The 121,896-nt window shown below is 40.2% G+C and overlaps 1 protein-coding gene across 1 annotated transcript; it reads left to right on the top strand.

The window, feature by feature from the left end:
• Positions 1 to 1,518: 1,518 nt before the first annotated feature.
• ANOS1 (anosmin 1) lies at positions 1,519 to 88,058 on the top strand. The gene is made up of 14 exons (XM_083734374.1): positions 1,519 to 2,132; positions 16,415 to 16,462; positions 49,089 to 49,151; positions 53,234 to 53,456; positions 59,335 to 59,519; positions 61,264 to 61,393; positions 71,629 to 71,834; positions 73,031 to 73,175; positions 76,185 to 76,328; positions 81,145 to 81,242; positions 82,484 to 82,655; positions 83,115 to 83,335; positions 83,472 to 83,610; positions 84,057 to 88,058. Exons 1-14 carry the CDS (start codon positions 1,884 to 1,886, stop codon positions 84,113 to 84,115), a joined length of 2,082 nt encoding a protein of 693 aa, XP_083590500.1. The 5' UTR covers positions 1,519 to 1,883; the 3' UTR covers positions 84,116 to 88,058.
• The last annotated feature ends 33,838 nt before the right edge of the window (positions 88,059 to 121,896 follow it).

Raw genomic sequence — 121,896 nt, 5'->3', positions numbered from 1 at the left:
GTTCCAAATAAATATGTTAAAGATTAGGTTGCCAAGCTATTATCTCTTGACACTTTTTTTTTTTACAGCCTTAGGAAAAGTAAGGTTTGTAGTTCAGTTGTGCCAAGCTGTGGTAGCTGGGGGTGCAAGAAGGGCTGAAGTTTCTGCTGTTGCCACAACATGAAATCACTGCCAAATTCCAGGCAAAGCCACTGGCAAGACTCAGTGCAGAACCATGCAAAAATTCCAGGAACCTTCGGAGGTGGAAAGACCTTTTAGGATGGTGCTGCATAAACAGAACGTTCTTGCCAAGGTTTCTGCCAATCTTCTAGTGATATTGCCAAGATGCAAATTTATGTTCATCTTTGATCTGGGATGTCAGAGCTGCCCTCTTGTTGCAGCATTGCCCCAATTGATACATATGTCCTCTTTTCTGTTTTGATGGCACTTCAAAGAGAAAAAAAACAATTGCCCCTTTGCTGAATTTCTAAGGCAAAATGATATGTTTAGTTAAAAAACAACAACCCATGAAATATTCCGGCAACCAAAGAAATATGAAATTTGAACAAAGAAAATGCAACAGGACCTACAAGAATTGAAAAATGTCTGTTCTTATGTCACTAGGCTTAGTGTGCTTGTTACTATAAGCAGTGTTTATATGCACACCAGCTAATACCAGCCAACAATACCAGCCCTACCATTAGGTAGGAGGCAGTGGATGCCTCGGGCTGCTTGTTTAGAGCAGGGGTCAGCAAACTTTTTCAGCAGGGGGCCGGTCCACTGTCCCTCAGACCTTGTGGGGGGCCGGACTATATTTTGAAAAAATAATGAACGAATTCCTATGCCCCACAAATAACCCAGAGATGCATTTTAAATAAAAGGGCACATTCTACTCATGTAAAAACACCCTGATTCTCAGACCATCCACGGGCTGGATTTAGAAGGTTATTGGGCTGGATCCAGCCCCAGCGCCTTAATTCGCCTGCCCATGGTTCAGAATGTCAGTAAAGGGATGCTGATAAATAATAATTATAATAATTCTTAATTTTTACTGTTGGGGAGGGGAGGTGCTTGTGGGATTTCGTGCCTCAGGCGTCAAAATAACTCAATAGTTGTGGGTTTGTGTCATAGCTGTCAACGTTTTTCCCTTTTTTAAGGGAAATTCCCTTATTCCGAATAGGATTCCTCGGAAGAAAAGGAAAAAGTTGACAGCTATGGTTTGTGTGTGTGTGTGGGGATCATTTGGCGCTCCACCTCAGGCAAGCCCAACTTCCCCTCAGGCCCTCATCCCTTCGAGCCTTTGCCCCTTTGCCCGCGCGCTGCACTTGGCAAAGGTGCTCCGTCAGGTGTTTTGCGCGCGACAGATGCACGATTCCCGCCCGCCTGGCTGGAGAGGGGCGCCCGTCTTCGCGGGAGCTTCGCAACGCTTCAGCCCATGCCGTGTGCAGCACGGCAGAAAGTTCTTCACCCGAAGCCTCCCGCCTTTTCGACAACGCCAAGCCCCCTCCCCGCCCGCCCCACAACCCATTCCCTCGCTTCAGCAGCACCGCCGCTCGCGCGACCTGCCCGCGGTCAGACACCCCGCCCCCTCCCCCCGCGCTGCCACTCAGGCCTCCCGCAGCCAATCGCGCCGCCTTCTGTCACCCCTCTCCCCACCCCCTCCTGGGAGTGAGTGGAGGGCGGTGAGCTCGGCGGAGTCTGGCGGGGGGTTGAAGAGAGTTGGATGGTTGAACTTTTTCTCTCGCGCCCCCCCGTCCCCTCCTCGCCGAGTTTGCTCCGCGCGCCGAGGCTGCCTCGTCTCGCCTCCTTTCGCCTCAGTGGCGCACCGAGAGCGTCCTGAAGGCGGCTGCTCCTCCTCCTCCTCCCGCGCTTCCTTCTCGCCGGCGCGCGTTATACACAAAGCCATGGGGTTTCAGGAGCCCGGCGTGCCTTTGACCCTTCTCCTCTGGATTACGGCTTCTTCTTGGGGCTGCCTGACCGGAGTGGCGGCCGGCGGCGCTGCTGCTGCTGCTGCCTCCGCAGCCGCCGCAGGAGAGGCGGCTCGCAGGCAGGACGACTCCTTCTCGGCGGCCAGCGTCTACGGAGCGAGGTGCACCTCCAGGTGCCTCAGTCTGCAGATCACGCGCATCTCCGCCTTCTTCAAGCATTTCCAGGTACGTGCGGCGGCAGAGGGAAAGCGCGAAGCGTCTCTCCCTCCGCAGAGACTTGGTTCGCACCTGGCTTGCTCCAACTCGCGCGCTCCTCTCCGTGGGAAGGAAGCGCGAGGCTGGGCGGCTTCAGCCGGGAGAGAGGGAGCGGGAGGAAGGGGACGTGAGGGGTCGCGGGCGGCACCTGCGCGCAAGGCTGAGGAGCCTCCTTCGCGCTTTACGCGAGTCCCGTGGAACGCGGCGGGATTTGCTCCCCGGGAGACACGCGTAAAGCTGGAGGAGGGGGGGGGGAGGCTCGGGAGGCGTTAAGCGCAGTGAGCGGAGAGCGGCAGTTGCCCCCCCCCCCCGATTACTTATTTACACAAACCCAAGGGTCTCTCTCTCTCTCACACACACGTCTCTGTGATTCTAAGGGAGAAGTGGATTCGTGTTTGCATTGACCATAGAACCAGAAGGTGGTCAGTTACTCCGGATCAAGCCACGCCGATCTTGAAGTGGGGCGATAGGGGTGCCTGGTCTGACAGGGCGATCGCCGAACCTCTGAAAGCAGATTATTTACTCCTTAACAGTCACTCGCAACCCCACTAGCAACACACACAATAAAAAAACACACCAAATAAATAAGGGCTGACGTCCCCTTTACTTTCCGCGATGCCTGTTCACGTGTGGGACATATTTCCCATCTAAGTTAGTACAGTAATTATTATTTTATCCGAATGCTCAAAGAGGTCTCTATTCTTTCTAGTGAGTGCGAGTAACTAGAGAGAGGTGGTTATTCTGGATTCACCAACCCATGATAAAAGTTTGTGATTTCCGGTAAGCTTCTTTCTTACTGGAAAGCGTTATGGCATGTCTATATTGCTTGACTCCTGAAATTGCTGAAAAGGTAGAAGAAGGTACACAGGGGAACCCCTCTCTTGCCCAGTAAAACATTCAGTTCATTTTTACTGGTCCCTTTCAGTACAAGCCTGTAAGTGTCTGCATGTGTGAATGAGAGAGAGATGCTAGTAGATGCTGAAGTTGTTCTTACACTTCGCTGTGATTAAATGCAGCCCTGCATTCTACAGTTGTGTCTTTGCAATACGGCTCGCAACCGGTTTGCTAGTTTGATTGGCCAAGAACAGTTTAGCACACAAGCTGCTTGATTCTTTTCAGAGTTCAGGCTGCCTGACTCTACTGAAATCACGGGCTTTAGATGTTCCAGCCTGCCAAACGCTGCATAGGGTTGGGCTGTAAGTTCAGAAAACAGGGCACTTTGAAAAAAGGTGACCCCTGAAGGCAGGGAGGGAAGAAGTTAATTTCTTATGTGGATCTCTGCAGGTGTCCCATTTACTTTGCATTTCTTTCTCTGGCAGTTATTTTGATAGCACAGTGTGTGTAATGTAGCTTCTGTGCTTCCTGCCAAAGGCAATGTGCTGGAGCAATTCTCCCTGATCACTCACGTGCAGATCGTGTTTTGATTTTGCCTGGAAAAAGAAGCAGGAGACGATAATGGCTCAATTTCCCACCAGTGCTTTTGACTCCAAAAGCAACTGAATAGGGGTGGTGATGTGATAATCAATAACTGTATTTTCTGTTACCTACCCTAAGCATTTTTGCAGCATATAGTATCTTGTTTCTTATGTATGCACGCCTTTAAAAAGTAGGCACATTTGATGGTACTGTGTTTTAGGTTGACATTCTGATAGTATGAAGTGGTAAGATGATGGGACCATAAGCTACTTTATATTCAGAATTCATGTGTGTTGGGGAATAGTTTTTCCTTCAGTAAAGGTTTTCTTGATTTTCATTGTTTCAGAAATTCATTTATATAAATGTCCATTGTCAGATCAGAAGAAAAAAGATACAGCAAAACATCCCTCTATGCTGCCTCTTAGAATATGGATGTTACATGCAACCATGGTTTTATTGTGTAGAATTACAGAAACCTAGTACAGAATAGGTACTGGTTTCCTGAGTGAGGGGGTTCTGATCTGTTTTTTTTTAAAAATAAAATAAAAGAAAAAATAAATTCAGGCTTTTCCTGCCATCACTTTCTATGCTTAAACCACAGTTACTCTAAAAATCCAGATGAGCACAACCTCTGATCATGTGGGGCTAACAGTACAAGCCTTTATCTTGGCACCTACTCAGAAGTAAGTCTCATTATGCCCTATGAGGCTTCCTCTTATGTAATAGAATATAGGACTGTGGCCTAACTGTATTTTTCTCCCAGTCCAAAGCTTGCTATCTAAATGCGCATCTGCGTCTCATAATTATATTCCTTGGACCTTTGAACCTTGCTTCTTGTATGGGTATGCATGAATCTATTAGTGTTGTTTAGTTCTTCACTTCCTGGCAATTCACACCATGGAACAGAATCATCCAGGTATCTGTTCTGCCAGTGCAGCTTGCATGAGTAGTTCTGGGATAACCAAGGCAGGGATAAAGGGCACCTTGTTTAACAAGGAGGCTATTTGTGTGCATCTCTTGCTTATTGCAAAGCGTTCAATCAACAGCGTGGGAAGCTGCCGGGTGGGAGGGATGCCGTGTGTCCCCTAAGGCTACAATCCTATGTCCAGTTAAGTGTGCTTAAGCCTTATTGAAATAAATAGGATGTAGGTGTGTTACAGGGTACAGAGTTGTAGTCTAGTTGTAGAGGGCAGCACCTGCTGTTACATTTATACAGATGTGGCCTCTCCAGATTCTACAACAGAACATAGCATATCTTGTGCCACATAGTTCTACTTTCATCAATTTGAGTAGATTTTATTTCAAAAATAAGAGCAAGCTGGCTACTGGTAAATCCAATATGGACATATTTATCATATCCATAAGTTCTTCATTTTAAAATTCAGCACATATTGCTGACACAGTGACTCAGGAACTCTCATAAATTAAAAGACTCTTGATATATCACAGTTGCTTGGTTTTTAAATAAACCCACTTTAAATACTTTCTCTGTTCACATGTGCTGGTATCCACTTTGTGGGGAGGAGAGTGTAATAATTGGAGTGAGCAGAGATAAGTTCCTGTGCTCATTTTGAAGGGTTTGGAGGAAAGCTATTGTATATAAAAAGATGATTGAGCCTTGCTAACTGGTGGCAGGGAACATCAACATTTGTAGAGTATTTCTCGATGAACTAAGCTCTCACATTAAATACATGCATAATGCACAGCACAATGTATATATGATTACTTATATTCCACGAAGTAGGCAAGAATTACAATACAGACTAGTCAGCAAAGATATGGCATGAGAGTACTCTCACTTACTACCTGTGACAAAATCCTGCTGACTCAATGGGAGATCGTACTAAGCAAATGTATACTGTATAGGATTGACTGCACCTGTTTGTATGGTGCACTCTGTAGCACACTTCAAAAGGTTGAAGTAGACTTTGGTCCATTAAAGTTTATGCCATAGTGAGTTTTTTTAGGCTATAAAATGCTACAAGACCTTATGGTTCTTACTAAAGAATGGTTATGAAAGGTGCTATTCATCTACTTTTGCTTTTTTCCCCCCTTTTTGCATTCATGGGAGAGATATCCAATGTTAGTCCTACTCAGAGGAGATGTAATGAAATCAATGGGTCTGCTTCTATTACTCTTAGTTTTCATTCACTTTCATATTTTCACTTATTCTTTACTTGGTTGTTGAGACCTAGAAAAAGAAGATGATCTGAAGCATGAACTGAATGAATTATAATAATTTCCCAGCATCCCATTTGCAAGTGAAAACTAACACATTCACTTTTGGGACAAGCTCTTCATTTGAATGCACAATGTATGTATGATGATTCCAAAGCACAGCAAAGCAAGACAAATAAAATCAAATCCAGACTAGATGATGAAAAAGTAAAGAGATAGAGCTTGATTGTCATCCTCACTATTATCCTATGGAGCTCTTGGACTTCACATTCAAGGAACAATCTGTGGTAGGGCAAGAACATTTCATCTGTCTGTGAAAATGCCTACTTTTGTAGGCAATGTATTATTCTTCACCCAGGTGAACCAGAAAGAAGAAGAATCAGAAGTGCACTCTGTTGTTTCAAGAATGCAGGGTGTATAGAGCTTGTGCACCCCCCCCCACTGTAACCCATCTGCATTCATGATTAGTATAGTTAAGTATTGATTAGATAAAGATACACTGGATAAAAATCCAAACCAAAAACTGCCATCTATGAACATGTCTTTTCTTCAGGAGATATATCAAAAGCTGGAAATTGTTAAACCCAGTTAATTATCCTGAAAGGGGATTAGTTACCCCCCTTTTTTTCACTGTTGTCAGTTGGTTGTAACTCTTTTTGTTTTAGTTTCACTGGCTAAAGGAAGCAATTTACACCAGCCAGTTCTTAGTGAAAGGCCTTTTTATGTGCGTTCTTTCTTGGCATGATTTCTTTCTGAAGTAAAAACTGCTGACAGAATGCACATTGCTAAACAATAGTGATTACATTTTAATTAGCTGGGGTGAAATAAGCTGCAAATTACTCAGTTAGGACTTAATAACTGGCTGGTTCCCCCCCCCCCCCATGCAAATCAATTGCAAATCAGTGGCTTTAATCCTAACCTGTGAAAGAAAAATTCAATCCATCTAAATTATAGGGGATTAAATACTTCTAAAACTTGAAGCAGTGGTAACATACAAAAGGCAAAGTGATCTTGTTAATAAAGGTTAACCTTTCTGTTCTCTTTTAATTGAGAAAAGAGAGGAAGTGAAGAGGGATATGGCAAACATAACATTGTCCTTACTACTTGGGATATACAGGTGATGTCCAGGTCAAGCAGGTGTGGTCAGCATTGTTCTGTCATGAAAACAAAGGTAACTTTGCACTGTTAAAGGTATCTGAAGAAGTGTGCATGCACACGAAAGCTCATACCAAGAACTAACTTAGTTGGTCTTTAAGGTGCTACTGGAAGGAATTTTTTTTGTTTTGACTATGGCAGACCAACACGGCTACCTATCTGTAATTTGCACTGTTATTTTACCATAGCCAATTCAGAAGGACATTTAAAGTGTAAATGATCCTGCAGTACAATAATCCATTACCTGTCTTCAGACTTTAAAAGAAGTGAATACTGCTATAGCTTGAACAGGAGGACCAATTGTCTTATAGCAAGAAATACAAGACTTGCATGTTCCGTCCTAAGAGATCTCTGATTCATCTGCACCAGTCTTTGATTTACTGTATGGAGACATTGCTTTGATGGCAGTTACTAAGCTGGTCTCAAAGGAAGTAAAGTAGGTTAAATGGTGCTTTTTACTGGGCCACAATCTGTAGGGAATAGTATACAAGCTTTGGAGTTTTGTCAGAGCTGGTTTTTTTAAAATAGTTCCATACATACACACTTTTTCTCTACATAAAATGCTCTGGAGGAATGGGATTGAACTGCTTGTGTGTTCTGTAATTGGTAAAAAAAGGATAGTGCAACTCAAGTAGTAAAATACCCCTGTGCACTTGTGAATAGCAATAGACGTGTGGCGCTGCAGGGCAGATTATGGCAGATTACACTTGGGAGTAAACATAGCTAAATCTTTGTTGTGTGAAGACGGAAATAGGTCGTGTTCTATTGTATTAGACATCCACATTGTGCACACGGTTTCAGAAACTTGTTCGCACCTTGCATGGTCCAGTTGTTGTTCACATTCTTTTAGGTAGTTGGCACTGGGCCAAGGAGAATTGGGCAATTTCCCCTCTCAGTCCTGAAGCTCACTAGGAAATCTGAGGCCCAACCTCAGATTTCAACCTGTGGAAGAAAGTTGTTGTGAGGCTAAAGTGGGATAATAATCTCCATGTGTGCCACTTTGAGCTGCTTGGAGAAAGATCAGGAGTTGAGATATATCTACATGACAAATACAAGGCTATTAAGAACACAGCCATAGCCATAGTTTTCAGCCATAGTTGTTGAAATTGAGTCTCTTCTAAGATGTGAATGGCTCGTACTCTTATTTAGGGGGTGAGATAAAACCAGGGGTCAGCAAGGCTTACTGGGCATGGGCTGGATCACTTCTGTGGAGATCCTCCATGGGCCGGACTAGCACAGAGCAATGCTGGAAATCACATCTGCACATGTCCACTGCATCACATGTCCATTGCTTCTGCGCATGCCCAGACGCCAAAAATCACAGCTGTGCAGAAGCAATTTCCGGAGCCATGGAAGAGAGTCCCTGCGCCGCGCTGTGCCAGTTTAGCGCAGCGTGCGGGGACTCACCAAGCAGGCTGCTCAATTTGGGGGTGGCTCATGGGCCAGTTAAGTGAACCTCATGGCTGCCAACCTCTGGATAAAACCTCTTAATCCCTGCTTGGCTGTGAACCATATTGTAGTGTTTCTTGCGTCTAATGACTCCATATATCATTTTTGTGTCATACACTTCATAATTTGCTATAATTTTGGGAGCATGGCAATGGAATTCTAATTTGGATTGAGCTGCCTGGTTCTCTGTCATGCATGAAAACTGCACCAACTGTAGAGAAGCTTAAAGACACAAGGTACTTTAGCACAACAGAACTTTCTGATTTTGTGGTTGGATGTTGTGTCTTTGTGGTGGTGTTGTTGCTGCTGCTGCTGTTCTACAGCACTTTTAGCTTTTGGGGAAAATATTATAGAAATATCTTAATAAATGAAATAAAAGAGAGGTGTGTGGGTGTGTTTCTTAACTTTTACCAACTCGTTAATGCTTTCCTGTGCAATCTCTCCAAGTAGGCCCAAGACAGTAAAAAAAGCCTTGAAGGGAATCAATGAAAAGGAAAATGGACAAGCAACATCCCTGCATTTCATGCTTAAGTGTTTTCGTTGCTTCTGTAAATGTAGTCACTCTGGCAAGAATGAAACTATTTCACTTCCTGCCATGTATAGATCTCTGTAACTATGTAACTATGATATTCTTTGTGGTATCCATATGTAACTTAACCAGTGTCATGGATAGTTCTGTTGGTAGAGAATCAGACTCTTAATCTCAGGGCCATAGCTTTGAGCCACACGTTGGGCAAAAGATCTTGGGCAAAAGATCCCTGCATTGCAGGGTTGGACTAGATGACCCTTGTGGTCCCTTCCAACCCTACAATTCTAGGAAAATTCACTACACTTTACACACATGTTCTAGATCAGGGATGGGCGGCCTGTGGCCTTCTGGATGTTGCTAAACTATAAATCACACCAACCCTGACCATTGGCTATGCTGGCCAAGGCTGATAGTAATTGGAGTCCAACAACAGCCCAGCAACAGCTGGAGGGCCATAGGTTCTCCATCCCTGTTTTAGATAAATGGAAAGGTCTATCTTTCTGTCTAGAAGAGATGCCTCTGGAGAACCTTCAGATTTCAGTGTATTAGGCTTTTATATGAATCTCTAGAGCCATGTAGTCTGCAGAGCATTGCTTATAATGTGATAAAATAGGAAAGACAGTATTCTTAGCCCATATGCACAGGTGTGATCCAGTTCCTATTCCTGTGTTCTTTATTCCATTAGAGGAAAACCAGACTTTTTGAGAGTGGTAAAGTGCAGATGGATAGACATAGGCAGAAGAATGCTACCTAATAAATTACATTGTGTGTTATGTTGATTAAGTGCTAGACATGCAGATGTTTCCATATAGAGTTTAGTTGTGTAGGTGGATTTCAAGGTTCTGGAGATAATCCAAAATAGATTTCTAACATGAAACCTTGGATATTTAAACTTGTTTGTTTAGGACAGACATCAGGGAATCCCTGACTGACTAATGTGAATTTGCTTCTTAGTATTTTTTGGAAATTCCATACCTCCCTTGAATCTCATTTGTGTGGTTTTTTTCATTTTGTTTTGATGCTCATTGGGAGTCTGTGTTAGCTTTTATAAGAATGATCTTGGAAAAAGCCAACTTACAGAAGATAATAATTTCACTTGCAAGTGAACCTTGATGCCCCATTCCAAAATGTATGCATGTATTTATGTTTATTTCAACAACTTATATACCCCTTAATATCGTAGTTTCTAAGTGGTGTACAATATATTCTACAAAAGAGACACCCTAGATAAAATCAGTCAAAATGAATCATAAATCAGAATAAAATGTAAAGTGCCTGCTAATACTTATTACAACAATGCATTGTGACTAAGGCTTCACTTCTTCAAACAAATTTTAATCTGGAATCTGGACCTGCACAGTACTACATCAGAATATGTACTTAAATTCTCCCATGTTTATATGAATTTGGGTGAAGAATTGGGAGCGGTCAAGCTGTAGAGGGAGACTATTTCAGGGGGAAATTTTATGAATGTATGAAGCTATCTTATAGCAAATTAGACCTTCCAACCTAATAGTGCCTGCTCTGACTAGCAGTGGGCTCCCAGGGTATTTTTCAGTCCTGCTACCTGAATCCTTTTCAATGGAGAAGCCAAGGACTTAACTGGGAACTTCTACATGCATGTTCTCTACCACTGAGGGTGTGTGCATGTTTGCAGATGTGTATAGTATGTATGTATGTATGTATGTGTACATAACTAAAGGATTTCTCTGAGCTGGAAGTCCTTTTAGCACTTCTATAGCATGTACCACACTGCTCATGTACTATATGTAAGATGCAGTTGCAACTCTGAAAATTGTAGCCTTGGTTTGAGATAGTCTTGGCCAGAGTTTCAAGGTAGTTTGAGGTAGTAATGATAAATGCAATAGTTAGCTTTGTGCTTCCTTGTGCAAGGGAATGGGTTGCATTCTGTTGAGATCCTTGGTGCTCTAAATGATGCAGAAGGATTAAACACTTTATATTCTTCTACTGTAAATCAGGCATCCCCAACCTGTGTCCTTCCAGATGTTTTGGACAACAGTTCCCATCATCCCTGACCACTGGTCCTGTTAGCTAGGGATCATGGGAGTTGTAGGCCAAAACATCTGGAGGGCTGCAGGTTGGGGATGCCTGCTGTAAATAGTTAACAAACAAGTATGCACTTTCTTAGACTTTAAGTGCTTCTGAACAGGATTTTCCCTATTGTATAAGTTTTTAAAAGTTCTCATAAAATGAGAGAGAGTGCCATTTCCATGACATCATTTATCTGAATTCTATTTTTCTTCTTCTTTCACCACATTTCTGGTATTGAATGAAAGGCAGTTTTCCTAAAAAAAGGATATCAACTTTGGTCGGCCCTCATGGCCCTTCACTTCATCAAATCTGGCCCTCTTTGAAAAAAGTTTGGACACCACTGACTTAAGAGTTGGAAGGGCATTAAAAAGGTGCTAAATGAACTGTGAATGATATTGAATGTCACAATTGCATTGTGGTATAATTCTACATCTAATATATATATGCTAATTGAAAAATAGTAATTTATTTATTTATCTGGAACATTTGTACCCTACCCTTCCACCAAAAGGGTTTCCCAGAGTGGCTTAAAGGTAAAGGTAAAGGGACCCCTGAGCTTAGGTCCAGTCGTGGACAACTCTGAGGTTGCGGCGCTTATCTTGCTTTACTGGCCGAGGGAGCCGGCGTACAGTTTCCGGGTCATGTGTCCAGCATGACTAAGCCGCTTCAGGTGAACCAGAGCAGTGCATGGAAGCACCGTGAGTGGTACCTATTTATCTACTTGCACTTTGATGTGCTTTTGAACTGCTAGGTGGGCAGGAGCTGGGACCGAACAATGCGAGCTCACCCCTTCGCGGGGATTTGAACTGCCGACCTTCCGATCGGCAAGCCCTAGGCTCTGTGGTTCAGACCACAGCATCATCCGCGTCCCTCCCAAAGTGGCTTACATACAATCAAATAGAATAAGACAGGTCTTTGCCCACAACCTTACAATTTAAAAATCCACGGCACACAAGGCAAAGGGAAGGGGAGGGGAAATGTCACAATTTTCCTTGCCCTGATTTCCTCTTGTTGAGCATGGATGTCTGGAGTAGGGAAGTACATGTATGTGCTGTGTGATGAATCTGTCAAGGAAGCTAGGGAGAAGGACCATTCAAGAATTATTCAGCCATTTAAGTTTTAAGCTTGCATTCTGAAGTGGTACCAACCAAGCACATATAACTTTATTGCCAGGAAATGTAAGAATGGAGGGACACTGTTAGATTGGCATTTTATTGGGCATGAATAGTTCTTATATAAATCAATTCCTCCAAGACACTTTCTGATGATTATACCATGTGTTTTTAATTTGATTCATCCACCAAAAAATAGCCTGAAATGCATCAGTATTGTTCATCATTTGTATGTGCAATAAATATCTCTACCTACCTTTGTGCTTTAGCTCAAGATTAAGATGCTCTACGTTTTCCATTTGCAGCGATCAATTTTGTCAAATAGCATCAAATCATCACATGCCTGCAAAAAGCATACTTCATGATCTTGCAATTTAAATCTTTGTCCTTGGGCACTGTGATGAAACAAAATAGATGAGAAGAAGGTTGCTTCTTGTTCAAAAGGATTTTCTTCCATATTCCCGAAGATAGATTTTCTGTCATTCTTGGTTATGAAAAGAAAGGTATTGGAAAAGAACTTGAATGAATTTTTAAACTACTTGCACATTGCCCGGAGGCCTGTAGATATACCACGTATGCATCTGTGGGCAGTAACACTGTTGTGGATTGGGCTGGCTTCATCATGGTGAATGAGTGGCCTTTGTTTTCTCAGGGTTATGTTTTTAATGACTGTGGATGGTCCCCTGAATGGGCAATTCATTTTACAGGATCAGGGTCTCAGACCAGTGCTTTCCAGAGTTTGTGCATGAGTGAGCTGAGTGGCTGGAGGTGGTTGAAAGTGAGAGAGACCTGCACAAGTTGCTTTCTGATGTTTCTGATAAAAGTATACAATTTGGGATTTGCAACAATATTCCTCTTGCATAAACAGAAGTGTTCTTGAAACAGAATCCGATAGCACTGCAGGGCAGGGATGAGAAAGATTTTAGGAGGGGGAAAATGTACACATTTGTCTCTTCCCACACTTCTGAAGTCTTTCCTGTTGTGCTATGTCAGGGATGAGGATGGTGGATTTCACTTGCATCAGCCCACAGACAGCAGCAGAGCTTCATGCTCTGGCACCGTGGGTGGGGGTGGCGAGCAGGTGGGGCCATGGCTGGCGAGTGTCCCAGGGGCATGGTGCGCCGCCTGCAAGGGTGTGACTCATGTCCTGGGGGCGTGACGTGCCATCTGCGGGGGTGTGGTGCCCAGCACGGGGAGGGGGGCAGCTGTGATGGCATCCCACTGGGATCGTGCTGCGGGGGCAGTGCGCTCCCTCCGCACTCCTCTTCCTCTGCCAGTGCCCATAGATAGCATGACCAATGGTCATGAATGATTGTAGTCCAGTAACATCTGAAGGATGACAGATTTCACATCCTTGTGCTAACTACTGCTAAAGTGCTCAGATTCAGGGGCAGAAAACTTAATAGCTATATAAAGAGATAGGAGTTCCCTGAATTTGCAGAAGCCAGTACTTTTTCTGACAGTGGCCCATTTCACAGCCAAAGTGATACGCATACCAACTTTGATATTAGAAGGAATGTGGGGCACAACACTTGCCTGCATGTCCCATAGCTGTATCTCAGATATATATTTGGTGTTCATTTGAAAGTCTCATTCCTCGTTTTGAAAGAAGTGGAAAAAGACTTACATGGGTGGTTAAAGTTTGATTAAACCACAGAGACCTCAGAAAGAAAAATAATGGCATGAGTGATAATTGGCTTGTAAATCTTACTGCCATTTTGGCTATACATACTAAATAATTTTGCAGGCAAGCAACTTTTGTAGGCTGTTTTAATTTAGGGGTGCCAATATTGGGGGAGCAGGTAAGCCCCAGCCCACAAGATGCAGCACATGCACACCATTTGAATGGCAATGCCCATCAACTTGTGTGGGACAGCCCCCTCAATATTGTATTGGGGGAAGCTGAAGGAACCTTGGCCCCTAGAAGTTGGCTCCTATGACCTCCTGCCAGTTTTCATTTTTTGCACTTTACATTAAAAATTAAAATGCATCCATATTGTGATCAGAAATATTTTCAGAAGGAAAGGGGATAGAAAATGGGAAATTTACTCTAAATGTAACAAAAAGCTAGTTTTCTATTATATTGCTTATAATACTAAGAATTAGAAGACAGCAATGGCAGATTCTGAAAGGAAAGAGTTCTACTTTGCCATAGCAAAAGTCTTGCCACCTCACAACTTGATGCATTAGACCTCAATCCTAACCCCACTTTCCTGGGAGTATGTCCATTGAATTCAGCAGGATTCCTTTTAAGTAGACATTTTTAGAACTGAAGCCTGTCTGTGGTATTTATGAAGAACCCATTCCCTGATTCTTCCTAGTACTCCAAAGAAGCCTGAATAATTTCAGTCACACCTATCCCAAACATTGGGATTTGAAAGAAATGGCTGCAAATATTGGACTGTGTGCAGAGGTTGCGCTCTGACTGAGGCTACAATCCTATGAACCTTTACCCGGGATTTTGAACACTGTGGGACTTGTGTTGGAGGAAATATGTATAGACATGTACTGCAAATGTACCTGGCATATGAGCGCACACAGTTAGCAGATCTACAGCTGGCCCGCCACTTACACTTACAAGAGTTTGACTCCGAATGTCTGTGTACAAAGGCAAAATCATGCAAAGTCAGGAACGCCTGGAACCACTTGCCTGTGAGGTTCAGACCTGCTTACTGGGTTCTGGGAAGTTTGCAGGAGGGCCCTGGGACCCTCCGAGAGCATGGCAAGCAAGGAAAACCTGGGTGTGCAAGTGGAAGAAAAACAAGTAAACGGAGAACAGGGAATGGCAGATTTCCCCTGCTCTCCATTTGTTTATTTATTTTCTCCCTGCACAAGTTTGCATTCATATATGTAAAGGGAATGCCAGTTGTGGGCCCACTGTAGCATTTGAGTTTAGCAATTTATAAGCAGATGACTTTGCTACATATTTTGTTTGTGTTTTGAAATTGTGTTTGAAGCCTCTAGTGTGGCAGTTTTCAAGGCAAGAAGAAGCAGCCTCTGCATTTGGATATTTATCATGATAGAATGTTCCAGGTGACCAACATATTCCAAAAGCAGGAGTGCTTCATCTGATTTAGTGAAAAGAGGCCACCGAGCTGTAAAACTATGCAGCTAGTTGCTACTAATCTGCAGCTGCAATCATTGTTCTCTTCTGTCATTCCTTTATAGGGAGAATAAAGGATTGAAAGCAGTCCATGAGATATTAGTTTAACATTACTACTGGCTAGGTTTTGGAAAAGGAAATAATAAATTCTTGGCTGGCACGGGGACTGCTAAAGTACTTCTGTTAACTGTATGTTATTTATGACATCCTCCTAAACTTTTATGTCTTCTGTTCCTGTCCATTCACAAGCGTTTGCATGAGTCTTATGTTTCACATTTATTTATATGTGTGCTTTAGTATATTTAAGATAACTTTATGGGTAGTTGCTGCCAACCAAAGAGCATTAGATTTTAAGATGACATGTTTTTAAGAGCTGAAGATGTAATGTACTAATGAGGATAAGATCAGGGGAGGCGGAAATGTTTATGTTTCTAAATATTTTGGAGGAAGAATCTCCACCTTTAATGTATTTGGAAAGGTATTTATTTGACCATCCTGACTAGTGTGAGGCATGGTAATGACTCAAGAAGCACCTTTCAAAAGCACCACATGTGCTAGGGATAGTGCACACAATGTCAAGAGCTACAGCATCAGTTACGCTTCTAAAAAAGATCAAAGGAACTGGGTGGATGAACATATGGATTTTGCCTGCTAGTGCTTCATCCCATGTTATTTTACATGTATATGTCCAGAATTGTATGTATCATTTTTAAAAATAAATAAAATAAAAGCTATATACTAATTATTAGGACTGCACAGAACCCTGCCAGTCTACTCTCTGGTTCCAATCTGCAGACCCCAGTCAAGATGAACTGCCCTGGGCCAACTAGGGACCACCCTCTGCACCTTGGATATAGTCCCAAATTACTTTGTGGGCAGGGACTAATGTTTAATAAGGGGGGGGGGAACCTAATTAAACACGCAACCATGATGGAGTGGGAAAGGAGACATCGTTCCTCTCCCTTGACTGAGCAGGGAGTTCTATTCTCCAGGATGTTCTTCACAAGTGGCTTATCTGTGGGGAATAAGCTTGCGAGTGAGTACACTTGTTATCACCTTGTTGGTCAAGTCAGCAAGGGAACTTGGCATCACAAAAAATTCTTAGAAAGTCACCAACCTAACCAGAAATGGAAACAAATTCTTGTTTTGTTTTCAGAGTGGGAAAGAGGTACTACTGTATGGGAATGCACAGGAAATATTGGCCTAGCCTGAGAAGGAGATATGTCACTAATACTTCTACTTTTTTTCTCTCCTCCAGAATAATGGTTCCTTAGTCTGGTGCCAGAATCACAAACAGTGTTCAAAGGTATGAACCTTCCCCCCCCCCTCTCTCTCTCTCTCAAAGATACAGTGCAAAAATGTTATCCATCATTGTACTTTATTGTTTATGGATTGCTATGCATTTCATTTTGTTTTAAGTACTACAATGCATTTATTTCCATATTCTTCGCATACAACAAAACTCTTAAAATCTTGTTAACAATGAATATATGTATGTAATCACTTGCTGTATATTAAAACTTTGTGGTAGCTGCTGCTTCTTCTTCTTCTTCTTCTTCTTCTTCTTCTTCTTCTTCTTCTTCTTCTTCTTCTTCTTCTATCCTGCCCTGTAAGAACTTCCCTTCAGAGGCATAGCAAGCCCAGGTGGTACCCGGTGTTAAATTTTTTTTGGTCACCCCCTCTCCCCCATCGACTGCTCGGGGTAGGCTTGGAAGTCGTGGGTGGGTGCAGAATGTCTGTCCCCTTTCCTACGCCTCTGCGCCCCACCCCCACAACACTAAAGCCATCGGGGGAAGTGGGGAGCTATGCCTCTTTGCCGGGGCGCTGGCAAAGCTTTGAAGCTTGTCCTCTTGGGAGCCATGACTCCCGCCCATCTGTCCTCCTCCCTCCCTCCCTGGCTCGCTGTAAAGCAGCAAAACAGGAGCCACTTACGGCGAGCCAGGGAAGAGGGATCCCACCATGGTCTGTATGGTGCTCCAGTGGTGCCAGTGGCAAACCCCTATGTACAGTGCATGTGTGGCGTCACTACGTACAGCACATGCTTGCGCCACTGCACATGTGTTGTACGTAGCTGTTTGCCGCCAGCGCCGCTCGAAAGCCGCATGGACAGTGGTGGGATCTTCTGCTCGTGGCTACAGCCGCAAACGGAGGATCTTTCATATGCAGCTGGGGCTGCAGGGCAAGCACCACATGGGGTGCTTTCTTGTCACCCTCCCAGATGTGGAACTCGGGGTGAATCACCCCCTTACCCCCACTTTGTGACGCAACTGCTTCCCTGTTCCATTTACTTCAATTAAACATCTTGGCTCTCTTCTGATTGTAATTAATGGGCAATAGCCAGTGTTAGTCATACTCAGAGTAGACCCATTAATATAACAGAGCTCAATAGCTTGATTTCACATTTCATACTAATCCCAAACTATAAAGGTACCCCTGCCCGTACGGGCCAGTCTTGCCAGACTCTAGGGTTGTGCGCTCATCTCACTCTATAGGCTGGGAGCCAGCGCTGTCCGCAGACACTTCCAGGTCATGTGGCCAGCGTGGCAAGCTGCATCTGGAGAGCCAGTGCAGCACACGGAACACCGTTTACCTTCCCGCTGGTAAGCGGTCCCTATTTATCTACTTGCACCCGGGGGTGCTTTCGAACTGCTAGGTTGGCAGGTGCTGGGACCGAACGACGGGAGCGCACCCCGCCGCAGGGATTTGAACCGCCGACCATGCGATCGGCAAGTCCTAGGCACTGAGGTTTTACCCACAGCGCCACCCGCGTCCCAAGCCCAAACTATGGCTTAGTGCAAAACGGCTGGTTTGTGAGGCAGAGATAGCAGCCCCTTTGGCCAATGATTTGCTTGGCATGACATCAGAACCCAATTACAAATGATGGTTAAGGAGGAGATAGCCTAGGTTTGGACAACACACTAAGCTAAACCATGACTTAGCTGCTGCATGGAGCAGCAAAGTTCCAGGAGCTATCTTATTTGTGCTGAACGGTAAGACAACATGCAAACCAAGCCATTGAGTATATTCTGAGTATGACTTAGTAGTTGGATACCACCCTGTGGGATTTTACAGTTGCTTTATTAGAGCTGGATTGTGCCAGTTAATTTTACACGACCTAAAATGTACTTAATATTTATTCTACAAGCAATTCTTGTTCAAGAAAGGAGAAGTGCTTTCCCCTGAGATTATATATTTTATGCTATTCAGTAATTTAATTTCTTTGGGGCTTTCAGCTAGTCTTACTGTTGTCTTTGTGTGTGTGTGTTGACTCTTTGACCCTTGAAAGATTAGAGTGCAAGTGAGCTAATAACTATTTGATTCTACGGGAAAAGCATCTTGCTAAGTTGCCTGGAGAGAAGCAACAATTATTATTCAGCTTTAGAGGGTCAGAGTGGAACCACAGGGCTTAGCCACTGACTGCTCTTTTCATTCCCATACAATGCTGAGTGCATCTATTCCCTGCTTTAGAATTTTACCTTCTAAACTATTAAACCAGTGTTGTAGAAAAATGGTAGGTAAAACAGTATTTAGCCAAGATTTCCATGATTTCATAATGGTACAAGGACATGCTTCAGTATGCTGAGATCTATATTTAATACGTAGTTGACTTTCTGTAGAATTTATATTAAGTGGGGACCAAAATCCCAGAAGCTCTGAGGTGCTGTAAGGAGTGATATTCAGTGAAGAACTGCCCTGTTTTATGAATTGAGACATTCCATTTGAAACAAAAAGGTACATGGATTTCTCAACAACAGTGAATCTCAACAAGCTGGCGTGTGTGTCTGTGCGTGCAACTGAAATACTTTTTCTGTGATGTTTTCTTTGTGAGTTCCTGACCAGCAGGAAGACTTCAGTTTAGACTTCTATGAGTGCTAACTGGAGGAGAAGTTGGGAGAAGGGCTATTTGTTTTAATTAGAAGAGGAACTGGTTTAATGGAATAGCTACTTTACAAGCAAGAATGCAAGCACAGCATTTGTATCTATCCCGCTAAATCATCCTGTAAATACAATTCAGCAGTGGACAGCTGGGTGGCATGATTGTGTTCACCTGTCGTCTGGAAGATTTTGCTGCTGCTTATAGGGAGGTAGAGGAGGGGCGAGGTTGGTGTGGTGCAAATGCACTTGTGGGATCAGTGGATTGGCTACACAGTCCATTTGCACTGTGCTGTTCTGTTGCTCCTGCTGTTGCACTTGTATTTCACTGACCTGGTTCCTTCCACCACCTAGTGAGCAGCACTGACATGACTGACTGGAGGTCAGGTGAACACCGCTTCCTCACCAAGCTGTCTGCTACTAGTATTGATTGAATAAATAATATATTTGCTTAACCTTTAAAGTAAGCCTCCTTGTTTATCTGTCTTACGCCTGCTACTGTTTATGTGTCATTTGGGGAATAAGATATTACCAGAAATGGCTGGTAGCAGCAGAAATTAGGGGATTAAGGAAGCAGTTATAGTCCTCATGTAAGATGGATGTCGATGGGAGTCCACCACATAAAGGGTCAGTTAGGGAGGTAATCCTCCAAATTTGACAATTACTTAGTTTAGTTTGGGATTAGTTGTCATGTTCTTTATAGAATTTCTGTACAGATACAGGATTTCTTTTAAGAAATAATGTTTAATCCTGGTGTCTCCTCCATTGATTGAGTGATGCAGTTGTGCTGCGAAATAAGGAACATCCATCAAGCTATTTCCCATGTGATGTTCACAAGCGACTCTTTAAATTAGGACTACTAAACTTCATAAAAACCAACGAAGGGCAACAAAGCCTGTCACTGTCTCATGATTACTGCTGGTAATTAATGTTGACATGAATAGGTTGTTATGACCCAAAGTAAGCTACCTGAAAACAAAACCATAATGAAACAATGAAAACGATTTCATACATTCATCTGTTGTTCAGTATTGTTCTGTTCTGCATATTCTCTCACTCCACCCCCTCTATCTTTCTCTCCCTCTTTCTGACACACTCACTCACTCACTCACTCACTCACTTACACACACACACACACACACACACACACACACACACACACACTTTCTCTCTTTAGGTTAAATTGCCACAAAATTGATTAAAATGTGAGGGGCGGACTACATTAAATGTTAAGCATATTCATTGCCCCTGAATTCATTATTTTTCATTCAGAAATAACCAGCATTGAATGTCCAATCAGGATTGGTACTTGTTTGTGTATGGGGTGTGTGTAGGAGAGCTTTAGCCCTTTACCCTCTTCTGTGTTATATATCTATGTATATGAGTTGGTATCTAGTTAGGAAACAACAAGAATGCTGGTGTCTGGCAATTGCTAGCTCTTGTGGCACACATGTTTCATGGTTAATCATGGAATAGGACTTCTAGTGGCTCTCTAATTTTTTTTGGCCATTTTATCAAGGTGCCTATATACGCCTCTCTGTGCAGTGAGTGTATTGTTAGGCATTGGTGGGATGATTTTTCTTTTTCTTTTTAATAATGAGAGATTTGATCACTTAAGATGACCGTGTGAACATACTTAGTGAACATCCTTACAAGTCAAAAAAGATTACTGACAAATATCTGTGTAGTGCCAACTCTGTCCTGGAAAGGAACCATTGCTAGGGGTGGGGTGAACAGTACACCTTAAACAACATAGCCATAGAGCTGTTGCCAAAAGAAGTTGTTATGTGGTGAGTGATTTGTGGCTGAAACAAATGGAACAATGTATGGTGGGGTTGTCCTCCATAATGTTGTGCATCTCGGACCTGGAATGTGTTTCTGGTGCCTAATTTAAGAATCTGAAGATTTGCAGTATCACAGTTCTTAATGCAGCAAGTAGGTTCACGTGGTATGGCTGGGTTTGCTTGCCACGGGGAAGTCCAGTTTAGTATAATTTATTGGCCAAGAAAGGATAAGGAGGCAATAGCTGTAGAGAGGGGCAGCATAGTAGAAGACACAGAAGAGAGTAGGAAGCAAATGGTCATGTAAATCTATCCATTAAACTCAACTTCAACATGAATTTTGGTTCTAAGATATTCATTTATTCAGATTCTGCATTGGAGGAGAAAAGTGGTGACTGACTCATGCTATGGTCCATGTGAGGCTATGCTATTCTGCTATTTTTTGTAAACTGCTTTGAGGTTTTTCACAACCAAGCATTGTATAAATTTTAGGAAATAAATATATAATGTGCATTGAAGCTCCATTTTTCCTTCTGTTATATTGGTTCCAGACTCTTGGCAAGTCTTAGTTAAGGCAGTTGTGACAATGCCTAGGGGGGGAAAGGGTCAGAATTTAACTTCTGTACCAGCATTGTCTACTATTTCAGGTTTCCCAAATTTCTCCATTAACAGCAAATATCAGAACCCTGAAGTTGTTGCTGTTGGATTGTTTGTGGCATATGATAGGCTGCTGAATGTTCTCAAGGATATCTGTATCTTGTCTAATGAAACATCAACTGAAAAAGAGTTAATTAAATCTAAACTTTGTTCCATTGAGTCTTGTCTTCGATTTTTCTTCTTCCTTGAATCCGGCCATTCATTCACAATTATGTACCGCAGTTGATTTAATCTTCTTGTCATCACCTTCAAAGATCTGCATAACCATCATCCCTCCTTAATTATCCATTGGCTGACAAGTGTCAAGTTGTGCTGATTCTGTCCACTCCACTAATACGTCTAAGTGTGCATCCCTGTTTGTCAGTTTCTAATAAGATACCTTTGTGCTGCATGGTTGTCTACAGGCTTCTGTACACAAGCACATTTGGATCCCCCAAAGCCCCCTATTTGTCAACAGAAGAAATCACTTCTTCCTCAGTACAATAAGCTGGTTATATATAAACTTCATATAATTTCATGCTGTTGTAATTTGCAATCAGTGTAACAACATGGGTGGGAAGGACCCCAACTGCTTTTAAATACTGCTAATTAATTGTTATTAAATAGTATTCATTACTACTAAGGGCTGGTTCATAGTGGGCTAGCTTACTTATTTTTTCACTAGCAAGGGTTGCTCATTCCTTTCAGCAACATAATTTATGAGCCTATAGTTTAGAACTGCAGCTGCAAGAACTTTCTCTGGCACTTTGAAATGTGCATAGGAGGCAGAAGTAGCTGAGAACTGTAAACTTCCAGCTCATATATTAAGTTGATCATATGAATGAATGACTTCTGTGAAGGCAACAGGCTACTGCAAGAAGGCCACCCTACTGTGTGAAACAGGCCATTATAGTGAATAAACACTGATGATATGTTTCGGATGGGATGAATTACTTCAAACATAATTAAGTGTGCAAGCATTTTATGAGAAAAGAAATTCTATTTTGAGGTAATTTTTGAATACTGATAATTCTACACCTTTGAATTCTAGTACTGCAGTTTGAGCACAGTTGAAAACTAAGTGACCAGAGAGCATAATTTAGGAATGCCTATGCAGTGGCATTTGCAAGGGCTGGAAATAAGTGGTGATACATCATGACGCACCATGTATCTCAATCTGGTATTCTTTTCCTTTTTCTTCTCTGTGCCGACAATACATTGACAATAGTCGTTGATTGATTGACCCAATGGCAAGGCCAAAAGGCCATCTGTAGTCTTCAAAACAGAGAGGATTTTGTGAAAGAAAAGCTAACTAAGGATACAAATGCAGCAGCCAGAAAAACATCATGTGTCAGAAAACCCCCCAATTTATTTGTAGAATAGCTCACACTCCAAAATGCTGCTGTGAGCTGTTCTTCAGGCTTCCTAATGGGTTCTTCCCAGAGAGAATGCAGGTGGAAAGATGAGTTAATGATCTAAACAATTAGAGATTTGCTGCACCCTTCCATCTGTCAAAGTCCACTGAAATAAAAGTGCACAGTTTTCATTTGTGCCTCCAGCATCAAACTCAGCCTGAAATCATGTTGTGATTTGCCCTGCCCCATGGTACTGTCATTCTTATGGTAAGTGTTCTATGTTTTCATGCTGGGAGACTTCTATCAAACATATTAAGTGTGCATTTGAGGACTAATGGGAACATTTCATTACAAAAAATACAAATATAATTCTAGGAGCAGCCCTTTCTTTTGGAAAGTATGCTGACTTACTGTTGTATGGTTTATAAAATTGCATCACAGCTCTATTTTTAAAAAAACAACAACGTGCAAGGTTGTAACTTTATAGTAGAGCAATGGTTTTAAGTATTACCTGTGAGAAAGTGGGAGAAGTTACTTTTGAAATCAGGCTTTATACCAACAGAGAAGAAAGAGAATGGCTTCCTCTACTGGTGTATCTTAATAAAAATAAAAATGCTGATTTATTTTAAAATGTGGCATATTCACAAAATATATATGAAAATTATGGTAATATGGATGATATTTGAAGTTAGGGCACATTTTACTTCAAATATCTTGGGGTATATTTGCTTAGAATGTGTTTTAGCTTTAAAAATATACCTAAGAAAGCATGTTGCTTACCTTTCCCATACATGCGATGACCTTAAATCAGGCACGTCCAAAGTCTATTTCGGGGGCCTAATCTGGCCCATTGGTCAATTTAATCTAGCCCACGTGGCAGTATATGTCCTGGTATAAAATCCTAAAAAGCTCAACAACTTTGGTCTGCCCTGACGCATGTTCACTTCATCAAATCTGGCCCTCTTTGAAAAAAGTTTGGGCACCCCTGCATAAAGGAAAACTGCATTCTACAAGTCTATCTTCACTTGTCACTGCTCATGCAATTTGCTATATATAGGGATTTCTTATCTGTAAGAGTTAAAATGTTTTGGGGTGCTTATAAATTACAAAGTAGCAGAGCTGGATTTATAATGCAGCAAATGATATAGATCCTGTGCATATTTCTACTAGCAAAATGGCCAAATGCACACAGTAGTTGACTCATTCAACTGTTGCTACCAAGTGTCATGGATTGGCTGGATGCAGAGGAATGGAGGGAAGCACCAGTTGAGGAACCTCCAAGAAGGCTCAGAGCCAGGAGATTGGTGACAATGAATGATCAGAGGAAGAAGAGGGAGCAGATGGTGAGGAGAAGGTGCTGGAAGCTGAAGAGACAACATGGTTTAGTGAGCAGGAAGAGTCTGTGGCAGAGAGCAGACCAGAAGCAGAGGCAGAAGAGGAGGCTGGAGAGGAGGGAGGCCAAGAGGCAGTGATGAATCAGGTTAGTGTCCCTCTGGCAGTGGCGAGGGCTGGGTGGGTGTGGTGGAGTCTGTTCATCCTATGTGCCTTGCCCTGCCCCAGGCACCATGGAAACACTCTCCATCATTGCCCTAGTCTAGAATGATGGGAGCAATGATCCAACAGCACCTGGAGCTGTAGAAGTTTCCCATTCCTGCCTTACCTTTGACAAAATACATTACAGAATTCCTTTTGTACAAGTAGCCAGAGTTTAGAATCCTGTCCATATCAATAAATATGAAGATTTCTGCATTTTTCTTCAAGAATCTCTCAACTTTGGAAACAATTGCTAACAAAGAAGTTACCATCAAGCCCCTTCAATGGATGGCTGACTTCAAAAGTGGAAGCATGCATCCTGTTGATGTGATTAGAACACTTGTTTGCTTAACAGTTTCAAACCCTTCTGCCTTGTGCCTATCTATCAAAAGACAATAGCTGGCCATGCTGAAAAACAGCTGCTTTAAACTACGCTTTAAAAGCTGTTCTTTCCCAGTTCTAAATGCTCTTTATGTTTCAGACGTTATTTTCTTTTGCATTAAAAATGCCTTGTTAAATGCAGATGCAATCTATGCTTTCAAGTGTACTTTCTTGCAGTAAATACACAGGAACTTGCTTCAGATGTATTGAAGGATAGGGTGTTTTTACATTACGATGTGTCTGTCAGAATTGAGCTAGTTGTATGTAATTCCCTTTATACTTGCAGTTTCTGTAACCATTGAGGGGAGAAGGAGCCATTTATCAGTAAGAAGGATTTGCGTTTCATGTTTAGTGACACCCTGCATTTACTCACTGATACAAATTTCCACTAAGATTATATTTTGCAGAGGAAACCACTGGGTGTCTTGCTTCTCTCTTCTACTGAATTATTTGTCCCTGTTTTGATCACTGTATTCTTGGTCTGTAACTGATTTGTTGAACTTAACTTGCCAAAGATAAAGTATCCATTGCTGAGTACTGCTTTCCCCTCGCTCCAAAGGACACAGAATCATGGCTAACTTCTGAATTGTGCCACTGTTGAGGACTAGTAATGTAAACCTCGTAGCTTTTTCCTAATGAAACATCTGAGGCTTAGTTTTACATCTCCAGCTATAGTATATGCGTGTCTGCTCAATAAAGGGATGTGGGGAAAAGTGGTGTACCAAGGCTTTTAAAAAAGCACACACAAAAAGATACTTATTAAGGCTGGCATTTTGAAGCAGTAAATGCTCCTTTAATGTGGCTTTATCTGCTTCAGTGAGCACTGTGTTGAGAATCTGGGATATTCACACTGCAGATTCTAACCAAGCCCCTTTTCCATTCTTTTGAGCAATTTGGGCACAAAAACAATCATTTCCTAGAACTTTTAGCAAAAGCAACTGAACTATGCTGGCTAATCAGCTGTAAATCTTTGCCATCTATAAAGCAGTTGATTAAGTGCCATGTAACAGTAGTTCAATCAGTGCCGAAGCAGAGTTGATCAAACAGATTTAAAGACAGACAGTGCTTTGAGACAGTAGACAAATTAACAGTCAAGTCTATTTCAAAGTAAGTAACAGATTTACTGCGTAAAACTTTTAAACAGCATTCCCATGTCTCTAGTCGCACAGTTTTCCCTAACCTTTGTATGTCTTGCTCTCCGTAATTGGGATTGGAGAAAAGGTATGAAATCAATGGCTCTAGGACTTACAGATGTAAAACTTGCAGAAATTTTGAAGCCATGTAAAAGCAGTGTGTGTGTGTGTGTTTCATCCCTAGGAAAAAAGTGGAAATTTGGGAAAACACTGAAATATTTTGTTTTGTTTGTCAAACATTTTCATATCACAGGAGAAGTATGATGTATAACTTTGAAGACTGTCTTCAGAGGGGTAGCCATATTAGACTAGTTTTTGTTGCAAGGGACTAACAACTTCATTATGGCACAAGCATTCTTGAACTACAGCCCACTTCCTCAGATTCATGAAACAAGCCACACTGAACACTGAGTCTCACTTTTGAGGAAACATGGATAATATTGTTATTTGATTTCATCTAGTGGACCAAAATTCTAGTATTATGAGAGAGAAATTTCTCTTTGTTGTTGTTTAGTCGTTTAGTCGTGTCCGACTCTTCATGACCCCCTGGACCAGAGCATGCCAGGCACTCCTGTCTTCCACTGCCTCCCGCAGTTTGGTCAAACTCATGCTGGTGGCTTCGAGAACACTATCCAACCACCTCGTCCTCTGTCGTCCTCTTCTCCTTGTGTCCGCCATCTTTCCCAACATCAGGGTCTTTTCCAGGGAGTCTTCTCTTCTCATGAGGTGGCCAAAGTATTGGAGCCTCAGCTTCATGATCTGTCCTTCCAGTGAGCACTCAGGGCTGATTTCCTTAAGAATGGATAGGTTTGATCTTCTTGCAGTCCATGGGACTCTCAAGAGACTCCTCCAGCACCATAATTCAAAAGCATCAATTCTTCGGCGATCAGCCTTCTTGATGGTCCAGCTTTCACTTCCATACATCACTACTGGGAAAACCATAGCTTTTACTATACGGACCTTTGTTGGCAAGGTGATGTCTCTACTTTTTATGATGCTGTCTATGTTTGTCATTGCTTTTCTCCCAAGAAGCAGGCGTCTTTTAATTTTGTGGCTGCTGTCACCATCTGCAGTAATCATGGAGCCCAAGAAAGTAAAATCTCTCACTGCCTCCATTTCTTCCCCTTCTATTTGCCAGGCGGTGATGGGACCAGTGCCCATGATTTTTGTTTTTTTGATGTTGAGCTTCAGACCATATTTTGTGCTCTCCTCTTTCACCCTCAATAAAAGGTTCTTTAATTCCTCCTCACTTTCTGCCACTTTCTGTGTCATCTGCATATCTGAGGTTGTTGATATTTCTTCTGGCAATCTTAATTCATCCAGCCCAGCCTTTCGCATGATGAATTCTGCATATAAGTTAAATAAGCAGGGAGACAATATACAGCCTTGTTGTACTCCTTTCCCAATTTTGAACCAATCAGTTGTTCCATATCCAGTTTTAACTGTAGCTTCTTGTCCCACATAGAGATTTCTTAGGAGACAGATGAGGTGGCCAGGCACTCGCATTTCTTTAAGAACTTGCCATAGTTGCTGTGGTCGACACAGTCAAAGGCTTTTGCATAGTCAATGAAGCAGAAGCAGATGTTTTTCTGGAACTCTCTAGCTTTCTCCATCATCCAGCGCATGTTTGCAATTTGGTCTCTGGTTCCTCTGCCTCTTCTAAATCCAGCTTGCACTTCTGGGAGTTCTCGGTCCACATACTGCTTGAGCCTTCCTTGTAGAATTTTCAGCATAACCTTGCTAGCGTGTGAAATGAGTGCAATTGTGCGGTAATTGGAGCATTATTTGGCACTGCCCTTCTTTGGGATTGGGATGTAGACTGATCTTCTCCAATCCTCTGGCCACTGCTGAGTTTTCCAAACTTGCTGGCATATTGAGTGTAGCACCTTAACAGCATCATCTTTTAAAATTTTAAATAGTTCAGCTGGAATACCATCACTTCCACTGGCCTTGTCATTTGCAGTGCTTTCTAAGGCCCATTTGACTTCACTCTCCAGGATGTCTCGCTCAAGGTCAGCAACCACACTACCTGGGGTGTACGAGCCATCCATATCTTTCTGGTATAATTCCTCTGTGTATTCTTGCCACCTCTTCTTGATGTCTTCTGCTTCTGTTAGGTCCTTACCACTTTTGTCCTTTATTATAGTAATCTTTGTACGAAATGTTCCTTTCATATCTCCAATTTTCTTGAACAGATCTCTGGTTCTTCCCATTCTGTTGTTTTCCTCTATTTCTTTGCATTGCTCATTTAAGAAGGCCTTCTTGTCTCTACTTGCTATTTTTTGGAAATCTGCATTCAGTTTCCTGTATCTTTCACTATCTCCCTCGCATTTTTCTTGCCTTCTCTCCCCCGCTATTTGTAAGCCCCTTCATGGCTCACTGCCTTGCTGTGGCGAAGGGGCTTGAATAACTCAGAGAAGCTATGAACGATGCCGAGCAGGGCACCCAAGATGAACAGGTCATAGTGGAGAGTTTTGACCAAACGTGATCCACCTGGAGGAGGAACCGGCAAGCCACTCCAGTATCCCTGCCAAGAAAACTCCATGGACAAATTTCTCTTAATGATGAATAATTTCATAAACTCATGTTATGTCCCAGTTGCCTTTCACCTCAATAAAGAAGTCCTAATACCTTAGCTTTTCCTTATAATCTGGTACTTCGTGAAAGTTTTAGATACTTTTCTACACCTTTTCCAGCTCTACAAATAACCTTTTTTGAGGTTGAGTTGAGCAAGAACTGTATGCAGTATTTTACATGTAGTTGCCCCATACATTTGTATAAAGGCTTTATAATACCAAAAAACTTAATTTAAATACTTTTTAACATGTCCTTTTCACCATTACTATACTTGGCTGATATTTTTATTGAAAATTTCACCTTGATATCTTTTCTGATTATTATTATAATTTCAGACCTCATTAGTTTATAGGTGAAATTAGAACCCCATCTCCTGCCATGGCTATCACTTTATATTTACTTAACAATGAACTTTTTTTCAGCATATTGTTGCCTGTTGAGCCCAGATTGGAGAAATCCTTTGGAGTTATTTGATTTTTCCATTTTTTAAAACCATATTGAATATTTTGGTGCTGTCCACCAACTTTGTAACCTTTGATTTTACAGGACTTGATGGATGAATAAGACCATACCATGTGCTTTTCCATAGACCTGCATTTCATATGTGGCAAAGTACTATATTTTTCCCTCTTGGGAAGATGATATAGATGACCAACTACTCTGGAATGAGACAGTGCTCTCTGCCGGGTTGTTGCCATCTGTATGGGCTCAGTGTCTTAAGAGACACATACCCATCACTTCTCCCCTTAAAAGATGGGTCTTGATCCAGTGCTTCTCTGTGAGTTAGATAATTTTGTTCTTGGGTGGCAAAAGTGCTGATTTGGAGTTCGGCTGTGCTCAGCAGGAAAGGAGCTGTCTGCTTAACGGTTGTTAATATTGTTTGGTTCTGGACTATACTGCTGTCTGATATCTGTAACTCTCATTATTCACTCACTGGGTGGCAGTTACGGATGTAATGTTCATTAAAAGCATTTGCTGAGAAAAAATTTAGGCAGGGTCAGAAGTTGATGCTTGAAAACTTGCACAAGATGGACAGCTGACACCTACTATTTAAGCCTCTGAAAACAAATATCCATCCATTTTTAGCTATCTGCGAGGAAATTACAGATTTGCTAAGTATTTCTTAAATTACAGCTGGCAACTAAATGGGAGGTGGACATTTCCTCCCCATTGGTGGTGTTCTGTTGTGGAGTAAACTTCAAGTTTGTTTACATTTTATGGTATCCTTATTTTGGTTAAGTATATCTGCATGACAATGGCATTGGGTAATTGAATAATATCACTGTGGTTGCTAGACATTCTCTAACTGAAGTTATTAATATCTTTTTTAAGATCTGAAAATCAGTATTTTTAAAATACCCCCACTTGTAAAATTTGCTATAGAGATGTGAATTTAACACTGAAAAGATGAAGAAATGTTATGAACTAGTACCACATCCCCACATGGCACAACACCGTGTAACCTGAACATAAAGTTTTATTCCTTGTAATGTTTCATCCTTAGCAACAGTAAAGACCTAAGCTTTATGTGGGATCATATAATTTATCTACACTGAGCATCCTCCTGTGTAAGCATTGGTTGTAAACTTTTGGTAGTTTCGGTCATTGCTTCTGCACAGATGGGATTCTCAGGACAAATTGGCTATTGTGGTTGCTTATTTTGTTTATGAATTGCTTAGCATGAGGTTTCTTGAAGTTATTTGCAATAAAAATGACATATAAAACTGTTACATATATAAAAACAGTTAAATACAATTGCATATAAAAACAATTGCAAGAACGGTAAATATAAAAACAGTTTAAAACAGCAATACATACATAAAATCAATCCAGATCCAGGACGGATACCAACTGCAATAAATATTTTAGATGTGTTGGTAGAAGGCAATTCTAGCTAGTGAGGTTACCTGGGCCTAGAGTGACAGAGATGGATCTAAGAGCACCTCCGGTTTATAAACTTGCTCCTTCAGGGGGAATACAACCTTATCCAAAGCAGACAGTTGACCAATTGCCTGGACTCAGGAGTAGTCCACCCATAGCACCTCCAGCTTGCCAGGTTTGAGTGTCGATTTGTTGGCCCTCATCCAGCCCACACCCAAGTCCAGGCTCCAGTCCAGGGCTTGCACAGTCTCTGCTTATTCAAAGAAATAGAGCCAGATATCAGTGGCGTACTAATCACACCTCACCCTAAATCTAATGAGTGCTCTCAATGGCCTCATGTAGATGTTAAATAGAGGCATCTTGTGGTGCAGTTGCCAGGGGGCAACACTTAATCAGCCAGTGCTATTATCTGAAACCAACCCTGGATATTGGACTTTTCTAAAGGCAGGCTGAACTTCAGGTGGACCACCACGAATGCCCCATCAGAAGATCTTGATGATCTGGTGGAGCACGGCCCTTAAGTACTTTAGGCTCAAGTTGTTTAGGGTTTTCAAACTAGCACAAGAACCTTAAACTTGGCCTGGTACCAAAGTGGCAAATGTTGTAAAGAATACAAGAAGACCTTTATATAAAATGATAAATAGTAGCGTAACATTTGTATCCTACTTTCCCCATTAAGGAATTTAGGGGAGTGTATCCCCATTTTATCCTCCCACAAGCCTGTAGGGTAGGAGAAGGTGAGCATGAAGTACTTAGCCAAGGTTATCCTTGTATCTTTTCTGTGACAACAAGATCTGTAATGATAATAATAATAATAATAATAATAATAATAATAATAATAATAAATAATTTATTTATACCCTGCCCATCTGGCTGGGTTTCCCCAGCCACTCTGGGTGGCTCCCAGCTGAATATTAAAAACACAATACAGCATTAAACATTAAAAACTTCCCTAAACAGGGCTGCCTTCACATGTCTTCTAAAAGTAAGGTAGGTCTAGTTGCTTATTTCCTTGACATCTGATGGGAAGGCATTCCACAGGGCAGGCGCCACTGCCAAGAAGATTCCATGTAACCTCACTTCTCGCAGTGAGGGAACCACCAGAAGGCCCTCGGTGCTGGACCTCAGTGTCCGGGCTGAACAGTGGGGGTGGAGACGCTCCTTCAGGTATACAGGACTGAGGCCGTAACTTATACATACGAGATCAGTATTTTAGACAAACTATACAGTTTGCATATACTGAAGAATCAGATTGTTTCCAGCATTATCTCAGATAAAACTGAAAGATACACACAGCTTTGTGAAGTGTTAAATTCTGAGTTTCACAATTTCTTTTAAAAGAAAAAAGCAACATTTGTATTTAGTTTCGATGGGTGAACAATTTCAGCTTGTTGGACATAGAGCTGTTTAACACCTTAAAAAGAAACCAGGATGAAACTTGTGTCACTTGGAACAAGACGCTTAGTGTGTTTGGACATCTGTCATGGCAAAGTCAAGACTATAAAGTTGTCAGACCTTCTTTGACCTTTTTGCTCCTTTATTTATTCTGATGATTTCGGTTTAGCACCTATTTTCACACTTGATATTTAAATTGCTACATGATACACTGCTTTGTTTGATAAGAAGGTATCCTAATTGTTGTTTACTATCTGGAACAATTAATCCATTTTTATTTACTTAAAAGTCACAGACCTTTTAAAAGTATATGTGTTTAATGCCTGCTTTCTTACTTCTTCAAATACAAATGATTCTTATGGTTGGGAAATTTTAGGGTCATGGTCAGTCCTTTTTCATGACCTCATTGAAGCAGAACATTATGTGCACCAGAAATTACATGAGCTTCACTGTTGTACCCAATTTGCACATTGAGTTATATTCTATCAAGCTTGTGGATAACATGATACTGTGTCCTTGTTTGATTATGGATCACAGTTACTGTGAATGCTGCAAGAACAGTAAATAGAGCCTCGAAGAGCTGTCAAGTCCCCACTCCCCCTTGCCATGACTTTTCAAGGCAATGTCATGTAATTTTATCTTTGCCTTGTAGTAAGAAAAGATTTAACTGTGTTACATTGAGCTTTTATTGCTCACAACCTAAAAATGCCACTTGCTGTATACAATACAAGTGAAAAGACACTTGCTACATTCTTAAGAACTTTAAAGAAAATAAAATCAATGGATGCCCCTTCTTTGTTCTTGGTAATGGACAGAATTAACCCAGTTACTTGTTTCTTAATGCTGCTTGAAGCATTAACATTCAGAGTCTTTGGGGATCCCTATTTGGCTGAACATTAAATAATTTTAGTTTAGATTTTTGCCGTTTGAAATATTCTAAAGTTCAGATATCCACAATTTATGTAGCAGGGATCTGTTGTTAGCAATTTTCTATACACATATGGCTGTTCTCCAGAAGTCTTTCGATCTTGTAGCGCAAGGCAAAACTCATGCCATCTGAATTGTCTGATTAATTTTCTGTTAGCTCATGTCAACATTTTTCATGCCATCATTAAAAGTACTTACAGTATTTCATATTTTGTTGATTAAAGGTATATCAACACTATTAGTAATACTCTCATCCACAGCTAATGGTTGATCATGCTCAGAAGCTACTTGGAGAGGTGTATGTGCAGTATTCACAACATTTCTTTTCACATATTTGCCTCCCTATGTGATTAAAAATGTGCATTTGAGGAATATCTCTTGGAGAGAGATGTACTGAATGCTATTGAACTTGTCAGATTTGAAGTCCAAGGCCTGATTTGTTCTCCAGTTAACTTATTCATACATAGCACCTTTTTCTGAGCCTTCTGGGCCAAGGTCCATATGCATGGTAACCTTTTAAGAGGAAGTGATGTGTGTAAGTTGAATTATAACAGATCAGAAGTGATGATGTGACGTGTGTGCTCTATGTGGAGGTGATCTTGCCTAACACAAGAGCCGCCACTACCAGTCAATGTGGACAATGTTGAGCTGGATGGGACCCACTGTCTCAGTAGAAGGTGCCGTCCTTTGTTCCTGGCCCCATTTTTACATGTTTGGCTAGAATACTGAATTTTCATAAAATAGCATAATTAATAGCATATGCTTACGTTAGCATGATAATATCTGCCCACAGTAATATCTGATGGTAAGAATATGACTCTGCTTCTAAAAAGGATCTGCAGAGATGTAAAATTTTCCAGTTGTTCAGTATGTTCCAGTAATTGAACCTGGGGAATGCAATTTCCATGGGTTTTGTTCTCACTTGTGCTTCTGGATTAGTACCAGGTAAAATCCGTTAGGAAAGTGTTAGGTCCATGCCATACTCTCTTAGGGGCAAGAAAGGGTAACCATTTTATTATGTCCTGCTTGGTCCCCTGTTCCCATCTTTGCTTTTTCCATATGAGATCAACTGTTTGAATCTAGCTTCACTTTTGTCTTCCTATTTTAACATTTTCTGGCTTGCAAATGTTCTTTTTTCAACATTTACTCAATAGAACAAAAGGATCTGCCATTGAGAAGATACTCTCATTTCTATATTTAAACCTTCAGTCATGGGGGGGGGGGAAGGTGAAATAGATGTGTAACTTTGAAAAGTACTACTTTGGTTTGTGTTCTGTGACTCAACTGTTTTTAAAATGCCCTCCCCCATCCACCCGAATAACTATTCCTTTGCTGAAAACATGTGTGCTCCTGATGAATGTCCCAACTGTAATACCCACATATTTTCTCTCTGCTTCAGAGAAACCCATACGTCTTCCATTTGCAAGTTTGTAAATTTAAAATTAGGCTGAAACAAACAGAAATGTAAAGAAAGTATAATTTATTTGCCCCTGACCACCTGGAACAGCAATTGTGCTGATAAAGAGACTCAAAGGATTCATGAAATAAAATCCCTAAATGCCAAATGCTTTAAAGCTTTGCTTTTTTTTTTCGTGTTGCAAATCTTTCATTGTAGTCAGTGTGAGTTCTTAGTGTGAAAAGGAAGTTAAGACCTGGCAAACATTTACTGCTCTGTAGATATTCTCATGGAAGCTTTCCACAAATCCAAGCGAGGTGAAATTATTTAAGTAAGAAATTGAACTGGATTAGAAGGCTGTAAAAATCAGGGCATATTACTCCTGAGATGATATTGTGTTTCATGTGTTTCATGTTTTATTTTCCAATTTGGCTAAGGGATACTGACTTTCAAGAATCTGAACATTATATTTGGTAACGTCGTGTGTGGGAAGCAGTGGTGTTTTTCTAGAAAAAGAGGTGTTGGAACTCACCATGAACATCTCCCTTGTTCTCTTAGAATGACAATGGTGCCCACCTGAGAGGTGCCAGAACTGAGTTCATGTGAGTTCTCCCTGAATAAAAGCCCTGGTGGGAAATATTTCAGAACAGAAGTTAAACATATGGTGCACCTATATTATAAGGAGTCTGTGCTCTGGCTTTACATGCTTGTGTAAGGTGCAAGATCTGCCTAATAAACAGGTAAGGCAAAGTAGAGTTCTAAGGTGGAGAGGAGGTTCATCTAGTGGAAGGAAGAACTGGGAAAACTGAAACTGGCTCTCACCTCAACCCAGGGCAGGAGGGCTCAGAGAAGCTCTTGAAAGACTTCTCTATGAGGGGACATCATAGCTTGGATTCAGCATCAGGAAGGTTGAAACAAGTCTTGTGGAAGTTTCCTAGTGAGAATAAGAGGAGTTTGATTTTTGATTCTAGTGTTGCACTAGAAGCAAGGCTTGGCTGCTGCTAAGGAAAATCAAGGAGTGGCAGTTTCCATCAGCAGAAGTTTGTGAGGCAGGTGGTACTGTTGCTAGTTACCCAGCCAGGGCTGGGGTGAGGCAGCAGCAAGGCCAAGGGAGCTATGGTTGGCATCAGTGGTTGGCTTGCAGGTATGTGCACACTTGTGGGGAAGCCATCAAAATAGAACTCTCCCAACCTCCATGTGCTGTATCCTGGTGGGTGGCAGTGCTACTGCCCATAGGAGGACACCATTGCCACTCCCTCATACCCCACTGATTCCCCACATGTCCCTCTTTCTTCATTTGTATTTCTAAACATTCAATTTCCCACCTTCATCTACCCTTTATGACTTGGTGGGCATTCCCCCCCCTAAAATTATGACAGTGATAGTTAAAAAATGTTATGGCAGTACATGCTATTAGGCTTATTAGTAATGGTTCTCTCAGCTTGCTCTGGTGTTACAATGCTTTGGGGTGTGTGTATGTTGGTGTTGTTTTTTAATGAAAACACAAATTATCCCATCTACCTTTTTCTTAATTCTTTCCCTCCCCTGTGCTCAAAGCACATAGCAAGATGGCAGCCAAGTGATAGATAAAATGCTTATGTTTTCTTTGCTAAAATCCCTGTGGTGCAAATCTGGATTTTGCTTTTTTTATTTGGAATGGGACTTGGAAGCTTTCAGACAACTGATAAATTTTGGACACAAATTTTCTAAGAATGGAAATTGGATATACTATTCCATGAATAACAGGAAATGTGCAGCCAGCAGAAGAGCATTAGAATAGATCTTTCTTTGTGGTGGGTGGCTTTTTATTTATTTTTCCAAATATTAGTGCCAAGCAGAAGTTTGTATGACTCTTACAATTCCAAAAGATGCTTAATGCTTAGTTTCTCTAAGCTGTGTTGGCTTTGCTGTGCATAAAAACCTTCTGATTATTAGCTTCAAGCTAACTTGGATGAGGTGAATCTGTCAATTTTGGTTTCTCATTTTACAATTTTAAATTTAGTTCTTCATATTTCCACAGCAGTTTGTGATTTTTTTTAAAAAATAAAACCCCTCATAAAAATTTGGGATTTTAGTGCAGATTTCCCCCAATAGAATATACAGTGTACATTTTTGTATGCACTTTTTGCCTTTATATAATTTCTGCAAAGCAATTTCCATAATAAAATGCATTTTGGTATGTTAACTGTGGATTAAATGTGCATAAAATGCATGTATTAGCAAAGCATTACATTTTTGAGCACATTACTTGCCGGGAAAACTGCGCTGCAAAATCCAGGAAAATTCCAATTTTAAAAGTTCAATGTGTTTTAGTTTGTGTATTGCAGTAATGACTAAACTTGGCCCTCCAGCTGTTTTGGGACTACAACTCCCATCATCCCTAGCTAACAGGACCAGTGGTCAGGGATGATGGGAATTGTAGTCCCAAAACAGCTGGAGGGCCAAGTTTGGTCATCACTGGTGTATTGGTTTGAAAGGTGCAAATTAGGTAGTTTCTCATTGAAATGCAAATAAAGTCAAATTTGTCCCCCATTCCTAGTGAAAACACCCCGATTTGCAATATTAAAGCTTTGACTTGGTCTCCCACTTTCATTCCTGCTTTGTTGTAATAAGCAGAACAGCTCTATGGACTTGGAACAGTGGAGAGGGAAGATATTTGCTGTGTCTTCTTGATCCTCCAAAAGGGCTTTGGCAGCAGAAAATGAATTTAGTTTTTTGTGCAACTTGTTCATCAGTTGTCAGCATCAGTGACTGGAGAAGCCCCCTGTACAGTTGGCCAGTAGGGAAACAGATGTGAAAATACAGCCTCCTACCTAATATACTGAATTTTCCGCTCCATAAGACACACCTGACCATAAGACGCACCTAGTTTTTAGAAGAGAAAAACAGGAAAAAAATATTCTGAACAAAACAGTGGATGTATGATTTTTGTGGTTCATGCTGTGGCCACAGACATATGATTTGACAGTGAGTTTGGGGTAGCCCAATGCAAAAATCCTGAGAATCCATGTGGATCCGTGCTTTGTAAACATGTTTTTGTGCCATTGCGGCCCTACAAAACAGTGGGTACATGATTTTTTTGGTGCAGGCTGTAGCCATGAACATGCTATGTGATTTGATGGTGAATTTGGGGTGATCCAATGCAAAAATCCTAAGGATCCATGGGCTTTTACCTCCCCCTCCCAGGCAGCCTCGTCCCTTATCTCCCTCCCAATTGCTTGCCGATCAGCTGCTTCCTTTTAACACCCACTTCCCTCTTGTTTGCATTAGTGTCTTTTCCTTAGCTGGAGCAGTTTTTTGCTCCTTCTTTTTTTCTAATTTCTCTCCTTGTTGCTTGTTTTAGTATTCCTGTCTCCTCTCCTTGCAAGTTCGCTGTCTTTACCTCTCCCCCTCCCCAGGCAGCGTCCTTTACCAGTAGCCCTATCTCCCTCCTGATCACTTGCCGATCAGTGGCTTTGTTTCAACATCCATTTCCCTCTTTCAAAAAAAGAAGAAAAGGGGGGAAAAAGCATAATCTGCTTTTCGCTCCTGGGCAATTCGGCTCCAGGGACCACACATTCACTCCATGAGACACACAGGCATTTTAGGAAGAAAAAAGTGCGTCTTATGGAGTGAAAAATACGGTACTTTGAAAAAAAATGTGTTTTGCTACATATGCTTGTTGAAAAGTCACACATACAGCAGATAATATGTCTGTAGTGTTGTTCACTGCTTTTTTCCTGATATACTGAAGTTAATAACTAGGACATTGCATGGGGCAATAGGGGATTAGTGTGTCTGTGATTGTAAATATACAGTAGAGGTAAACCAAAGATGTTGAAAGGGGAGTTTTAAAGAGGCTGAACTGGAGCACACTCTGAAAAACTGGAACACAATGTCATGAATCTTGGTTCTTACCTCTTCCCTTCCTCTTTTGACATTACTTTAATGAGCTTTTTAAAAGGCCATTTCTTAGGTCTTGTAGCCACTGTTATAATACTCCTTGTTATACAAGCTAAATTGTCCTGAAGCCATGGCTGACCATTTGCTACCTGCCCTATAGGTCTGTGAGTATTGTGATCTCTGGGGTGTGAGTGTATGTGTGTAAAATGCATACATGTGAAGACAGTATTGCTTCCCCTAATGCTTTCTGGGGAGGACTGTTTGGGCACACTTGTTTCAGTATGTGTGTCATGCAAAAATGGACCTCAGGCTTTTTTTAGGAACGTAGGTAGCTGCCTTATGAGTCAGACATCTGCTTTGTCCACCTAAATAATGTTTGTAGTGAAGACTTCATACTTTGTCAGTGTCTTTCCAGCTTTTCAGGAAGTAGTCTTTTTTCCTAGAAGAACACCTTTCCATTTGTTTTAGAATTGGGCTGCAGCCTGAAAAGATACCTCATAGTGTTGCAATATGAACCATCTATCTTTAGTGGAAATACATTGGCATTGCATTCACACGTAGAGCTAACCTAATACAGTGGTACCTTTTGGTTAAGAACTTAATTCATTCTGGAGGTCCGTTCTTAACCTGAAACTGTTCTTAACCTGAAGCACCACTTTAGCTAATGGGGCCTCCTGCTGCGCTGCTGCTGCACAATTTCTGTTCTCATCCTTAAGCAAAGTTCTTAACCCGAGGTACTATTTCTGGGTTAGCGGAGTCTGTAACCTGAAGAGTCTGTAACCCAAGGTACCATTGTTTAATTGGATTTAATCTTCATACTTAAAAGAGAACTTTCCAAAGGGCTGAGCATACAGTTGGCAACATCCCTTGTGCTTCCCTTCCCAAGCACTTGACAGTCAAGTCGAGTGATAATGACTTCATGTGACTGACAGGTGGGTTGACCCACCCTTGGGGTCCCTTTCAACTCTACGGTTCTATGATTCCATCGTTCATTGATGACCTATACACCTGTGAAAGTGGAGCGGTGGGGGGAAAACATTAATGGTGGAAGATTTCTTAAGCAGGAATGAGGCATATAGCTCTAAGCATGACAACTTTTTGATAAATCTCTGTTTTATGTACTGTGACCATTTTTAATTCTAGAGCAGTCAGTAGTAGTTTTAGTACATTCTTTTGGGAGCCACAGTTATGCTCTATGAAAGATCCACTTGTTAACAAATGCCGGAGGTTAAATTTACAATCCCACAGTGGAGTGCATAGGCCAAGTGCCATTTAAATTCTGCATGCATAATACTTTATGGTTTTAAATTGAATTTATTCTAACATTTCTGCAGAGTAGAATTTTGTTCCACTAATATTGATTCTATTGCATTTGTTAACAAAAGGCTGTGAAATTCAGGATCCAATACCTGTTGTTTGATTTAAGGTTGTAAGCACACCTACCTGGACAAATATGTCATGGAAGGATTAGAGACCACATCAGTCAATATGCTAAAGAGGAGTTTAATTGTCTCTCTGAAATAAGAACAGAGCAGACACAGTAAATTTCTGACTCCTTTCAGTTTCAGCTAAGTCCAGTTGCATTGTAAGCCTCACTGAAGTAAGCTTACTTCTGAGCAAACTTTTGTATGTACTAAAATCATGCAAACTTACATGTAATCAGGTCAACTTATGAGTTCCATGTAAATATGCATAAAAAGGTAAAGGATCCCTGACAGTTAAGTCCAGTCGCAAACAACTCTGGGGTTGCGGCGCTTATCTCACTTTACTGGCTGAGGGAGCCAACGTTTGTCCGCAGTTTTTCCGGGTCATATGGCTAGCATGACTAAGCTGCTTTGAATCCTGCCATGTAAAATTTAGTGCATCATGTCAGTATATTTATCAAAAAGCCACAGTTCCATAATACAACAAGGTGCTGCAGTGTAAAAGTCCAGACAGAAATGTTAATACATATTATACTTAGTGAAACTAACCCTGTTAGTTATATCTTAAATTGTGATTGTTTAAAACAACAAATTTACGGTTTGATGTACATATAACATCCCTGCCAGTGTATTTTTTTTTATGTCAAGAACACACAAGATATTGAGTAGATATTTGGAGATAACTTAAGCAAAAGTGATACCATCTAATTGACACACATGGATTTTCTACTTGAGATTAATCCCTAACTTCTTGCTGATTGTACAACTATTTTAATAGTTTTTCAGTAGCTGAAAGAACATGAAAACTAATACTTTGTGTGTTCAACAGGTCTTGGATTTCTTAAGTGCAAAACATGTTTCACATGCTCAGTCTATTGACCATAGACCTTTTTTGAATTACAAATTATTTGCAGCTTGAAAGGCTGTTGTTTGTGAAACACAGGCAGGGAATGCTAATTTAAATCTGTGTAAGCAGCTCACTACTGCAGATTGTGTAGCCTGTTTTTACTTCACCAGTTTGTTATAAAATGTATATATGCACATGAAAAGTATGCGCTGTAGATTGAGACAGCTTTATATCTTGTTAAAGAACTAAAGCAGAAATTAGATTCTGTTTTCACTGTAGCTCAAACAGTGCTTAGCTAATCAACTGGCTTGTATGCAAATGTGCCTAGAAATAATTTCCTTGTGCAAAGAAAAGTAAAGGAGCTTACTTTCTTTATTCTTATGCAAATAAGTGGGCTGCTGTTACACAGGCCATCCTGTAACTACTTTGAGGAGACTGATAAATCTATTACAGTAGCTGTCAACAACAGTATCTGCAACTGGCACAGTTCAGCCAGGCAAGTAACAACTCTGTTGCTGTACAGTTGCTATTGTGTCTTCAGAGCATGCACCATGCTCTTCCAGTTAGAGATGGTACCCCATCTTGTTTCTATGAGCTTGCATGTCACTTGTGAATTTTGTCTCTCTGTAGAATCTTGTGTCTAGGGAAAAAGTCATCTTCAGATGTTCTGTTACAAAATGTTTGCTTCCGCTGTAGTCATGTTTTTGGTACAATCGTTATCCTTACCTGGTGGTTCAAAATGTGGTTTGCTTTTCCTGCACATGCATGCTTATATATGGTCTATCATATTCCTGCATTATCATGCTAATAAGAAGTAAAATAAATAATATGGGGTGGGATTTAGATTTAGATGATCTAAATCTAGATGATTAGAACCATGTCAGAACATTTTGAAAGAGGAACAGCAAGAGAGAAATGGGGTGGAAAATTTTGGATCCCCCGCCCCACTCCAGTGTATTGATAGATTTAGGTTGTGTAGATCCAAGTGAAAATTATCTTCCATTTGCATTGAAGCTATGGTAGAACCATATGGATCCACATGGTTTCCAAAATCTGGTCGAGTGATTTGGAGTCCTAACAGAGTGGCTTCTGAGGAGAAGACAGCTGGAGAGAAGCTGGTTAGTTAGTGTTCAGTGAAAATGTTCATGCAGAAGGGTCTTTGGATTCAAGCCCTACTCCTCTCCAGTTCTTTGTGACTTGTTATTCTCTGAAACTGTTAGCATGCTACACCAAACTATGTGATCCCATGATCCCATGTACTCCTGGATAAGATATTGCAGCTGCTTTCCTCCTGTCCTTCTGTGTGCTGTGCTGTGAGCTAAATTATAGTTTAGCTTAGCATGTCATCCAGACCTGGCCTCATGGTTTGTACCACTCCGACAAAGCTTGAGCTGTGAACCAAGAGCCTTGGTTTTTCGCTTAGCAGTACATGTGAACTCTGTGCATGTTTCTATTTTAATGAAATTGCTGCAACTGACCCCGAGCTCATGATATAGTGACGGTTGTCATCATAAATGAATAAGTCACATGGTCATTGAGGATGTGGTTTGTTTTGGCTCCGTATGCATGATGTGCACCATCTGTTTACAGTTTTAGGCTTTTTGCACATTATTGGAAAAATGTTTTAAATATAGGGTTTTAATCTGGCCTGGTTAAAAGCATGGCTTTGCAAGTAACGTTTTATTTACCACTTGTGGGCAGCCAATGCTTACAGTAAGTGGAAACACCTCTTGTTATTATGTCAGTTGGAGAACTGTTTTAAACAGCTAGGCAGAAATGTTTAAACCAGGGGGTTCTCAAACTATGGCCGCAAGCTTCATTCATATGGTCTGTGCCATACCTATAGATCTGTTAATGAAAATGGGAGATGGCACACCAATCACATTAAATATATTGAATTCCCCCCCAATAAAATAAGAAATAAAAGAAGCAATAAAATTACAATTAAAAAGTCATAGAATGCCCACTACAATTGCTATGATAGGCCATGGACAGCCAAGACACTTATAATTTTTAAAGTGGTGCATGGGGGGGGGGGAAGGTTTGGGGACCACTCATCTAAATCATTAAAATAAAAAAGCCTGAAAGTTACTCTGCAGAGCTTATATTTCTAGCAATATTTAGGAAAGATTGTGCTTTTGAATGGAACATGAGAGATGATAGAACTTCTGAAATATTACATTGGAAACCCCCCCAATACACACACTACATGGAATCCCACCTTAAATTCTATTCACTATGCTGAAAATAACAAGATGTTTGTTACAGTTTGGTTTCATGTGAAATGACATTTATAGACGACATGGCATGGATAGTTTGGAAAATTAGCTTAATTCTGCAAAGAGATTTATTAAATTATAAGGCAAAAATATGAGCAATGGAAGCGTTCCATAATCTGATAGATATATTACATTTTAAGGAGAGATTGCTTGTTACTTTTATAAAAGATAGGTTTATAACCTGAAAGAAGGGAGGACAGTCTTATTTCTATAAATATAAACTTAATATTTATGAAAATAAGATTTACCCTCCCTTTTAATGCTTAGCATATTTTCATCCGTGCCTTGGCCAGCAAAGTAATTGTGGAAGCATACAACACAGTTAAGGGTTTTGTTTGTATTCCTGCGTGGAAAAATATTGGCCTCTTAGATTTTTCTCTGTGATAAATTTGTCCTAATGTCTTTGAAACTTGGCAGTTTGTATAAGTAAGTACAAACATTGTAGCCTGTAAAGTTAAGTATCATTCTTTTGGGTTAGCGGTAACAGAATTAGTTATGGATATTATATCTCATGACTCTTCCATGGTATCCTTTTGAGTGGTTTTTGAAATGTTTTTAGCAATTATTCTTATGGATTGTATCTCCTATTTAGATAATTCTAGCTTTCTAATGTGAGTATTTTTTATGACAAATCTTATTTCCAACTATAATGGGTAAGAGCTGTTGTTAATTTTTTAAAATAAAAATAATACACTGGGTTGTAGTATATTTAAGGAGATGCACAGGTTTTTAAAAGAGCCTAGAGAGAATAAGCATTAACTGTTGAATAATTATTAGTGTATTCAGTTTCTTCTCCCTGAATATTTGTTAATGAAACTTGGTGCCCAAGTTTGAACAAGGCTTAAACTTGGCTGTTTATAGAGCAGATTCAAAGTTGGCTATTGCTGCTGTTGCCATTGTTACTGTAACTTTCCAAGCTTGGTCTTACTGCAGCAAGCATCAGTGCTCTGTCCCTCTCTCCCTTTAATCTTTCATGGTCTACAAAATGCTTTTGGTTAGTGAATCTTAATTGGCCACTAGAGTTAAGATTCTGTGATTTTTGTGTGTGTGGTTAATTGTAGGACTTATTCCCAATGCTAAGCCCAAAGTCAAATGCATGGCTTTTCTCACAGGCTAATATTAAACGAACAGCTCTGGATCTGATGGGCTGGCTAGTCAATGCCTACAGATGCCTTTGACATATTCATTGACTGTTGCTGAATACAGAAATTGTCCATAGTCATTTGTTTTGGGAGTAAATTTAGGAGAAACCAAGAAGTTCTGGATTTTTTCACCCTGCTTTTTTACAATACTTGATACATCTGACAGTGGGCAGGTCTGCACATAACGCTAAGCCTAAGGAATGATAGAAATTTGTCAGCTTGGCTGGAATTAAGATTTCGCCCCGCATCCCTAAGAACTGGTATAATTTGGTGAGGCAGGCTGGGAACTAGAAGAGGTTCCAGAAGGCAGAGAAGGGAAAGGAAGGGAAGGAAGATCAGTCAAATGCTGGGGCAGAGTAGCAATAGCAGGGACACCAACTATAGGGGGCTCTGGGTACCTGAACACCCACAAATTTTGTTATTGCGGGTGCTCAGCACCCACACTTCAGGGCCCCAAGGTCTCACAAGGCTTTGGAACCTGATTTCCAGTGCACTGGAAGTCAGGTTCTGAGGCGGGGTGGTGGTGGTGCATGACGTCATTACATCACATGCACTGGGCACCCATAACCGGGGACTCAAGTTGGCTCCCCTGAGCAGTAGTCTTAAAGCAAACACCAGAGGAAGCAATTAGTGGCGAATACCTATTTGGCCATAGAATCATAGAACTGCAGAGTTTGAAGGGATCCCGAGGGTCATCTAGTCCAGCTCTGCCACGAATCTCAACTAAATCATCCATGACAGATGGCTTATATTAATTTATATGTTTAATTTAAGAAATACTGCTTATTATTGAATCCTTAATGTGAGGTGATGGTTTATTGTTGTTGTTATTATTTTATTTCTTTTTTAAAAAATAATATTTTTATTTAATTCTTTATTAAAGTTGGGAATAAAAAAATAAGAAACATTGAGAACCAGCTTGTGAGGGCTTTCCTTAAAAGGCAGCTTAAACGTTTTCCCAGTAAGTGAACTCCTGATAATATTCTGTGGAATCTCAGGGGTTGTTGCTGTGTGAAATGGATGGAAAGCAGTTTTAATATGAACTGCAATCGTCTTCACCTACAGCCCTTTTCTGCCATTTCCTCTATAATGTAGTAGCCACAATGCAGTACTCTGCTTTCCTACACTGCAAATGTCAGAAAATGTCATTTTGAAAACCCAAAGAGTTCACAGCATGGTTCTTGTCCATACCAGCATTGCTCCAGTTTTTGGGAGGGCCAGTATTGGTGTGACAAGAAGCTACATTGTGGCCTCCTCCCACATGATCTATGGCTTTTGATCTTGCCTTCATAGCAGTGGGAAAACCTGCTATGCAGTGCCTGCCAAACCATGGAAGTAACATGAGTCAGGGACCTTAGTAAAGGGCTGTGTGATTTTAACCGTGATCCTTCTAAGCAAGAACCATATCAACCCTTAAAGTAAGGAACGTTTGCAGTGCTAACTGTGTTTAAAATGCAACTAGCTGAAATAGTTTCACAGTAGACTCTAATAATTAGGGCCTAATTGATTTGTGCACCCCAAGGGAGAACCTAAATTGATCTGTACTTCACTTATATTGGTATAATGGGAACAGAATAGGCCTAATTTCTTTAGTGAGGAAGATCATTATTAAGAACCTTGCATCGCTTTCCTTGTTTACGCTTTCTCTTTCCCACCGCCATCCCAGCTTGGGGAAGTACAGATGCCTGATGCCGGAATGTGGTAACCTGGCCATCAAATGGGCCTCACAAAGAAAGCCCTTTCAGGTCTTTCAGTGAAACAACTACTGCATCTTATTATAGCGTGAAATTAGAAGTGAAAAGCCCTACAGTTTTTTTGCTATTTAGTAATGCGGAATATGTCGCCCTGGATGGCAATGGGAGTGCTAGAAAGAGAAGCCAGAAGCCAAAAAGGGAAACCTAGTAGCAGTTCAGACAAAGACGGTCCCTTCTCTCCCTGTTTCTGACTGTTCGGTGGTCTGTAAAACTCAAGTTCTGTAGTAGAAACTGAGCAAAAATATTTTGTTGCATCTCCTTCAATAAGGTGCGCAAATGTGAGTTTGCAGTAGAGGGTAAGAAGAGGAATAATCTGATGGCAGTTCAATTCTAATAACTAAAATATAAGTTGGTTGCAGTTTTACAAGCTAAGCAACCACTTTTACAAAAAACAGAGATTTGATGTTCTGACCATCTAATGCTATAACTAGATGGGGTTTTCAAGAAGGCAGAATGAAGTTATCTGAAGCCACCTTGTAACAGCTAGAAATGGAAAACTTGCCAAGTCACTATCCTTCCATAGTTTTAAAGGACCATTTTCATTTCCAAAAAAAAAGCTAAATAAATTTGTTTTCTGTGCGCTTTTTGTACAATGCCAATAATGTTCCCTGAGGACTTAATTAAATGTAGTAAAGTAATTGTAACTTTAAATAACTGAATTATGTGGTAACTGAAGCCTTTTGGAAGTTGGTGGAGGGGGGGAGAGATTATTGTGGTATCTTCTTATGTTTGTTTTGCAGATCACGAAAAATAACCTCAAATGTTTTAAATATATACTTAATAAAAATACTGACTAAAACAGATCTAGGACATAAGCTCTCTCTTGCACAGATCATGTGGAAAGGCATTCTAAGGTTTGTGGTATCACACTGCTGGCTATGTCTTTTGGTTTTGCCTGTTAGCAGAGTAAAGAAAGAGATTTCGGAGAAATCTGAATAAAGAAAATAGATTTCAGAGAGGAATGAAACTGAGATAACTGAACAAGAACCTGGTATAGCTTAGCTATAGCTTAGCTAACCTGTGTGGTGATTGGATTAAGTGTGAAGAGACTTGGGTTCAAATTCCCACTCAGCCATTATTTTATTTTATTTTATTTTATTTTATTTTATTTTATTTTATTTTATTTTATTTTATTTTATTTTATTTTATTTTATTTATTTCTAACTAAATTTATATAGCTGCCCCCCCCTAAGACATTATATGATTGGCCCAAGAAACAATCTCCCTGGATGATCTTGGTGCAGTCACACTATCTCCTCCTAAGCTGCATCACAAGATTGCTGTGAGAATAAACTGGGAGATGAGCACTATGAATTCTTCCTTGAAGACCTTAGAGACAGGGCCAGCCTGCCCATGAGGCAAGATGAGGTGATTGTTTCAGGCAGCAGGTTCCACAGGGGCAGGAGACCCTGATGTAGATTATTTATTTCCTCCTCTTCCTGATGTAGAACTTCCCTCTCAGTTTCTTCCCTGGTTGGGAGCAGGCTCCATTTTGCAATTCACCTGAGGTGCCAACATATCTTCAGCCGGCCTTACTTTGAGGAAATATGACATGCAAATAAATTATGTGCAAGCAAAAAGAGCCATGGAATTTGTATAAAGTGTATTATTTATAGGAAGTTGTAGCCCCTCCGCCTGTGAAAAATGGCATTTTAAATTATTGTTCCTTAATCAATGCTTGCTTTTTGCTTTGATATGCACCGGGGCATGCCTTCTATGGATATCAACAACTTGACAGGCAATAAAAACAGTAGATAGTGGATTATAGCAAATGCAATAAAAGGTTTCTTTCCAACTAGCTTACCATCAAGACTCTCACTCTGCGTCCTTTTTGTGTTTATGTTAATACTTGCGTTTATATATATATATATATATATATATATATATATATATATATATAAAATCTAACCCATGAATAAAAACAATGTAAATCTAATCATATGTCTCACCCTTCAAATTTAATGACCATTGCAAATCCAAGGCCTGGATTTCTTTCAAAAGTGGCATTTCAGTCATCAAATGGTTTCAAGCAGCATTGCCTGTTTTCCCAGTATACATGACAGTGTTGCCAAGTAAACCTTTGCTGGAACTAATTGACTTAAGACTCTAGGCTTTGATTATAAAATTTCCCCTTCCCACCAAAGGGTGGTGCTCACTAACCAAAAGTCGCTTAAACACAGTCACATAAGATTTGCACCCACTAACTGTTATTTCACTTAATTGACTCCCCCCCTTCCCCAATTACAGCTGTTAGAGTTTGCTATTTCCTTAAAAACATATTCAAAATGGATGCTTGAAAAATCTGGAAAACAGTCTCACAGATCTCCTACTTTGAGCTTTATCAGAGGCTTCATAATCACCACATGGTTTTTACAGAGAAAAGTGTTAAGGTGATGTGGTTATAATCAGGAAGGATTTTCTTTTCCTTCCAGAAAGGGTTCACAATCATTTGTTAATGTTATTAAGGAACAATTGGAGTTGCAGAGGAACTCATAATGGGAAAGTATCTCCAAAAGTTTGTATCATGTACTCGTGACTACTACAAGTGTTTTGTATTAGAAGGTGCAAAATATCTAGATGGGAAAACTAATGGCCCTCTATATGTTTTTGGATACAAATCTACAACCATTGGCAATGCTGGCCAGTGCTAATGGAGTTGGAGTCCAACAAGATCTGGAGGGCCACAATTTCTTCACTGCTGATCAAGAAAACTCTGTTCTGATCCTGGAAACAATGATAAATTTAAGTTGAACCACAGGTAACTTGGGCTTTTGTTGCAAGAGTAGGTGAAAGAAAAAGCTGTCTCTGACCTAAGGGTCAAAAGCTGCTGGGGGCTTGCACTTCCTTTTTCATCCTCAGCTGCTAGGTAGCCTGAAAAATTAGAGAAGGAACCTTTGACAGATCAGAAAGGTGAGCAGGAACAGTTCAGAGTAGGAATATCAGAAAAGCCCTGCTGGATCAGACCAAAGACCTATCTAGTTCTGTATCCTTTTCTTGCAGCAACCAACCCAATGCCTATGTCATGCCTTTTAGTATTGTGTGACTGGAAAAATTGCTTCCATCTCTTCTCCCATTTCAGTTCAGGACAAATGGGCTCTATTGCAAACTGGTAGCCTTGGGTGAAATAAATGGGTTTTTACACATGGAACACTTGTTTCCTGTATAAATGGAATATGTGACTGAGGCGGAACTTTTATAGAAGAAAGTACAATTTGATATCATGGGTAGGCAAAGTACTATCATACTATTTCATCTGTTAATACTCTGTATAAATGATTTTCTCTATCTTCCTCTGATGTCTCTAAGCTCTGTAGAATAATCAAGTGCAATGGAGCTATAATTGGAACCCTTGTTAAGCAAGCATGTTAATGGAACGTGGGCATAAGAAACAGATGCTACTATAGAGGAAGAGTATTGGAAATGTTAATCTAATAATGGTTCAGAATAACTTCGGTTATGTGACAGATGTAACGTGAAGTATTCTGAATGTGCTGCTAGTTCCCTTTAATATGAAAAGAATGTTGACAGCACATTCACAGTGCTGAGCTCCTTTTAGATTACATCTATCTTTAGTCTTTGCTCGGTAGCTATGGAACATGCCTTGTCTTCCTGATAAACTCTGTTCAAAATTTCTTTTATTAATGCTTCCAATAAACAGGCTTGTCCTGTAGGCTGAACAAGTTGAGACATATATATATTCCTGACAGTTTATTTATTAATTTTCCCTTCTTTTTAGTGTCTGGAGCCCTGCAAAGAATCCTGGGACTTGAAGAAAAACCATTGCCAAAGTTTCTGTGAGGTATGCCATTTCTAAAGACCTCTTTTAAAAATTCTGTCCTGTATATTTCATTCACACTATTAAATGAGTTTGTTTGATGACAGCGAACTAACAAATGGGATATGTTCTCTATTTCCAGTAGCTGAACAGGACTACAACTGATCGATGGCCATTTTGAAATGGTCTTCAGAGTCTTTGAAATAATTACTGTCGTATCATTCTATGTTTCCTATCAAGTTGTTATGTGTCAATTAACTTTTCTTTCTTGGGCTGCTGTCTTATATGTACAATTGCTGTATACATGAGTTATCAGTGTCCTTTTTCCTTTCGTTGCTGCAACAGCAAGATGTCTTCCACATTTGTTTGTTTATTTAAATGCTTAAAGTAACCTACTAACTTTTGATTGACCAATTCAAATGTGCACACAGTCATGTGATACAGTCATCCATACAGCACATGGGAAATTGTTTGAAAGCAACTGTACCTCAAATTCACTTGCAGGTGTTGAAGTCCTACGTTATGGTTATGTTGGAAGTTGGCTTACTGATATGGAAGCTGTCCACATGCAAGAGGACTTCAGCATGAGTGTACTTTCAAACAAATGGCTTTTCATGTGCTTTTTGAGGTTGCCTAGGCCTGTGAGGAGGGTTGTGCAGTGTCAGAAGCAGCTAGACTCCAGGAATTGGCTACAATGCACATCTTTCTGCTACTCCTTAGCACAGTTTCATTCAGTGGTAAATGCAAAATACATGTCAGTTATTGATGATACACATATGTAAGTTGTCATCCTTCTTAGCAAAAGTGGTGATTATGTGGGCACAGATCTTTTCCTAAGAGAAATCTCTGAGACATGAACAACTGTGTTTGGCCTGTATTAGAGCTATAGTACTATGTGAAAAAACCACCCCAAAATAGGTATTATGGATATGGCCTTCTTATCACGTGAGCACAGTACTTGTTCATGGGAAACAAGCTGTAATGTCATAAGCTCACCAGCTCTATATTCCTCTTAAACTGGTTGCACAAGTCCACTCCCATAACATTGTTTACCTTGAGGCATTATGCCAGGTTCCACTGTGGAACCTAATTATAGTCAACATTGTTCAACAGTACTGTAGTTAAATATGATTTCAGCATGTCTCTGTTGAACTATATTACATTATTGGGCTGAACACAGCATGAATTTGTAATGGCTTAGTTGCTGTTGTTTTTGCTTTTGTCCCTTGGGTTTAAGGAAATGGCACTGAGCTTTATTTTATACATTTGTGCTCCACTTTTTCCATAGTTCAAGGTGGTTAACAAAGCACTACAAAAATGCATATAAAAATAGGGGAATGATAATATTAAAACTCTTAAAGTAATATATAAAACCAGATCCATAAGACCAACTAAAATTCCAACAAAGTTTGCAAGCTTGATGTTTACAACTTCATCAAGTTTTAGGTTTATTTGGCATACACTGTAAATTGTTTTTAAATTATGGCAACTCATTTTTAACAGGGCCTAATGCACAGCTTTTAGTAGCAACAACCAAGCTACATTGACTCAGTTTCATTTAAACTAAGTGGGATCTTGTGTTCTTTAACTCCCTTTTTATCAGTGTAAACAATAACAGATAGGTTTTTAAAAAAGAATTCTTCCTAGCTGCTTCTTGTGTCTTAGCTTCTGCATGAAAATTATGTAGCCGAAGTGCATAGCAATAGAGGCATCTGCCACATGTGTCTTGATTATCATAATTCAGTAGAAGGGAATTAAAAAGCACTTTGCTTGTGTCTTAGCTTGGGTAAAAAGTGAATGAGGTGCATAACTGTACATTGGCAGGGATAGTGCAGAAGATTCTTTGAGACTGGTGGTTTATATTGTAAACTACATTGGTTAGATTCAATCCCAGACATCCAGTTGGCTATCACATATCGTATGTAGATCACCCTGCTGGACATATCTAATGTTTATGTAAAATGTGGATCCTATTTCTGTCCACTGCATGATAAGGAACATCATGCTATATTTCTGGTAAAATCTGAAGCAGGAATGTAGTAGACTTTGGAACTATAAGACAGAAATAAGTTACACTAGGTTTTTAATTTAAGGGCAGATGTTTGCATTTATTTTTAAGTACACTTGCACTTACAGGATAAGAGGAATCTTAAATTTTTTCTTTATTGATTCAGATGTCTGGATGTGTACCAGTAAGGGAGGTTTGTTGTGTGGAAAGTGGGCTTCAGATTTTGTAACTTGGAAATTACTTATATGTCTTTAAAAAACAAAATAAAGTATCAACACACCCCTTCTGGAATCCTATCAGAAGAATAATGATGAGCTTGACAAGGATGAGCTATAATATGAAGTTGTTATGTTTGTGAGATGTTTATTGAGTAAAAGGAGTTGGCTGACTGGGAGAATAAACACTTCCCATTTGTAGTTAGGATCTGCTAATATCCCTGTTTAATTAGTGATTTTGAGTTTGAAACTAAGCTTGAAACTTAAAAGGCTGGAAGTAAAAAGTTGAATATTTAACAGTTCACTGAAAAAATAAGTTGTGAACTAGGGTGAAGAACAGAAGCTTCAAAGGCATATTATGCCTCAAGGGACTAGAAAAGATTTTTAATTAAGTAGCTGAAAATTTGTGATGTTTTATATAGGCACATACCCAGACATGTACACCTGCCCATTTCTGATCACAGACATAAATCACAAAAGCAGGTGCATTTTGTTTCTATTAACCTCTGCCCTTGTCAGCTACAATCACAAATCACAATCTCCTTACCCAGCATTATATTTGAAAGCAACCATTTAGCTATGATCATGGTTCCAAAAGAGAGAATAAGTTAAGCAAGCTTAGAGTTCTTCCCCAGGCTCTGTTTTCCATGGATGATCATTCTAGACTTTCTAGCTCTGCCAGGCACTGTAGCCCATGGCTGCCATAGAAAGGCAACCAGACTGCAATCTCTGATGATATATGGTGAAATAGTGATTCAATAAATGTAGCTCTTTATCTCTCCATACAATCAGAATGGAGGCATTCTGAGCTCTACTGTAAGAACAAATGCTGTACATTTATTGTTGATGAGTGATATTTCACTAAAGCACAAAATGTGTTGTATAAAGTGGGTATGAGTGTGAATGTAAGAAATGATGGGATAGAATGTGCAAAACAGCAAACACTGAACTAAGACCACATTATGGACAAAGCATCTGTATCACAAACTTGATTGCTGCTTTTTCACAGGGAAGAGCTGCAGTGGATGAGGGTTGGAACATAGAAAGGATTTTTCATCCTTTTCTTACTCATTTCTGGTCCTCCCCCTCTTTGGAGTTTCAAAGACATGTTTGTGACAGGAGCCACAGTGAGTGGGTAGCAGGAAGTGGTTTAGGGGGCAGAGCAGATCAAGGATTAAGCACTTTCTGTTCCTTCTGCTATTTTTCTGCTCCTGAAGCTCCCTTTTCATAGGAAAAACAGTTGGATTTTTGCTTCTTGTATATGAATGCGACACAAAGCTTTGGCCTAAGAAGAATGAAATAAATTTGCATATACTCATTTGCAAATACACTAGTTTGCAATGTAGCCATCAGTTCTGCAGTGATTTGTGGCTATGGAAAGCTTTATATGGAAGACCTGGCAGAGGCAAATGATTTAATTTAGTAAGGGATGATGATACAGCTTCAGAGACATCACTATTCTGTATTTTGCCGCTGTTGTTCAGAAGCTATAAATCTATATGAATTCTCAAGGCTAGACCTGTAATTGGTAGCAGTTGGTTGCGGGTGGGGTGGGCCAGTGGTGCTCACCTGACCTCCCATGCCACTGCTTAGCAGAAGATGTAGGGAGAGGCAGCAAGGATGTTGATGTGGTATATTTGCGCTGGTGGTGGTGCCATATTAGCTCCACTGTTGTATTTGCCCCATGCCAACCTTGTTGCTGCCACTCCCCCTATGCCTTCTGTCAAGCAGCAGAAATGCAAGCAAAAGCAGGTCAGGAGACCTCTGCTGGACAGCTACTGCCTGTAATCTGAATGATCATTTCAGCAACACCTTGGAAATATTTCAGCAATATTTGATATTCCTGCTGAAGGCTTTGTACAATTTTCTTGTTTTCCCTTTAGCCTCTTTTCCCAAAGAAGAACTACGAATGCTTAACTAGCTGTGAATTCCTCAAATACATCTTGTCGGTGAAGCAAGGAGACTGCCCAGCACCTGAGAAGGCCAGCGGCTTTGCGGCTGCCTGTGTGGAAAGCTGTGAGGCTGACAGCGAATGCTCTGGTGTGAAAAAATGCTGTTCCAATGGATGTGGACATACATGCCAAGTACCAAAAAACTTATACAAAGGTAGAGATTGTTTGTAGGCATTTATTTTGGAGCCCATGGCAAATAAAAGTAGTCTATTGCATATTGTAGCAGGAGTGCAAAGTGTGTTGGAGAATGGGAAAAGGGTTGGGGGAAATGAAATAGAGGTTTATAATTCTTCCAGCCCCATAGGTCTGCCTACAGAATACAATTTAGTACGTGGGTTTTCATACTCCCTGTCCCATCTAAGCACTTCCAGGGCATCAATCCCCCCCCTTTCTCTGTTGCTAGATGCATGATTAGTCATTGTGTGCAAACTCGGAGGGTTAAATCAGGGACTGACACAAAAGTCCAAAGGAGGTTTTAAAAAAGAAGTTGAAGAGTGAACATTAGTTTGTGTTAACAAGGGTTAGTTAACATTGGTGGGGTCGTTATGACAATCTATTAAAGCTAGCAAGGCTAGTTCATGCATGTGGTGGTAGGAGCTGGAGAAAGAGAGTGTGAAAGCAGCTATTCTAGATCATTTGACAGTAGTTAAGGGGTGGATGTGGTTACTTCTGCACCTCCCCAAAAAACAACTGAAGAGTTTTAAAAGTGCTTAGTGGAATAGAAGTGTGATGGCTTCCAATGTTCAGTTGAGCCTTGTTCATGTTTTGTCAAAAGGTTTCTTCAGGCTAATGCTGGAATTACTTTATACCAGGGGTTTTCAACGTTTTGAGTCCACGACTTCCCTGACCAACTACATTCTTTCTGTGGCACCCCTGTGGGGATCAGGAGCCCAATTATGTCACCTCTCCCCTGCAGACCTGGCAGCCTCTCACCCTTTTTCGAACACCTGCCCTTGTGGAGTGTTCCCTCAGAATCCTCTCTGCTCCCCTTGTGAGTCCTCCAGGCAGCTGCTGCCCCTGGTCTCTGAGCTTCCCCCACCCCAAAAGAGGTGCCTCCCAGAGGCACCATTTGCCTGTGGAGCTTATAGCCAGGGCTTCTGCAATAAACAGCTGTGCAAGCCTTTGGGAGGCCGAGATGCAAAAGGGCATCACAGAAGGGAGGGAAAGAAAGAGGGACACAAGCTAGTTTTGCCCACAGCATCCCTGACCATCATTCAAGGCACCCTAGGGTGCCATGGCACACTGGTTGAAAACCACTGCTTTATACCTTCTAACATTTTTGGTGAAAACAGCTGTGTTTTCTTCCTCATAAATACCTTCAAAGTCAGATTTTACATGACTGCACTTCTTGCTTTTAAGTTTATTGCATCAGAAGATTATAGTTCCCATGATTTCTTACAGGAAGTTGTAGCAGACAAACTTTCTTAAGAACAATGTCATGCTCTGAAAAATTGTACTGTAGAAGAAATTTGTATTGTTATAAAAAAAATACAATACAGGAATGATATATCGCTATTACTTTAATTAGGTTAAGATAAAAAATAGAAACCCCCCCCAAGGAAAATACGTTTTAAAATTTCAGTTGATTAAAGCTGAATGAATTAATTTGGATTTAAAAGCAGAAAGATATTTTAAATGAATAATTCACTTATTTCACTAGATTTAATGGACATGGGATTAGACCCTCTGTAATAATGAAAAATGATTAACCCTGGTTGACTTTCTTCTCCATTCCCACTTTAGTGACTCTTAGATATATCCTCACAGGAAAGGGATGGCAGGACAGACAGTATTGGTAACACCCACTTATTGGGTGTTGCATGTTTGAATGCACTCCTACATTTATTTTAAAAATCCTGACTCTAATCGGAGTTGTTGCTTGTAGGTGATTACATGATTAGCTCTTCTGCAAGAAACTGGAACAGGTTGGAAGTGTGCTGGAATTTTTTTAGGGTGGGGAGAGGGGGAGAGGTAAGCCGTGCTTGAGAAAAACAATTCATACACTACAACAAATGCCCTTAATTTAGTGAGTATTGACATACATGGGGAAATGCTGATGTTATCTGTCTTGTGCTCCAAGCTCCAAGAGCTATCCCCCATGGTAATAAAGACACAGTGGAGACAGAATTTACTTTTAATGGTAATGGGCAAATATTGGCCACAACTTTATTAAATACACAAGTGTGACTGCTATTGGCTTAGGCATTGGTATCAAAACTATAACTGGCTCCTGCCCCACCTTGCAGGAAGCCTGGAAGGGTAAACTACTAGCAAGGGGAGCTCCATCAATGTATATTGACTGGTGCTCACCTCTGGGGTTCCCAGGGGTCCTGGCATGGCCCTAGCCCCTCTCTGGGCTTCAGACGAGATCCAGACCCCCGGATTCCGTTAATGGAATACCTTATTAATTGGAGGGGCAGGTGAAGGCTGCACCTCCCCTCCTCATATTCCCCTAAACCAATGCCTAACCTCCAAACTTTAAAAAGTTGTGACGATTGCTAAGAGGTAGGCAAAAACCAAGTGGCCACAGCCAATCTGCCACATTGGAAAAAATTCTTACCCGGCTCCTGTTCCAAAACAGGTGACCAACCAAAGTCCAAAGCAAGGCCAAACATGACCTAATTAATGGGTGGGCAGGTGGGTGTTCGGCACTGCAAAGCAAGAGGGAGTCCCCACGTCACACTGCCAAATAAATACCCTCAAACTTGCCAACGCTGCCGATTGGCTAAAGGTCAGTGGCATAAGTGTGGCATCACTGGCTGGAGCAGGGCAAGCCCCGCCCACAAGCCAATTGGGGAAGAGTTTCAGGGCCGAGCACAACATGGACCCTCTGTTAGGAGGATCCAACTTGCCAGCCATAGCTGGTAAAGATATTCCTAGCCGCTGAGGCCACCCGGGCCTCTAGTGACAGAGATTGAGGAGCACCCCACCAAAATATGAACCTGTCCTTCAGGGGATTATGACCTCTTCCAAAGCAGGCACCCGGGCCTCTAGTGACAGAGATTGAGGAGCACCCCACCAAAATATGAACCTGTCCTTCAGGGGATTATGACCTCTTCCAAAGCAGGCATTTGACCATTTATCCAGGCTTGAGAGCCGCCCATTCACAGGACCATCTTTGGGGAGTTATAGTAATGAATGTTGGCAATCACATTTTGATGATCAATTTGGTTATCTCAATGTTGCCACACACTGGGTGTGAAGGCTAACTTTCACCATACTTCAGATATTCACTGTAATTTACAAAGGCATTACAATTCTTGATAATATGTGCTGTGGCTAAAAGGAGATTTATTTATTTGTCATTGGAGAACCTGACTTAACTGCTCTTAGTGCATCAAATCTACATTTGTTCTTATAATTTACTGAGGAGCACTGGTGTGTTGAACTTGATTTGTGTTCCATGTGCTGCTACTCAAGATGCCACACAGGTTTGTAGAATCTAAATTTAGAATCTAAGCTAGTAAGCCTTTGATGTTCTTTTGAATACTGCCTACTGTGGAAGTTCAGCCCAACCTGTCACCATTTAATGCTAAGTCTACATGGTGGACAACAGCATTTCCACAACGGCAGCTCTGCATGTAAAAAAATAAAATAAATAATGGCAGGGGAGAGAGAAGAAATAAAACTTGTCTGGTATTAACCCAGTAAAAGGCCAAGAGGTACACATTTTTTCCAAAAGCCAAGAAATCTGGAGTTCAGAGGACTAATTTGTGCTTCAATGATGGATACAAATCTTTTTATCTAATAAAAAGCACATTTCTAAATGACTGCAAATGTACAGCTGGACTTGAAATTGATTATTCTGGTTGTATTGGAATATTCCAAAATGCACTTGTGCTATGTTCTGCTTGCACTCACGAGAACCATCTGAACACAATTACAGCCACCAGGGGGGCTAAGTTAGTTCCAATCAAATGAATCCAACGAACCCTAATGTAAAACAGATGGAAGGTTTCTCAGCATGCAGATTGGAGGGTTATTATACATAATAATTAAGCATGGATTTTCAAATGCATAAAGCTGAAATATCATTCTTAGCAATATTAGTTACAGTGTACGAAGACTGGTGGCTATCTAGTGATATCCAGAAATAAATGTATGAGCTTTTGATGATATGCTTTATTCCTGGCAATTTTAGGTCTCTCTCTCTCTCTCTCTCTCTCTCTCTCTCTCTCTCTCTCTCTCTCTCATTTGTGTAATACATTGGAACACTTGGAGAAAGGGTCTGTTTTTCGATCTCTAGGAAAGGTGGTTTGTTTATTCATAGAAGTGTAGAAGTTGAAACAATAAACCTCAGATTTTGCCAAAGTCATAAACTAAGCTGGGAATTTATGTAAATCTCAAACAGTCCTCTAAATCTGCAGTCACTTCAAAAAATGGAATTGGAGGGGAGAGAGAAATTCCAGCTTGACCTCTCTGGAAGCAGAACTGCCTATTATGATAAATGTGGAGCAGCTGCTAAAACCAGTACAGTGCTACCTCAGGTTAAGAACTTAATTCATTCTGGAGGTCCGTTCTTAACCTGAAACGTATTAATCTGAAGCACCACTTTAGCTAATGGGGCCTCCTGCTGGAGCACGATTTCTGTTCTCATCCTGAAGCAAAGTTCTTAACCGAGGTACTATTTCTGGGGTAGTGGAGTCTGTAACCTGAAGCGTCTGTAACATGAAGCGTCCATAACCCGAGGTACCACTGTAACTGTTAAGGTATTCTCAATTTTTTTGCAAGATGTAAGTACACTTACCTGTGAACTTGCAGCACAGTGTTGTGCCCTTCCTCACAAGTGGCAGCCAATCATGTGGAAAGTGGGCAGGGAACCATATTATGTGTGGGATAAGGGTGTGCAAAGGATGATGATGAGAATTTTACGACATAGAGCAGTCAGTGAAAACAGTAATATTGTTTCAATTACAGTTTTCACTGATTGGGCTTCTATGTTTGCTGTACTGAAAGCACAGCCCATTATAGAACTCCATACTCTGAAGTCAAGGCTGAGCCTTTAGTTTTCTCTAAAGATGATGTGTCATTTAACAATATTACATAGAAATTTGTTAAGACTTGTGGGGCTCTTAATATGTGAGTTCTGCCACCGCCACGCCCCCCCCATTTAACCTGTATATACAGATGTTGGCTTTATTCCTCTCCAATGCCTTGAAAACCCTTCTATAGGTACCACATTCTGAAGATAATTCCCAATGTGAAACAGTATGTAATAGCTAGCAGCTGCTTTCCTAGTATGGTGATGTTTTTTGCAACCACCGTAGTCACAGAAATGGCTGCTTGCTGCTATAAATGGCAGCATCTGCAAAGCGCTTGGTTCAGTCTTGACTTTCTTTACAGAAAGGATCACCTGGAGGAATTAAATAGCTGGTTTCATTTTGTAAATTCACCAGTACTACTAATCAAACAAATGTAATGGGATAGGGGTCATCAATGGGAACATTTTGATTTTTCAACAAGTTCTGGGGGTGCCACCCCTGTTTGGTCACTACTTTCCCCTCCCCTGGCTCAGCCCCACCACCCCAAGACACAGGAAGAGAAACTGTGTGTGCACAGTTTACTGCTTCCCAAGCCATCTGGGTAAAAGTCGGATTCAGTAGAATTAATCTGAGCCTTGAAATCACAGAGTGCTACAAGAGGAAGTGGGAAAGAGCATTTCTCTTAAAGCTTCCTCCTTAAGCTCTACATACTTCGGGGGGGGGGGGAGCAAGCGGGGACAGGTAACCACCTTGGCCACCTCATGACCGTGTGAAGTAGCTCAGAGGCTTTGTGGGCACTAATGGAAGCTCTTGAAGATGTCATTGCAACCACAGGCACTGTTTGCAACTCTTGGGATGGCTTGTGGTTGAATAGTGTGACTCATCAATATGCTTCTGTTCTGATTCAGTCACTGGAGAAGAACAGTAAGATAAAGTGCATGATAATGAAGATAGATCTCTTTGGGCTATAAATTTAATGGTAGTAAATATATAGTTGATCCACAAATTTACTTACACAAAGCTTCTTTACATGCATCACTTATGTTTCAGGTGTCCCTTTGAAACCCAGAAAAGAATTAAAATTCAGTGAACTTCAATCTGGACAGCTGGAAGTGAAGTGGTCTTCAAAATTCAATATCTCTATTGAGCCTGTGCTTTATGTGGTGCAAAGGAGATGGAACTATGGGATTCATCCTAGCGAGGATGATGCTACCAGTTGGCAAACTGTAGCTCAGGTTAGTCCTTTCTACATAAATCTGCATTATTTTCAGGCCATTCATCCTGTGTATCAGACATTGAAATATTTTTGGCTGGTCTTGGTGGCCAGCTATGAATTTGTTGTCCTAGAGACTCACTTCCTCCAAAGTGCAGCCTTTAATCTAGACTTTTGCTGCACCAAGAAGTGAAGCGAGGTCCATAAAAATTGCTGCTCCTCTTTCCAGGGTTAAGTGTAGATGACTGATTCTGCCAATTTAAAAAGAAACCCCTGGTCCCCTTAAGCTCAGAACAAGACAGGAGTCAGTGGGTTGCCTTGACTTTGTACTTTCTGGGGACTCAAAAGACTCACCAGGTGCAGGGGCAAGCCATGGAACTCCTGACTTCAGCTCCAAGGTGGGGAAACATTGGCTTGCTCTGTGCCTGTTTGGTGTCAAATATCAGACACAGAGGGAAGCCTGCAGCTGGAGACAGGAGCTGGAGGCTTGATATGTCTGACAACCACAGAGCCAATAAAAATTCCAGACTTCTGCTGAGCTTTTGGGCTTTGAGGGGTGGAGGTCATCTCCAGTTCTGTTTCACGGCTCCAGGGTTGGGAGAGAGCTTCTCTTACTTGCCAAAAACAAGTATAGCAAAAACCTTGATCCCTGGTATTCATTCACAGATGCATTGTTCAATGTTGTGTTGCTTGGGCTTACATACAGAGGCATGTCTTTGTTAATCTGTTGCATCAAATACTGGGATAGGTTCCATTTTACAGTTGATGGACTGAAGGTAGCATAGAGAAAAAACTTTTTTCATCTACTATACAGGGAAACTCTAAAAGAAGCTAAGTTAAATTCCCATCTATGGCAAATAAATGTTCTTGGTGTTGCATCGGGTTGCCATCTGTCCAGAATTTCCCGGACACAGCTGGTATTTAGCCCTTATAAACAGCGTCCGGGCAGAAATCGCTTACATGTCGGGGAAAATCTGGCCATATGGCAGCCCATGTTGGTAGCATAGATTTTGGCGACTTTCATTACAAATAGCTCAAAAACTCAATTTTTTTAAAAAAAGATTTCACAAAAAAAGCTCAACTGATTTTTTGTCTGGATTTTCACTTTTTGAAATATGGCAACTAGTGTTGCATTACCTAAGGAACACATTCCATGAAGGAGTGAAATACAGCTAGACATACAAACTGGTGTGGCGTGAAATTACTAATGAAGATCCAACCTACATCTGTGGTTCACAAGTTCATATGGTTGAGATAGCTCAGTGGTAGTTCACTTGCTCTACATGCAGACTGTCCCAGATTCAGTCTGTAGAAACTTTAGTTAAATTAAGGCCCTGATTCAACTAAATCATTGCACTAATGGGAGCCAGAGCAGCAAGTCCTTCTAGCACAATAGGGCTCCCTCCCTCTTTCCTGCTATGCCTCCCCAAATTGGCACTGCAAGGTCAGGAGAACCTTCACAACAGCACATGTGTGGGGGGTGGGGTGGAGGAGAATGGAAATTGGTCCATGTGGCAAGCATGTGCCGACGGTGATCTCCTTAGTGCTACTTTGAATTCCACCCTTTATCAGGTAGCACAGGAAAGACTCAATAAACAAAGAGTTGCTTGACATAAGGCCATTTTCTGTGCACCTAAGGATATGAAGAAGGGGAAAACCATGACCCAAGGCTTCCGCCTTCCTGAATAAACGAAGTATAAGTGAATACAGGATTCACTCACTCAGAGTAAACGAAGTCTCTGTGTTAACCTGGTTTCCTACTGCAGACTACAGAGGAGAGAATACAACTGTCCGACATCAGGCCAAGCAGGTGGTACCAATTCCGAGTGGCTGCCATTAACGTGCATGGAACTAGAGGCTTCACAGCTCCTAGCAAACACTTCCGCTCTTCAAAAGGTTGGTGCCAACATTGTGCATATCACATCTGTCTTTACCTGAAATTCAACCCAACCCTCTACATTTCTGTGGTTGCAACTTCCCAACAGGTGATTCTTCATTCATTGAATCATTGCCTTTATGAATGGCTTCAAGGTAGTTATCATTTTCTTTTTAAAGGTGCCATTGATCCTTCAAGCAATGCTGTAACAAATAGGCCTCCCATTTCAGTTTCTTTGAACATTATCATTAGTAATAACAACTGAGATTTCTTTATGTATTTGTGCAACATGGAACATCAAATGTGAAAATAATCTGAGACTGTTTATCTGCTGGCCCGGTCAGCGTCTAATACAGTTTGGGTTATATTTGAGCTTTACTAGTGATTCTGACTTCTTGCCATTGTAAGAAAACAGTTTTTGAACATTTAGAATTTCATTTCCGTCTCTTATTTGCTTCTGTTTATGCTGTTACTAGGATGCAGCATTTCTATCTCATTGTATGTTGCTTTTATTTTCCAAACACGTTTCATGACATAATCATGTTTTCACACATAAACAATTGCTCTGGAAAAAAATGAAGACATACTTTCTTTAGTGTGTGTAAATTCTGGTTTTCTTTTCTTTTAAATTAGGAACATTTAATAATCCACTAAACTTTAAAAACACTAGAGTTACTGGATTAGTCTAGTCCTTAACAAGAGCCATTCAGCTTCCTCTGGTTCATAAGTAAGTTCCAAAAGGAAAAGTCCCAATGTCTCTCTGCAAATAATACCTTAATGCTTATAAAATATATATTTATAATCCAAAAATACACTAAAAAGACCTGTTTCATTTATGGTGTACTGCTACAAACGTTCTGATAGGGTAATAGTGCTATTATGTGAAACCCTTATTATATTCAATTCAGTGCTACATTAAACTCAAACTGTTGTGTGACTGTCCTGGTGGTCCAACAATATATTTTCTGAGTCCATGGCCAATTCACTCAACATATTTAAAGTGTTTTTAACACAAACATTATTAAAATCCTTCAAACAACAAGCAATAATTATTGGACAAAGTTGTGATTACTTCCTCAGTTATAGTATCTTAGAGTGGCTCCATTCTTACAATTGATAGTGATTAGTTGCTATTAATTTTTAACTCTCAAAGGAGGCAAATTTTTATATGCTTTGAAATAATGATGACCTTTAGGGTGTGTTTGTATGTGCCTGTGTGTGTGTGTGTGTGTGTGTGTGTGTGTATTTTATATATATATATAAAATGCCAGCCAGCCAAGGTACCACAAAAAGTTTATAATTTGGTTAATATGTGTATTAAAAAAAATTGGTGTCAATACTAATTGAAGGCTGACATTTTATAATCTATTTCCTCTTTCACAACTGCAAAATGATATATTTTTTGAAAACCTGAAATCATAATCCTGCTGTCCCATAGTAGATTTCTTTTCATGTAGCGAATATCATATTCTGAAAAGCATGTGAGAACCTATCAATAGACACTAGGAAGTGTTAATAGGTTTCTCATTCCTCTGGTGTTAGCAGGCTCTGTTGTCACAGAATGGGATGCAATACAAATGAACAGATTCCTTTCCTGCTGCCTCAATCAGGATAAAATTTAGGTGAAGTTTAGAGGGAGTAATAAAGGCTTGCACTGTCAGCAAAATTTGTTGTTACCGTGTTCCTTTAATGATTCCCACACCGTCTTGTTTGCTTTTTAAAATGGCCTCAGACAGATTAAATTGTCTCTTTTAAAAAAAAAACTTGTTAAAACAAATGAATTTATTCGGCCATATACCTTAACGAGAACATATATGCTGAAGTATCAGCATGGAATAGAATCCCAAATCAACAATGCTTGCATAATTACTGGGGATGTGCAATCTGAAAAAAAGCTGAAAGATCCCATTCATATTTCATTTAATAATTATGAATGCTTTGTTTGAAGAGAACACCTTCACACATATAGTGGTATTTGAAAAGGTTTCCTTGGAAAATGGATCAGTAAACAATTGGGGGGCCCTCCCCAAGAGGTTCACAAAATACATGTTGGTGTCAAGTGAGTGGCAGGGGACCCCTATTCCTTCCTCCATGGTCGTCAAACACAGGAGTTATTAATTCCCAAATAGGGCTTAAATACCTCTTAGTCAACTGGAGTACTAAGCATTGCTAAATAACATATTTGATGAAAAGCAATTTGAATTCTACAACTGCAACAAACAATTGCTTTTTACTTGTTCATCTCATTCACAGGTACATTAACTTAGCCAGTTTTGTAATACAGCTTTTAGATCTACAAGAGTTATATTTAGTAGGATTGACAGAGATAAACTTGTGTATTCTATCATAAGTTGCTTTCAACATAGGCTTTATATAGTGATACCAACTTGAGTCAGGCCAGAACTTGTTTTTCTAGTTTAATAACAGCTTGGAACTCATCAAATAAGAGAAAGAAACAGGGTTGTGTTTTAATTTACATTTTGTTTAATCTTTACTAAATGATACAGCTGCTCTTATTGACAGTTGACAGGCACAGACTATCAGTATTGTGTGTGAGCAACATAGCGCTTCATTCTCATGCATACAGGTGTATGTAGGCTACCAGTGTGTGTTGGTATTTATTGCATATATATTGTACTTTGAGAAGTAGTAGTAGTAGCAGCTGTGTTTTTGCAAACCCATCTCCTTTGCACATGTGATAGCTTATAGAGCTGGTTATACATATTTTTGCATTATGCTTTTTAAAAATCACCTTAATAGAAAAGTACATAATTGAAAAATTATAGCAGAACTATATATTGCTCTAATATGAGCTTAATTTTCAGAAATTGCAGGTTCAAGGGCTCTAGCAGTTGAAAGTCACAAGCCCTATCAAAGTTTCAGGATTTATATATTGTTATTTTTTTCTAAATTATGACATGAAGAGGTATAACATGTAGGAAGGGCTGTTCATTGGTTTGCTTCATTAAGGTTAACCTGATCTTTCATAAAGATGTTATTGACAGCTTTTTCATTGTCACTGAAATACTTGACGTTTTTCCTCATAGGTGAAGGTGAACTTGGCAAATTTAAACAAAATGAATCTTAGCAGTTCGTTTCTTATACAATATGGTTAAGAGGTTCAGAAATTCATTACAATACTTTTTATGCAATGCTAGTATGCTTTTTGTTGTTGTTGCTAAATTTGTATTTTATGGTCTTGGGTGCAATCTAGATAGAGTTAAGCATGCTTGACTCCCATTGCAGTCATTGGGGTTCAAGCTCTTAACTGTGTACTTAAGCACCATTGACTGAAACCTAATGGAATCTAAGCATTCTTAAATTTCTGGATAACACTGCATTGCTCTTATCTCAAGAACCATAGGTGCAGCAGAAGGCAGTGAACACTCTACTGTTCTTGAGGTTAACAGTATCCAGTTGACATTGATATATTGCATGTATTTCTTCTTGAATGAAATATGTTGTCCCTCACATTTTGGATGCAATCTGTTTTGGGTTATATCTGAATCTGTACAGGAGTTCTGGATCAGGATATTTATGTCTATATACTCAAGTAGCAACCACCTCTTCATTCTGTTTCAATTGATGCAAGAGGAAAGACATCTTCTTACAGCTGACACAATAAGCTCCTAGAAGAGTTACTTTATATCTACCTGTCTCAGATTTTTATTTATCCCACATTACTTTCAAAGCAGCATACATGGTGTGTCTTCCCCTCACCCCATTCGCATCTAGTGAATTGCCTTTAGTCACTGCTTTTGAGAACAGCTTTCAGCTACCTGGAAATAAATCTGGGAATACAGCACTTGTTGAAGAATGATGAGAAACATAATGGATAGAATGAAGAGGAAGATGTGTGTGCTTTAATGCTTGTTGAGACAGCACAATTTTTGTACATAGTTTTTGGGACTTGAGTACTGACTTAAGTAAAAAGCAGGTGGGGATGTCGAAAAAGCAACCCCATCCCAGAAATCAGGCATGAGTTTTGCCATTTGGCAAGATGACTTTTATAATAAGAAAAGGACACGTGCCACTGAGAGTTAAGTACATACCTGCAGATTAGTTGTAAGATTGAATGTGACCTTAAATCTGTTTAGTGTTCTCTGCACTATGTTGAACGCCTGTACAATGCCATGGTAGCAGAACCAAAATTATGTCCTATCAACGAACAGATACGTATTCTTGTCCAAAAGTTGGAAACAGATTTTCTTTACTAAGGTGAATGGTGTTAGCATTTCCTACAAAATCAGGAGTAAGTGAAGCGGGCAGTATTGTTTTCACAGGACATAAGTGCCCATGCTGTATTGTGATTTCATGCATACACATACACAGAGTGTTTGTAAAAGCAGAACAGACTCCCACTGGTAGCAATAAAATTCTCTCTGCTGTTCCTTTGGGGCCAATGAATTTTTTTTATATTGTTGCACAGCTGGTTTGTATGTGCCAATTCCAGTGGGCAAAGCATATCCCTTTGTACATGCCATGAAGCTGTTTAATAATTGGAAACTTGTCTGTGGTTCAGGTTCAATGGTCCTTTAAAGAGTTACATTTTTTTTAAAGAGAGAGCCGTGGGTGATCCCACCTTAAATTAGAAGAGAAAAGCACTCTCATCTAAAGTGTAAAAGGATTTTGAATTTATAGCTAAACCTGCAGTTACACACACAGTTGAAAATGAGTTTTCCAGATTCTTATGTACTTTCCCCCTATGGCACACATTGTGGAATGAATTCATTTATTCTCTTTCTTTTCTCTCACCATTTAAGTATGCTCACCAGTTAAATATGCAACACTAATGTTCATCCAGATGTGATACATTTTCAATGGTAATTTTAGTGGCCTTGGGCAGGTCATGGATTCTCAGGGCAGCCTGGGCCAGGAACCAGGGGTGACTCTGCTTTATATCATCATCTTCCTCAACCTGCTTGGCAATACATGTCAAGACCTCACATCTGGATGTCAAATCTACCTAATCCTCTATGACTTCTCACCTATTGCCTGTGTTGAGAGTTCAGTTTAAGCTATCAGGCAACTTGCCACAGCTCTGTCCACCCACTGTGGAGACCTACTCAGGAATTATTGCAAGCAAACTGAACTATAACCTATACTTACCTGACCAAATGGGGGTAATGTTGGCTCATTATCTCTATAGCCAGGGCAACTCCACCATAGTTGTGGCCCGTTGAGACATTATCAGATGGTTTTATTTGGTTACTTACTAGACACTCTTAGCAAATGAGAAGGTAAAACATCCCTGGATGGGGTTTCCCTAACACTGACTACATCTGGCTGTGTAGGCTACTTAGTCTGCACTATTGTCTCTGTCAGTTGTTTGCAACTAGAGGATTAGCATAGACTAAAACACCTTGCATGCCTGCACCTATTCATGCAGAGATCACTCCTTCCTCACCCTAACTGAACCCACTGGGTTGTGTACTACTGTACCAGCACCAGTCTTCAAATTTACACCAAGAGGAATCCCAACAGTAAAATTTGGGGTCAGGGCTATCCCTTGGATAGTATTTTTTTTTGCTAAATAATCAGTATCCAACTGTTGATCTTTAATAAAACTAAAACTAAACCATGGCTCAAGAAAAAACCCTGTAGGCAGAGTTTGGCTTTGCTTTTGGAAAGGCTCTTCTTTGTCTAGACTGATCAGCTTTAATTCGCAAACCACACTGCCTTCGGCTTCTGTTTGAAGGAGAAGTTTCCATAGACTTGGTGGAGCTGTGTTCAAACTTGAAATCTAGGTTGGAAAAGGAACTGGAATCATGATTTAAAGTTGTAACGAAGCTTTCTGATTAAGGACAGAAATAAATACCTCATGGGCATAGTTTGTTCGGTGCTTGTTAGCCAATTGCTGTATTTGCAGTGTTTTGCAAGTGTGATGTTAATCTTGACTCAGAGGCTATTGCTTTCTGGGAGTGAAAGGTGTTATATCTGTCACATTGTTTAGTCCAAGGCTTGTTCACAATAAGGATAGCTCAGTGAGCTAAACCAAAACCCATCTGTTTATTGTTTGCCTTGACTACATAACTGACCTCCAAGGACTGAATTAAAAAAAGACAAATAACCATCTGTGAACACCCAAACATATTCAGTATAGTTCCTTCACATACAATAGGTATGCTGAATAGCCTCATAACTTGATGGTAACGTAACGTGCAACAGTAGCATTCAAACTAATATTGTGCATGCTTTTCATCTTCTAATGACAGGGCTTTACCTCACACAAATATGCCCATCCGTATTGGGTTTAGAGATGGTGAATGAAGGGACAGATTTGTGGACTGTAAGATTAGGTATTCAAGTTTTATAGAAGGTACGGTCTACCAACAACTACACATGACAGACTCTAGTACTGTCTCTAGTACTGTCTTGGCACAGGTGAAACAGGTGTTGGCAACTTGAATAAAATAATAGTGGGGGCAGGCAAGCCCCACTCCAAATAATCAATTACAAGATACGGCACACGCACACCATTTGAATGGCAATATCCATCAATTGGGGGGGCTGTCCCCCTCAAATATTTTTTTTGGGGCAAAGGGACCTCAGGCCCTAAGGAGTTGGCTTCTATGGAAATGTCTAACCACACTGCTGTTGCCAGATCAGTAAACCTCTTATCAGTGCAGCCCTTTCCTAATGGTGGGCATGGTCTTGGCTATTTCAGAAGTCATTCTGTGCCTTGCCTTGCCTTGCTTGCCTTCCCTCTATGCTTTCTGCAGGCTATGAGGAGAGAAAAACAAAGCAGGATGTGCTGGGAAAATCAAAAGGCATATACCCATTTTACCCTTCAACAGAAGCACAGGCAAATGAAAGGAAACTAGAGGTAAGACAACAATTGCCTGTCTCCTCTTTCCAAAACATAGCAGTTTGCCTGAGGAAAAAAAAGAGAATACTATTGTAAGACAGCTAAACTGTTCTGAGAAGTAAACATCCCCCCCCCCCCATCATGCAAGTAATGTTTACATTACTCAGAAGTGTTGAGCAAAACACAGCAATAAATTTGCTGTGTTTACAACCCAGGACTTTGACTGGTATGTGTCAAGATGGAAGCACATACAATTCAATTTTCTCCCATGAGAATGAATTATTTCATATCTACTAATCTCTAAACAGGAAGTCCTATCTTCCTTAATTGTAGTTGTGTCAGTTTGTATACCACAAATGAGAGGATTTTCAGTGAACTCGTTAATCTTGGAGTTTATTTGATGAACTTAATGTGTCTGGCCATGGACAGTGCATTTGGCATCTTATTTACCATTACAAAAACAACTAAGTGAACTGTGCATTAAATTGAGCAAATGTCAATGTCTATTTTTAAATGTTCAGTTAAATGCAATAACTTTTCTTCTAGCTTGAATTGGGTTCATTTGGCTTACACTTTTGAGAAAATGTTCACTTACAATTCTATTTTTAACAACTCTGCAGAAAACAGTTAATATCTGCTACAGTGATGGTTCACTCACTGCCAAGTAGTAGCTCAAAAAGAAGGATGTACACACACACACACACACACACACACACACACACACACACACTGTGTGAATTATATGCAGCATGTTTTATCATTCTTCTGTTCATTTGTTTCCTATTATTTAACATTGTTTCTAATTTTCTGGGACACATTTTTATTTGTAAATCAATCCGAGTAAGATTGATCATATAAAGGTTGGGGTATAAATGAATAATAATAATAAAACATCAGGAGTATCAAAAGATTTCTTCTAGCAAATGCATTTTTAAACAATGTGGCACTCTCTAGTTACCATAATATTAGTATACACACTGCTTTGGAGCCACTATCTTCCTTTGATTTTGACAAAAGGTGCAAAGGGGGGCTTCGTCTTCTATTAAAGGCAGATAAATATTCAGCACCTTCAAAAGAAAACCATTCCCATGATTCCTTGCCATTAAACTGGTTTTTTAAAAAGTTCACCTCTCACAAATATTTTCTTCTGTTGTGTACACTATTCTTTTCTCTTTTTTATCTCTAGCATAATACATCACTGAAATTTTAAAATACTGGAGAGTGTGCAAATGTTACTTCATTTAGGCTAAATGCTAAAGAAACTAGTCCTAGAGAATTTGAGTTCTCTTTGTATTTTCAAAGCAAATGCATTTTTTGTATAGTGAATATGCAGTGGGGGAGCTTCATGCTCTGGAACCGGGGGGCGTGGCATGGCACACCACCTGCAGGGGCGTGACGCGCATCCTGGGGGCATGGCACGCCACCTGTGGGGGAACAGCCGCGATTGCACCCCACCGGGATCGCAGTGCCACGGGCGGTGCACTCCCCCGTATCCCGAATATGACATTCAAAATGAAGTGTGGTTTTCAAAATACTATAGCAGCATTTCAGTATGGCATAGTAGACATGTGGTTTCTCTCGCAGCTCAATTGGCTGGGGCAACCAAACCGGATAGGAAGGGTACAAATAAAACAACAACAACAACAACAACAACAACAAGTCTATCAATAGCTATACACTTCTTGCCTTCTCAAGATAAAGCTACTATATCATATGCTAAATTACAAGTGCTAGTTCAATCTGGGGGATTAAATTTTCTGAATCTAATACTGCATCATTGGGCATTTGTCATTCCTTAAGCAGTGAGGGGCTGAAGTCGAACTGATGTTAACAATCCTAAACTAGGCTAGTTTTTGATGAGTGGTTAGATGGCATTAACCTCATGTTATCTGGCTAAGGCAGATAGGCCACTTATTACTGTGGCTTGTATAGATATCTTTTTACAGAAGGGGTAGCAAAATCCTTCAGTTTGGGTATGCTCCCTAAAGCACCCCTCCTTGTGCCATGGACTGGCTGGATGCAGAAAAGTGATGGGAGGCAGCAACTGGGGAACCCTCAAGGGAACACCATGGGAAAGAAGGTGCAGAGGTAGGAAAGTGGTGGTCGGATGACAATGTGTGGTCAGAGGAAGAAGGCTCAGACTTGGGAGAGGAGGATGTGTTGGAAGCAGAAGAGGTAACAGGGCTTAGTGAGCAGGAATAGGCTGTGGCAGAGGGCAATTCAAACTTTGAGGCTGAAGCAGAAGCTGGAGAGGAGAGGGGCTAGGAGGCAGAGTTGAAATAGGCTGCTGAAGAATCCAGGGAGTCTCTCCCTCCTGCTGCGACTAGATCCCCTGCCTGCTGGTCTCCCAGACCACACAGAGAAATGAACAGAGCAGAGAAGAGATTGGTTGTGCACAGACAAAGTTTGCAACTGTTTGGGAAAGACCCTGGAAAGGAGGAGCCTTAGAGAGTGGTGCAAAAGCAGGGACCTTCATCCTCACAACTGCCTCACTGGGACAAGTCCTACTGGGATGAGTTGCTAGGATCACTAGACCCGTGCTTATTTGAATAAAGAGTTAACTTCACTGACGCCATGCTTTTTTTATTGCCGACCTAGCCTTGACTCCAGCTCTGATACCCTGTGAGACCTACTAGTTTGGTCTGCAGGGCAAGGGTGAATTCTCTGGCCGTAGGGGCTATAAAATTGCAGTGCAAATTGTGCTGCATGTAAGTTGCATTACTAGACAGAGGGCCTTCTCTCAGTAGTGGTGCCCGCCCTGTGGAACACCCTCCCATCAGATGTCAAGGAAATAAGCAGCTATCCTATTTTTAAAAGACATCTGAAGGCAGCCCTGTTTAGGGAAGTTTTTAATATTTAATGCTGTATTGTTTTTAACACTTGATTGGGAGCCACACAGAATGGCGGGGGAAACTCAGCCAGATGGATGGGGCATAATTAATTAATTAATTAATTATTAATGATAATAATAATTAGGATAATCTAAGGCTAAATGCCAGTTGCACAAAAGTAATCAGAAAGTGATCTTTGAACTATCAGCTTTGGCCTAACAACAAAAATGTGTATTCTGCAAATGGATAATTCTGGCATCTTAGGTTTTTAAAAATATTGAACCTTTTCCATTATGATACTTGGTTCCTGTAGTACATTTCTCTGGATTATTGACTTAATTTTTTTTAATGACCTAATTATTACGTGGTTGTAATTCTTTTTTTTTTTTTTTGGTAAATATTCATACTGTGTATGTTAACTTTATTTTCAAATGAATATTTCATTGAGTTTTCAGTTTATATCAATACAGCACACATCAGAAGCAGCAAAAAAACCAGGTTGTGGTTGTGCTGCCTGATACTCACGTATCTTGTAGCTTGGTATGCACATTTGGATGTTTACATATGTGCAAAGCAACAAAAATTTGCCCTCTTAACTTTACTTCTCCCCCACCAGACCCATCAGCTCCACCTGCGCCATCTAATCTCCGAATTGCCAACTCAACAGTGAACAGTGATGGAAGTGTAAGTGTCAAGATTATTTGGGATCTTCCAGAGGAACCTGACATTCCAGTCCATCACTACAAAGTCTTCTGGAGTTGGACAGTCAACAGCAAGTCTTTTGTACCAGCTAAAAAGAAGAGAAGGAAGACTACAGATGGGGTAATTAAATTTAAAAATGTGACACTGTAGATTCCTTGTTAACTTTGACTTAAGTCAAAGATACTTAACACCTTGACTTAAGATGATACTAAAAAGTAAAGAGAGAGAATATTAAGATGTTGGCTATAATCAAAGGGGAACATAAAAACTTTAAAGAAGGCTATTTATTTTTGTTGTGTGTGGAAAATAATAAAACAATGTTTGATTTCACACCATTGGCAACTTGTGGTTCATTCACTGAAGTAGCAGACACTAAATTTACTGTATTCAGACATTTCCACAGTTGCCACACAGAAACCTGTGTAGGCTACCTTTGACTACATTCACACTGTAGTAATAGAAAAAACAAAATAGCAATATAATAGTTTAAGGTAGTATCTGGTGCCATTTAAACCAAATCTGATTGTGTTTAGTGTGAGAATAACAATAAAGAACACTATAGTCTTATATCACCCCCAAAACACATTTGGGCAACGACTTTCATATGCTCCACTGATTTGGGTTTTTAAAACTAAAACTACAGCAAGGGCAAAAGGCAAAAAAATCGTAAGAGACAGTGTGGGTATGTCCCATTACTTTGCTGAACACAGATGAATTCATGATTCACTGGGACTGTCTGTGCCCTGCTGCAACTAAGCCCATAGGGTGCATTAACTGATTGGCAACTAGTCTTCAGTCTGCATACCTGTAAAGAAAGATTTGACACCTCAGCACATACGGATACATGCTGTAGTAAGCTAATTGTTGCCAAATCTGATACAGCTCAAGTACAATAGTGTCAAATGTACTACAGTGTGATGTAGCCAAATGTTGCTAACTCAACAAAAGAAACGAAGGAAGAGGAGATGGTTCTAGTTGCTCCAGCTCTGAGTGCTAAAATCTAACTACCTTCCAATCCCATTTTTTTAAAAAAACAAAATCTCAGCTTTTACAAATTTTTATTTGGCAAGTCCCCTTGTTGGATCAATGAAATGGCCAGCTTTGTGACTGGTAAATGTTTCCTAACACACAAAGCAATAAAATGTACCTATATTGTAGGCAAAATGGCTGCTTTATTGAATTTAAGTTGGCGTAGAAGACAGCAACAGTTTATCTACTTTCACCTGTTCATTTGATAGAACACACAACTTCTAATGTGATTGTGTTTTAGGAAATCTATCACTGAACTGTGCATATATTTTATTTTTTAATTATAGTCCCAGAATTATGTAGTTCTTGAAGGCCTACAGCCGAACAGTAACTTCATGGTGGAACTGCAGGCAGTTACATACTGGGGTCAAGTACGCCTGAAAAGTGCCAAAGTGTCTCTTTACTTCAGTTCCACTCAGACAGCTGTTAACAGTAAGTGCCGTTTTTAGAAAGAAACCTAACATCTCATAACATTTGCTTAAGGAGCTATCTGTCTATACGAATGTTCTAGGTGACACCTTTGCTACATGTCCAATTCATAGTTTATGCTCTCTGCTCTCCCACATCATTAGCAATCTACTTGCAGCACAACCTTCCTGTGTGTAGAGAATAGTTTGACTGATATAGCTTGAAAATTGCCTCCTCCTTTCATTCAGGGATGTGTGAGTCCAGAGGTGCATTGAAAATGAGTGCCACAGAGGTTAGTGCTGAATATGGTAGCATTTGAAAGAGACTGAAAAACAGATCCTTTGTTTCTTCTGAATTGGGTGCCCTTAGGCACTCACCCAGACATGTGGGAGTTGCTGCTTCTTGTCCATGAGTACTTCTCACATGGCTGGGACCATATTTAAGTGACTAACTACACGGGCAGGACTCAGTCATGTTACACAGTCAGAACCTTCTCCCATGGCAGTGCTGATTCTGTAGTAAAGTCTGGAATCTGATCTGCCTGTGTGGTTCTTCTAGATTCTTTGGAGTTCCAGCAAGAATCTCTGAGTTGGGTAAAAATTATGTGTGTTATACGTCTAGCTCACATTATGTGTCTGGCTCATAGATTATATGTTGTCCAGTGTTAGCTAAATGGAAGGCACTAAGAAGTACTTACACATGGGAATATGTGAACTATTATTCTCTTTTTATAGTTTGTGGTTGTCCCGTGAGAGCCAGTATTGGTCTTCAGTTCCTATAGCATGTACACATGCGGAGCCAATTTAAATGCTGCAAGGAGGCAGGAGATAATTAATAATTATCTACAGTGTACAGACAGCAAAAGCATGAGCATAGCTGTTATGTATTATGAGAGACACTGTGAGGACACATGTTATACAAAGGGTTTCATAATGCTAATTTGTATAATTTATGAAGCAGCCCTGAGTGACGTACGGCAGGAAGACATGTGTCTTGTCTCCCAGTCAATATATTGAGGACATTCTTTTGTAAAGCACCAGTCTCAGTTCTATTTATTTATTGAGGGATTTCAGGAAATACATTATGTAAGGTTAAATATCTGAAATCAAATTGCCTTGTTCATCTTCTTGGCTGAAATGTTTGATGTTTAAGTGGTCACCATCAATAGAGTTTCTTTTTGTACATGTTACGTGTGTCCAACTTCTGAAACTTCATCTAGTTTCCCTACGCACATTAGAAGTGATGGAGAAAAAGAGTAGTTGTAACATTTTTACTTTTTGATGGTTAGCTTCCATTCTCTGCTGCATATCATATTCAATTTGCAGTGTACGAAGTCTTTGCCAGTCTAGCTTCAGTTACCCTAATCTGCTCATGTGAATTTTGTGGTTTCAGTAGTTTATATTCACTCGCTCTTTCCGTTACCACAGCTAGTTTTAAATTCACACCTTCAGCTACTTTGGGACTTTTAATATTTTCTTGACTTTCCTTCTTCCTCTTTTGTAGATCATATTTCTGTGAAATGTGTTATCTGTCCCATCATCCCCCCCAATTGATTTTTATATTTTGGATTGGCAGTTCAGAAGCAGTGTCACAGATCACTTTACCTATTGTTGCCTACACATGACTTGCGAAGGTCTAATCTTTGTAGTCCTGACACTAATAGTGTGTTTTATATTGCAAACAGCCCTGTGAAGGCAGTATAGAATTATTATTATTATTATTATTATTATTATTATTATTATTATTATTATTAACAACTTTTGTGTGACACAATCTTGGCAGGTGGTGGTACTGATGGGTTTAAGGTGACCTTCTTTGTAAAGCTTCATTTTAATAGTTAGCTCATGAGAAACTGGCATGTCCACTGTCCTAGATTAGCTTAACTAGGAATTCTTTTTGTAACTCGTTTAAAGGGATTCTACCTTAAAATGTGTTTGTGAAACACATTATCCTATGTAACACATTCTCCTATGTAACACATTCTCCTATGTAACACATTCTCCTATGTAATCTACAGAACTGATAAGAGTTATCACTACAACTCACTTTAAAAACACTGCTTTAGGGCTGTCTAATATTTCCTGTTTCTTCAGCAAATAGCAGAGAATGTAGTTATGTGAAGTCTGCTGTCCATTTCACCTTTGAGGTTTCCCCCCACATATTCTGTTCCAGTTTAGTTAATTTATATTTTTTGGGTTGGCTCTTGTATATACAAGTTATCGTTTTACTAACTACTGCTTTGGTTGGCTCTATATAAGGCCTAGCCAAATATTGTATTTATTTGAATGTTCAACTATCTGAATAATATGAATTCATAATGGCTGCAATTCATTTTGATTCACTTTGGCTATGAATATATTTCATGATCTTCCAAGGGAATTTTTGGCTTCTTTGAGAAAGAAGCAGAAAATAAGATAATCTGAGAGAGAGAAAAAAGTGTAGGTATTTGGATTTATTTTTTCCAGTTCATTATTTATGTGAAAAGGGAAGACTGGCAATAAATAATAGTATTGTTTGATCATAGTCTTGTGTGTTTATATTTAATCTACATTTGTAGAGATTCCTCCTCAAAATATTGGGTCTGAAGTGTGGGCATGCCCCGACCCAAATGTGCATGTACTCAGGCATACTCGAACTATGTCTTTATGTGGCTGAACAGCTTTTAAATGTGGTTTCATGTAGTTTTCAGTTGTGGCTCTTGACCTCTTCAAATATGATAAACCCTGAATGGGACCGAAGCTGTCAAAAAAAGTTAAATCCAGATGCTTAAGAAAGGGGCAATTTCTAATTCTTAGGATATAGCAACACGACATTTTTATACCATTTTTAACCACAACTCTCTACATCATTCCTCTTCCCCAAGGAACTCAGGAATTATAATTTAATGGGATGTCTTACTGTATGTTTACTTTTCTTTTTTAAAAAAACCCTACATTTATGGAATAATTTGCAATATCCTGTGAATTCAATGGAATCAAAGCAATGCCCTTCACCAATGAAAACACAGATTTCCCACTGATGTTTGTTTTGCAGAAGAACAGGTATCTATAGTTGAGAAAGCAACTGATGCTGCCCCATCCTTTAAAGGAAGAAGACCCACTCGTCTTCTTGAAATCGGAGTGCCTTTTTATCAAGATGATCAGCTTCAGGTGAAAGTGTATTGGAAGAAAACAGAAGGTGGGTAAAAATCTATTTGAAATCCAGATAGGTTCATGGTGTCCAACTACAGAAGGATTTCTGCTAGTTGTACAAAGTTTGATTAGCATTTTAGGAGAAGGATAATAAATCTTCTGGGAATTTGTGATGAGAGCAGTTGTGGACTAAATATACTTTTTGTTACAAGTGAAGAAATTGAAATACAAGTCACAGAACCACATTTTAAATACAGCATCCTTTTGAATTATTTATATTTGCATTGTCCCCACCATTTCAGTGGGCTGGGTACTTATCCAGCTCTCCAACCTACCATATTTTCCAGCAATTTAGTGCAAATGTTGTATTGAGACCAATCACAGGACCTTTTGTGGAAACCCCTTCGCAGCTTTGTCCTACCTCACCAGAAAGAAAGATTCTATGTTTTGATGTGATTCTTTACAGAGTTAACTAGGGTATATGTTTAGTTGTAAAACTCACAATAGAAAATTAAGAGTTGTAGCCAACTAAGTTCTACTCAGAGTAAAACCACTAAAATGAATGAACCTCAGTTAGTCATGTCCATTAACTTCAATGGATTTTCTTTGAGTAGGACTGGCATTGGATAGAATCCAATACATTTCTATCAAAATACAGTATAAGTGGAGGCTACATGTTTAATGTAGCCTTGAATACTATCTGTACTATTGAATATGCACTATAGAAGTGAAAGCTGTTATAAAGTGTTGTAAACTAAAATGCAGATTTAATTAAGCAGTAGAACAATTCTACTCAGTGATTGAATTATAGAAGCATTTTAAAACTAAGTTGTGGATTTAGCCAAGCAGTGCCAGATTTAGGGTGGTGCGGGTGGTTCCTGCACATAGGGCACTGAGCTGAGGGGCGTATAATAATAATAATAATAATAATAATAATAATAATAATAATAATAATAATATTAATATACCTATATTCATATAAGTACAAAAATACTATGAAAATAAGAAATATGAGGTGGGGCATATTTTGTCATCACCCAGGGTGCATATTACCAAAGTCTGCCCCTGAACCAAGCCAAAGTGGACCAGCCCTGTGTTCCTTGGCTTTCATTCATTCTTACTGTTTACATGCTTTGATAAGTGCTGTTCATCTGGCTGGTAGCTGGTTCTTGGCACTTAGGAAACAAGATATTTTAAGATTAAGGTGGCTGAATTGGAGAAATATGATAACGTGCTAAGCATACACCTCTGTCTGTAGTGTGGGAGATTTTATAACTTGGAAACATAATGGTGGGTTTGCGATGCTTGTCTTGACTTGCCTGTGCTTAAAATCCATTTCACAACGATGAATTTTGCCATCTTCCTAGCTTTAAAAATATATATTTTATATTTCCCTAAAAATAAAATAAAAACTTAATTAGAATATTATTCCTTATTCCTATCATTTTAGATTTATCTGTTTGTGATGTTTGAAGAGCAAGGCTATTTTCCCTTGGTATAATCTTCCTTTTTATGTGACTTCGCTGAGCATATTGTAATAGACAACATCCTTTTTTCTTTTTTTAAAGAAACTATTTCCCCCTTATATGAGCTGTAAGTGACTAATGTTGTTGCTATTCACATACAGGGATCTAGGAGTATGTCACTTATTCAGGGCCACCCAGCGAGTTAATTATTGAGCTGTGATTTAAATCTCTGGAAACCAGGTTCACATATATAGTGCTCTATCCAGTATGCCACACTGCCTGAAAGCATTTGTGGAATGCAAAGAATGCAGTATCTGGAATAGTTTGTTAAAATCTTAATCACATTCTAAAATGAAATTAAGCCTGAAATACTGTTTTTATGATAGCAATAATACATTCACTTTGGGATGCGTATTAACATGAATAGACACATGCCTGAGGTAGTATAAAAAGTTTAGGAAATATTCATGATTTACTTAGGTTTAATTGTCACTGAAGTATATAGCAATTAGGTGAGGACAATGGGTTTCTGTTTTGGAAAAATAAAAGATGTCTTTCATTTGCTCCTTTTGACACAGAGCCGGGATTAGAGAAATGCTGTAGATCCCACAAACAGCCTGAATTCAACCCTTGTCAATGAGGGGTGAGGGGTGCTTGCGGCTGCATTTTTTTGGCCATTTTAGCTGTGTGAAATTAGAAATTATGTGCTATTTATGTAACACAGGGGAACTTACTCAAATGCTTTTAACTCTTTGGCACTGGGAGCTGACAACTCTGGGAGTATGTTGCCAGTAACAGATGCATGCTCAACTCTCAGCCTGAGATGATTAACTGCATGTGACAATTAGGGTCATGTGCAGTACTGAAATTGCTAAAATTAAAGTTTCTCATGTCACCCTCTCCACTCCTCTGTTTGATGAATATAGAATTGGGAGTTTCGCATTTGTATGAGACGCCTCTAAGTCCTTTCAGTGTCAATATCCTCAAGCTTTTAAAGTAAAACGTTTCTTCCCCTAATTTTTAAAGGCTTTAATCGGTTCGTACTTACTGCAATAATTGTGATCACTTTGCCATTTAAAGTAAGAAGCTTTCTCACCCTTGGCCCTCTGATCTCATTGGTGCTGGGCTAGGTGGAAGGTAGTGGCATGAGAAATCTACTGCTTATGAAAGCCATGATATTTTGGAGGCAGTCTGGAGAATTGGGTAGCTATTGGGGATACACAAGCAAAAAAAGGATCAAGTATTTCTGAAAGGCCAGTTCTGATGTGCACAAAAAACTTGAAGCTACTGTGGATCACCAATTCTGCTTCCTTCACTTCACTCTTTGATGGTTTCCTGAGAGCCCAGCAACTTATGTGCAGCAGCAGGGATGGTGGAGAGAGCATTCCCAGAATATTTTTGGACATTTTGTCATAAGGACTCTGAGACTAGTAGCCCCTGTGGGAGAAGACACATGCTGAGGTTATGGGAGCATCTTTTGCTGTTACCACCCTCTTTTTCTGCCCTCCTCACCTTGATACTCCTCTCGAGTATTCAATAGGGATGTTCAGTTTTGTGAGTACTTCTATTCAAACACTCTAGGAGCTATTTGGCTTCCCCCCACCCCAGTCACCATGAGGTTAGCCAAGTTACGTCAAATGTGGGATGCATATTTTCATTTTGTGCTGATTATTTTATTATCCTTTGGGTCATTCATTGTTTTCCCCAAAGGCTGCACACGGAATGTCTGGAGCAACACAATTATCTTTTAATGATAAGTGTTGCTCACACTTAATATGAATCTGTGTACTATACTCAGGCACACCCTGGGTGATTTGTTATATATGAGTATCTCAGAATGACTGCAGTTTCTCAGTGTAGCGTACAATATCTGCTCTTCCCATCTGAATACTTGTAGTTGTTGGATGGTAAACTTTATCTCTGGGTTTTTAATGAAGCAAAATCCACCATAGATCAGCAGTGTACCACAACCATCATGCACACATGTAGAGAATCTCCTGTCCTACACTCAACTTGTCCAGTATTATTTTCAGCAAATGGAAAGTGTGCTAGCTAATAAATAAACCTTGGTTCAACAGTAAGGACTGCACTGGAAATATATAATAAGCTAGAGAGCAAGCATAGCTTGTTGATTGATGTGCATGATTTACACATGGCTTTCATTGATGTGGCAGATTCCAAACTACAGTGGAACAAGCAGTACTTAGTCTGCTGTTTACTAAGAACCTGTTCATGGGCAGCTGTGCCTGTGTCATAGGCAGCTTTGTTATACTCAATAAGGCAAAATAGATCATCTAATGCTGTCTTGAGCTGAGCTCATCCCATCATTATGCAACTGAAGTCACCTTAATATGGCCCATAGTGTAACAAGTTGAATTTGATGCTTGGCCACACATGCAGAACATGTGCAAATCACTGTGCCATCAAAGACTAGAAACACCTAGAGGTCATCATGGGCAGGCTGTTTTTATGGTCACCTCATGTAGAAGTAATTGTGATAACAGGACCTAATACAGAAATGATTATGTTTGTGAAATCTTGCATTGAAATAAATGTCCAACTAACAATAATAAAAAACATTGAAAAACAGGAACAAAGTACAGTATTACACCTTTGCTTTATTGGTTAATTTTTTTTGAGCTGTTGGTACACATATACTAGGTGTGCACCAGCACAAAATGAGGGTGCCAGTGTAAAATAGAGGCAAAGAAGAGGTAGACATTTAAAAAATGGGTGTTAGTATTCTATACCAGTGAGTGTCATCACAAGAAAGTTCTCTCTCTCTCTCTCTCTCTCTCTCTCAACTATTTCATGCAGCTGATACTGATCTTAATTAAAATATTCCCTTAAGCAAGGATTGCTGACTCAGGCCTTCTTAAGGATTTTGCTTTTGTAGAATCAATAGGAATGCTCATTCATTCATATTGTTATCCACTAATGAGATATAAAATCAGTATTCTTTTTAGAATGTCCTCTACACCAAGAAATTGAAATATGTTTCTTTCTTGGGTATAACATGGGTGCATGCAACCTTTCAACAAGAAGATGAAGCACGTGGTTCCTTCTCACTATCCATTTAGATCTTGTGTGGAACTGCATCGCAATGTTCTGAATGTATAACAAGTTAGAAAGTTTGCACAGACTCCCTTTGATCATTCACCACATATTTTGCAAGAGAAGGCTATCCTGTCTCCTGTGGAAATAACAACTGATTCTTACATTTCTGCTATATTATATATTGGCTCAGCTGTGTCCTTTTTACTTGGTTATGTTTTCCTTTTTTTTGTACATGAGATTGTGAAATACTTATGAATGATGAGGGACTGGCAGTGATTTTTTGAAAGTTGCAAGTTATTTTAACGTGTAAATAGTATTTTCCTATTTTGTTCCATTAAGATGCCAGCAGCAGGAGCAGATATCATGTCCAATGGTTCCCAGAGTCTTGTTTGCACAATGATACAAAAGGGTCTGAAAAATCCAGTGGTATAACGTATGTAAGTAGAACTTTAGTAATCAAAAATAGAAAATAGAAAAAGGGGTATCTTCCTAAAGAACATATGGGGGTATGGAAACTATCTTTATAAAAAATCCATTGCATTCAATTCTTCTCACTGTTTTCAGAGGAGCCACAACAGAGGAAACCTACCTCTCCTGTTATCCCATTTATCATCCTATACCTATTCCCTTCCATATCTAGACTTCCATATCCAGACTCCTTGTTCTTACCTTTTGAAACCTCACACTATCTTATGGTCCTTATTTCTCATTATGTTCCTATCCATGAAATCCTCCATCTCTAGCACCTGAGCCAGCCAAAGATCTCCTGCTACATTAAATGACTCTGCTGTTCTTCCTTGCTGCTTTTATGTCTGAACGTCCCCCCTAATAGAGGATGCCTCCTCAGCCCTCCCATCTTCAAAGCACACCTCAAAAGCTATCTATTCTGTGTGGCATGTGACTTATATCCTTCATCTTTATTCCCAACTGTAAGCAAGCTGTAAGAAAATGTAATTGCATTCTTCCCCTCCTGTCCATTTGGCCTTTGTAAGGTTAGTAGTGGTGTGTTGTAGTGGTTGCATGGAAACTCCTTCCTGACCCTGGCATTACTGCTGCTTACCTGGGCAGGGAGCAGGGCTGCATAGCTGTACTGGTGCATTCACATAGCCCTGATCTCACTACACCCCCACCGTGCCCCAGCCATTTCCAGGTAAGCATTAGTGATGCTGTGTTGGGATGGCCGCTCCGCCACACATGCTACTACTGTGTAAGACATCAGAAAGAACAAGAGTTGCTGATTTGTGATGGCTCCCATAAATTCTGGATGGTCAAGTAGTTTGAGGACTACTCTTCCACTCTGTGTCCTTTGGTTTCAGAGTGCTGCGATGCCATCAAGTAGCTTGGATTTGAATTCTACCATTATGCTGATAGACACATAGGCATAATTTTCATTTCCATAAGCAGATGCTAGGTGGGTGGTGTAAACTCTGAACTGGGGTTTGGAGATAGTTCATGTCTGGACGATGGTAAGCATAGGTTGACTAGGATAGGATAGCAGAAGATGACTTAACTGCGTGATAAGGAAACTAGTCATTTAATTTTTGTAATCTTGTTTTCTAAATCAAAATGACTGGCATAGATAGCTTGATGTAGGGGTGGAAGTAAACATTTAATCTGAAGCCAGATACCTCAAATGAAAGTTAATAAACTGATTTATATGTAAACTATATTTTTGTAGGAAAACTATATAATTCTTCAAGACCTGTTATTTTCCTGCAAATACAAAGTTACAGTCCAGCCAGCAAGATCCAAAGGCCAATTAAAGGCTGAAAGTATTTTCTTTACTACTCCGCCTTGTTCTGATCTTAAAGGAAAGAAGCACAAGCACATCAATTGCCCCACTGAAGGAGGTAAGCAGAGATCTGGAAAACTGGCAGAATTTTTATTTTTATTATTATGCATTGAATTTGTATCACTCCCAGTACCCGCAGATCTCAGGACGGCTCACAACATAAAATCACAATATACACAATCTGGTATCTCTTGAAAACCATTCCGAAAGATTAGAATAAAATAAAATTATGAGAGAGTTCATTGTAAATAGGCGTGTTGGCAAGTCAAAGCAGGTGGAACTCTGGGGTGGTGGAGAGTCCTGCAAGCAGTCAGTTCAGAATCCTGACAAGAATGAGCTGTCCCTTACCTATAGCCCTCTAGGGAGGGATGCAGGGAGGAAAAGTGAGGATCAGTAAAATAGGGGCAGAATAAGTGAAATAATTCTGTGTGTCTATATTTTTTATGTGTCTATGTTTTTAAGCTCGAAAGAAATGCTAATATATTGTTTCTTCTTGTTGTGATGATGATTTTTGCAGTTCCAGTTGTCCCCAAAGTGTTGGCCAAGCCCGAGAATCTCTCTGCCTCTTTCATTGTCCAGGACATCAACATTACTGGGCACTTTTCCTGGAAAATATCAAAAGTAAATCTTCACCAACCCATGACAGGGTTCCAAGTCACTTGGGCAGAGGTTACAACTGAGAGCAGACAAAACAGCTTGCCCAACAGCATTATTTCTCAGTCACAAATACTGCCAGTAGTAAGTATCTGCTACTTCTGTGTTGTGGGATAGGAGGGAAGACTTGAGGGGACAATAACATGTGCACCATTGTAATGAACATCTTTGATCTAGCTAATGCTTTTTTTTTTTTTTACTGTTCCTATTTTCTTTTAAGGATCATTATGTACTGACAGTTCCCAACCTGAGGCCATCGACTCTCTACCGTTTAGAAGTACAAGTTCTGACAACAGGTGGAGAGGGACCAGCTACAATAAAATCATTCCGAACACCTGACTTACTGATGTCTCCACACAGTGAGTATTGACAATTTATGGGAAAGTATTTTGAAAGATGTTCAGGTAGTATATCTGTTAACTAGAAGATTATTTGTCCTTCTGAGGTACAGATCACACCTGGCAGGTACTTTGATACCCATACAAACCTTGATGGAATACCCACTCGAGGGTATTTTTGTTTGTTTCATTTAAACATGGTGGAACCAAACCCTGTTGCCAGAATTCACCATACACTGTGGCCTTGATTCAGTGGCTCAGGTTTGTGCACCAGACTTCTAAGAAGCAGGAAAACTATTGGTGCCTGCAATGAGCAGCTTACATGTGTGCCAGCCTTCTACAGCCCAGAAAACGCCCCCCTGCTTATTTAATTTTCACAGTGATGCAAAAGATAATATTTTTTCTTCTACCAACATTAATACAGATTTGTATCAGTCATAGTTGATTTATAATGTTTTCCTTTATAGGACCTCATCTGAAGCAACACCACTCACATCATTATAAGCCACCACCTGAAAAGTACTAAATTGCATTGGATTATTAACTAACTGGAAAAGAACATAAAAGAGCTCTTGCGAAAATATCAGAAAAACGCATCTGTATTGGACTATGAAATGGTCTGTGCTTTCAGTGGATGCTCATCATTTGAAAAAATGTTTTATGAACTCCAGGATGAAGTATGCCAGGCAAGGATCACGGTATTCACGTAAATAGAAACATCCGACGTCTATGAAAATTTAAAGAGTATATGAATATAGTGATTTACCAGCATCATAGCGTACACTGTTTGACATTCACACACTTCTCAGTCTTTATTACTGTCTATGTGCATGGTGGTTTTTTTGTATTATAGAGAGTTTTAAATGTATAGATGTAAACAAACATTTATCTGTTATCAATTTACTATATCTCTGATCCTGTAACTATTTGTCAAGAGAAACAGAATCTGTTGACAGGGCAGTCTTCAGCTGCAATGCAAGCACAACTACTTTTAGCTGCACAGTATAAATTCCCTTCCCACTTCTGTTTCTGTGGGCCAGATTAATTGTTTATTTGGCTACCACCCACAAATCCCATATTTTGATTGGTTTAATGAGGACCTTTGATGCACTGTGGCAGATGGGAAAACCCCCCCCCCCCAGCTAAAGTGTTATCATTCATTTGTAAATGCTGCCAATCCCAGATGATCTTGGCAGAAAGGTGTGTGCATTAGAAGAAATATACAAGAGGTTTGTTGGCATCCAACTGTCCCAAGAGACAATGGCAGGAGTTGCTGGAAGGAGGTGTACAAGGTGCCATCCAAACATCTTAGGGACTCTCCTCCAGATTTGTGTAGGGTTTACACCTTAGCCTTTTCTTCTTCTAAAGATAGCTTGCAAGGCACTGGAGGTTTAAGATCAGAGTTTTCCTTTTCCTAGATGGGCTACCTTCCCAGGTTGATTATTCCCATTTGCTCCTCACTTCCATCTACAACATGTGCAGAAACTGTCTTTTTGACCATTAGATCCATTATTGGTCTCATCCGCTCAATCCACTGGAGCCTCTCTCTGCATGCAGGGGCAATCCCTAACTGACAGAGGCTTTGAGACACATTGGCTACCATCACCTGGTTTAGCTGGCCAGTTGAAGCCATTTCTCGGGTGTGGCTGCTATCACATGCTGACAGCTTCTAGGAGCCACAGGTAAGAGCTGAGTGCAGAGTGAGGACCAAAGGTGGACAAGCTACCCCAGAAGGAGCATGACGTGTCCCACACCAGAGGTACTACACCTCCCCCAAACAAGAGGTTTAATATCTAAATAATAGTGGATTTTGTGTGCATGCACAAGAATGCTTGTAGTAATCTGTTCTCTTGCCGTAAATCAGAGAAAGGAAAACCCTGTTCAGTCTGAAGGACATATTCTCACATGGGGAGCTTTCAGGCCACCTGGCAGTGGTTGGATAGACTAGAGGAAAAAAGTGGACTAGGCAACTTGTACCTTTGTATAGTAGGCTACATTCCTGTTATGAAAAAGTCAGAAGTCCACTCCACCAATGTCTCCATCTCTCAGGCAAGCAAGAGACATTATTACAATTCAAGAACACATTCCAGCCAGGCAAATGCATTTGAGGAGGGTGCAGAGCAAGGACAGTGAGGGGTGTTAACTTTGGGAGGATTTGTAATATTGAGAGTTCTGGGGGCTGGATAGAGAGGCCTGAGGTTTCCCACCTCTAATGTAAATGAACATGGAAGCAGATACAGAGAGAACTTTATGGAGAAATTCCAATACACATGAACCTCAGGATGAAGCTGTTAGAATTACATGTGTTCTTAAATACTCAAATATTGATGTCATTTTATTGAACTAAGCAACACCTCAGAGGATTTTGAATATATTTTTTTAAAGGAAACCTCCTTTACTGTGTTATGAAGCACCACAGCCAAACTTTATTAGCCTAAATAATTTCCACATGTTTTCAGCAAAATAGTACAGGGTGACGCCTTCAGATTTACAGTTAATCATTTTTCTCTTGCCCATTTTGCTTTGTAAGCACAAATCAACATGCTTGATAGAAAGTTTCTAGATATCCTGCATGTTAATTAATGCACAGTTCTGATTTTGGTGATAAGCCCTAGAAGACATTTTCCTTCATATTTTTATGTTTGATCTTCTAAAAAAATTATTTTTTTAAAAAGTCTTCATTAGCCCTTCATTTTAAGCTCTGTATTCATAGAGAAGAATAAAAATCTAGGGAAAGGGAAAGGAACCATGGATGGTTAAGTCCAGACAAACTTGATTCTGAATATCTGAACTACATCTGAAAGCAGTTCCTATAATTTAGGATTGCCATACATCAGGAAAATTCCTGACATGTCCTGGTTTTTGGGTGTAAAAATGGTGTCGGGGGAAATTTTGTGGGTGTCAGGAATGATACTTTTTGAAATATGGCAACCCTACCATAATTGCCAGGGTATCTGAAAGTGGATTAAGTTCATGTGGGAGGGGGTAGAATTCTGAACAATACCTAATTCATCTTCATGTTCATTCCCTCATCCCACCCTCAGCAGCAGGCTTGGATTTTTAGCTTTCTTTTCCTTTTCTTTTTTTTAAAGTAAGCCACTCTATAAAGAAAGCTAGAAAACAAAGTGTGGAGGCAACATTCTAAAGGTTACTAGACAGATGTCCTTGAATTATTCCTTAGGCATTTATGGGCTTGAGCAACAACTCTGTACTTGTTGCAAATACAATTCATTGTTTCAGAGAGGTTACATGTGCTCATCACTTCACCACAGTATCAAGAGAAGACTTTAACACCTATGAAGCAGCCATTACATTTCAAGCATTGCAATCATCACCTGGATGCTGAAAACAGTTACCGGTATATGCAGACAGCTTCCAAATACTGAGGGACTTAGAACAGCTTGTATGCATTCAGTTTTCATGTTGAGTCCTAATCTCTCCAGTTTGGATTTTAGCCCTAAACTATGGTAGAGGGTTGGATGTGAATGTGGCCAATGCTGTTCAATAGCATTGGTTTATGTAATCAGTTGTAAGTAATCAAGTTAATCACATGTATCAATGAACATCAATGAGCATGGAGAGTAAAACTTCAGCTGATATCTGTGCAGTTCTGAAGACAGTTAAATACATACTTAAACGGCATTGAAATCACTGAGTTATATTATTATGCCAGGGCTTGTCTGTGTAGGGATGAGTTTAGCTACAAGAATATAATCTGCCTTCAACCAGATCTTGAAGAATATAGGATCAGGGCCCAAATAGTTTTATTCCAGGGTATTGCCCTTGACAAAAAAGGTGATATACCAGTAAATACTAACTTATTTATTTTCAGAATACATATCCTTTTCCTTAATCCTTTTGTTGTGGCTGTTAAGTGTTCTTAAACCTTTGATTGATACCTGTGGACATGCAAGTTGCTATAAATGTCATATACACTTGCACATTGTAACCAGGAATATGATGCTTATATGTTGTTGCATGTTTTTTTATTATAAAAAATTAAAACTTTATTTAAATTAGTAAATTAATACCTACAGATGTTGATGGCTCTATATGGTTTGCATGCCAAAACTCATAATTCAGTTATAGGCATGAAGTCTATAGCTGTATTACCTCTCTTGAATATATTGGTAAGGTACAATTTGAAAAGTAATTAATAGAGGTTCTATATGTAAAAATATTTTTCCGTTTTATGTAATTATATTGTAGTGTGGAGATAACAAAACTACTTATCTGTTAACTAAATTGGCTGTAGAAATCATGTTTTTACAACAGTCATTTAAAAGTCAGTATTTATTTATATATGTTTTACAAAAGATGGCTCATTTGTGCGTGTCAATGTTACTTAGAATAATCCTTGTAAAAACATTTTGTAAAAAAAAATGTAAATAGGCTGCTGTTTCCTCATTATTTTAATGTTTAGCTTTTGTACATAAGTTTAAGTAATAAACTACCCTTCTATATAGAAATTTAGTCTCACGTAATTGTTAATTCATTGATTCAAAGTGCCTTCCTATAACTACAGTTCTCTAGAGAGAGTGGTTGTGATTCTAACCTATGCATGAGGCTGGTCATTCATAGCCCCTGTTTTATATGTGTTTTATTTTATATGTTTTATGTGTGAAAAGACTAAGGGAGAATTGGGAAGAGTTTATGAGTAAAGAGGAAAAAATGGGGAGACAGACAGTAACACAGAGAGAAAGAGAAGGCAGTCCAATGTAGCTCACAAAGACGCAGAATGGAGCAAAAGAGGCAAGACAATTCCCCCCCCCCCCACCCTTAACTTTGAAGCAACAGCCTCTGTCTGGGAAGACGTGAAGGGAAGGCTCAAGGCAGCATCCTGCTTTCTGCCAGCTTGGTAGCTCAGCTCACAAGCAGGCAGAATGCAGCAAAGGGGGCTTTAAAGGCATGAAAAAGTGATCTTTCTTCCTCTTGAGCAAGCAGGAGAGACCCGGCTCAAGCAAGCAAGCGGGAGGAGCAGGGCTGTTTGAGAGGGAGCTGAGGGAGAGGGAGGTTTCTTTTCCCGCCTCAGCTGTTAGGTGGGAGAGTTACAGCAAAGCCCCACTGCACCTCTGGCTCCCGAGGAGACCCTCTTTGGAGTTGTACCAGATGTCTGCTTCGGGCTCTGGGGAGGGTCTCCTCGCGAGCCAGAGGTGCAGCGGGGTTTTGCTGAGGCTGCCACTGAGCCTGCACACGCCTGCCATGTTCCCTCTCCGGAAGTCCCCAGGCATATGATTAATCTGGGGACATTACATTAAATCCGGGGACATTCGGGGGGGGGGGGATTCTGCCTGGGGACAGATTGGTGGATCCAGGGACTGTCCCCAGGGAACCGGGGACATCTGGTAACCATATTCTATTGCCTCTGTTATTAAAGTTCTCAATGCTAAGATATTTTTTCAGGTCCTTTATGGAGCTGCTATTTGAATCAAGGTGGTGTCTTCGGATTTAAATGGTGTTTCTTACAAGCCCTTTTATTCCTATGCCTGTTTCTAATGCAGCTATGATATTGGAAACAGGGGACTAACCTTTCGAAGCAAGAGCCAGGCAGGCAGTCCTGCTTAAAATTTATACCTTTAGGATGGCAGCAGGGTTGTTGTTGTGTATTCTTGATGGCAGTGATTGTAGTGTTTGTACAAAACATGTCACTCCTAGAAGCTTGTAGCATTGGAATTCCACCCTCCCTTGTTCTTCAGTTGGGAATATAACTCAGCATCGACTTTGGTAAAGCAAAGATTATGGGATATTTTTCTGGACCGTTTTGCTCATTCTTTTCTGGACCGTTTTGCTTGCCTGCCTTGTACCTTAGTCATTTCTAACATTGATCCTTCTCAGTTAGCTGCTTGTTTTAGGGATTTGCATGTAGTTAAATAGCAAAAAGCTTTTACTGTGGACAGATTTAAGTTATTGCCTTCTCAAAATTGCTTTTTGGTAGATGTGCTGGTGTTCTTTTCTCTTTGTAAGAACCCGAAGGTAGAATCCATGGTATATGTTCTGTTTCCTAATTTTTAGGCTGAAACTCATCTTCCAACGATTGTCCTTTCACTGGCCAAACTATCAGGAAGGTCAGCTCAATTGTATTTTAAATACTTGCTGGGAAATAAAATGCCATAGGTGTCATTGATAGGGGCCAAGTTTTTTACCAGCGGCTGTGAAAGCAGGAGGCAATTAACCATCTCAAGTTGGAAGTCTATTTTTGGGAGGGGGAGCCTACATATAGCAAATACAATACTATGTGGCACCAAACCAAATTGAATCTGATTTAGTGATAGTTTATTGCTCTTCAAATATGCTACCGGTATTACACTATTCAAGGTGCATGTTTGGCAAAGGGGGAGGAATGTCTATATCTTTTGTTTCCAGGTGATATAATTTTATTACCTGGAATGAACCCAATCTCCTCAAGAAAGGCCTGAAGCCAAAATACTGGCTTTTCTCCAATGACAATACAACATAAGGAAAATCAAAGGAACCAAACTGTGGATTGCAGACAGATATGAGCTTTGGGAAATGTATAACTGCAGGTGATGCGACAGAGAATTAATCTTGCTAGTAAGACGCTGGATTTTCCCACCTTTGTTCCTGCTGTCAAGGTAACACTTCTTGGTGTCTTCTTAACGTTTGGAGCTGGTTTGTAGCCATCATTCTTGAAACTGCAGAAGTAAAGGCAAATAATAGGATACCTTCCCAAAGATAACACATTGTACTTCCCCATAAATTCTGGAGGACATACATTTATTTTAGCCTTATGCAGATTGGAAAGGGCATAGTGAAAGTCCATTGGAGAGATTGTTTTTTGTTTTTTTACTATGCATGTAGGTTTCAATGAGGGCATAACTTGCTGGGTAGTAAGGTGGGGAAAAGGATGGAATTTATGTACTAAAATATTTGTTTCTGGCCTAATTTTTACACTCAAAAGGAAAAGGAGCAGATCCCACATGGTAGGGTCTAATTTAGGTTGAAGAGAAGACTCCCTGGAAAAGACCCTGATGTTGGGAAAGATGGAGGGCACAAGGAGAAGGGGACGACAGAGGACGAGATGGTTGGACAGTGTTCTCGAAGCTACCAGCATGAGTTTGACCAAACTGCGGGAGGCAGTGGAAGACAGAAGTGCCTGGCGTGCTCTGGTCCATGGGGTCATGAAGAGTCGGACACGACTAAACAACAACAACAATGAACTGCATTTCTTTTCTAATAGAGAATGATATTCTTTCCAAAGTCTAGTAGCCGGTCTGCTGCCTCTTTGAACTTGAAATCATGTTATGCAATCATTAGGGTGACTAAAGTCAATCACCTTCTGGGGTCATGATCAATACAAAATGAACAGTATGATTCGCTGAAAAGAAGCTAAGTGGGCTGAACCTAACTGGAAGAGAAAATAGGTTAACAGCAATTAAAGTTTGCAAAAAAAGAAAGAAATATCACTGCATATATACCCATATACTTGGGAGTAGATCTCACTGATCTGATCTGAATAACTGCATTCAGAGCTGCAGGTTAGATCTGACTTTCTGCTTAAATACTTCAACTCTGAGATCATTCTAACAGTTGAAAGCAGAATGTGACATCTTAAACCAATACAGGTTGTGGTATCTGCACACCTGCTTTATGAATTTATCTCTGCCAGAAAGCCAGAGAAAAACAAAGGACAGACCACTCCTAGTTTTAATAACCTTGGCTGTGATTAATTAGATACTTTCCCAATAGTAAAGGCCTATTGGATTACTCTTGAGATTTTTACTTTATTTTGCCCATGTCAAATATGCATCATCTTTTGAAATACTTGGCTGCAGTGATCTCAAGAAGTAGCGTAATTTATACGTTGTTCAGCGTAGCTGCTTATCAGTTCCATCAGACTGCTTTGTAACTTGCCCAGATATATTGCTTCAAATGTGTTTGCCAAATACTTTTGCTAAAAAAAAAAGTTGAATTGTCACCTATAGCTTGGCAAATTCTGCAAGGCGTACAAATTATGCTGGAGTTACACGACCTAGATTGTGGAAGAACCCACTTTCTGTTAGTTGGCTTAAACAGATGTGAATGAATAGCAGAGACGGTCCGATAACCGGATAGCCAGAAAGAGCAATTTAAGTTCCCTATGTCTGGATAATATCATGCAGCACAAAGCTGACACTACTGTAAATCTTTGCTGTATGTTTGTCCCTCAGGAACTACAAATGTGTATCCATTTCATACCTTTATTGGGGGTGGGGCGGGTATCTCACTTGAATGATTTGCATTTTGTTTTCATATGTAGTCTCAGCAGTGCGAAAAGAGACTTTTGTTTCAGAGTTTTCTGATAATAATTATCCTAAAGTCAGCTAGTGAATGTAGCAATACATGTGCAGGCTAAATACGAAATACTACGTAAAAGAGAGGCCATTTTAGATCCTATTTGGTTTATTTTGCCTTGGGATTCTTTCTCTTCTTGAAATCCAAGCTAAGACTTCAGCTTAAGTTTCTGTTCTTGGGGCTTCTAGAGCATTTTAAAATTATTATTATTTTTTACAGTCATGGTTTCTTGAAGCCTTTATTCGATTATTTAAGACAGTATATTTTTTCATAGATAATTTTTGTCAGAATTCTTTGAGGGTATTTATTTTTGTATGTTAGCTTCTCTCTACAGCTGTAAAATTATTTCTCACCCACAAAGTTACCATATTTGTGATGGAGGGGAACAAAGCAACTTGCAAAATAAAATCTCTGCATTTAAAATCTATGTTTGGTTACAGGATAATTAAACACCCATTTTGACATTAACTGGCTAATAAAAACCTCATGTGAAAAAATGTGTCTGAATGCCATGGATAATTTAGTTAGACAAATCAAATCATACAGAAGTCAAAACAATTGCCTTTGCACAAAGATTAAGGGTTAGTTTGCTCCCAACATGAACTCGAACAGTGACAAAGTTAGCAGGGGTTTGTTCTCTCTGAATGCAGACTGAAACAGTATTTGTGCACCTCTGGAATTTGCAGTGCATGTGCTCCTGGAAATCCTGATCTTCAGACAGAACATTCTTCATGTATGCAACCACAGCAGCAAGAATTCTACTAGCAAAATATTGGAAGAAGCAAGAACTACCCACTCTGGAAGAATGGCAGACCAAGGTGACAGAATTTATGGGATTGGCAGAGATGACCGGCAGAATCCGTGACCAGAGGAGAGAGACGGTGGAAGAGGACTGGAGAAAATTTAAAGTTTATCTTAGGAACTGTTGTAAAATTTCGGAATGCTAAAATGTCAAGGGATATAAGATAGAGAATTATAGCTGTTAAATCTTAAATTTAAATAAAATATAAAGAGAATCAGTTATGAATTGGAATGAAGGATTGCTAGAAATGCTGTCTTAAAAAAAAAAAAAGGGTGCAGTGAAGGGAAGGCTTGGGGAAGTCGTGTTATGTATGTTATTGTATGTTATGTCTTAGTATGTTATGTTATGTCATTGTATGTTATGTTATGTTTTTATTTTGTTATATTTGTGAAAATGAATAATTTTTTTTTTTTTAAAAAAAGAAATCCTGATCTTCAAAGTACACCACAGGATTAATTAATTTAAATGCGGCTTGCTACAGTTCAGATTTTAGGCTATTCTGTCAGTGGGGCTCTCACCCCACATTGAAACTATGCAAGACAATATGGAGTGAAAGGGCAATAGAAAGCTTGGATAGAAATTCCAGACCTTGTTGGCCAACTTTGTTGGCCTAGCATTGAAGCTGCTTTAGGTCTATATACCACTGGAAAAGGGATTTGCTTTCATCAGCAAAAAAATAAATAAAATAAAATCCATATTTGGTGGGATTTTCTCTCTCTCTAGTGCAGTAAGAGTTACAGGAGCAATCCCATCTCTCATCATCTGTCAGATAGAACTTGATAACTTGATTTGCAGTGAAATCCTTTTAACCAATATGAAAATGTTATGTTAGACTTTCCTGATGCTCAGATAGCAGGCAAAATTATTTCACAATAAGCAGTTGATTTTATCATCACATAATAAACTATACCCGACATAGTCAAAAAATGACTTGTTTTCTTATCTCATTGAAATAGAAGCCCCGCTTGTTTAAAATGGCAATAATATGTGTGAGAGAGGTCTGCATTTCATTCGAAGACATATATTCTCTCTGTGTGTTTTTCTACACAGAAAGGAATGTGGTAATAATATAATTTTTTAAAAGCATTACTGAGCCTCAAATCCTGTTTATGGATTCTTGCCATTGGTGTCTTGCTACTACAGAAACTACTTTATAGCTTCAGCACTGCTTCATATTATCTTGATCCTTATGTTGTCAAACGGGCAGCATTTACACCCAAAAGGGAGGCATCAGCAATATAAGGGAGAGATCCAAGGTTTGCAGAAGTTCAACAACAACAAAATCTTTGGAAAGTAGGAAAAAATCTAAAAGAGGCTGCAGCAGCAGCGGCGGTGGGGGGAATGGGACTCAAAGCAGGCCAGTGCATAACTGAGCATGCTCAGTGGGCACAAGAAGTTGACTAACCGTCAAGGGACTGGCTAGATGCTGTACAGTGGTAGCGAGATACTGATCAGCCACCTGTCTCCAACCAGCTACTTACACAACAACCTTTCAAGGAGGCTTTCTAATTAAAGTGTTGTGTGTTGTTCCTAAAAAAAACAACACATTTTAGCTGAGCTTTTGATGACAAAGGAACCAATATTGACAATGCCTCTTCCTGCACCTGCTTCCTGCTGTTGACCACGGAGGACTACCATCAGCTAGAAAGAAGATAAAAGTCTCAGAGCTCCAATAAACTTAAACTATTCCTTTAGCTTATTTTATTTAAATAAGAACCCTGATTTATCTTAAATGCAAGGATTGGTTAATGGTGGTTTTAAAATTTAAATTACCTTAATAAGCTGCTGTTAGAATGAAATTACACTTCCGTAGCCTGCTAGTTTAGATTTACTCCTTAAACACAGCCATATTTTTTTTGGAAGTGGTATCAGTACTTCCCAAAGATACTAAATGAGAACAGCAGCAAGCATGGAAATGGGTGTCTATTAAGTGAACATGGCCCACTCACCCCTTTACAAAATTTGAAGACATGATGAGTTAGCCATCTGTAGGATTACCCCATGATAACTTAAACACAATTATTCATATACATGGAAAGTGGTGTGTGTGTGTGAGAGAGTGTGTCTGTATCTAACATTAGACTCCAAGAGCATGTTCTTCCATGTTTGTTTTCTCCTTGCAAGCCCATGCAAACACACTGATTATAAATGTTTTAGAAAGCATCTTTCAGTGTCAACACAATGGACTGCCTTAACAACTTTTGGGATATATCAACTATTAGTGCTTTTAGAGCCCTACACCTTGAAGCAATGAGTGAGCTCTTTATAGGATGGAACTAACCCTATTGAAGTCAAGCTTCTAGCCATTATAGTTACTAATCCAACCAGATATGCTCAGGGCAGAGGAAGGTCCTCACCTGCTATTGCATGCCTGCCACCAGACTGAGTGAACTTTCCTCTTTGTTCTGAAGGCCTGGCCAACCTGTCAGCACACCTGTCAAGTCAAGTCAAAGGTTCAAAGTCCGGGGGTCAATCCATGCAAGCAAAGTCCAAAGGACAGGAAACATAGTCCAGTGTCAGTCCAAGTAAGCCAAGTCTGAAGTCCATCAGTCAGGATACAGAGTCAAACCCAAAGAACAGTTTCATAGAGGTCCAGGAGCATCCAATCCAAACTCCATCAACATGGACAAGTTAAGCAGACACAGCACCTCAGGCCCTGCTTCCCTTAGATACTTTGCATGCTGATTGCAGCATCTGGGTTTGACGAGACATGTGGCCTTCACCTGTTCTGAGCCTACTCCAGCTGAGGAATCACATACTTTCTCCCAGAGCTAGCAAACCCCACCAGCTAAGGAGCAAAGCTGTGGGCCGTTACCCGCCTCAGCATCCTAGAACGCTCCTCCTGATGCTCCCTACACCTCAGAGCCTGCTGTGTTCGTGGAGGCCGCTCTGGTGATGGGTCCTGCTGCTCTGCTTCCTGTGCACTGAGCCTCATGGTCTTGCCATGCTCCGTCACTCTGTGAGTACTTCCTTCCCCATCCCCTGCTTGCCTTGGAACTTAATTCAGGAATTCTGTTCTTGCATTCATTGTCACCTCTCTTTGCCACAGGAAATGCTCCTCTCCATCTCAGCTACAGAGAAAGGGTCAGAGGGGAATAGTTTGCCAGGACCAGTAATCAGCTTCCATGATGAGGCTGTCAGGAGTTCAGCCTACACTTGAGTAGGACCCTGGCAGAGACACATGCCCGACTGGCATGTTCCCTCCCTCCTGGTCGATCGTTCGGGAGCTTCATAAGCTTTCTTCTGTCCGAACATCACAGCGACCGATGCCAACAGACATCGGCACACTTAGGGATCCACAGAGTCTTTGCAACTTGCGTAACAGACCTCAGCAACTCAGCATTTTGGCTAATCTATTTGCATATAAACAGACACGGAGCACTGCAACATGGCTCCCTCTCTCTCTAGCATCAGACAACAAAGAGAAAAAGAATAAAGGACAATAGTCCCACTTCACAGAACACAGTAACACAAACATCCTGTCTCCATCACACCCCACTCTGTGGAGTCAAAACATACACCATCATGTGATAGATAAAAATCCAATGACTGTAATCATAGATCAGGAATTCTAACAGAGGCATGCATGCATGCAGATACTCTTAGACATTATTACAATGCTAAAAATAATTGCAAACTTATTTAGGAAAATCACTGTTCAATTCTTCTGCCAAGGTTGAGCTTCGAGATTTAAATGGATTAAACATTTCTTTCAGATTCAAAATGTGATTTTACGGCCCGCAGGACTTAAACCACATACATTATAGAATAATTCAACTGATTTCAATAGCATGACTCCAAAGTAAGCAGTCTAAAGTTTGTAGCTTAACCCCTTTTTAGGAGCATGGCTTTACAGTGAGATACTATAATAATAATAATAATAATAATAATAATAATAATAATAATAATAATAATAATAATAATTTATTATTTGTACCCCGCCCATCTGGCTGGGTTTCCCCAGCCACTCTGGGCAGCTTCCATAAAAACCAGAAATACACTAAAATACCACAGATTAAAAACTTCCCTGAACAGGGCTGCCTTAAGATGTCTTCTGAATGTCAGGTAGTTATTTATCGCTTTGACATCTGATGGGAGGGCGTTCCACAGGGCGGGCGCCACTACCGAGAAGGCCCTCTGCCTGGTTCCCTGTAGCTTTGCTTCTCGTAATGAGGGAACCGCAAGAAGGCCCTCGGCCCTGGACCTCAGCGTCCGGGCAGAACGATGGGGGTGGAGACGCTCCTTCAGGTATTCTGGGCCGAGGCCGTTTAGGGCTTTAAAGGTCAACACCAGCACTTTGAATTGTGCTCGGAAACGTACTGGGAGCCAATGTAGGTCTTTCAAGACCGGTGTTATGTGGTCTCGGCGGCCGCCCCCAGTCACCAGTCTAGCTGCCGCATTCTGGATTAGTTGTAGTTTCCGAGTCACCTTCAAAGGTAGCCCCACGTAGAGCGCATTGCAGTAGTCCAAGCGGGAGATAACTAGAGCATGCACCACTCTGGCGAGACAGTCCGCGGGCAGGTAGGGTCTCAGCCTGCGTACCAGGTGGAGTTGGTAGACAGCTGCCCTGGATACAGAATTGACCTGCGCCTCCATGGACAGCTGTGAGTCCAAAATGACTCCCAGGCTGCGCACCTGGTCCTACAGGGGCACAGTTACCCTATTCAGGACCAGGGAGTCCTCCACACCTGCCCGCCCCCTGTCCCCCAAAAACAGTACTTCTGTCTTGTCAGGATTCAACCTCAATCCATTAGCCACCATCCATCCTCCAACCGCCTCCAGGCACTCACACAGGACCTTCACCGCCTTCACTGGTTCTGATTTGAAAGAGAGGTAGAGCTGGGTATCATCGGCATATTGATGGACACCCAGTCCAAACCCCCTGATGATCTCTCCCAGCGGCTTCATATAGATGTTAAAAAGCATGGGGGAGAGGACGGAACCCTGAGGCACCCCACAAGTGAGGGCCCAGGGGTCTGAACACTCATCCCCCCCACCACTTTCTGAACACGGTCCAGGAGGAAGGAGCGAAACCACTGTATAACAGTGCCCCCAGCTCCCAGCCCCTCTAGACGGTCCAGAAGGATGTTATGGTCGATTGTATCAAAGGCCGCTGAGAGATCCAGCAGAACTAGGAAACAACTCTCACCTTTGTCCCTAGCTCGCCGGAGATCATCAACCAGCGCGACCAAGGCAGTTTCAGTCCCATGATGAGGCCTGAATCCCGATTGGAAGGGATCCAAATGGTCCGCATCCTCCAGGCGTGCCTGGAGTTGTTCAGCAACCACGCGCTCAATCACCTTGCCCAAGAATGGAAGATTTGAGACTGGGCGATAGTTGGCCATACTGGCCGGGTCTAAAGATGGTTTTTTAAGAAGTGGTTTAATGACCGCCTCTTTCAGCGGATCTGGGAATGTTCCCTCACAGAGGGAAGCATTCACCACCCCGCAGAGCCCATCGCCCAGCCCTTCCCGGCTTGCTTTTATTAGCCAGGATGGGCAAGGATCCAGGAGACTGGTGGCTGGTTTCACGCGTCCAAGCAGCCTGTCCACATCCTCGGGGGTAATGGATTGAAATTGATTCCATGCAACTTGACCAGACAGAGCTCTAGCACTCTCCCGCCCCAGCCCTGCTCCCACGGTGGTGTCTAGCTCCTTCCGAATATGAGTGATTTTATCTGCAAAAAACTTTGCAAAATCGTTGCAGGAGATCTTGGGGTCTTTACAAAGCCCCGGTGGTAAAGGTGGTTCTGTTAAATTACGAACCACCTGAAAACATTTTTGCTTGGGAATAAATTTCATTGGGTGGTATTCAATACCTGTCTTACTCTAAGTAGACCCATTGAAGTTAATGGAAAGGGCTACCTTAATGTCATTAAAAAAACTAATTCCATTGGTATCAGAAATATTGATTAGCAATTTAAATAATACGCCATTTATAAGTCATTTGAACCTTGAAATGAATGTGTGATTAGAAGAACCTATGGGAGATGGAAATCAGAAATAGGTTACACTGAATGAAGGAAATGTCCTTTAGTCCCATCAGAAATGTTAATCAGAACGCATCTGCATCCAAGCAGGTTAAAATGGAAATGGCCCCATGCTTCAGCTTAGGGCTTTAAATGTATGCAGTTAGTGCTTGTTATGTCACCATAGTAGAATGGTGGGCACCTCAGCATTGCTCGTGGTTCTATTGAATATCAAACACGGTCAAGTATATACAAACATAAAGTATAATTGTAACTGAGGACTGAGCCTGGCAATTGTCTATGAGGTTGTGGAAAATTCCTAGTGAAATTCTAAAGCCTGCTGGTGGTAGATTCAAGATGAAATCACAAAAGAGCACTATCACTTAAGAACATATGTTGTGCTTTACTTCTCGCTCATAATCACCAGAGAGTCAGAGGTGCATCTGAGGAATACATGTGGTCTGAAACATAGACCACATTGTGTCTATGTCTCTGTGTTTGAGAGAGTCAGTCAGTCCTACATATTTTCTTCCTTCTCTAAACGGTGCCCATGAGATTATCTCTTATTATCTCTTATTCTAAGACCTCGCTGCTTCATGGTACAAAGCAGATGTTCTTTATTTTAAAACCCATAGGTTTAATAAAGTCCCACATTTTTGAAATGTTGACGTTGCATCACCTCATCCCAAAGCCCACTTAGATTGGGGGATGACAGAATATTACATGCTTACCTCGAGGGACCACCCTGGTGCAAAAAACAGTGATTCCATTGTTTGTTGATAGCAATTAATACCATTGCAGGTTTCTGTAGAGGGGGAAAGGTTCACAGAAAGGATCAAATACTTCTTCTTAGATATATTCAAGATTAAATTCCAGAAAACCAATGCATTTTTAGAACATGTGTCATAATAACTTGAAACATAGTTACCTCTGGGGGAAAATCACAAATCAAGCTAACAAACTTTTCATAAAAGAATGGAAATGGTTTCATGAATATTTACAAGCAAACTGTAAACAGATAAGAACATTGGCAGGATTATTGTACTATCCTGCAGTTTGATAACAGTATATATTTAAAATAGACGAATAAATGAACAAATTATGATCAAGGTGTCTCCCCTGCCAGGATTCTGGGTTTCTGGGGTTTTTCCTGTTGTTATTCTGTCTCTCACAGCTACAATAAACCTACCATTAAAATTATGAACTGGTCATTTCTTTGTCAGAGGGCAAATGGGCAAATTTAGCATGGGATCAAATGCTCCTCCCCCCCCACTGGCTGTGAACAGTAGGAAGTCGCATAATGTCTATTGTGATTTATGATCCTGAAATCAGAATCCCAATTTGATACAGTGGTACCTCGGGTTAAGTACTTAATTCGTTCCGGAGGTCCGTTCTTAACCTGAAACTGTTCTTAACCTGAAGCACCACTTTAGCTAATGGGGCCTCCTGCTGCTGCTGCGCCGCCGGAGCCCGATTTCTGTTCTTATCCTGAAGCAAAGTTCTTAACCTGAAGCACTATTTCTGGGTTAGCGGAGTGTGTAACCTGAAGCGTATGTAACCCGAGCTACCACTGTAACTGAATTTCCCACATGCTAGACCTATGGTTAAGGGAGCATACTATCATGTACCATGGAAAGGTAGAGTTCTGTACTTTGAAAAATGAAGGCTTCCTTTATGCTAAATATCAGTCTGCCTGGTTCCTCCCCCCGCATTGTCACAATTTACAAATAAAAAATCTAGAGAATAAACAGTTTGATACTATCACCAAGCAACCCCAATACTCTCTTATCAGGTGCTATATTAAACAGCTAGCACAGAATTTAAATAAGCTTCAGTAGTTTTGAACTTGTATAAAACCTGAGCTTTTGAAAAATCACCTATTATTACAAAGCATTGCACTGTGAATTGTGCTTCTAAAATGGATGTAAATTGCATTGTTGTCATCAATTTTCTGTCATTAAGGAAAGTAGATGTTTAAGCATAAGGCACTAATCACATCTCAGTGCACGTCAAAACCACCAACTTCATATACACCTATGGTATGGTTTGATCCTCTAGAGAATAACATTTCCCTTTTTCTCCAATAACGTCCCATTTGACTTCAAATCTGTCTACCTTCCCCTCTTGAACTAGTGCTTTGACATTTCTGCAGGAAAATTACTGCTGGTAATCTGAGGAGGGAATGCTTAATAAACAGTGTTTGAAGAACCTGCAGTCTTTCTCCTTGAGGAGAGCTTCCCACATGACCATTCTCTGTTAGGAATGGCCTAGGTGAATTGCACAATTTTACTGCTTTAGGTTGGGTGCATAGCTGTATTTATGATACAGAATGCCAATACCCCAAGTCCTACTTCCAACTGCATTCCCAGCAACCACATAGAATGCCAAGGATATGAAGAAATTTGAGCATATTAAGATACAAGACTGAACATGAGACTAATAGTGCCACACACAATCTTCTGTTAGTTTTAATGCAGCAATGAAAGTTTACTACTGCACTCATGTTGAGTTACATCTCACAGTTCTAATTGTATGTTTGGTAGAAAGGGGAAATAGTGTAGAAAATGTGGCCCAAATCTAGACTTAGTGCCCTCCTTTTCTATCCATTTACCTTTGATGAGTGCTGAAAAGGCTTCAGTAGCCATTTAGAGCAGCCATTTAGAGCAGCTGTTCCCTGCTAGTCAGGGGAAGAAGGAGACAATGCAACTGAATCCAGGCAGGCAATTGAACTAAGACTAGTTCCTTTCTAACAGCAGATAAAGTTCCTCACAGTTCTAATCTGACATGGGTGGAATTTACACCCATATAAAAATGCTATGAGAAAGCTTTTTTTTAAAAAAAGTTTTGAAAAATATATTGAATTTGCCATAGCTCACTGTCGCCATCTAGTGTCACATTTGTATATTTCACATTACAATACACTTAAAACGCCTTATTTGCAGCTGCATAGCTGAGTCCAGGGAGCCACTAGACGTGCAAGCAAGTTGTTTGAGACTTTCTCTCCCTCTCTCTATGCATTACAGGTATGTTCTACACCTGGTGACCATGTCCACCCTGAAATGTTTGGGATTCATGTATTCTATTGTAATATCTTTTGGCATTCTGGGAAGCTTCATAGTTCACCTTTGGGGCATCTATTTCCTGTCACAATCTTTTTGTAGCTGACACCACATGAAATTTTAAACTTAGCTTCTCCTCAAAAAGATCTGATAGGTTTCTCGTCCAAATTTCCAGTGCATTGCACTTCAAAGAAATACTTCCCCTTAGCAGAACATGAAAGTATGTCAAAGGTACATAAATTCAAGGCCGATTAATTAGCTGACTCATTTCAAGGGCAGAACAGAAAGCTGTTCCTACCTGTTGTCAAACTGAAAGGACAGCTTTGGCAGCCTGACCCAACAAAGACCCTATTTTCGTACTTAACCTGTGATTTCTTGGGCATCACATGTACCATAATCTTGTTTCTTTTGACATTTTTTCACACCCACTAATCCTATCCACCCTGTGACATGCAAGCCTTTCTAATATGCAACAGTGCACAAGAATATGAGAGCTTTCGGTTCCAGCTACTTAGATTTGCCATTGTAGTTCAGTCATTGGCACCAAGACTTAGCATATGGGATGGCTGAAGGTGGAGAAAAACACACACGTCAAAGAGTTGTGCATGTTTTTAAAAATCTGGTCCTTCAGATGTCAAAGCTTTACAAGACCCCCATTGAAGACTTTGGACCAATCTTTCCAAATGGAGGCCTAGACAGTAGATAGTCCAGTGGTCTAACTCAGGAGCGGGTCAAATGTTCAGTGATCTGCTGGGTGGTGTTTTCAAGGGAAAACATGGATGCCACTGCAGACCTACCTGTTGTAAGTAAAGGTAAAGGTAAAGGGACCCCTGACCATTAGGTCCAGTCGTGACCGACTCTGGGGTTGTGGTGCTCATCTCGCTTTATTGGCCGAGGGAGCCGGTGTATAGCTTCCGGGTCATGTGGCCAGAATGACTAAGCCACTTCTGGCAAACCAGAGTAGCACACGGAAGCGCCGTTTACCTTCCCGCCGGAGTGGTACCTATTTATCTACTTGCACTTTGACATGCTTTCGAACTGCTAGGTGGGCAGGAGCAGGGACCGAACAACAGGAGCTCACCTCGTCGCAGGGATTCGAACTGCTGACCTTCTGATCGGCAAGTCCTAGGCTCAGTGGTTTAACCCACAGCGCCACCCGCATCCCTTTTGTTGTAAGTAGGTGAGACTTAAACAATGCATTATTTCTCTTCCAGCTTTATGTACCATTTCCTGCTTTGAAATTCTTCCTAGGTTCCGAACTACTTTATTATACTCTGTGGGCTAACATTTCACCTAACATGTCACATTGTTCCATATATGTCTACTATCCATTGGACCCACCAAGCTCTCTGTTTGGGAAGTTTCTTCGAAGGTTTGGCATTTTGGGAAGTCTATATTGACCTATTACTGCTACCACGCGAATGACTGATTGTTTCCAGAAAGAAAGGCGGGGGGAGGGGGACGGAACATAAAGCAGAATCATTAAGCCTTCTAGACATGAAGCACGTTCCAAACGGTGGACTTGTTTTCATAAATTAGCTAAATGGCTTCCAGAGAATTATGTACTCACCTAAAAAAATGTGTTTGGGCCACACTCGTAAAGAAATAAAGATGAAAAGAATCTCTGAGTACTTCCAAATGGAGCCTATTGGTTTCAATTAAATAGAGAGCGAGAGAGCGAGAGTGGTCACCTGGACAATGTCTGTAGAAACGAGAAAGTGACAAAGTATAACAAACTTACTATAAAATTTAACCACTTTTGATCCCTAGCATTTTTTAAAACAGTAACATGCCGCTTACTGAATGCTGAAAGAAATTCTTTAAAAGTAGCATATGATAATGAAGTCATGGATTACCCTTTAGACCCCAAAACTTACCAAAGCAAAGTTGACAGTGCAATATGTCTACTCAGAAGTACGGATGGGAGAGAAATCTGCTTTGCATTGCATTTTAATGCAAACTTACCTAATTTGTGTTGGTATTTTGTTAAAAGGGGAAATACTTAGTATGGTAAAATCAAATGGGAATTCCCTGGATGTCTAGATCCAGGTTTGGTGCAAGTACTCTTTGGTGAAAGAACCAGTAGACATTTAAAATCACAAAACATGCAGCAAAGTAAAACATGGAAATTTGGGTTGTGTTAGATCTTTAAAATATTCTCTTCTAAACTGCTTCTAAATTTCCCCACTTCCCTTAGCATAGAAAGAGACCACACATTTGGGAAGCTAAACATGGTTTACTTACAAACTTTCTAAAGGTCAGATTCATGTGGTTTTCCATACAGCAGCAAGAAAAGGCAGACAGTTTAACTTAGGTTACAAAATGTTAATGTTTATTTATTATATGCATAGAAACACAAAGATGGAGCATTCAACTTAGACCTCCTTCCTGGTAGGGTTCACATGGAAGTGAGGAGGTGTGACCTTGCTAAGCCTGGAAGGACTGCTTAGTCTTCACCCCTTCATGCATTAATTAGAGTCAAGCACCTTAGCTATATGAGGCATGACATACCCCACAATCTGCATTTTTCAAAACCATGTGCAAACTGAGAAGCGCTTACCCTTTGAAATTCAACCTATTCCAATTTTTGCAATGTAGTTCTCAAAGAAATGTATAAAATGCATATATTGGAGGAAAGTGTACACAACAATGCATATATTAGTGAAAACAAAAAAAGGCATTATTTCAGGGGAAACAGCATGCAAATATGTGTCTGTGTGCCCTACAATGCTGATTAATTTTAACAAGGACTTTTAAAAATGGCAAACTGTATTGAATGTATTGAACTGAAATGGGGAAAAATGAGAAATTGAGAAAAACTCAGATTTGTCCATTCCTACTTAGAAGTATGTTTCACTGAGTGTGTACAGGATTACAGCCTTAGTATACATGTAAATAATAATAAGCATATTATTTTTTCCTGTTCCCTCCCTGGTTTTTCTGTCTCCTCTGTGCCAATATTTTTATCATGGGTTCCTCTTGCGCCTTGTACAATCTCAAGCACATTGATGGTGAAATTATCATAACAATATTAAGGAGATGTGTAGAACTATAAAGAGAACAAAGAAACAAAATTTCAGGAGTTATGTATTATCAGAAAGACGGAGAGCAAACAAACAGAATTGTGTAGCGAAGTACAAACTACCAGGTTCAAATGCTCATACATTTTTCGAGTGTTTTCTGAACTTTCTTCCAAGTTGCGCTAAATGTTAAATATAACTGCCACTAAATGATTTAATCTGGTTGAACAAATACGTGCAACACCAGAGATATATTTCTTAGCTTAATCGAAGCTAGAAGGCTGTAATGACCCAATATCTTTTCCAGGCATGTAGCCTTACTTCAGGAGAGAAGAAACTTTGGGATGTTTACACACATTCTTTTGAGAACATTCTTAGTGACAGATGCTGTACCATTGGACATAGCATGTGGCACAGCTCACTTAGTGGCTGAACAGAGTTAGGTTGTTTTACTGAAGCCAAGTGGAAGAGACCATAGTTTATTGCTGAAGTGCATATTTTGCATGCCAAAGATCCTATTTCAGTTCCTGGCAACTCCAGCTAAAGGATCTCAGGTAGCAGTACTTGTAAAGAATTATGTCTCTGGGGCCTTGAAAGGGCTGCCAGTCACTGTATACAATGTAGACCACTGGTCTGAAGTCAGCTTCCATGTATTCAAGCAGAGTAATGGGCAAAATACTGCAGAAATTACTGTTGGAAGGAGATTCAACAGTAAAGAAAGCTGAACAAGTATATTATTCTAAGCACAACTCAATTTTTTAAAAAACAAAGGGCTTGGAGTCTATTTTCTCTCTACTAAGTTTTTTAGCAACATCATAATAAACATTTCATTTGTCTACCGCTTTATATTTTAAAGAAAAAATCTCAATGCGGTGTACAACACATTAACCATCAAATAAAGCAGTCCAGAATAAAACGTTACTGAAGAAAGTCAAATATAAAGTATACATTCAAAGTTACATAATTAACAGGAAACTAAAATATTATCTTAAATATTTCAAAAATAAAACATTACAAAGGTTAGCTACAAAAGACACATTTTATGCAGCAAAGTTGACAAAGAATTCCAATATTTCAAAAGAAATCCTTTCTAAAGGAAGCCAAATATAAAATGCACGTTTAAAACCACATAACTGACAAAAGAATAAAATATTATCCTAAGCATACAGCATATCTGCTGCTGACATTCCTGCCAATGGTGGTTTGTGGTGGCCAGTGGCTGTTGAAGCTCAGGCTCAACATGACCTAAGAGACAGCCAAAATGGCATAAGAGACTCCAGTACTAGTATTGTACTAGATAGTACACTAATCTCTGTAGTTGCTCACTTGGCTCTAGCTCAGTTGGTAGAGGATGGGGCTCATCTCAGAGTTGTGGGTTTGAGCCCCACACTGGGCAAAAGGTTCCTACATTGCAGGGGCTTGGATTAGATGACCCTTGCGGTCCCTTCAAACTCTACAGTTCTAAAATTCTCTGGTGTCTGTGCAGGTCCCACAATAAAAACTGCACGATCATTAGACTCCTTTTTAAAAGAGATTTTTTTTAATCCCCTCACCCTCCACAGCAATGGTAAATGAGCTAGATTAACTCCATATCCCAGCGAAATTTGGATTCAGTGAGGGTCAAAAATCCATAGGAATGTGAAAGGTACATTGGTAGAAAGCTAGGAAGAAAATGATATGTACTTGGTGGTTGGTGTGAGAAAAAAGAAGAGGGGTTGCTTTGGCTGGTTTCTGTGTCTTTCTTTCTAATAATAATAATAATAATAATAATAGATTTGTACCCCGCCCATCTGGCTGGGTTTCCCCAGCCACTCTGGGAGGCTTCCAACAAAGATTAAAAATACATTAAAATGTCACACATTAAAAACTTCCCTAAACAGGGAATGGTGCAATGGTGCAAGCTAAAGCATGTGCTATCACACAGCCCTACATGCTACAGATTACAGTAGTCTAGCCTAGATGAGATTAGAAAATGGATGACAGTGACCGTGCCTTCTCTGTCCAGAAAGTGTTGCTGCTGCCCCTTCTCTGATTCATGGAAGTGTCACATAAGAAAAACAATATTATATTATGCCCCAGCAAACTAATGTATCATTTTAAGCTATGCAACTGTTACTGATGTGAACATTCTGCGTGGGACCACAACAATAATTCATACACGATCAGCCTCTCAGCAGGATTCATTAGAGGAAACAACCTGATTGCTGTGATTGATCTTAGCCATGAGTTTGAACAAAGGAAGGATCAACACAGTACATTATAAATGAGCATAAAATGTGTGTAAAATATGCCAAAGTGCATGATTTAAATGAACTGACACAGCAGTGTATCAGCCTTGAAAATACACAACCACAAACCCTCTCCTACTTCTGTGGTGTAGGAGGTCTTTTGCACAGCTTCTGACAATATTATTGCTGAGAATCGACTTCCTTTATTAAAGTGAAGAGATAAATGATCTCTAATTTGATCTCAGGGAGGAAACCTTTCACACATTCATTTTAGAACCCAAAGCTCCAGGGAATTGTTGATGTCATGGCAAACAGCCTTAGGCTGCAGGCCGAAAGTGCAAAGTGCCAACTATAGACAAGGTAGCTGCGTACATAAAGATGTTAAGGCTGCATTGCTGTACACACTTACTCTCATGTAAGTTGCACCAAACTCAGTGGGACATATTTCTGAATGCACAGGATTGTGCTATCATTTGCTTTGGCTGGGGGAGGTCTTGCTCTATGTATCAAAAACAACCAGTGCTCCAAGGGAGGGAGAAAAGGCCAGTCTCCTTTATATATTGTGTGAAGGCCCTCCTTCTAGAAGGTTCCAGGGAAGAGCTACAATTTGACTCAAATGGGATGAAACTAAAAGGTGTCGCAAGTTTGTGGCCTTCATTAAGGGCCCTCCTATATCTCCCGCTTCAGTAATTTGAACTCTGAAGGCAACAACCCACCAAATCCATTCATGTCATTGGACTTACTTTCAGAACCATGGTGTTGGGAGTCTTGAAGTGGACATGAAATGGGTTCTCTGGCAACACAGTCAAAACCAACCAGCACTGAATGAGACTGCACTCACAAGACAATACAGGGAGATGGGAGTGTTGCCTGCTGGCCTTGAAGCAATGATGTGATACGTTCCACTTCAGTAAGATCTTGAAGCCTAAGTCTTTTGGCAGGTACTCTGCCAATTCATGCAAGACTGATCAGAAGGAGCATAATGTAACAGACCAGTAAATGCATACAAGAGTCAATAAACACTGGACCTGGCCTTCTCTCAGCTGAAAAAGAACGTTTAACAGTAATATATATATATATATGGTGAATATGAGGCATAGAATGATTAAGAATACAGTTTCAATTTAATGTATTTTCTTCTATGAAATCAAGGCCATTTTGCTTACAATAGAAGGCAAGACACATAGCCAAATGGACTGATAGACAAAGCTGACACATAGTTAAAAGATTTGTAACTTCTGGCAAAACACTATAAAACACTGTCTAGACTCGTCCTTTGAAAAACCATCCCTGTATAAAATAGGTGTGTTTTCTCTCATTACTTGAAGCAATATTTACGGGCATGCTCATCAAGCTGTTCACTAAAATCGACACGGACGGAGTTAGTGACAAATCACAATGTTAGCATATTTAATAAATGCATGACATGCTAGATTATTGCATTATTGGTTCTCTGGTGAACAAAAGTTCACTTCAGACGTTCAGTAGGAGTGCGAGGAATTACACAGGGGAAGGGGTCAGCAATTTATGGCATTTTGTACTACCCAGGAGTCAGGAGTCAGCGCTGGAGGAAAGGGAAGAATCTGAGCAGTTGGAGACTGGGGAAGAGGTGCAGGACCCACCAGAAGTGCGGGAAAAGCCTGTTCCTGAGAGGGCCAGGCTGCTAGAATCCCCTCTGTCCCTTTCCCCATTGACTCCAAGGACCAGCAGGGGCTTGAAGAGGGAAGGGGATGCCAGCTACCTAGTCACCAGGGGTGTGTGCGTGCGTGCGTGGGTGTGTACATGCTCAGTGCACCTTAGAAGCTACTGTATGTGCTTTGTCAATAAAGAATTAAACTACTGGCTGTCTGACTGCCTTGGGCTGGGTGTGCTCAGGACACCTAATACAGGTATTGCCCTAATATTGATTATGGAAGAAAGTGGATCTCTTTTATATAACTCATTAAAACCCTATAGTGAGTTATATAACTCACTAAAACCTACCACATTTGTTAGGAATGTGGTAGGTTTAACCCACTCTTGGAAGGCTTATGTGCCTACAAGTTTATTCTGTTTTTGCCAACAGGGAAAAATGTCTTAGCCATTTTTAGAATCCCCGTAAGAGTGAATGGGGATCACAAAGCTTTGTTTTATACAGAGCAGTTCTGAACCAAAATCACAGATCAAAGCACAGGACATTTTAGATATAGATAAAACACACCCACTGACCCCTACCATTTCCTACAACATTGGAAAATGCCCTGTATGCTCTTAACACTTGGTGTGGTGTCCTGCTTACAGTGCTGGTATAGGATTGCAAATCCCTGCTGAGTTTTGAAGTTTACTGGGGGATCTTGGGCCAGTCATTCTCTCTCAGCCTAACCTACACCACAGGTGATATGAGAATAAAGAAGTACTGAGATGGTAAAAAGGTAACTCACTGAACTGACTGGGATTTACTTCCGAATAGACATAGATAGGAATGCATTGCTTGCCACAAAAGTTGCTTATGTGCACTGAAATCACTGTACAGCAGTGAAACATGTTTTAAAAGAAATTTTATAGCAAAATATCTGCTAAATATCAGCTAAAACAAAATGAATTTTAGTTGTACGGTTTTTCAAATTTTCATCTCAATAAGGATTAATTTGGGATTGCCCTCCCTCCTCCTATGTCCAGATGGTATGCTGAGACAATAGCAATAAAGTTTATTTTGAGAAGATTAATCAGATTTAATGGATCGAGATACTAATACTAATACTGTTTTAATGTTTAATTTCAACCCCCTCCACCCAGCCAGATTTATAAGCATGATGTCGTTCCTCAACATGTAGGTCATCTAATGTTTTCAGATTTTCTTGGGACTAAAGCTGATGGTACTAAAAAAAAATACAGTACATCCACAATCAGAAACCTCAATTTAATTATAATTGCCCTTTTCTCATAAAAATAAATACATTGTATTGCATATATAAATTATGTTTGCTCAGAAAACTGGTTAGGAGCTAGGAGCTTAAAGTAAACCATGTAATGATTTTGGACCTTGCCTTGAAAGCCAGAAAATATTGCTGGTATCATTTTGTTTTTGTTGTAAATTTGAGCATTTGTGATGTGGAGGATCACTCAATGAATCTTTAACAAAGCTCTTGTAGTGTGTCTTGATGTTTAATGGCAAAGAGTAGTTTGTTGTTTTACTTAATATATCCAGAATATGATGTGGTGCCCCTTAAATGCTTTGCCTTTGATGACTTCATTTATTGGTCAGCTGTTACTGAGGGCTTGATCCTGGATGAAGACTCTAGGCTTGCATCATCAAGCCTTGGGTGACCAGGAAGAGGGATGCTGATTTCTTGCAGCTTCATTCATCTTCACAGTACTGTACAGTTTTAGCATACGTTTAAAGGCCAAAGGAGGGTGGGGGAAAGCCATAGCTTCAAATTCTGAACAGTCACTGTTAGTCAGTGTAGACAGAATTAGATGGTCTAACTCAGGCATCTTCCAGTTCTCACTTTGTTTCAGGGCCCACATTGGTGCATCAGATCAAGCCTCTATTCACTTTGGATCACTTCAGGATAAGTGTGTGCATCCTCCCATTGACTTGCATTGGAAAACCTAAATGGCCATAACTTTGATTTTTCACCTAGGTGAATGAAACCTGCAGACCTAATAGCTCCATCAGATGGGAATAATTCTGCCAAAATTTTGACAGATAGATAGAGGGTGTTTTGTGCTTGGTCACCTTTAAAGTTTGCTTATCTCAATATATTTCCAAATGTAAAATGGCCATTGTACTTCCAGTTTCTTTCAAATAAGTATGAAATTACAGACATCTGGAGAAACATTGATAACACAGGCAAATGAAAAAACCTGCCAACACCACCATCATATTAGATATTGTTTTGGGACAAAATAAGAAGGAAATTTGTTGCACCAGTTCTGGGGCTGGCATAGATTTATTCTTATTTTTTTTGGGGTGGGGGATCCATTGCCTCCTTTGCTATTCCTGCTCCCCACCCAATAAAAGTTCCAGTGTCAGAGGGCAAATGGTCATGGAGGTTTCTGTGACCACAAGGAGATATCTGAGGACAGTCCTTCCTCCCCTTTAGGCCTGTAGAGAGGAAAATGTCCACAATATTTTATGCCTCCTGAGACGCCTTTAAACTCTTCCCATGTGGAAGTGACTCCCATTTTACTAGTGCTGTGTGAACAAAACTTTATTCACCACTAACTTTTACTGGATAGTGCATACAACTAAGCTGTAAACTTGGCCTTTTTTCATATCTTGGGTGAAGTTGGGTAATGGGATCCTCTTAGACGAGGGTCCTGCTTGCACACGGGTCGCGGTCCACCCCCCACCTGGCAGGGGCCGGGCTTTGCCCTAACCCTGCTGGGATGGCCCCGTGATCATGCCAGGCTCTTGCAGCCAATGGTTTTTGGGTGGGCGGGCTGCGTGTTGTGAGACTAGTGCTTGCTTCTAGCAGATGAACACCTACCCACCTGCCCTGTAGTTGGATTTTCCTTTGGCCTTGCTTTGGACTTTGGTTGCTCGTCTGTTTTGGAACAGGGACTGGGTAGGAATTTTATTTCATTTGGAAGATTGGCAGTGACCACTTGGGTTTTGCCTACCTCTTAGCAGTCGTCACAACTTTGTAAGGTCTGGCGGTTAGGCATTGGTTTAGTGATGTGGGGGAGAGGGGAGGTGCGGCCATCACCTGCCCCTCCATGAATAAGGGTATTCCATTAAAAGAATGCAGGGGTCTGGATCTAGTCCGAAGTCCAAGGGGGGCTAGGGCCATGCCAGAACCCAGCGGGAACCCTGGGGTGAGCTTCAGTTGGTCGCTATCGACGGAGCTCCCTCTTTTGGTGGCTTACCCTGCAGGGGGGCAGGAGTTTGATATAGTCTGTTGCCAATGCCTAAGCCAATACCGCTCACATTGCCGTAATCAATAAAGTTGTGGCCAAAATTTGTCCAGTAACATTTAAACTAAAATTACGTTTCAGTGTGAATTTATTTCCTTGGGGGTGGCTTGGGACCTTGATGTGCAAAAAGTATGTAGAAACATCCGTAGTCAAGGAAGCTAAGGTAAACTGGGCTGCGATTTATATCTGCTGTTTCTATTGCATGCAGTTGATGAAAAAAATAGTTTTAGCAAAGTCTACATGAACTGATTTTACACAACTGCTTGTACCTTAAATATACTTGAAAAAATTAAAATATACCTGAGAGTTTAGAGGAAAAAATAGATCATCTCATTATCTGTATCTGTGTAAACTGTATTTCAGCTCTACATTTCCCAGCTTGGGATAATTATGCTCTCAATAGTTTATCCATTTTCATTTAAACTTAAACTTACATTATTACTTATTTCCCACTGAGGGATTTAGGATTGCTGCCTTGGGAATTATATGTATGTGGGTTAATACTTAAAGTAGATGAGAACTTAATAAGCCAAGAAACCTGAAATATTTAGATAGGAATTAAATTGATTAGCTGTCCAAAGATAATTAGCTGTTGATAGATGTTCTAGGATTATTTCACAATGTGTGGAGACTCTAGGACTTCAGCATTCCTTGGCAGATAGACTTTATTTTTTTTAGTAAGGCTGCAATCTTAACTACGTCTACTGTTGAATTCAGTGGGAATTACTTGCAGGTAGGCGGGGTCAGGATTACAGCCTTAACTATCAACTCATTGTTGCTCTATCTAGTGGAGTAGGAGAAAATTTCATGTCTCCTTTCATGTTATTTATATTGTTATAAAGCCAGTGTCTTTGAAGAGACAGTTTTCCCAGTTCCTTTTTTTAAAAGAAAAACCACATGTTCCCAAGAAAATGCTGTGGGAAAGCCAAATGTCACCTGCCCTGATAAAATAGCCACTACAGAAATCTAGATTTCTTTCTTCCAGCTTGAACGTCAGTTTCTGGAGAAGGGCATTTCCCTCTATTAGCTGGGAAGACTCACTTTCTTCAGTGGCCCAAATTTTACCTCACCCCTTCAGCCTGGTAGGAGGCAGTGTGGCAGAAAATAAGTTTTCCATCATGACCTTGCGAACTTTCTGTTAGAAATGTCGCTTCTGGGCTTAAATCCAGCTGCTCTTTGTGGTAACTTTTTATTTTATTTGAAAGAAAGAAAGGACTTTCTAAAGATGGAACACCCTCCCATTAGATGTCAAGGAGATACACAGCTATATGACATCTGAAGGCAGCCCTTTATAGGGAAGTTTTTAATGTTTTACTGTGTTTTTATTTTCTCTTGGAAACCTCCCAGAGTGGTTGGGGCAACCCAGTCAGATGGGCAGGGTACAATTATTATTATTATTTCCCTGAAGAGAATTTATACTGTGGCTGTATCATCAGAGAGTAGAAATGATATGTTAGAATAATGAATGGTGTTTATTCAAATGTGCAGAGTTCACCAAATGTCTGCATTTTCTCCCCCTTTGATTACATACAAATAATGTAATTTAGAAAAGAAATATATATATATATATATTCTATAAAAATAATAAAGAGATGGGTGCTATTGATTTTTTTTAAAAAAACCCACACATTTTGAAAACTTCCAATTGATGCATAGGGCTTCTTTGCTTTTGTTTTTGTTAGAAAAAATGAGAGTTGGCGTGTGCAAAGATAATCTTTAGTTAAAATTGCATGATGGTACAACATCTTGCTAATATAATCTTTCACTGATTAAAATTATTAACATCTCCACTTCAGACAAGCAAATCATAGACTCTGCAATATTCTTATCACAAATACCGATAATTCAATTCATGTCTCATCCTATCTGATGATTAAACACAACATCCCATTTTGGCATCTTCTCAATAGCTTGTACAGCATTAACTAGCCTATAAAGTTGGATCTTAATTGCATAAGGTCATAGTGCTCAGTCACATTAAAAATACATTGATTTTGGTGTGTGCATGTGTAGAGCTAAAAAGATAACCCTGTGCATATATATTCAGAAGCAATCTCATTATTTGCAAAGGTGCTTACTGGGGGTAAGTTTCTTTATGTCTCTTTGAGTTGCCTGTAGCAAGAAAAAAATGACTAATAGATTTAATAAATAGTAATAATAAGTGCACATCAGAAAAATGTTTCAAAACAATGATTCATTATCCCAACACCCATGCATGAAATTTAAACAGGCTACAATATTGTACTGGAACTTTAAGTTGTTTGTGAATTTTTGGATGGGGTTAGTAAATGGGACAGCTTGAAGTAATATCAGTAACTCCATGACGTGCATGTTCTTGTTCCAGACTGCCCACTGGCAACATGGACAGTCTGGAACAAGAACATTCTGGTCCTTGACATCTGGCAGACAACAGACATTACACCACCAATTTATATCTTAGACTCTGATTCTGTCAGAACTGCATATTTTTACCCTTTGCAAAAATGAATCACCCAGGACAGCTCTATCTTTATGCTGAAACCATGATGGCTGTATATTCTGCACAGATATCATGCTGGTGTTTCTGTGTGAGATGTTGGTTTATACCAATGTGCAACGGGCCTATATCAAATGAAGTCATTTCAATAGTGCAAGGACTTCCACTTTCACAGCAGAAATTCCTCTCCATCTCCTTCCCCTGAACTCTACCTCAAATCTACTCCAAACCCTCTGGAGCATACTGAGGAGTATGGGGAGGCATGGAGACAGGAAAGGGAGTTCCATTCTACAAGTGGAAGTCCTTGCTCTAGCAGGACAGCTTTGTTGGCTACACACTAATATGTCTTCAGATATACATAGACTTAGAAAACTTGGCTCAGTCAAAGGGTATGTGTCAGGAGTAGGAAGCCCATGGATCTCCAGATGTTGTTGGACTCTACCTCCTATCAGTTAAAGTCCAGCAACATCTGAAGGACCTTACCTTGGTCCCCCACACTTTGCACAGCTGAAATGTAGGTGTGTGCATGCAGCAGTTATTTATGTTTAGAATCAAGAAGATTTAGGCTCCAAATCATACTAAGATTTGAAGTTCTCTTGGCTAATTACTGTCTCAAAGCCTAACCCATGGATAGGCAAACTAAGGCCTGGGGGCTGGATCCTGCCCAATCGCCTTCTGAATCCGGCCTGCAGATGGCCTGGGAATCAGTGTGTTTGTACATGAGTAGAATGTGTGCTTTTATTTAAAATGCATCTCTGGGTTATTTGTGGGTTATTTATCATCCCCCACAAAAAATATAGTTCGGCCCCCCACAAGGTCTGAGGGACAGTGGACCGGCCCCCTGCTGAAAAAAATTGCTGCCCCCTGGCCTAACCTATGTCACAAGGATGTTGTAAGGATAAAGCAGGGTTAGGAATAAGAACCATGTACACTTCCCCTAGTGCACTAGGGAAAGTGTAGTATAAGAAAATGTAATAAACAAATAAAAGCAATCTGATATTTATTAAAGGCCAATCTCTGCAAAGACTACTAGGAAAAGCTCTATTTTTACTCACTGAATAAAGTCAAACAAGAAATTTTATAGGGTGTAAAAGCCATCTGTTGATTTCTCTTCAGCAGCCTGAAAATAAAGATTAAAGCTTGGAGATAGACGTCATTTGCTTCTTTACACTTGTTGGAGGGAAATGAAGCCTAATTGTCATGTTACTAATTGATGTGATAAAGCTACCATGAAATGAGTTTCATATGGGAAATATTCTGAATGTGTCTTATGAGGTGAAGAATGATATATGTACCACACAAGAGAAAAAATGTTCATACTCAAAGTTGTCTGAAATTAAGTAAATAAAAGGCTCTTTTCAGAGGATTCCTGATTATTTGAGGAAAGTTTTCTGAATGTAGAACAGTAAATGGCAAGGGGATTTTCAGATTACATGTGAATGTTTGAAGACCAGCCATGTGTAGTTTCATTCCCCTTCCTTCCACGCCTTCATATAACATGAAAATGGACATGCTTAGGCCCAGACAAAAAGGGGCTGAAATTGAACTTTCAGTTATTTCGAGTCTTGAAACTGGTTTGTGAAGCTTTGGAAGTGAGACCTGAAAAATAATTCAAATGTTTTTAGTGGAAAGGTTGGTGTTCACTTATCATAGTGATAAGTGGCAGAGGCCAACAGGTGTGAAAAAGAGGATACTACCACCCACTGCTGCGATAGGCACCCTGTAAACCAAAATTATCTAGCCAATTTCAGCTCCCTTATCCCCACACGTTTGCTACCTGTAAATGGAATGGTGAATTTTGGAGACCCCTTTCTTTCAGTATCAGATATATATGAAAGCATATATCTGGTGGTAATTTGCCCCATTTAAACCTAATGTGAGAATTAACTGGAGAGCTAATTTTGTGTTTTGTGGATATGGTAGCTTGCCCCTGAACCTATAGCTTGCTTGCATCCACCCACCAACGGGTGTTATGCTTATTTGCTCTATGGATGAAAGCTAGATGTTCCATTCAGCCATGCTACCTCACAATAAATGTTCACAACCTAAATGTTCTTGAATTGGATCCAGATGACCAATCTAAAGGAAGACACTAGACATCATGTAAAGTGACACAGCTCTGCAGCATGAAACCCAAACACCATCTTTTTGTGCTTGTCGGTTTCTTCTGATCTGGAAAGCAGGAAAATAATTGAGATTCCCTGGATGATGTGTCCTTCCCCCAGTTGCTGCAATTCTTCAACCTCTGGTGGCTACAAATCAGATTGCGAGTACATTATTGATGAGGCATCTGCTAATATTTCATTTGTGGGTTGTGTTGTTTCTGTGGCATTGGAAGGAAAACCTGGCTCCCATTTCTCAGCCCTGTCAGCGACTGGAGAAACTTCTGTAGCCTTTAGTTATTGTTATTCATAAACTGACTCATAACGTTATCATAAAAACGAATACGTGCCCAAGGTAACTAAATCTACACTTCCCAACCATGCGGAAGGAAAAGCATTTATTACTTGATGTGATTGCACATGTGAGCTGTGATCCTGTGTGTGTGCCTACTTATTCTGAGAATTTTCATGTTAAATGAATTTCCCAGGCAGCCCCTGATTTTCTTTTTAAATAATCTCAAAATATTTTGATATTTCCTGCACTAGCTTAAATAAAAAAGCATAAATATGCTGATATTGGCCAGCCTGTTTGTTTCCTCTCAGAGATGTGGACATAAATTGTGGCAATTCACAAAGCCCAAATCTCCTGGGTTTAACATGACCTGACTGTCCCTTGGGATAAGGTGAAGAGAATAACATCCAAATGCAGTCATGGTTGGATTTTTGGAACAGCTTATCCTTTGAATAAATAAATTCAAAATATTTAATAAGTGTTCCTGTAATCATTGAAAGTGCTACAGCAAGGAGTCTGCTCTTCCTGCCTGTTACAGAAAAGAAATCAGGCAATTCAAACATTCCAAAGAATGCTCAATTAGATGCACAGATTTTAAAAGAGTGTTTGACAGAGCACTTCAACGGCCCAGTTTAGTCACTGCTCCTGCTTCCATGTTGTCCCACCCCAACAGGCGAGGCTAGGGTGCATCTTTTGTAGTCATGCATCATGGGGTTCTGGGCCAGACTGCTCAAGGCATTTTGCTGCCTGAAGCAAAGGACAAGATGGCACTGCCTACCATTCCATATATCAAAGCTGACCAGAATGACAGTTAATTCATACTTACTGGGACACTGTCTTTGACTGAACCAGAGAGCAGCAGGCTGGCTTAGGAAGCACAATGCAGGCCATTGTCTACATTCAAGTTCTGTCTTCAAACATCTTCCTGCTGTTCTCCACTCACCAACATCTGCCACCTGAAGCAACAGTCTCACTTTTCTTAATGGTAGGGTCAGCCATAGTGGGGTCTGTGGTCAAGCCAACACTCTGATCTGTGGCTGAAAAATCCCGTCTGAGGAGGCCACCCTGTGGGGCCTCTACTGTTGGTATGATTGGGAACTGTTGGTTACCAATCTGTTGATATGGTTGGTAATACTACCTGTTACTCTGTTACTTTTCACAAGTGGGGACTTGTGAAAAGAGTAACAGAGGGAAAATCAGGGGGTTGAAGGCATGATAGAGTCCCAATCTGAGTTGAGCCATTTGTGAAGGGAACTTTATCTAACAATAAATGGGTGAAGGGAACTTTATCCAACACATTTCAAGCTGCCTCTCTTTAGTGAAATTACAGGAAAGTGAGGGGAAAGCTAAATACTGGAAGGTGCCACGTCTTACATTATGTCTTCTGCACGATGGTAAGCTTAGGCATGGCTTTGTAGTGATTGGTACACATTACCTAAAGGTGCCGTAGGTCCTGTAAATTTACCCTATGGCTATTTGGGAGATGGAATTCGGAAAGCAAAGCTCTTGGGAAGAAGTAAGCTATGAACCAGGAAAATGTCAGTGACAATATATCAGCCAGCTTTCCTTTTCCTCCCTCTCCCCTTCCCCCTCATTTGCTGTGATTTAAAATGAGTAGTGATTAGCACAGTGACCCTGAAAGGTGATTACTCTGAAGAGGCCATAAACTACATTGTTTAAACACATGGCGTGATATATGCTTGAGCTAAGACCCACCTTTTAGTGTTGGGAAAGAAGCAAACCTAAGAGACACATGACTTTATTTAGCACTCTTACTAATTGCCAGATTGGCTGGCGCTGGTGTGCGAATGTGCCTGAGACAGGTCCCAGCACTTTAACGCTATAAAAAGAGGAAAACACAGGAGACATGGCCAGGTGTTTGTTACTTGCATTGGGTGGAATGAACTGTGCATCTCACGTCACTGCCTGCTTGCAATCGCTGTCTCATCTCTTTCCACTTGATAGTGTGTGCTCCTGCCAGTTTTCTCGCTCTTGTTTTTATAATCCCGTTTTATATTGTGTGTATTGATTTCAATTATGCAGTCACCAAGTCATAGCTTGTAAAGCTTTAAATAGTATTTTAGGTGTTCCTGATGAATAATCACATGTGAAAAATGGAAGCCAAGAGGGAAACTGGAACTCTGGAACCAATACCATAATGACTTAGGTTTGCCAGCTTGGCTTCACTGGCATCCAGCCTCATTTTACAAGCTAGTAATATTTGAAAAGCTTCTGGTCATAACAAGTTTCTGTATGTTCCTGTTGAGTAATCTAGTCCTGGGACTCTAAATCTGACTTTCTGCCTCAAGGGTGCTGAACGCCACTAGTGGTGAAGTAATATTCAACTGCCAGTTGAATCATGTGATGTGGAAGGCACATCGCCTTGTCTTTCACCTTAGGCAGCAAAATGTCGTGGCAAGTCTGGTTGATTATATAAGAACACACAAAAGTCATTTTTAAATGTGAGTAATGGAACAAGAAACAAGTAATGGAAGAAGAAACTTCCACTACAGTTTTAAGCTAGCTTTGCTCCTGAATTATGTTGGTGTGTGTGTGTGTGTCTATCTACTCATTGGTGAGAGAACCCATAGCAGAGATTTAAAGTCACAAAATCTGCAGCAAAGTAAATCATGGAAATATAGGCCGTTAGACCTTTAAAATATGCCTTTCTAAGTGAGTTCCAAAATCTCCCTCTTCCCCTAGCATAGGAAAATACTTCAAAGATCAGGTTCATGTTCTTTTTCATACATCACTCAGGAAAGTTGCACAGGCAATAAAACATAGCTTAGTTACAAAGTGGTGAAAGTTCCTAGATAATTATTTGTATAGGAACACAAGAAAGGCTTGTAAGAGCCATGCGGTTGAGCTGGAGCAACTAGTTCAAACCTTTTCACACACTGAGCTTCTCAGGAACACTGGGGAGGGGAGACAATAGGCTTGATTACCTATTTGCTCACAAGGTAAGGGGAAATGATATAGCTAAGCCTGGCAGGACAGTTTACTCTACTGTGTTAACTCTTTCATGCATTAATTAGACTTAAGCACATTGGTTATGTGAGGTTGGTCATCCCACAAATTACACACTTCCTCAATACTTGGCTATAACTGAGGGTTATTGTATGGGTTGGAAGGGAAATGAACATTCTTGATTTATTTTATCCACAGTGCCAGAGATAGAGGACACGAATATTTTAGTGCTGAATCATCAAATATGAATGAAAGAAATGTCTGAATGAAAAAAAAAAAAAAGAAACTTGGAATAATATTGTGCTTTTCTGTCTGTTTTTTACCTACAGACCTAGATAGGTATTGCTCTGCTGGCGAAGAATAAAGAAAGTCTCAGGTATCTGTGAAATCCCCATAGGTTAAAATGGAATTTTCCAATTTTTTGGTTTGCTCATGCTGGTGCATTATTATTATTACTATCATTTTTATTATGATGCTTCCTCTGTGCAAAGCCTTCAGAAATAATTCTGTCCTTTAGTAGTACAGAAAATACGAACATATTTAATGGTTTTGATGAATAGGGTTGATTTGCTGAACGAAAGTTTCCTGTAAACCTTGGCAGGTTCCTGCGTTCTGTGGATGGTACTTTCCAGACCAATATTCTTTGTAGGTGGAAGGTGGGAGGCAAAAAATCAAAACCACAGTCTTTCAAGATGGAGGGAAAGTCCACATCCTGTAATACCATGAAGATGAATAGCAACCTAATGATCAGTAGAAATGCTTTGATCTTTTTGCATATAAGAATAGTAGCATAAACCACTTCCTGTACTAATAATACAGTCTGTGTGTTGCCAGAGCCAATAAAGAGGAAAATGATTATGGAGCCAAAATATTTAAGGAAGCAGACTTAAAGGAGACAGCTACGATTTAAGCTAGATTTAGTAAAATATGACACGATGCTAGAAGTTGAAATCACTACTAAATAATTTATTTCATTCGAATATATATATATATTCATCAGTGAGTTTCTCTAAACATATACATTTTGGCAAAGCAGTTTCCCACAATATAATGCACTAATATACCATGGAGGCTTGTCAACTAGCCTAAGTAATGTAAACATCACCATATCAAAATTTGAGATACACTTATACAGTAAGCCCACAACTTATACACATTTAACTTGTGCACATTCAACTTTACGTACATGGCAATCTATTTTTAAAAAATAAAAAGGGGACAGAAGGAGGTGCAGTTCTGGGAAAAATGACTTTGGCGATCCCACCTGCCATTGAACTCAATGAGTTTTGACTACATGCGATTTTGGCCCTAGGTGCGATTCCTGGAATGTAAACCCACATAAATTGTGGGCTTATTGTATATAGCCAGCAAGATTAGGTCACTAAACCTACAGTCCTTACACAGAGGTAAGTTTCTTTACGCTCAATAACTCACTCATCTGAGTGGGCATGTATAGGACCTCCACTGTTGCTTTTCTTGCAGAGGTCAATCTAGCAAAGGGCATAATCCTATATGTGAAGATCTGCCAGCATGGGGTTCAGGGATTCAGCACAAGCCCTGTGATTTTAAGGAAGCTCCAAATAAAGTGGAACCATGATAAATGCAATGGAACACCTTCAGATACACTGGCAGAATGGTAAACCAACAGAGCTGCTCTATTGGCAAAGATACGAATGAAACAGTGTGTGTGTGGGAACTGGGCAGCACAGGAGAGGAGCGTACAAACACCGTATTCTACACTTCTTCAATCCATGCTTGGACTTCAATGGAACGGGGGTGGGGATTGAAAATATGGTCGCCGCTAACTCAGGGGAGGGCACCATATAGCAAGATATAAAGGATATAACTAAAGCATAGCTGAAGAATTTCAGGATGGCAGCAGATGAGGTCATGTGCAGTAAACAGGATTCAAGCATGAATGAGAATACTAATTTTCAGTGCTTTTGGGGGGGGGGGTACAGGGGTATGCATACCCCTAAACATTTTGTGAATCTACGTTTGGTCTCATTGAGAGGCAGTATTTCAATATGAGTAGGAAAATGAGAGTACCCCATAGCATTTTTTTTAAGAAAAAAAGCACTGCTTATTTTATAATATAATTTCATCTACCTGTCCTCCCCACCCCGCCGGCATAAAAACATCGACCCTGTCTTTTTTTGAGATGTCACTAATTCTTTCATAGTGTTCCTTGGCAATATGGGG

Source organism: Podarcis gaigeae (assembly GCF_964106915.1).
Source record: "Podarcis gaigeae genome assembly, chromosome: 4".
NCBI lineage: Eukaryota > Metazoa > Chordata > Lepidosauria > Squamata > Lacertidae > Podarcis > Podarcis gaigeae.
This window is presented reverse-complemented; position numbering and strand designations above follow the sequence as displayed.

Excerpts from the sequence above, each read along its gene's own strand:
- ANOS1 (XM_083734374.1), top strand. The coding sequence starts at position 1,884 with ATGGGGTTTCAGGAGCCCGGCGTGCCTTTGACCCTTCTCCTCTGGATT. Across the intron at positions 81,243-82,483 it reads AATCCAGTGGTATAACGTAT|GAAAACTATATAATTCTTCA; the intron begins GTAAGTAGAACT and ends ATATTTTTGTAG. Across the intron at positions 83,336-83,471 it reads AGTCACAAATACTGCCAGTA|GATCATTATGTACTGACAGT; the intron begins GTAAGTATCTGC and ends TTTTCTTTTAAG.